This window comes from Mustela erminea, chromosome 4 (assembly GCF_009829155.1).
Source record: "Mustela erminea isolate mMusErm1 chromosome 4, mMusErm1.Pri, whole genome shotgun sequence".
Classification (NCBI taxonomy): domain Eukaryota; kingdom Metazoa; phylum Chordata; class Mammalia; order Carnivora; family Mustelidae; genus Mustela; species Mustela erminea.
In genome coordinates, this window is record NC_045617.1 from 115,822,911 (window position 1) to 115,967,089 (window position 144,179).

Genomic DNA, 144,179 nt, shown 5'->3' on the forward strand with positions numbered 1-144,179 from the left:
ACTCACTTCTAGGCCTTAGACCACTAATTTATGGGGACCAGGACTTGTGTCCAGATCTTTTCATTATTTTTTAAATTTCAAATATGTATTTTTTTCAATTATGATGCCACCTCCAATTATAATCTTTTTTAGAGGAAGCCCATTCATTTATTATGTAGTTTCCCATTGGCAGTTTCTGGTCACAGGAAGATGCATTAAATCTTTGCTATGAGCTGGCCACTCTACTGGTGCTTAATATCCAAAGACAAAGCACTGTTCTTATATCCAAGGAACTCTCTGCTTTACACCAGGATATATGCACAAAAATACTCCAATAATTTCTGACAAACTTTTGTACAACCTGTGCAGCAAAAACCTTATATTGTAACTTTCAAGATTCCATTTATAGGATGAATATCTAAACATCCACATGCAATCATACACACAAGTTTACTTCACACCAAGCTTGGTTGTACGCATACTTGATATTCATTTTTCTATTTTTTTGAGTAAGCTTAAGCCTGGATGGAACCACAGACACACCTGACCTCAGCAGAAAAAAATCTCTTATTGGCTTGTTTGTCAAATTTGAGCTTCAAAATCAGATGCTAGCCTCGGAAATAACCACCTCATTTGGAGGTGTTGCCACACAGCGCTTGCCTTCAAAAGACAGTCACTGGGAATGAAAAAGCAAAGGTCTTTTTAATTATCCATTTTTTCCAATTTGGAAAAAAAACGTTAATCCTTGTCCTGCACTTTGGGTATCGGCTCGTCCTTTCACTGACTTGGTTTATCTTTCCGTATACACATTTTTTCCAAGATTGTAGTTGGCCTGAGATTGACCTCACAGGTAATTTATTTTGCAAGCAGTTCATGTTTAATCTATGTGGCATGACAAATAGCTTTCATATTATTTAGCTGACTAAGATGGAAGTTTGAAAAGGAAACTCTTCGACAGGCCATGTCCGCGAGCTGCTAGCGCATTTACTGTGTCAGAGTGCAAAGGGCAGAAAATGTCTGCGTGAGTAATACCACCGGCAAGCTCAACTTTTTAAAGGCTACTGAATTCTTTCATCCTCTGATGCTGCTAACGACGTCTCTCTCTCTCTTTCTCTATCTCTCTCTCTCTTTTTTTTTCTTTTTTGCTGCTAACTGTATCTTAGTAAGTATGGTGTTACCCTTCAATATTTCAAAATCTAAGTGTTGATTAAATAATCTCAAGCACTCAGTATTGCTTTTTAAGAATTTACTTCAAAAGAATTAGGGACTCGAAGTCATCTTCATTCAAAAAGCACTAAAAGTTTTGTTATATAATTTAATATCTAACCTCTATAGTCTATGTTATAGTGGATTTTTTGGTTAACATTCTGAATATAAGAACTACACCAGAAATTGAAGGTTTAAAATACTCTCTTCACTTATAAATGCAAGAAGATGGGGCGCCTAGGTGGCTCAGTCAGTCTGCTCAGGTCAGGATCCCAGAGTCCTGGAATTGGGTCCTATGTGGGGTTCCCTGCTCATCTGGGAGCCTGCTTTGCCCTCTCCCTCTGCCCCTCCCTCCAGCTTGAGCATGCGCGCTCTCTCTTTCTAATAAATGAATAAAACATTTTTAAAATGCAAGAATAATACTAAAATAGTAACGGTGATAATATATTTATACATGTATCAGGTACTCTTTCACTATATAAATTGTCTAGAAACTAAGAAATCCTTTGATCAGAGATGTATTTGATAACAATATAAAATTTAACAGAAGTAACCAATATTCCTTAAGTTACACCAGCCAATAAATTAAAAAAAAGAATTATAATTAGTTTCCCATGGAATTTTGTGAACTTCTCTTTGGAAACCAAGAACACTCTCACATTTACCCCCAATAGTTTGGGGCATCTACAAGTGTATCTTACAGATGTGCTCTACAGTGGGGTTCTTGGCCTCTGCTTAGCACTCCCATTTCCCTACTTGCTGATTGTTGCTCACTATGGTGAAATCTTCTGTCACTGCTGATGCTGGAACAATGCATGTCATCGAAATTCATATCTGCAGCAAAAGTGAGAACCCCAACCTCCAAGTGTAAAAGAAAATTGATGACATCAAGGCCATTCACAGTACAAGCCCAAAGCCCCATAGAGATTTTACTCAAATGTCACCAATTTTTTTTTTAAATTAATTTTTTATTTTTTATAAACATATATTTTTATCCCCAGGGGTACAGGTCTGTGAACCACCAGGTTTACACACTTCACAGCACTCACCAAAGCACATACCCTCCCCAATGTCCATAATCCCACCCCCTTCTCCCAAACCCCCTCCCCCCAGCAACCCTCAGTTTGTTTTGTGAGATTAAGAGTCACATATGGTTTCTCTCCCTCCCAATCCCATCTTGTTTCATTTATTCTTCTCCTACCCACTTAAGCCCCCATGTTGCATCACCACTTCCTCATATCAGGGAGATCATATGATAGTTGTCTTTCTCTGCTTGACTTATTTCGCTAAGCATGATACGCTCTAGTTCCATCCATGTTGTCGCAAATGGCAAGATTTCATTTCTTTTGATGGCTGCATAGTATTCCATTGTGTATATATACCACATCTTCTTGATCCATTCATCTGTTGATGGACATCTAGGTTCTTTCCATAGTTTGGCTATTGTGGACATTGCTGCTATAAACATTCAGGTGCATGTGCCCCTTTGGATCACTACGTTTGTATCCTTAGGGTAAATACCCAATAGTGCAATTGCTGGGTCATAGGGCAGTTCTATTTTCAACATTTTGAGGAACCTCCATGCTGTTTTCCAGAGTGGCTGCACCAGCTTGCATTCCCACCAACAGTGTAGGAGGGTTCCCCTTTCTCCGCATCCTCGCCAGCATCTGTCATTTCCTGACTTGTTGATTTTAGCCATTCTGACTGGTGTGAGGTGATATCTCATTGTGGTTTTGATTTGTATTTCCCTGATGCCGAGTGATATGGAGCACTTTTTCATGTGTCTGTTGGCCATCTGGATGTCTTCTTTGCAGAAATGTCTGTTCATGTCCTCTGCCCATTTCTTGATTGGATTATTTGTTCTTTGGGTGTTGAGTTTGCTAAGTTCTTTATAGATTCTGGACACTAGTCCTTTATCTGATATGTCATTTGCAAATATCTTCTCCCATTCTGTCAGTTGTCTTTTGATTTTGTTAACTGTTTCCTTTGCTGTGCAAAAGCTTTTGATCTTGATGAAATCCCAATAGTTCATTTTTTGCCCTTGCTTCCCTTGCCTTTGGCGTTGTTCCTAGGAAGATGTTGCTGCGGCAGAGGTCAAAGAGGTTGCTGCCTGTGTTCTCCTCAAGGATTTTGATGGATTCCTTTCACACACTGAGGTCCTTCATCCATTTTGAGTCTATTTTTGTGTGTGGTGTAAGGAAATGGTCCAATTTCATTTTTCTGCATGTGGCTGTCCAATTTTCCCAGCACCATTTATTGAAGAGGCTGTCTTTTTTCCATTGGACATTCTTTCCTGCTTTGTCGAAGATTAGTTGACCATAGAGTTGAGGGTCTCTTTCTGGGCTCTCTATTCTGTTCCATTGATCTATGTGTCTGTTTTTGTGCCAGTACCATGCTGTCTTGATGACGACAGCTTTGTAATAGAGCTTGAAGTCCGGAATTGTGATGCCACCAACGTTGGCTTTCTTTTTCAATATCCCTTTGGCTATTCGAGGTCTTTTCTGGTTCCATATAAATTTTAGCATTATTTGTTCCATTTCTTTGAAAAAGATGGATGGTACTTTGATAGGAATTGCATTAAATGTGTAGATTGCTTTAGGTAGCATAGACATTTTCACAATATTTATTCTTCCAATCCAGGAGCATGGAACATTTTTCCATTTCTTTGTGTCTTCCTCAATTTCTTTCATGAGTACTTTATAGTTTTCTGAGTATAGATTCTGTGTCTCTTTGGTTAGGTTTATTCCTAGGTATCTTATGGTTTTGGGTGCAATTGTAAATGGGATTGACTCCTTAATTTCTCTTTCTTCTGTCTTGCTGTTGGTGTAGAGAAATGCAACTGATTTCTGTGCATTGATTTTATATCCTGACACTTTACTGAATTCCTGTATAAGTTCTAGCAGTTTTGGAGTGGAGTCTTTTGGGTTTTCCACATATAGTATCATATCATCTGCGAAGAGTGATAATTTGACTTCTTCTTTGCCGATTTGGATGCCTTTAATTTCCTTTTGTTGTCTGATTGCTGAGGCTAGGACCTCTAGTACTATGTTGAATAGCAGTGGTGATAATGGACATCCCTGCCGTGTTCCTGACCTTAGCGGAAAAGCTTTCAGTTTTTCTCCATTGAGAATGATATTTGCGGTGGGTTTTTCATAGATGGCTTTGATGATATGGAGGTATGTGCCCTCTATCCCTACACTTTGAAGAGTTTTGATCAGGAAGGGATGCTGTACTTTGTCAAATGCTTTTTCAGCATCTATTGAGAGTATCATATGGTTCTTGTTCTTTCTTTTATTGATGTGTTGTATCACATTGACTGATTTGCGGATGTTGAACCAACCTTGCAGCCCTGGAATAAATCCCACTTGGTTGTGGTGAATAATCTTTTTAATGTACTGTTGAATCCTATTGGCTAGTATTTTGTTGAGTATTTTCGCATCCGTGTTCATCAAGGATATCGGTCTATAGCTCTCTTTTTTGGTGGGATCCTTGTCTGGTTTGGGGATCAAGGTGATGCTGGCCTCATAAAATGAGTTTGGAAGTTTTCCTTCCATTTCTATTTTTTGGAACAGTTTCAGAATAGGAATTAGTTCTTCTTTAAATGTTTGGTAGAATTCCCCCGGGAAGCCGTCTGGCCCTGGGCTTTTGTTTGTTTGGAGATTTTTAATGACTGTTTCAATCTCCTTACTGGTCATGGGTCTGTTCAGGCTTTCTATTTCTTCCTGGTTCAGTTGTGGTAGTTTATATGTTTCTAGGAATGCATCCATAAATGTCACCAATTTTTATCTACCTTTTTTTGCAGCACAACGTGAGCACAAAAACTGGACCATTCTCAGAACCAACTACTTCCTTCAACCTCTTCAACCTCACACTGAAACAAATTTGTGCCCTTAAAATTCATAAAGGGGAAGATATCATGGTTAGATACCATAGTTTTCTAAGAAAACAATAAATCAACCTATTGATTTTTTTTGAGGATTTTATTTATTTTAGAGAGAGAGATCAATGAAGGGGGGCAGAGGAAGAGGGAGAGAGATGACCTCAAGCAAACTCCACGCTCAGAGTGGGGTCCCACATGGGTCCATTATCACCAACCTGAGACCATGACCTGAGCAGAAATCAAGAGTTGGTCTCTTAACTGACTGAGCCACCCAGGCACCCTTCAATCTACTGCTTTTTAAGGGTTGATGGCTTATTTAAACTTAGTGAATAGTATTTTTACTGTAATACAGAAAAATACCTGGGGTATTGTGATTTACAATAAGAAATATGTATTTTGGTCATCGTCCTTAGTTCCTGGCACACAGCTCTTTAAAATTTCCCAAGTGATAAAAGGCACAGAAGCATCTTTTGTTACAGTATTTAATCTTTGTTCCTGCTTCCTGAAATAGCACCGGAGTGATAGGAGTGAAATGGGTGTGTCTTGTTATTCACCATAAGCCTCTTTCAACCACATCAGAGTTTACATTAATGAGGTGATTTCTGGAAAGCTGCTAGATAACCACAGGATGGGAACTTGTTGCCAGGGGAACTGTGTATTAGAGGGTCAGAACTTTCAACTCTACCCTCTGAACTTTGAGGAGCGGAGAGGGGCTGGAGGTTGAATCTATCACTAGTGGCCAATGATTTAATCAAACATGCGTAAATAAAGGAGTTTAGAGAGCTTCCAGGTTGGTGAACATGTGGGGTGCCAGGAAGGTGGCGCCAAGAGAGGAATCATGGAAGCTCTAGAGGCCCCTTCCTGCCTACCATGCCCATGCATATCTTCCACCTGGCTATTTCTGAGTTCTAATTTTGTATAATCAATTGGTAATCTAGGAGGTAAACTGTTTTCTTGAATTCTGTGAGTTGCTCTAGCAAATGAATGGATCCCAGAGAGGGCATAGTGGGAATCTCTGATCTATAGCCAGGGGATCTTAACAACCTGGACTTCATTTCTTTTGATGGCTGCATAGTATTCCATTGTGTATATATACCACATCTTCTTGATCCATTCATCTGTTGATGGACATCTAGCCATTTGCGACAACATGGATGGAACTAGAGCGTATCATGCTTAGCGAAATAAGTCAAGCAGAGAAAGACAACTATCATATGATCTCCTTGATATGAGGAAGTGGTGATGCAACATGGGGGCTTAAGTGGGTAGGAGAAGAATAAAGGAAACAAGATGGGATTGGGAGGGAGACAAACCATAAGTGACTTTTAATCTCACAAAACAAACTGAGGGTTGCTGGGGGGAGGGGGTTTGGGAGAAGGGGGTGGGATTATGGACATTGGGGAGGGTATGTGCTTTGGTGAGTGCTATGAAGTGTGTAAACCTGGTGATTCACAGACCTGTACCCCTGGGGATAGAGTATTATGCCTCCATCAGAAAGGATGAATACCCAACTTTTGTAGCAACATGGACGGGACTGGAAGAGATTATGCTGAGTGAAATAAGTCAAGCAGAGAGAGTCAATTATCATATGGTTTCACTTATTTGTGGAGCATAACAAATAGCATGGAGGACATGGGGACTTAGAGTGGAGAAGGGAGTTGGGGGAAATTGGAAGGGGAGGTGAACCATGAGAGACTATGGACTCTGAAAAACAATCTGAGGGTTTTGAAGGGATGGGGGGTGGGAGGTTGGGGTACCAGGTGGTGGGTATTATAGAGGGCACGGATTGCATGGAGCACAGGGTGTGGTGCAAAAATAATGAATACTGTTATGCTGGAAAAAAAAAATAAATTAAATATTAAAAAAAAAAAAAAACAAAAAAAAAACAACCTGGACTTGACATCAGCATCTGAATGAAGTGAAGGAGGAGGCCATCTTGTGAGGCTGGGTTCTGAACTTATGGGATATAATGTACCTCTGGGTAGATAGTGTTAGATCTGATTTGAATTGTAAGACTTAGCTGGCATCACAGAGTTATTTAGTATAGGATAAAAAAGGGAAAACCACAGAGTTGGTGACTGGAATTCTGTGAGTAGAGTCTTGTAATAGAAAGAAATAGTATCTCAATTACTGTGCATTCCAGGTGGAAAGGAGAGATAAGAGATCTATAGGGAAGACTACTTTTAAACTATCTCAGTTCCAGAATATTATTTTATAGTTGCAGGAAAATCTAGAGGAAGGTCATCACAAAAACACATCAAATTCACACTATTTAACTGGTCTCTGGGCTGAATATCTCTCCTCCATTTTCAGTAAATATTCTTGAATCATCGATGTATGGTCAGCTCTAAACTGGGTAGCTGGTATGCACATCTTTAGTAGAGACAGGCTTCCAGAAAAATTCTATTCCTGAGTGGAATAGAATTTCCTCTCTCCCCCTCCCTTTACCCTAAAGTAAAACAAGAAGTTCTGCCAAGTACAGAAAATGAGGAGGATACAGAAAAATGTCAACACTTCCTCTGTGGTGTAGCATGCCTAACGTGGCCTGCGTGCTAGAAGACTGTAAATAGCATACAGACGTCGGGTAACTGAGCAAGCTGGGTGGGATAATGGTGAAGACGAGGAGTAGCTTGAGGATCCATAGATACCCTGTGATATCCATTGGCCCCACCAAGCCACCTCAAACACATGTATCAAAGGAAACAAGTTCATTTGCTATACAGGTATCATGTAGAAAGAAATCCATAATTTCATGCTAAAAACAAATGAACAAACAAAAACCTTGCTGCCTATAGAGTCCCGTTTTAAGCTAACTTTTGAGTTTAAGGGGGAAAGGGTAGGCAGAACAATAGTGCACTGTTACTGTTCAAATCATTATATTCTAGAAGTTATTAGTAAAAGACTTCTCCTTTTAGTTTATTATGAACAGCACGTTTGCCCAAAGGAAAGCAAGGAAGTTATCCCAGGCCTCTGGAGTCTTGAGCTAATATAAGAGTACTACAAAGAAAACAAATGAAACTTTTGGATTATGACATAAAGCAGAAAAAAAGGATATTTTATAAGCAAATTAAAGTTTTAAAGTAAGCAACTCAGATTATGGCTAATCACAAGGAATATTTTCTTTTTCTTGACGTGAGAATAGCTTTCTGGCAAGAAAACTCCATTAACACAGGGCTGCATCGGATTCCACTCTGGAGTGGAGAAGCCAAGTAGCTTTCCTGAAGTACTGAAGTCCTTGAGGACTCAACAGCCCAGTTCCCATCCTATGAAGCTTAGATTTGAATATGACGCATCAGTTTAATGCAAGTGTTCATTTACATTGGTTAATGATGAATCAGAATCATTGGTCATTAGTTTTCTTTTTCTTTCTTTTTTTTAAGGCTTTCTGTACATATAAAATTGACTTTGAATTTCGTTCCAATTAAACTTTTTTCCTCCAAGATTTGAAAGAACCCCGTGTGATCACATCAAATTATAATTGGTAACACAAAAACCTCCCCTAGGAATGGGAGATGAAGTGATTACCCACAATAGAGTTGAGCTGTGAAAAGCTTTGTACAAAACTCAGAGACAGGAATATAACCTTATTAATTGCCCCAAATTATTCAAATATTTCAGGCTTTCCTGTATTCAACCAAGGTGAGCTCTGCCAAATTTTACATTTAGTAAGAAAGCTTCAAATCCCCAAAGGCTCCTTTGACTGGAAAATTTGTGTAGATTTCAGTTTGCTGTGAAATACCACGTAAACTGACTTTCTGATCCCAGATTTTCCTGATACACCCTAGCATGTGATTTGAATGAGTGATTCCATTTGTAATTTAGTCAACACAAGCGATTAACAGACATAAAATGGTAAATGCCATCTTACACAAAGGAGGACTTGTGAGTTAGAGTGATTTAAAGTTCATGAGGTTTGCCTACCAAACCAGATGTTTGAAAATTATCTGTGGAGATCAATTTACTATGCACGTTAATTCTGGATATGATTCATGTAAAGACTCTTAGACACATAATTATAAGAATTGTATTTATTTCCTTAAAATTAATCTATTGGCCACTTTATGCCACAGGTGGGCAAACTATACATATGAACCAAATCTGGTGTAGCTACCATTTTTGTAAATCAAGTTTAATTGGCACAAAGCCACACATTCTTTTTTTTTTCCCCCCTTTTTTGGTTATCTGTGAACTTTTTTGTTACAACAAAGTTGAACAGTTCTGGTAGAAACTGCATGGTCTAAAAAACCTAAAATGTTTACTATCTTGTTCTTCATGAAACTTGATCACAGTTTTTGTCTCTGTTTTGACATAAACAGATTTCAAATTTTTCACAATGAGAGTTACCTGTCGTTTATTATCTTCCATGCCCTGTGCTAAATACTTCCTATATTTCTTTTATCTCACTACAGTTCTATGAAATATTGTTATTTCCATTGAATATATGAGAAATGAGAAGCTTTACAAGTTTAGGTACTTTGCCCATGTAAACACTGGAGGTAAGATTCAACCTCTAGTCTGACTCAAAACCCATGCTATTCCTTTTTGATCCATCTCTACTCTGTTAAGTCCATGATCTTCCTCCTTTAGGCAATATGCATGATTGACCCTATGAGAAATAGTGCCAGTGATAAGCGTCTTAGCCAACTGGACATGAAGTTAAGTTTCATATAGTGCTCTAGAGGGGAAAAAATAGCTTTAAAAGTTTCCTCAAAGTGTAAAGAGTTGAATTTAAACACTCAGATTGGTCCTGCAAGGTCTTTTTCAGTGCTTTCCAGGCAGCCTATGTCTGGGAGTCACAATTTGGTCACGAATTAACAAGTATCTTTTGGCAAACCATTGATGTGACTTCTCTAACTTGCTGCCTCTTCATCTTTTAAGAAGGAATAGAACTCCAGGGATGTGGAGTTATTGATAGGGAAAAACTGTACTCTGAGATGGCTGACCAAACCAACAAGGGAATTCCAGTCTCTGTCTCAAAGCCCTTCCGGGTTTTTCTTTCCTATCCTGCTTCCTGCACGCACCAAAAGTACCAAGTATGCGGAAGTAGAAGGGTATAAATCCCACTCCCTGCTTGTGTTTGGGGCTCAGACCTTTGGAGAACAACCTCGTCTGAGCCCGCCGGTGTTAAATAAACCTTCGATTCTCCAAAGTCCCTGAATGCCACTTGATTCTTCCACCAGGATCCAGTCCAGGTTCTGCAACATTATCACCAGAAAAGCTGCATGAGCGCTTCCCCACCTTGTCTTCCCAACCAGTGCCTCTCTAGGGGGTACATCGTGTCCACAGTGCTTGGAGGCTGTGATTCCCCTTTGTGGCTGAGATAAATGCCAACACACAAAGGTTCAGGCTGTTTTTCTGGTGATAGCACATTTCATTTAACTGCAGCCTCTAGCCAGTTTGGCCCCCATCTATGTGTTCTGAAAAAAATTTTCTTTCTTTCTTTCTTTCTTTTTTTTTTAACTGAAAGCAGGGGGGAAAAAAATAAAACCCATAGAATTTTAAAGGAAAAACAACCTTGGAAAACAGTTAGTCCAACTCCCTAATTTTGTGAATGAATAAATGGAGGACACATCCTAAGGTAAGGATGTAAGGCAGGTTGTCCCTGACTCCAACTTCACTCACATGGAATAGAGCGCAGAGATAGCCCCCCCAAAGAATCAGGTTATCCTGAGATCTACTAGTAATTCCAGGAACCCCTTCAGGGTTTTGAAGATTAAGAAAATATTTCTGGCTCACCAAGGATAAAAAGTCTGTAGTAAAATTACTTTGAAAAGTTAAAATCATTATATAACCTGAGATGATATTATTAGTAATAATCTATTCTATCATCCTCTCAAAAATACCATCTTTGTCATTATGACAAAGGGAAATTAAGTTGTGGAATTTTGACATAACTAATCATTAACTTCGTTTTCTTCAGACATGAAATTGACTTTAATACATAGCAAAAATAAAGTAAAATAAAATAAAAATCAATTTCTAGTAATTTTTTGCTTCTTAGTGAAAAGTCTAATTAAAATAAGGTCTGTTTATGGAAATTTTTATTTTCTTCATCTTTTCATCTTTCTTCACCCCTCCCTCCCACCCCAACCCTTGCTGTTCCTCCCTGTTCCTGGTCCCCTTTGTGTCTCCACCCAAGAGGGAAATGTTTTTGAGCATAAAAATGGGGAGACTGAGATCAAGGGATTTCTGGAATTGTTGAGTTTCCATGCTTGAGGATTCTTTGCAACAGTGGCAAAAGTTCAAATACTAAATGATACATTTAAAAGTACATTGACAGAAATCAAGAGCATATTTTCACTAAATGAAAAGCACAGATCTCTTAAGTACATATTTGTCCATTTGGTTCCATTCCTTAGACCAAGTTCACATTGTTTTTTCAGTGTCTAAATGTGCACAGAGCTTCTAGCCAGACTGTGACACCCCACTTCCATGTTTCTTCCACAAATTAAGCCATTAAGGACATTTTCATGTTCATATTCATCATTTATGTCTCCTCGTGGTATTGCATTTGATAGTGGAAAATATTATCAGCACATTATTCTGGTTACTTTGGCAAAGTGAATTCTCCTTAATAGTATTCTATTACATACCCCATGTGAGACTGAGAGACTTGCAAACTTTTTTCCCCTCTTCTCCCTGAGTCATCTTGTCTGGCATTTCACAGTACATTCCAGAAGGCAAGACGGGGAGAGTAACCGCAACAGTAGCAGAGGCAATTCTTTGGGAGGAAACGCCTTTGTTTGAGGGAGGGGAAGAGAAAGACAGACGGGGCAGGGTGGGGGGGGGAGGTGGAGAGAGGGGGAATCAACACTGTCAGGAATTAAGAAAATAAGGAATATAGGTTACTCACTATTCATCTCCTTGAAGGGTTGTTCTGACCACTCAAAGAGTGAAACACAAAAAAGTTAAAGAGATTCAAGGGAAAGAAATTAGAAATAAAAACTGAAGGCTTGACCTTGATCTTGGTCTGTGTTCTACCTCATTATACTGGGTTTCTCCTTTGGGGCAGGCTAAGAGGATTAAAAACACTTGGCCTAATGGGTGTGTGTGTGTGTGTGTGTGTGTGTGTGTGTGTGCATGTGGACATGTGCATAAAATTCCCAGTTTAAGCTTTAGTCTTGGACGTTGTCATAATATTCAGCCTAAGGATTTTCCTACTGTTTTAACGACTGAACAACCCAGGCACCACCGCCACTCTTTTAAAAGGCATTATGCACAAATGCCATTTTCCTTTACAAAGCAATCTCCAAGTAAGGATGGCAGCCTCAACTCTTCTATTAAACTGGGAGCTATTAACCTAGTGGTTTTTTTTTTTTTTTTTTTTTTTTTAGTATTTTTTACTTATTTATATGACAGACAGATCACAAGTAGGCAGAGAGGCAGGCAGAGAGAGAAAGGAGGAAGCAGGTGCTCTGCTGAGCAGAGAGCCTGATGCGGGGCTCAATACCAGGACCCTGGGATCATGACCTGAGCTGAAGGCAGAGGCTTTAACCCACTGAGCCACCCAGGTGCCCCTATTAACCTAGTGTTTAAAGGAAAATCAAGAATGACTGTTTTTCTCACCTATCGTGTCACATGAAGCTACCATTGCCTAGTAGCAGAAAGTCTAACGGAAGGCCCATCATAACAGAAGCAAAGGTACACCATCTTTCAACATATTTAAGCTAATTATTGGATTATTTTAGTGGTGGATGGGTATATGGCAGCAGGGACAGGACAGAGAAAGGGCAGTAGAAGGAGCCTGGAGCAAAAACAGACTCTCAAGCAGTTCCACGCTCCCAAAAGATGTCCAAGAATTGCACATACTGTCCAAGAAGTTTTTGAAACTGTTATTCTGACATCTTTCTGACATTATATTTCTACATTTTGAGTCTCACAAAGACAGCATTGTTAGAATTTCACCTACTTTATATTAGATACATTTTGTATAAAAGTAATATTACATTGTAGCAAAGCATTCAAAAACTTGGAACAAGTTCCAGGGTAATTGTTTAAATAGTTGCATTGCCTTGGGCTGTAGATCTGGGTCAGGGAAGAGGAGGTAACTTTATCCACTGGCTTCATGGCTTCCCACAGTGGAGCGTCAGGTGACTATGGCTAGGCTGCCCCTAGTCATAGTCAAAGAGGTTAGTTATCCTCTAATGATTTTCCAGACATATGGAGCCTGTGGGCAATAGGACCCAGTGACAGTTGAAATGCACTTACGTGGATGGGGGAGGGGGGCAGAAATGTAGACAATGTTCCCGAACTTTCTAGAGTTTATGTTCTTGCTTATACTGCTTAGTGTGGGGCTAAAGAAAGCCTGGCTAATGATATTTCAACAGGATTTGTGCTGTAAGGACCTATGTAGCCAGAGCGACTCCATCTTGGTTAAAAGCCATGTTGTTGTTTGTGCAGTAAAACTTAAAACTGACCCTGCTCTCCTCCCCCCCCACCCCGAGAAACTTACTTAGAAACAAGTCTGGGAAACCAGTAAAATATGGTCGGCCAGTTTCTAATAACAGAGCCCAAAATACAAGGCCAGGTCGGCCAGTTCCTGATAACAGAATACAAGGACGAGTCAGGCCAGGTGGAGACATCCAATCAGTAAAGCACACGTACTGTCTCCTTAACTGCCAAAGAATGTAAACCCCACCTTTTGGGTGCCAAACTTGAGCGCCAATTCTGACCCGAGTAATAGATTAGTTCAAACAGCTACTATAGGGTAAATTGTAATTCAATTGGCCACCTGCATGTGACATAACATGACATAACATGCAACTTTCTCTGTATGTTACAATCTCATTGGCCACATATGTGTAGCCAGGCTTTTGCTCTATAAAAAGTAGCCTGTAAGGGAGGGGTCGCTGTCTTCGGAGGCGGCCCTGACAGGTCAGTCAATCAATTCTTGAGGATGTAAGATGGGGAGGGGTCACTCTCTTTGGAGACGGCTCTGGCTGGTCAGTCTGCTTCTAATGCTTGGCATAAAATAAAGCTTTGCGTAACTTTAACTTTGTTTCAGTCTCGTTCCCCTGGCCAATCAGTCTGACTTCTAATACTTGGCATAAAATAAAGATTTAAAGAACTTTTACTTAGTCTCAGTCTCTGTTTCGTTTAATAACGGACCTAACAGTGCCATGCTCTGTCATCTGACGAATAGTTTTCAAAGCATTTGAATTGAATTTTTAAGCAGAACACCCAAATGGCATAGAATTAAGAAGAGGTAAAAATGTAAAAAAAAAAAAAAAAAGAAAAAAAAAAGGTAAAAATGGTCTGCAAATGACCATTAGGCTGATTTAATTCCCCCACCCAACCTTCAAAAGGGAAAGGGGGCAGAGGAGAAGGAGAATGTTGTAGCATTAGGGAGTCATTTCTGAGTAAAGTTCCTTACTCTCTGTGGCAGAGCAGAGTTAGGGGTTTTTAACAAAAAAGTTGTAATTCAGCAAGAAGGAGGGGTAAGTGATTAGATGCTCAACTTTGATAAAGCTTTTAAATTATTTATAGCCAAAAGAAAGCAAGGTAACAACTCCCCCAAATCAAATCTCAGTGGTTTAAAATAACGAGCACTGGGGTACCTGGGTGGCTCAGTTGGTTAAGTGACTGTCTTCAGCTCAGGTCATGATTCTGGGATCTTGGAATCGAGTCCCATACGGGCGGTCTCCCTGTGCTCAGTGGGGAGACTGCTTCTCCCTCTCCCTCTGCCTGCCACTCCCCCTACTTGTGTGCTCACTCATTCTCTCTCTCTCTCTGTGTCAAATAAATGAATAAAACCTTAAAAAAAAAAAGACTTTAGTTATCATATGACTCCATATATCCTTTAGCAGGCTAACCTGTGTGTATATTGTTATGGCGGTGTCAGAGACATAAGAGGACAAAAGTGGTATCAGATATACACTTTTAAAAAAAAGATTTTATTTATTTTGTTTGACAGAGATCACAAGTAGGCAGAGAGGCAGGCAGAGACAGAGGGAGGAGGAAGCAGGCTCCCTGCTGAGCAGAGAGCCGGATGCGGGACTCAATCCCAGGACCCTGGGATCATGACCTGAGCCAAAGGCAGAGGTTTTAACCCACTGAGCCACCCAGGCGCCCCTCAAATATACACTTTTTAATCCTCTTCTAGTATTAAGTTTGCTAACATCCCATTAGCCAGAAGCCATTACAATGCCAAGCCATAGCAAAGGGCATAGATACAAAGTGGGTTAAAATTGGAGCCCTCGGGATGGCTGCCATTTTGTCTGAGCAGACACCTGGAGGCAGCTTGTGGGCCCTCGGTTTGCCAGATGGGTAGGCTGCTGGCATGAGACAGCAGTGCCTGGTAAAGACTTAAAGAAATGGTTTCAGTTGAATGAGAAGAACTCTTGGCCAAGCAGGAGCAAGCCATGGAGATCTGTGAAATCACCCACTATTATGACTGGGAGGGCACCAGCATCGTGGCTGCTATTTAGGGAGAGAAGGAAACATTTTCTTTCTTTTTACCTACTGTGTGTTTAGAGCCGTGTAAGAATGTTAGCTTTTATCATTCAGTTAACCCCTGTCACATTTTTTTTTTTTTTTTAGATTTTATTTATTTACTTGACAGAATGAAAGAGATCACAAGTAGGCAGAGAGGCAGGCAGAGACAGAGAGAAGGAAGCAGACTCCCTGCTGAGCAGAGAGCCTGATGCGGGGCTGGATCCCATGACCCTGAGACCATGACCTGCGCTGAAGGCAGAGGTTTAACCCACTGAGCCACCCCGGTGCCCCACCCCTGTCACATTTCTAATGTTGGGGAGAATTATCTTTATTTTTTAAACTCTGAAGATGAATATGGGTTAATTTCTTGAAATAATAGTGCAAGCAAATGGCAGAGTTGCTTTTTTCTGACTTCAAAGCTCATACTCTCTGCACTGTATTTTTTACCCTTTGAACCTGCCTCCTTCTTCAGTCATCATTTTCTGTCTCACTTTTCTCTCCCTTGAAATATTTGAAAGATGCACCTCTTCCTATTGTCTATTTCTCATTCACCAGAGAAGAGTAGAGCATTGTAGTTAAGATGGGTTCTGAGCACAAATGGCTTGGTTCAAATCCTAATTCTGCTACTTTTCCTAATCCGTGTGATGTTCAAAAGTTACTGTCTTCTCCCTGCTTCTTTTTCCTCATCAGGAAAATGAAAACGATTGTGATAGTTGCATTCACCTCATAGAGCAGTTGTGAGGATTAAAGGCATTTGTAGTCAAAGAAGATGGAGGAAAGCCTTGCCACTCAGTAAATATGCAAACTGTATTAACTATTACTATTACTATTGCTAGTCTTCAACCAAGTGGAATCTAGAGTCTGTCAGTCAGACAGAAATGTTTCTGTCAAATGTCCCCCGTGTTCTTGGGGTCACTGAATGCAGTAATATCTTTTCAGGATCTGTCCTCCTTGGCGTCTGTGTCGTGCTTTGCCCAGCTTCCCAGATTCACAGCGTGAAACCCCTCTATTAGCCTCTCAGCAATTTGTTTTTCTCTGCATGCCCATTAGTGGTTCCTTCTTTGGGAGATGTAGATCAACATATCCAACTGCCTATACATATCTCCACAGATACCTCAGACCCAGCATGTCCCAAACCGAGCCCACTGTGTTCAGTTTCCAGAACTCCACTTTCTCTTTCCACTTGCCCCTTTTTGATGAACAGTCCAGTTAGGTCTGCCGTACCCCAAGTTTACGTCCTCTCTTTCATGCTCCTCATTTACTCTTATATGAAATCCTTTGTAGTTACCGTCATGCTCAGGTCTCAACTAACATCTTTTACTCAATTCCAGGTGTCACTTATTTAGCAAAGGTCTTAATAACTCCTCACTTGTATTCCTGTACTCACCTCCTCGTGGGCCACCTTCCTTCCTCCATTATTTACTCGGAATCTATTCTCTACATCGAAGGCAACATCATCTTTCAAAACTGTGATTTGATAAATATTACTGTCTTGCTACAAGTGCTTCAGCATAAACCCCAAACTCTTTTATTCAAGCATAAAATACGGCTTTGGGGCCCACTAACTCCTCTAGTCTGATACCCACCCCTCCCTGTAGTCCAGACAGAAGGGTTAAATGAAGAGTTGGTTACATTTGGAAATGCAGGGGAAAGAGGCAAGTTAAAGTAATTAATATGTCTTCACCATGGGACACAAAAACCTAGATGATTTGACTTATCTTTATTCATTCATGCATTTCATCAACAAATATTTTTTCTATTGGCCGCCTTATAAAGCATGTTAGGGATCTATTAGTGTGGCAGTTAATCTAGGTGCCAGAGATATATTGTGAAACAAAGCAGACTGCTCTCACAGGGTAAGAATGACAGTAAATATGTAAACCTACAGTATTTAAGATAGCGACGCATGGCATAGCAAAAAAAAAAAAAAAAAAAAAAAAAAGTTAAAGGGGACAAGGAGTGCTGGCAGAGCTTATTGGGAGTTGCTATTTTATGTGGTAGGGTGACTAAGAATAGCTTCCCTGAAAAGGTGACATTTCAGCAGAGATCTGAAGAAAGCACGTTTGAGAGTAAGCCATGCAGGTATGTGTGGAGGACATATTCGGGTGCGGAGAACAGCAAGTACAAAGGCCCTGAGGGAGGATTAGGCAAAGGATGTTTGAAGAACAGAGATTAGGCCCCTGTAACTACAGCAGAAATAGCAAGAGGAAAACAGTAAAAGGTAGGAATAGGGGTCATAGCAGTGTCTAGAGCCCGACCATGAAATCTTCAAAACCATTCTAAGGATTTTAGCTTTTATTAAGAGGAAAATGGGGAGCTCTTGCAGGGATTTGAACAGAGGAGTGATATGATCTCTCCGGACTTGTCCGTTCATCTCCTTTTCTTCCTGGCACACTAATGACTTGAAGTTCCCCATTCTTACTCTGCCTCTGACTTTCTCTGTGCATGACTACCTCTGCCCAGAACTTCCTTCACACTCATAACTGCCTCTCCATCAATCTCCCACTAGATCTTCAGGTTCCATCATAGATATTAATTCTCCATGAAGGTTGGAGTAGGTGTCCTTTCCAAGCTTCCCCATGACATTTTCTTGGTCAAGATACTTCTGCAGGTAACAAACAGAAAACCGAATTATCAGTGGAGAACATCATAAGAATAGTAAATGCTTGTCTGTGAGATGCTTAGAGCTAGATGGTACCATCATGAGTTCAGCAACTTAGGTGTATTCACAAAGACCCATGTTCTTTCCATTCTTTGGCTTCACCATAATCAGGATATTGGCTTTCATCTTCCATCTTGTCCCTGCTTGTTGTAAGATGGCCCTCTCTTATCCTCACAGGTCTCAGAAGCCAAAGCAGGGACAAAGAAAAGGGATTCAAAATGCTTTCTCTTTTCAATGTCCTTGCCTTCTGTCAAGGGAGATCATCTTTCCCAGAAAGCCCATTAGAAGTTCCTTTGTCTAATTAACTGGGACTGGGCCATATTTATTATAACTGCTGTTCAACTGTATTCCCCCACATTGTATCATAATGCTGAGCCCAGATTTGACATATATTTTCCTCAATTAATATTTGTTGACTAAAATAAATATTTAGTGGTTTTTATTCTCTTGCGTAATAGAATGTGAAGTTGAAGGGTAGGAATTTTATGAAAGTAGCACATTTCCCAGATAAGAACTGCTGACTAGAAATGAGTCAAAGAATTGCTAAATCATGTCGTGGTTTCACCTATGCTTGAAAATAGCAAAGTAGTTAAGTTCTAATTTGTATGTTAGAGTTTCCAAATAAAAATCCACAAATTCCCAAAGGATTGTAGTGAAGTTCCCATTATCAAAACCATGGAATTTAAACACGCTTTGAAGATTTTCTCCACCCTGGTTTCTGTTCCTTGATAATGATCTTCAAAAAGTCTCATTTCTGCTGAACTATAACTGAACCTCATGGGTCTGCTGTAAACCATAATCCCTAAGATATGGGTTAGGCACAAACACAAAATAGCACCCAGACAGAGAACCCTGGAGAGCCACTTGTTTGTGGTGCAGTGGGAAATTTCTATATTGGTGCAAGAATGGAAGCTGTTTGATAGCTCAACAAGGGATGTGGAATAGGATCAGTGACTTTGGCTCAAAAGAAGCATATTTTTGCAAGTATGCTTCTCATTAAGCTGGTGTCCAGTCATGTTCAGGTACCTCGACGTCTCCTTTCTAAACCATGAGTAGACCTACAGGTGTCCTTTGAAAAGGTTTGATGGCTACAGCTCCGTAGAGGCAGTCTCTAGACTCTGCCTTTTTTTCCCCACCCTACACCCCTTGTTCTGTCCCAGTGTCCCCAGTTCCTATCCTGTTCTGTTTTCCATCATCCCATCATGCCTCCACAGAAAAGGCCACTCAGCCTGATCCCGGCTTTAGCTCTAGATCCCCCCACAGTTCTGTGCTCTGGACTCTTGGCCAGAGCAGCTCTACTGAGATGAACCCAAGCTCTAAGAAATGAAATCAAGTTATAATATTCATTTGTCACTTTAAAGTTTTAGAACCAGCTTCTTTATCTTTTAGAAGGACACTTTGGGTCCTGCAGAAAGGGTCACAAATGGCCTTAGACCAAGAAAGAGAGAGACAGAGTCAGAGAATGGATGCTGGGCAGGGTTGGACAGCTATGCTGGTCATGCCCCATCCAATAATGATGTACAGAAAGAAGCAAACCTGCTTGAATGCCAGAATTTTAAGAATATGTGTAGTAGCACAATAGAAAGAATAGCAATGAGAACTACAGTACAAAGTGATGAAGCATCTTAGACCTATGACCATTGCATAATTGTGAACAAACACAGAAATGTGTATAATGAGTTTCTTAACTCTGTTACAAGAAAGTACTTCTAATGTAGATACGAACCAGATGGAGACAGATCAGAGAATCAACTTCTGGACAGACAAGGCATGAAAACCTGTTTCCCTATCCAAAATGAAGAATTTCACCAAATTTTCTACTTGCAAAAATTTGGATTTAGGACTAGGATTATACTCTTATTATTTGAGCTTTGTGATTATAATATATCTGAGGACGTGTGTGTGTGTGTGTGTGTGTGTGTGCACTTAGTGTTTAATGACTTAAGTGTAGTATATTTATTCTCTAGTAATCTTTTCATTGACTCCTAAGTTAAAAATCATCTCCCTATTCTGAGCATATACACTTGTTTTCAGGTATTGTTGAAGGGTGATGTCTGAACTTAGCAAGACCCAAACCACCATTAAGTGAAATTTCCGTGGCTCAGAGGGGGCTGCCTTAAAAACCTGCTTTTACAGAATTCTCATTTACCAGACTTTTTTCCTATTCACGTGGGCCTTAAGTTACAATGAAAAATTAACATACCTCATCTTTTGAAATGTAATCTGTGATAGCTCAAGGCACCTTATAAGGTTTCTTCTGATTTGTAAATTAGATTAGTGATTCTTTAATCAACAGGTAGTTCCTGCTTTGAACTAATTCATACTACTTTAAAAAAACCTAAATATTTAAAATTATGGTTTTTTTTAAAAGATTTTATTTATTTGACAGACAGAGATAACAAGTAGGCAGAGAGGCAGGCAGAGAGAGGAGGTATCAGGCTCAATCCCAGGATCCTGGGATCATGACCTGGGCCAAAGTCAGAGGCCTTAATCAACTGAGCCACCCAGGCGCCAAAATTATGGGGTTTTTTTGCTTGAATTGTTGTTAGACACAGGGTGCTTATACATTTCTTTGATACGGGAAGTCTTCATCACATGAGATCTTATTGAAACAGAAAGATTGTGTACTGTCTTTAAAGGATTTCTCTTAGGATTTTAACTGAAGATTAACAACGGATAGAGTGCATATAATATACACTATGTACCAGAAAAAAAACAATAAAATAAAACTTGACTTATTTAGGTATTTGGATTTTTTTTTTGACCTATTAAAAACACCACTGCTAACAAAATTTTCATGGTCAGAGAGCTTTATAAAGTTTTATGACAGCTCTTTTAAAACTGATACATGATAGTTTCTCCCCTTGCCTGCTTTTGTGCTGTGAAACCTGTTTTAAGAACTATTATAAAATATTTTACTGCTGTCATTTGTCAAGTACTATCCAAATGTGATCCACATAGCTCAAAAAAGCCTCAACTTAGCTTGTAAAATGTTATGCTTTTCAATACGAATGTTTTCACATTACTATTCTTTTCTTACAGATATCTATTTTTAGCATGCTAACATTAGACTCAATTTTGTGGAACTTCTGATGTACCCCTATCTCCTCCAAATAAATTTATTTTTTTGGTTTTCACTCTAATTTCTGTAAAAATTCTATCATAAAAAATGAACTTTATAATTGAAATTAACATAATTAAATAATTTTATTCAAACATTACCATGATCTGATTTAAAGCATTGTACAATAAATAAAAGCCAAACCTGCACACAATCGTGGAACACAGCACTCATTAAAAGAGCCAATACGGAGGGTATTATGCTTATCGAAATAAGTCAATCAGAGAAAGACAATTATCATATGATCTCCCTGATTTGAGGAAGTTGAGAGGCAATGTGGGGGGTTTGGAGGGTAGGAAAGGAATAAATGAAACAAGATGGGATCCAGAGGGAGACAAACCGTAAGAGACTCTTAATCTCACGAAACAAACTGAGGGTTGCTGGGGGGAGGGGGATAGGGAGAGAGTGGTGGGTTTATGGACATTGGGGAGGGTATGTGCTATGGTGAGTGCTGTGAAGTGTGTAAACCTGGTGATTCACAGACCTGTACCCCTGGGGCAAATAATACATTATATGATAATACAAGAAATAAATAAACAAATAGCCAATACAAAGTGAAACTGTCACATAGCACTTAGCTCAGAGATGCTTCGTAGTTAACAATTTAAATAAATTGACCTAACTTCCTGGAAAATTGAATATTGATCTGGCATTAGGAAAATTTATTTACCTTTCCAGTTAAGTCATGTATCAACATGTCATAGGTGGTTTTCAGTGAATTCTCCCAGTAATTTGGTGAAGGAGAGTTAGCAGTTAATTTTTGTTATTTTAGAAATTTTAGGACTTGAAAGAGTAATACTAGCTCTAACTGCACAGCCAAGATTTAAAAAAATGGACTAAAACATTGATCTTCTGATATTTTTTATCAAGTTAATTGAAAATATTATTAGTTAAGTTGCATTTCAATTTGGAAAGAAGTAAACTAAAATTTATCTTGCTTTATGAAAAATACACTATTTCCTTTTACTAAATGATATAGTTTCCAATTGAACTATTAGTAAAAAAGTCTAGGAAGAATATTTTTACTAAAAGTCTATGTGACAGAGTCTAGGGATGTGATTAAATAAAGTAAATTATATATTTTTATGTTCCCTAAATAAATTGGTCCTAATCTAAGAAACTATAGGCACAAATATAAATTTAGTCAATTTATAGATTGAAAGAGTGAAAGTACTTGGTTTTCTGATTCAATAAATTAATACTCTTTGAAGGTTTTTCAAAATGAAAAACTCCTTGCATAATTCCATACCCATGATAATACAGTTTGTATATCAGATTTATAGATATTCCAGTTATGTAAAAATTATCCAATTGCCAGCCCATTTCTCTATTAGACATATTTTTTGTTACTACATGTGATTGAAAAAATTTCCCACAAAAGCAGTCTAGATTTTCCTTACGTGATATAAAAAATATAGTGTAAATGATGCCGTAAAGCAAGGGATTTGAATGTATCTGTCTGATAAAAAATATGAGCTATTTTTAACCTTGCCAAGTTCAGCCACGATTTTTGACCATATTATTTTGCAATACATATATTGCTTTAGCTTTAATTTAGAAGGACATTTTGTTCAGCATTCTTTCTTGACTTATAATATACCTTTCTTAATTTCAAAAACCTTAATTTTTGCTGTATATTTTTGAAAAAAAATCCTTTGAGTAATTCTAAGTGGTATTACTTTAGTAATGTAGTGGTTAATTCTCTGCACATTTGGAAAGAAGCTATAAAAGCATTGTTAATTCTACTGGTTAGAGAGAAGATGTGTTCTTTTTTTATTATTATTTATTTATTTATTTATTTATTTATTTATTTATTTGACAGAGAGAGATCACAGGTAGGTAGAGAGGCTGGCAGAGAGAGAGAGGGAAGCAGGCTCCCCGCAAAGCAGAGAGCCTGATGTGGGACTCGATCCCAGGACCCCGAGATCATGACCTGAGCAGAAGGCAGCGGCTTAACCCACTGAGCCACCCAGGCGCCCCGAGAAAAGATGTATTCTAAGTAATGTTATTTTCTGGCAAACACAGGATTCATCAAGGAAATTTTTTATTGCAAAGCAGTGACAAATATACAATATATTTAGCAAAGTATCTTAAAGATATTTTGAATCATGTATTAACAATTGGAAATTTTTTACAGTTGGTTTTTGAACACCTTGTACATCTTCATAGTGAAGGAAGCATAGGAAATTGGTTTAAAAGAAATCTTCATGGGATGCCTGGGTGGCTCAGTTGGGTAAGTGGCTGCCTTCAGCTCAGGGTCCTGGGATGGAGCCCCACATTGGGCTCCCTGCTCAGTGGGGAGCCTGCTTCTCCCTTCCTTTCTGTCTGCTGCTCTCCCTGCTTGTGCTCACTCACTCTTTCTCTCTCTCTCTGACAAATAAATAAATAAATAATCTTCAAAAAAATCTTTGTTATTTTCTAAATAAGATTTATCTTTATCACTCTCTTTTAACTTTGAACTTCAACAAATAATCCTGTGGACTTGAGAGACTTGGGAGATGGGTTCCATTTCCATCAATATTTTACTCTATTATAGGATAGATAATTAGAAGGGATTTCAATTCACAAAAACACTAAATCCACATGCTTTATACCATTGCTAAAAGTATAAACTACTCATTGATTATGAAGCCACCTACCATCTTTCATAGACTAAAGAAAGGAGTAATATTCAGTTACTAAGACACTTCCCTCACTGTTCATATTAATTTTTACCAAATGTAAATACTCAGAACTTTTTTATTTATTCTATTTTTCATATGTGCTTCTTCAATTTTTTTAAAGTGTGCTTCCCTTTTTAAAAATTTAAAAAATAATTTTTTGTTATTCCTTAAATTCAATTAGCTGACATATAACACATCATTAGTTTCAGATGTCAAGTTTAATAATTGACCAGTTGTGCAGTGTGGTGAGCACTGGGTGTTATACTCAGAACTTTTTAAAGACAGAAATCAATGATGGGAGGGATGTAGAAGAGGAAGGAAATGAAACTTTGAATGGTCAAATTTTCTCAATAAAGGAGGAAGAAGGAACGATTTTGTTTAAGGGAGAGAAAAGCTATAGCCTCTCAAGGTTGAGATCCCAATCTCAGCCGGCTACTGTGGGTGAGTGTTGCCACGCAAGACGAAGGCTGGCGCTGTCTTTGATTGTGTTCAAGACCCATCTACAATGAGGTCAGAATTCGAGATGAAAGCAAATAGATTCTTTTGATGGCAAACTTAACATATGAGATGCTGTGGAGAGACTCTTGCACCCATGATTTAGGAATCCTATGTGGAAGAGAAGTAAGCAAACAGGAAGATGACGTTCAGAGATACCGGAAGATGAATGATGCAAGAGTCAAGAGCCCGAGGAGGGAAAGATTTATAGGAGAACAAAGAGGAGGTCCAAGCCAGAGGGGTAGTGGGCTTCACATATTTGCTGAGATTCCTCTCAAACACTACTGAAAAACTCTGTGCCCTCTCACGTGTTAAACATCTAAAACTTTTCAACATAACCATAAAAAATTAGAGATAATATGATGTACAGCATATTATGAATATTGCCATAAAATAAGTGTTTAATGACTCTTCTGGTTCTATGCAGTGGGATATAAAAAGAAGAGCAAGCTGATATCCATTGTTGCCTATTATAAAAACATACAAAATAGCTCTTCCTTAGCAGTTAGATATTTTATCTTTTTTTAAACTGAGTTTACATTTCCATTCTACTTTCTCTCACAGAATTTAATCCTAATGAATATGCCTTTATAACTTTAAAATCTTTTACTGATGATCTTTCCTGCATTTTCGTAACAAAAACATATACATATACATAAGCTGAAATATAATCTTTAAATTTTATTTTGAGAGAGAGTGAGCACACACATATGAGCAGGGGGAGGGACAGGAAGAGACAGAATCCTCAAGCAGATTGCACACTGAGCATGGAGGGGCTGGGTCTTCATCTCACCATCCTGAGATCATGACCTGAATAGAAAAGAGTCTGTCACTTAACTGAGCCACCAGGCACCCTGAAATATTATTTTAAATTACCTGTGACCTGTGAGGTATTTTCCAATTTTCAAAGATTTTATTTATTTATTTGACAGACAGAGTTCACAAGCAGGCAGAGAGGCAGGCAGAGAGAGAGGGGGAAGCAGGTTCCCTGCTGAGCAGAGAGCCCGATGGCGGGGCTCGATCCCAGGACCCTGAGATCATGACCTGAGCCAGAGCAGAGGCTTTAACCCCCTGAGCCACCCAGGTGCCCAATTTTCAAACAAATTTGAAAATCTAACTGAACATCAACTGGATGAAGTATATAATGTTGAATCACTAAGATGTATACTTGAAGCTAATATTATCCTGTTAATTAACTGGAATTTAAATTAAAACTGAAAAAATAAATAAAGCATTAATAGATTCTGATGTTATTTTTTGGTATATAACTCAGAAGTGGTTCAGTGAATCGAGTGGCATTGCCATAGCAAACTCTTTGTATTTCTAAGTATTGACGTGAACAAAGATTCCTACATATCAACCCATTTGTGTATCTATCTACCTAACGTCACAGGTAATTAAAAATAATATTTATATTATTTATTAATGTATCTCAAACTCTTAGAATAATGTCTAGCATTTAATTTCTGCTCAATCATTGATTTTTAATAAAAAGCATTGGAACTGCAGATATACTTCATTCAGTAAAGGAAAGTGTCCCTCTAATATCTTGTTGCCATCCACACTTATAGAATGTAAAATCTCAAGAGTCTACCCTAATAGAAATGATGTACTTTGAATACCAGCCATGTGTCAGTGTGGGTTTATCAATTGTAATACATGTGCCCTTCTGGTGGAGAATGCTGACCATGAGGCCAGTTATGCATGTGTGGGGACACAACACACTCAACTTTACTGGGAACCTAAAACTGCTCTAAAAAATAAAATCTAGGGGTGCCTGGGTGGCTCAGTGGGTTAAAGCCTCTGCTTTTGGCTCAGGTCATGATCCCAGGGTCCTGGGATCGAGTCCCGCATCAGGCTCTCTGCTCAGCAGGGAGCCTGCTTCCTCCTCTCTCTCTGCCTGTCTCTCAGCTTACTTATGATCTCTGTCAAATAAATAAATAAATAATCTTAAAACAAAATAATAAAATAAAATAAAGTCTATTGGGAAAAAAAGGTCACACAAATCCAAATAGTAGGGCATTCTACCAAATACCTGACCAGTGGTCCACGATACTGCCCAGGTAACCAAAAATAAGAAAAGTTTGAAAAAACCATTACAACCAAAAGGAGCCTAAGGAGAAATTATGAGTAAATGTAATGTGATATCCTGGATGAGATCCTGGAACAGAAAAAGAACACCAGCTAAAGACTAAGGAAATCTAAATCAAGTAGGAATTAATAATAATGTATCAATATTTGTTCTTAATTATAACAAATGTACCATATTAATGTAAGATGTTAACAATAGGAAATATTTATAATAGGAAATTGATGATGATCCCATAGGAACTCTCTTCAATTTTTCTGTAAATCTAAAACTATTCTTAAAAAATGCGTTTGTTTTTTAAAACATCTAATTTTCCCAGCCAGTTCCAATTATCAATCAATCAACGAACTTTGAGTTAACTTATGTCTGAAAAGGTCTACTTTTACCCTTCCTTTTAAATAATTGTGTTAGTCCTCCTCCTCCTTAAGGCAAGTGTCTTAATTTTGAATTTGAATTTCAGACAGCTGGTTGAGAAGGTTGGGTGTGGGTGGGTCGGTGGCGGGGGGCGGGTGAGGATGGAAAACGGCTCACAGGCTTGCCTAGGACTGGTGACCTAGATGGAATTGGCTGCTGCCATCTTTAGTACTTAGTACTGTTTGCTCAGCTTTGCCCATATGAGACCCTCCCGCCAGAGCACTGCATTCCCTGGAGTCAGTCCAAGGATGAAATCAGTGAGACCAAGACTTCTCATTAGTCTAGGCATTCAGAATATTTACATGAAGGACAAGATCCTAAATTTCTGGATCAAATTTTAATCCTAAGGAGATATGTATAAAGCAGAGAAAACCAGCATGTCCTGCTGAGACTTTCATCAATATTTCGAAATTAGTCCTTTATTTGCTGCCAGATGGTTTTACATCCTCGAACTCCTCCCCTCACCAGGACAATGTATTAGGAAGATGGGTAAGTGAAAGGTACAGCTTTCTTTTCTAAAGTGGAAGAAATGCTTTTGGGGAAAGGAGTGGAAGTGAAGCCGAGCTAGGGTGAAACCAGAATGCAACCTGAGCTACAGAATTTGTGGGGCCCACAGCAAAATAGAAATGCAGGACCCTTCTTAAAAAATGATTAAGAATTTTTTTAAATTAATTTTTTTATTATGTTCAATTAGCTAACATATAGCACATCATTAGTATCTGATGTAGTGTTCGATGATTCGTTATTTGGGTATAACACCCAGTGCTCATCACAAAATATGCCCTCCTTAATACCCATCACCCAGTTACCCTGTCCTCCAACCCTCTTTCCTCTGTTACCCTCAGTTTGGTTCCCGGAGTCCAGAGTCTCTCATGGTTGGTCTCCCTCTCTGATTTCTTCCCATTCAGTTTTCCCTCCCTTCACCTATGGTCCTCTGTGCTATTCCTTGGAGAGAAAAAGAAGGGGCACATATACTCCAATGTTTTTGGCAGCAATGGTTAAGAATTTTAAGGCCATCATAGCAGAGCATTAAACCAAGGGCAGGCCCTGTGCTCCTGCACTGGTCACACATGCCCATGAAGCCCGCCCTGCCTGAAGGCTTTCAACACAAGATATTTCAGGGGATAGTGAGTTTTTGGGAAGACTGCCTAAGGGGAGGTCTTGGAAATTGATTCCTTTACTATTCTGGGTATTCATTTCTCCCACGGAATGTCTTTGTATCCCCTAGAGGTCTATGAATCCCAGCTTGCAAACATGGTTTTAACCAGTTTTCAAAACCAGTTTTAACCCAGCCTGAGGTTTCCTACTAACTTGAATGACAAATTGAGAATGTTTGTCTAGTAGAAATTTTTGGAATCAAGACTATTTTGAGAAAATATGCTTTTAGTTCATTTGTCATAATTGCTCCCTAACATCAAAAAACTGTAAAAGGTTATTTTAGTTTCTTTTGCAGCCCTTGTGGAAAACACTATGGAGATTCCTGAAAAACTTAACACATAGAAATACTATATGATCCAGTTATTTCACTACTGGGTATTTACCCAAAGAAAACAAAACCACTAATTTCAAAAGATCTATGCTCACCTATGTTTATTACAGCATTATTTTCAATAGTCAAGCTATGGGAAGCAACCCAAGTGTCCATTGACAGGTGAATGGATAAAGAAGATGTGGTGTATATATGTATATATAAACTGTAAAATATAATTCAGCCATGAAAACAACAAAATCTTGCCATTTATGACAACATGGGTGTACCTAGAGAGTATTATGCTAAATGAAATAAGTTAGACAGAGAAAGACAAGTATCATATGACCTTACTTAGAGTAGAATATAAAAAGAAAACCAACCAACCAACCAACCAACCAGAAAAAAAAAAAAAAAAGTAGAAATGGATCCATAAATACAGAGAACAATTGGTGGGTGTCTGAGGGGTGGGGGGTGGGGAATTGGGCAAAATGGATGCAGGGAGGTCTATGCTTCCAGTTGTGGAACAGGTAAGCAATGGGATAAAAGGTTCAGCACAGGGAATATAGTCAATGTGTTTTAGTAGGTTTTGAATGGTGACAATAGTTACACTTGTGGTGAACATAGCACAGTTTATAAACTTGTTCAATTACTTTGTTGTATACCTGATACTAATGTACCCTCTGTATGTCAATTATACTTCAATGTGAGAAAAAAAGGTTATTCAGTTTTTCTCTTGAGTTATTTCTGTTGACAGCATGGAAAAAAATCATAGCTCTGGGCAGTCCAGCATGTATTCCTTACTTTAGATCTATGAAATCTGCAAAATAGGAAGGCCAACTACATCCTAGCAGATACCAAAGAAAATGGAAAAGTAAAAGACCTTGAGAAACCCTGTAAATATGGTACATAAGAAGGTCTTAAAATTTATGACCCTTATTAAAACATTCCAACATTAAACATTGATTTAAAAGCGTATGTTTGGGGCGTCTGGGTGGCTCAGTGGGTTAAGCCGCTGCCTTCAGCTCAGGTCATGATCTCAGGGTCCTGGGATCGAGTCCCGCATCGGGCTCTCTGCTCAGCAGGGAGCCTGCTTCCTCCTCTCTCTCTCTGCCTGCCTCTCTGCCTACCTGTAATCTCCCTCTGTCGAATAAATAAATAAAATCTTAAAAAAAAAGCGTATGTTTGAAATATAAAAGAAAAAAAGAAAGCAAAACTAAGCAATAAAATAATGATAGAGGTATATGAGAGTGAGATCATGGAATAAAACTGCCATTCTAAAGGGTCACTTTGACTGTGACCCAGGATTACTCAAAGAGGGTAGATGGCTCCTGAATAATTACAGGACACTGTTCTGCAGATATCTGAGCTGGTATCACTGGGATATGGATATATACTCGATGTGCTGAGAAGTTGCTGCCCTTTGGACTCTGGGCTTATCCTATAGTTGGTGCAAATTAATTTTGCTCTGTTGGTCTCAATAAATACCCCATGAGTTTCATTTAAATAAAAAAAGCATAGGTTGAATTCTTTGTTGTTTAGTGCTTCAAAACTTAGAACCTCAAAGGATCACGCACTGAACATTTCATCTGAGCTCTTTTAAAATGGGCTTCTTCTATTTTTCATCATGATCATGAAATTTTTGAACCTTATAATGCATATTTTGTGTGAAAATATTAGAGCTGGTCTAATTATATCCTGAACTGCTTAGTCATGCTATTTTGACTCAAAAAATTTAGGAAACACCATTAATAGGAAAAATGTCAACTTTTCTTTCTTCTTATTTTGCTATTGAGTACTTAGGATCCAAGAGCTTATATAATTTATAAATAGTTGCTCAACACAATGAACATTTATTTAACATAAAAGCAATGTACTAAAGGAGAGCCTAAATCTTCCCAATCTGGACTCTGTTCTGCTGTCAACTGATGACTTTTCAGTAGGAGAATATGGTCAAAGCTGTTTTATACAAAGACTAATGTTCAGGATGATTTAAAAAGAGGTATTACTGGGGTTATTAAAATCTTCATGGCTATTCATTACTAAGATTTTTCTATTCATGGAATACAGTATAAAATGTTGAAATATTAGAACTGACAGAAACTTTACAGGTTTTCTGTTCCATATTCCTTCTTTTATTACAGCTATTTGGAGAGCTCTGTTCCCAATACTGACATGGATTATAATTTCTGTGACACTGGATAATCTGGTCCCTAATTACTTTACTACATATATCTCCTCTGTTCTGTAAAACCTTATGTTCCTCCCAAATGGAAAGAAATAACATTACCTGGATGTGGTTCCTGATATCCCACCTCGTGCTTCTGTCCCTGTCATCTGGGGTGTCCTTGCCTTGAACTATACTCATGCAAGTCCTACCAGCTTTCATCTTTTCCATAAACTTATAACATGTTTTGTTTGTTCATTTGTTTGTTTGCTTACTTTGATTGACCTTCTCTGAATTTCTCTTCTCTCTCTGATGAATTATTCTGTTCAGTCTTGTTTGGTACACAGAACATAGACTTTGGTATGAAGATCTACATTTAGGGTATAGTTCTGAGTATAACATCTGTAAATCTTAAAAGATTATGTTAAACTTTATAGCATTGTTGCTGTGAAACTGAATTAGGTGGGATTTATGAAAACACTTTGTAATGTGAGAAGTTCTACACATATTCTAGCTATAGGAGGCAAACTGAAGACGCAGAGGACCCAATAGGAGAGCTCCTCTTTGAATCCAAAACCCAGGAACCAGGAATGGTGTAAGTTTCAGACTGAGTCTGAAAATCTGAGAACCGGTAAAGTTGGTGGTAGAAGCTGTGAGTTGGAAGTCTGAAGAAGACTGCTGTCCCAGGTTCAAAACAATTTGATGGCAAGAGTGAATTCCCTCTTACTCTGCCTTTTTGTTCTAGTCAGGCCTTCAGTGGACTGGGTGGCTCACACCCACACTGGAGAGGGCAGTAGGAACACCCTGACAGATGTGTCCAGAATGATGTTTAACTTGGCTCAGGCAAGTTGACACATAAAATGAGCCATCACATCCCATGAATCCAATGACCGATCCTATGGGTCTGTGCATCAGGAGGGAAATTATTTTACTGTAATTTGGCAGTCAGGATTTGGTTTGCCTGGGTGCCAACAGCAGAGGCAAGCCCATCATTTGGGACCTAAGTAAGGGTGTGAAAGGAGAGGCTTGAGTTAATCTCACTCACACATAGAGTGCCCCTTTCAGACATAAGAAAGTCCCTTGTTGGGGAGAAAGGGAAAAAATTAGTGCATAATGGTGTCCTCTAAAATGTAATGTAATGTGTACTGAAAAGTAATCTTATAAATGACCTACCTCTCACCGCAAACAGAACTCCCTGTTTGACATCTCAAGCAGGTCAGGAAGCATTCTTGCTTCTTGAGATAAATGTAATAACATTTCCCCCCCACTTTTCTCTTTTTCAAATGTGCGTGCATAAAAGTTCCCAGTGAAGATATAAACAAAAAGCCAATTTTCTGTATTTTCCCCATCTTTATGATAGTATGAAACTTTGACTTCATTCAAACAGCTTTAATTATTTCTTTCTCTTAAAAAGTTATTCATTTGAAACAGGCTTTTGCTTGAAAGCTTTTGTCTCAAGGGAGCTATCCTACAGGAGTAAACAAAGAAATGTAAAAAGCTCTGCCTTGAAATGTCTTAGTTTATCTCTTCTCAGATTATTTCTCTTTGTCCTACTCAAATGTAGGGGCTTCCTCTAATCCAAAACACAGGACTGTTTGGAAGGAAACTAATACACAGGGAAGAAATCCTAAAGAAATGAAAATGACTTTACTCAGATATTTCTTTTTTGTGTGTGTCAAACTACCAACTATAGACCAGACATAGACATATTTATCAACCATTAGTGGATGGACGAATAAAATTGCCACTGTTTATGTTATTAATGAAGTACAAAGGTTTCTGTGTATTTTTTTTTCACAATAACACATTTAACATCTATGTAGCTCTCTGCAATTTGCAAAAAACTCTCTGAAAAGTCTCAGATCCCCTAACTCATCTGACCCTTATAACAAATTCTTCTTCTGGGCTAATGTTTCTCTTAAGACATATCTTTTTTTCTGATTAATACCTTGTTTATTATTAAGCTTAAGCAAGACAGACTCTTTAATATTGTCCCCAAAAGTTATTTTACCCAGTATCCTGTGCCCACTCAAAAAGTCAGAACTACTTTTTTGTTTGCTTGTTTCTGGAGAAATGTCCAATTGGATAAGAAAACTTTTGGGAACAATGACCAAGCAATGGCTAAATCTTTCAGTAAGAATCCTCTTAACTTGAATTACTTAAAAAATAATCAGATCCCTAGATTCTGGTTATATGAAACCGATTAATTGTCTGTACGCATTTGTAGGGTATTTGCCTTTCTGTCTTTTGCATTACTTTGCTGAAAGCCAAGTTCTATGAGTAATTAACTGCTAAAAAGTTAAGCAAATGATCTTTAGTGAGATGGTAATTGTTAAAAATTTAAAGCTAAATAATTTGTGTTAAGCATGTGTTTATCAAGCAACAGTTACTTTAAAAACTTTCTAGATTTGTTCCATTGAAATAATTGCCTAGCAGATGGGTTAGGTCTTCTCTGTTTTCCATGCTTTTATTCTTCCCATTTTGTCCAAGTTCCTGAGAAATTCTTAACTAGGTAAGAAAATTATTCACATTCTCAACTTTGCCTTCGATGAGGCTACTGTGTCTCATCTTTAAATCATGTTAATCTAATGCAGTTACATTAATATAGACATAAATAAAATCTGTATTATTTATTAAAATCTAAAATGTTATGAGCAACTATACATTTTCAGGTAACCTATAATGCTTTGTTGTATCATTAATGTCATCCTTATAAAAGTATTTGCATCTTAATTTATTTTTAATTTTTTCTATTTTATTTTATTATTTTCATCATAAGTGTACTCTCAATCCTCATCCCCTATTTCTCCTATCCCCCCCACCCATCTCTTTTCTGAAAACTATCAGTTTGTGCTTCTATAGTTAAGAGGCTGTTTCTTGGTTTGTCTCTTTTTTTTTTTTCTTTGCTCACTTGTTTTGTTTCTTAAATTCCACATATGAGCACAATCATATGGTATTTTCCTTTCTCTGACTTATTTTGCTTATCTTAGTACTCTCTAGCTCCATCCAGGTTGTTGCAAATGGCAAGATTTCATTCTTTTTATGGCTGAATAATATTCCTTAAGATATATTTTTATTGAAAAATTTCTACTCTTCCATTTCAATTTTACTCCTATATATTTTCCATAATAATTTGTTTCATTAAAAAAATTTAATGAGCCTATCAACCAAATTAATACCTACTAACGCTTTTATGTGTAAATCACCTTATTGGTTTTAAAGTAAAAATGGACATGATACAGTCTCAGTATATGGTTTCACTTATTTGTGGAGCATAACAAATATCATGGAGGACAAGGGGTGTTAGAGAGACTAACACCAGAGACTATGGACTCTGAAAAACAATCTGAGGGGTTTGAAGTGGCGGGGGTGTGGGAGGTTGGGGTACCAGGTGGTGGGTATTATAGAGGGCATGGATTGCATGGAGCACTAGGTGTGGTGAAAAAATAATGAATACTGTTTTTCTGAAAATAAATAAATTGAAAAAAATATATATATAAAGGCACCTGATCTATTTGACAAAGAAGTAAAATCAGTATTATAAAACTATGACCTATTTAAATAAAAATCTATGATACTCACATAGTGAATGTAAAATACTGAAAGTGTCATATACAAATGAGTTCATCAAATGGTTAAAAAGAGGTTCCAGTTTGATTGCCCTTGGGCTGAGGGTGTGCAATGCACATATTTGATAATTTAAATTTATGAGTGCCGGCACTTACAAATTAGAGATTTTCACATTGACGTTGCAAAATTCTTTTAAAAATCAGAACTCATAGTGACATAGGGCCCACATTCCTTCTGGAACTTCAGTGGGTCCAAAAGGAGGCAGGTCTATTTCAGACACAATTGTGCAACATTGAGACTCCTTGTAAGGCTCTAGCTTGTTACATCCAGTCCAGCTCATTCATTGTGATCCTGGCCTCTGTGTGGGCTAAATTTTCAAACTTTGAGTTAAACTAATCACTGCTGTGGACTTTTGGAAGAGAGAGATACCACAGACCTGGATTCTCAGGTCCTAAAGAAGACAAGGAATCATTGGTTTCAGGGAATAGACAATAAGATGAATGAATAAAGCTCGAAGATAAGAAAGCAGAAGGTGTGTGTCCTAAGAAATCCAATTGGCTAAGTCACTCTATTGAATGTAGCACCCAAAGGACCTTGAGGAGGATAGTGACTCTAGTATACTCTTTCATCTAACTAACCTGTCCCTGAAATCATTACAATCTGTCAAGTCAGGACTTGCTTTTCCTGCTAGTCTGCTTAACCTCAAAAGTAGTAATGCTCAGTGATTTCCACTCGAGGTGACTGACCTGCAGCAGGTATGATCTCCCTGGCATGAATGGTGCCTGGCAGTCAGAGCTACTACTAGGTAATATGTATGGGCCTCTATAGGGGATAAGTAAATAAGAATACCTTCTCATGTGGCTATTCCCATAGCGTATAAATAGCTGTCAATCCCTGCGGTTCTAAAGTTCAAAAAGTCTGTTTCTGGATTATGCTAAAGTTGAGAGCATTATAATTTAAATGTCTGAGTTTTTATTTGTTTAAAGAATGCCTTGGGATCACATAGCAGGAAAAAAGAATATATGGCAAAAAATTTTAAGTTTATACTCTATGGAAAAGGTTTTTTTGTATGTTTATTTGTTTTTTGATTTTGCTGGCTTAGATCATTTTTCCAAAAATTGAAGGATTATAGTGAGTAAAAAAAAGTATAATATCAAAGGCTATTCCTTTTACAAGGAGTGGTCCTTGTAAAATGAAACATTTAAGAACACAACACAAAAGGGGGATTTGGGGGAAACATGATACATATTTCCCAAGAGGTCCTGGAGATTGGTCACCTTTTAGAAGCCAAAGGAAGCAAGCAGTGATAGTGGAACTGATTTACCCAAAACCCATGCTCCCAAGACAGTACACAGAACAGACATCACTATATTAGAGAAATATTTATTCCTCACAAGGGATTATTTGGGGGTATGAAATGCTCCACAATACCCTCTCATCAGAAATTCTGGAGAAGTTTTACGTCTAACTAGTAGAGACACATCTCTGCACACAGTGCCTTCAGGAGTCGTGAGAGTGGCCGGAGGCCACTGGGCAGCCTGATGCCCGCAGGTGGCCTTTGGGTGAGGCGCAGGTATTCTGAGGGGCATGGAAGAGGGGATACTTCTGATGTGGTATCTGGTCCTTAAATGCCACAACTTTCTGGGGCTGTCTGTCCTTGTTTCTGAGCTGTCTGTTACTTCCAGGAAGGCCTTGGCCAGCAGAGACAGCTTCTTGCTGGCAGGACCTGGTATTTGTCTCCTTACAGGCGGGAACCCTGTAGTTGAAAGGATACCCTGGGACAGGCTGTGTCTGGGCCTGCACTTGTGCTTTCTTCTGGGTTTTCCCAAACTTGGGTTGGGGAGGGAATGGGCTGCTGAGGGCAGGTGCTGCCTATTGCATGCCAGATGCCCCATTCTCTCCTCTTGGAACTTCCCAAAAGCTGTCATGATTTTCTGAGCTTTGGGCATCCTGGTAAGTGAAGCTCGACCGTTAAGTAGGCCTCTGCTTTCCACAGATGATAGGGGACTGGGCTTCTCCTGGGAGTTTTCTTGCCTTTTGCATTTTACCCCAGGAGTAACCCACTGCAAAAAAAAAAAAAAAAAAAAAATTAACCAATAATGCTTTCAGGAGGAGGCTGACCCTTCTGTGAAAGGCTTTCAGAAGGCAGTTGATCCTTCTGTGATCGGATCTGGGAAGGCTGCTTCCCAGCTTTACCTTCAATACCGAGTCCTGAGTAGGGAACCTCTTCTTCAGTGCCTCGGCTTTAGTAGGGAACCTGTGTGTTCTCAGTTGGGATGTTCCCAGTCCTGCATCCCCTCCACCACACTCTTGGGCCTTGGAACACGGAGGACTCATGCTCTCTGCCGTCAGTGGGGGATTCTTATTCTGGCACTTCCTAATGACATGCTTGGGAACCCAGGGCTCCTGCTGTTGTTCCATAGGAATTCCTGTGTCCTCTGGAGGGATGCGCAGCACCTGGGAACCTTACGTGTCCCTGGGGGATACACTTGGGGCATGAGTCAGTGAGGCCTTAGAAGTCCAATGATCTGAGGCAGGGGGCAGGCCAGTGTATTGGGCTTGGGCCTGGCTATGCTCCTTGTCCTCTAGCATAAGCTTTAACTCATGCAAGAGTTGTTCGTTGAGATTCAATGATTTAGGATCTTGCAGAACTGGTATGCTTGGTGGGATGGTGGTTTTGACTTGATGCTCATTCCCCTTTATAATTTGGGAGCTAACTGGCTTGTTGGTTGTCAAGATGCTGGGTTGTGATTGAAGTGTATGAAATTCCTTGGTCCTGAATATCGTTCAGGAGTCTTCATCTTTATGCCTTGTTGCCCTCCTCTGCTACTGTTGGAATTGTAATTCTTATCCGTTGGCTCATTGCCTTGCTGGCGGCTTTGGGGGCCACCTGTTGGCTATGTTGACATGTTTGACAGGTTTAAGAGTCTGTCTCTCATGCTTAATTTTTGGAACATCCTCTACAAGCAGATGGTGGATATTGGAGGATGATTGCCTCAGAATTCTCTGCTCTTCCTTGCCCACAGTTGAGGTGGCAGGGCGAGGATGATCCAGAATGGAGGCTGAATTTGCCGTTCCTGCTTTGTCTGCATGGAGAGATCTCAAGCTTCCTCTAAGGGGGCTGACGCCCCCAGGTTTAGAATTTGCTGCAGGAATCAGTTTGGTGGAGCAGGAAGGGCTCCAAGGAGATGTGGCCTTTCTTGATTTAAAGATCTCTATGGATTCAAGGACCCTGGAGGGAAGGCCCCATAGCATCCTCCAACGAAACCTTTTAATATGGGATTCCAGCATCTGTTGTACATTAGGTTCCACAAAGGGAAGCTCCTGGCAGGTATTCAGGGAGTAAACCTCAAACTCTGATGGTGGCAAACGTCTTTGTGTTATTTCAGCCTGGGATTTCTCAGAAGGAAGTGATGTCTGCTTTACTGTATGCCATGAATGATGCACAGTCTCAGGGAGATGACCCTCACTGACTTCCTCAGATTTTTTGTGCAAATGTATTTTCAGGACATTTTCCAGTTGTGTCTGACCTGCAGTCTCCACAGACACCGTGGAGCTGTTCTCTGATGGACTAGTAAGTTTACTCTCAGAATCATGCCCCATGTCCTTATCTGAAGAGCTCTCTAGGTCACTCAACAGATCCTCTTTTGGGCCATTCTCTGAGCTGTGTTCCTGACCCTTCTTCAGGTTGTCATTGTCCTTGTCCAGTTCACCGTCCTCTAGATGAAGCTTTTCTGAGTCCTCGTCACTGATGCTTTCAGTGTCATTCAATTTGTTCGCACTCTTAGGGATCCACGAGCGTCCACGAAAGCGCTGCGACTCAGGTAGCTGTGAAATTGTACTGGGACGGCTCATCAGCGCGAGAGACTCATAAATCCTGCGGGGAATGCCCCACCGGTGTTGGATGAGCCTCTTTCGAAGGTGACTCTCAAGTTTTCTCCGAAGCTCTTCATTCAGAGGAAACTGTCCAGGGGGGATAGAGATTACCACTTGGGCCTTGGTGGCCTTGTGGCTGAGAGAAGGGTTAGGAGCTGAAGGACAGTAGTCCTCCTGGGATCTTTGGACGAGAGTGGGTAAACCCCACACACGTTTCTGTACCTTCTGCAACACGTTCCATTCCAGATGCTGCCTTTCTGTTGGAGTGAGATTCTCCGGTTCGTTCCGAGGTCTGTGAACACACACTCCACAGATTTTGATGTCAGGTAGAGGACCAGATGGCAGGATTGGGATTGGGGATTGAAGGTGGGCCTGGGGCTGGACAGGAGGGCTAGGTAAGGGCGGGGTTTGAGGCAGGAGTTGAGGCGGGTTCTCAGGCAAGGATGGAGGAAGTGGATGGGGAACTACTGGGGATTCCTGCTCTGGGGAGGCATTCCAGATGTGACCTGAGGCATCAGCAGCAGGGAAGAAGGACTTGCTAGGTGGAGTTTGGAGACCCCAGAAGAGCTGGATGGGGGTTTGCTGTAAATGGTCCTCTTCCCAGGTTGTAGGATATGGGCGCTGCTGATGCATATGCAGCTCCTTTGATTGGTCTGTGGTGCTCCAGAAAGGGAGGGACGATGCCAAATCATGGGTATCAACAATTGTTTGTTTTGCAAAAGATCCCTTTGATTGCTTCCACAGGAGGAAGTCACTCCTCTTTTGCCTTTGTTTCTCTAGAAGTGCCAGGGCATCAGGACTGAGAAGTGAGAGGTCACCAGGCTCTACAAGGTTGGCTGCAGGGTCTCCCCTGGAAGAAGCCTCTGAAGAATGGAGGGCCAGGACTTCTTGACGGAAATCACGTGGAGCCAGGGTTGAAGGGAAAAAGCCTGTGGCATGAGTTTGCCACCAACGGAGGTCTAAAATTGACAAGCTGGAGGGGTCAATGCCTAGGATTTTGGAGACATAAGGAGAGAACCCACCAGAGCTATCTGGGGGTGAGCTCTGTGGAACAGGCTTCCTTGAGATGGAAATCGGTTTGGATTGAGGCACAGTTAAATTGCAGTCTGGCGGTGGTGAAGCAGACCGGGTTGGTGGTGTGGGATGACGAGCAAAGGTCTCAGTGGGATTCACCCTCTGAGACAACTCCGGTAAGAGGCTGACATCTTGGGAAAGGGTAGGGTCCAGAGAGAAGGTGGTACTTAGAAACACTGTCTCTGTCTGGACACTACGGCCCACTGTATGGGCGTGATGTGGTTGGACAGGAGGAAAGGCAAGGGGCTGGGGTGGGAAATGATCCCTCGGGAATTTGGAATCCAAGGGAGGAAAAGGCTTTTGTGGCAAAGGATCACCCGGTGGCGAGGGTGCAAAAAAGTCTGCCACAGGGATCACTGGGTTAGGTGAGAAGATGGAAGCAGGTGGTGGGGAAGGCTTAGGAAGAGGAGCTGATATTGGGTCTCCTGGAGGGACTGCTGAGAAGTCAGGGGAGCGAGTGAACGATGAAGTAGTCACAGGAGCTGTGGAAGCCAAGGGAGTTGAATCTTCCAGGGCCTGCAGGAACACCAGCTGATTGATCTCAGCAGTTGTGCTATTACACACCTCACAAGAGGGGTCTGGACATAACAGTTGACGAAAGTGGATGGTATCATGATGCCGGCCGAGGGGGCTGCAGGAGACAGAGGTACAAAGATGCAGCCTGGTCCAGAACCAGGGGAGGAGGACATGCAGGCCTGACGAGGGAGGGGCCACCTGAAGCCTGCTGTCCCTTCACAGTGCCCCACCATTATGACTTCCCAGAGTACTCAGTAGCCTTCACCCCACTCTCTGTTCCTATGGCAACCCCCTCCCATGGCTATGACAGACTGCACTGAATCCTGTAATTCTATAAAATGTGCCCTAAGAGGCATCATGACAGAAGGGGAGAGAATGGTCACCTTCTTAAAACAGAGATCAGCTTCCGGATGTCTTCCGCTTCTCTTCGGTGCCATCTATCACCTGGGAAACCAGGAGAATGGGTTATGTAGTGAAAGTAGAAACATAGGCAATACTACAGGAGTCCTCTTATGGGACGGCCTTGGGCTCTTGGACTCTGGAGGCCCTGATAATCCATAGGTGAGGGCAAATGTCCAGTGATGTGAAGCTGGTTAGTAATCTTGGTTCACGTATAAACTATTTTCATGTAAATTATCCCATTTGATGATCAGACCACCTCTCTGAAGCAGAGGGGCCTGTGGTTACCTGAGGGAAGACTTCGGAGTATCTGTGATGTCACAGAGCTTTCACAAAGTCAGGAGACAGAAGTTCTGACTCTTGACACCTCACACGGCCACCTATTGGGCAGCACTCATTGTCCAGATCCATCACTGCCTCATGCTCAGTAGTGGTCAGAGCAGGGAATCTGAGAAGGGTTTTGCACTCTGGCTGCATTTCCATGAGCCTCTCCTCCGAGGCCTCTGTTTTCTGAGAGGGAATGTACCCAGAGGCTCACATCCCCAGAGCTCACGGACTGGGCCCTCATGGAGAGGACGGCAAGGATCAGTCTTGGAGAGCTCAGTTGGAATAGGCAGAACCTTACCTTCCAGAGTCCCACCTTTCCTTCTCCTCTTGGCTCTGCCCTGACGCTAGAACAAAAATAAAAAGAATGAGGGAGGCTGGACTCCATGTCTTACTCTCCTCTCAGAAATGGAGACATTCTTTCTCCAAGGAGCCTGTGACTTTTAATTCACAGAACGTTGTGTTCCTTGCTTTTTTCAGTTTTTGAGGTGATAAGATATTTTCAATATTTGCTACTTTGAACAAGTCTGAGGACTTTGTCTGGGAGGTCCACACTTGGTATTCTCAGTCAGAATTCCTTTGTTCAAGGAGGACATAGAAAATGAAGGCTGACAGTCATGTTTGTGCTCCCTTAGGCGGGACCCTGTATCCTAAGTCATAGCTCAGAGCCCACTCTCTTCTCAGAGGCTCAGGACTATTCTCCTCCTCAGCCCAGCATGAAGGAAGGCTTGATCCAGTGACGCTTGACCTGGGGAAGGGCCTCATGATCAAGTGCTGGGAAACTTTGTTTTTTTTACACAGACCCCATACTCTCAAAATAACCCAATCCATGACTATAGATTCCCTGTGTTTGGGATTTTACCCAAAACCTGCCACCAAACCCAGGAGATTGTGAGTTTCATGTAGAAACCTTAGTCCTTCCTTAACCCGTCCCCTGCCAGGCCTCTTTTCCTAGAGGAATGAATGTCTGTTTTCTTAAAACGTCCCATTTTAGGTGTTTCTCTGATTCTATCAAACTCGTTTTAAAATTTGGGATTGGGGGCTTCTGGATAGCTCAGTTGCTTAAGTGTCTGCTTTGGGCTCAGGTCAGGATTCCAGGGTCTTGGAATCTATCCCCACATTGCATTCCCTGCTTAGCTCCCTCCGTGCCCCCCCCACCTCTGCTCACTTGCTTTCTCTTAAACAAAATCTTAAAAAACAGATTAATTGGGATTAGAAATGGAAACCGTAATAATCTAGGTTGAGGCCTCCCACCCCCCGCAAATATTTCTTACCTTTTGGGTGGTTTTGGTTTTCCGAGTTGGTAATGGAATCCCCACCAGGTAGCACAGGAACAGAAGGAGCAATCCCAACCCACACAGGAAGGTGATGTTGGGATCAGTCTCTAGGCATGTTGAGCCAAAGCTCAGACATGGTTTAGTATCGCCATTCAGAAATGGGAGAACACTCCAGTGTTTGAACGCCATTGTCTGAAGCACAAGACAGCCTAGACTGTGCACACGCTGAATATATATCCTCCCCAGGCTTACATCACAGAGCAGGGTCACAAAGAGTTTCTGAGGGTGGGGTAGGTGACAATTGAACAAGGTGTGTCCCCAGCCCCTGCCCCACTCACTAGCTCAGAAGACCTCTCCACTCCTCCTAGGTCCTTCAAGTTTGCCATCCCATTTTCCTACTCCTTTATATCGCTTATGAAATTTATGAAATTTTCTGTTTGTTCCATGTATTATGCATATATTACTTGGGTCCCCCTTTAGTGTTTGAGACCTTGACTTGGGTCTAACTAGTTCCATGCCTTGAATGTCTGCAAGGCTACCTGGAATTTTTGCTTGTCTCCTGATATTTATACTCAGGATCCCACAGGTCCTCAGATACATCTTTCATATGTAATGTGTTTGCCTGGGACACCTGGATGGCTCTGTCAGTTAAGTAACTGCCCTCAGCTCAGGACAATATCTCAGGGTGCTGGGATCAAGCTCCACATCTGGCTTCTTTCTCCACAGGGAGCCTGCTTCTCCCACTCCCTCTGCCCGCAGCTTCTCTGCTTGTGTGCTTTCTGTCAAATAAATAAAACTTTTAAAAGAAAATGTTTGCCTTGTATGAACCGAGATAGAGACCGTAAAGTTCTTTCACACTTTGTTTTTTACATGTTGCACGGCACATTTCAGTTTTTGCTTTATTCAGCCTTTAGTATCTTCAGTCAATGAGGCTGACACAATTAAAATCAATAATGTGTTATTCAATAATCCCCTAACTAAAATCAATAGAAAACAAATGTAAGGAATTAAAACTTCAAATAGTCTTGGGGGTATCCCTGTAGCACTTGTATTCCTAACGTTAGTGAAGTTAAACTGCATAGAGTTTTGGGGGACTATCTAACACACACGCACACACACACACACACACACACATCCTTAGACAAAGCAATCCAGTATACTTCAAATTAAAGAATAAAGTGTTTTCTCCTTTTATTTCATCCTTTCATAAAATGTTGACCCCAGTTGTACTTGCTCAACCTAAATTACTGTGTTCTGTACCTCAATACCCTCATAGGTGTACAAATCCCTTCACAGTGAGTTGCAGCCCTGTAACAAATGCCATAGACGGGGTGGCGTAAATGACACACATATACTTTTCATAGTTCTGGAGAATGGGACTTCCAAGATCAAGGCATAGCAGATTCCGTGTCTGTTGAGACCTTCCTCCTGGTTCACAGGTGCATCTTCTCCCTGCAACCTGATGTGGCAGAAAAAGTGGGTGAGAGGTGTCAGGGGTCTCTTTTCTAAGGCTACTAACTCATTCATGAGGGCCCCACCCTCATGACCTAATCACCTCCCAAGAGCAGTGCCATCTTGCAGCAGCGTTATGGCAGGGACATCCCATCTTCAGTGGCAGAGCTGGTGGCACTGCCGGGCGTTGGGCCCAAGGTGGCGCACTTGGCCATGGCGGTGGCCTGGGGCGCCGTGTCTGGCATTGCGGTGGACACGCATGTGCACAGAATCGCCAACAGACTCGGGTGGGCCAAGACGGTGACCAAGTCCCTGGAGAAGACCCGTGGTGGTGCTGGAGGCCTTGCTGCCCCGGGAGCTTTGGAGCGAGATCAACAGACTGTGGGTGGGATTTGGCCAGCAGACACGTATGCCCGTCTGCCCGCGTTTCCACGCCTGCGTCAACGGAAGCCTGTGCCCAGCCGCACGGAGCCGCAGCGGGCCGTGAAGTCTGGGCCTGGACGCCATGCACCAGCCGACCCTGAGCCTTTGCTGGGGGAGCCACAGCCTGTTTCTAATAAAATATGGGAATTGTTAAAAAAAAAAAAATGCGATTAGGGTTTGAACATGTGAATTTGGGGGAGGAGCACATACATACAGTTCCTTAACTCCCCAAAGGCCTGCATAGGTGACAGGCTGCTAAGTAAGCCATGGATCCCCTCCTCTGGTGGCAGGGTGGGACCCAGGAGGGTCACGGCCTTCCGGCAGAATGTAGTCTGGAAGAGCCTTACCTGATTGCCCTTGTGGGCCATGTATATCCTTTCCTAGGATTGCCTTTCCAGGAAAAGTGGTTGAGATGCTGCACCCTATGTTATCATCCCCACATATATGTTTGAAAATCAACTCCCTGTGAGGGTTTTTCAAGGTTCCTTTTTGTCAGATTCAAATAATCCTGGTATTTCCCTCCACACTTCCTCCACCGTTTCTAAACTCTTTTATCTTCAGGACAGCTCTCCTCTGAACTGCCTCCTAACTTCTCATGTCGTTCTCAGACTGGGATGCCCTTTATTTGACACCCCTGGCCTAGCATTATTACCTTGGTCCTCTGTGAAAGGGTAGGACAGCCGTTCCCCTGGCCCAGCAGAGTCTCCCTTCAGTTCTGCACGAACAGGTCACCTGCCTGGAAGATCAGACCTGCCAAGAGGCACCACTTCTTTCTCAACCTGACATGCATTTTCAGCCACATTTTCATTTAATAAATGGTTACCTTGAAAGCCAGAGACACAAACACCTGTTAAGTCCTGGTCTCTGTCCTTAAGGAGCTCATGGAGCTGTTCTAGGGAGCAGCAGGGTGAGGGTTACACAGGATACAGGACAGGTATCCTGCCACATTTGTGAATTGGCAGGTAATCTCTGGAACAGAGGAACAAAGTAACAGTTACAGTGGGTCACAAATGCTCACACACACCATGCTCCTTAGAAAGGCCACCCTGCGTGTCTAATCTCTGCGATTATCTGATAGAAATTATTGACTCTCTGAGAAGATAGTCGAAGAACGGATTTTCTCTTTTAAAAGGGCATATGTGGGTCAGATATGCTTATGTACATTTATGTGCCTTGAGTTAGAACTTTTCTCAGAACCCAGTAGACGTGCTTTCAAAACTTAAGGAAACAAGACCTGAAAGGTATAACTTTAATTTCACCAAAAATAACCTCTACTGAAGTTCAGTAGGGGAGCTTCCCAGCACTTTTCCTCCTACACTAACAGCAAGTGTAAATGATTTGCTACTTTTTCAAGAAGTTTACTGGGAGGCACCTCACAATCACTCTGTGATGTAAGCAGCTCAGGTATTACTGGGTCTCTATTATGAAAGAACAAAACTGAAGCTCGGAGAGGGTAAGTGCCTCACTCAGCTGTAACCCGTAGAGCACTGATGATGAAATCCCCAAGTTTCTCAACACCTCTGTTTTAAATAATAAGTGATATCCTAAAAAGCCATCTTAGTTTTAAAATTAGAGCAGCTGCGTGGCTGAGAGTATCCACTTTGTCTATACAATGGTGGCAAGTTTCTTTTTGTTTTTTTGAATGACACTTATGTTTATTTCTTCCAAGAAAAGTATTTTTCCCACATGCCTTCTACCTTTTTACCAAAATACCTTATTGTCATCTCTACCAATTTTAAACGATAATGTCATTTTTTGATGGCTATATGTATTTATTTCTTCTCCCCATGCTACCTAGTCATTTAATAGTTGGCACTCTTACAGCTTCATTATTTAGATTATGAACTGTTGAAATTCAGCGCTGTATCATTTCCTTACTTGACTCGCCTACATTCCCTTGCTGATGAGTCTGTCTTGGCCCTAGACACCCAATCCTTTCCCTGCCATTTGAAGAGGGTTTGCCTGTAATGACAGTTCCTATTTTCCTTCCTTTATCCTGCATCTAAAGCTTCACCACTATCTCTTCCAAAGGAAGGTACACTTTGAGACCACCCCACTTCACATACCCTCCCTTGAGTGCATGATGTACGTATGTCTGTTAAGAAAAATGCCTCCACATATCTTTGAGTTTCTGGAATTGTTTTTAAATAGAAAGTGTGGTCTTAACTGTCCCTAATGCCCCTAGGACTCACAACTATAAAAACATCCTTTAAAGTCTAAGCAAGGTAAGTTCCACCCCAAAAATTTCCAGGTGAGAAGGAGTTATAAATATGGCACAATGAATTTATTTTCAAACCTGGCCTTGTTCTAAAAGGGGGTGAGAAATTGATCCAGATTAAAGGAAACTAGTGGTGATGCAACATGGGGGCTTAAGTGGGTAGGAGAAGAATCAATGAAACAAGATGGGATTGGGAGGGAGACAAACCATAAGTGACTTTTAATCTCACAAAACAAACTGAGGGTTGCTGGGGGGAGGGGGTTTGGGAGAAGGGGGTGGGATTATGGACATTGGGGAGGGTATGTGCTTTGGTGAGTGCTGTGAAGTGTGTAAACCTGGTGATTCACAGACCTGTACCCCTGGGGATAGAGTATTATGCCTCCATCAGAAAGGATGAATACCCAACTTTTGTAGCAACATGGACGGGACTGGAAGAGATTATGCTGAGTGAAATAAGTCAAGCAGAGAGAGTCAACTATCATATGGTTTCACTTATTTGTGGAGCATAACAAATAGCATGGAGGACATGGGGACTTAGAGTGGAGAAGGGAGTTGGGGGAAATTGGAAGGGGAGGTGAACCATGAGAGACTATGGACTCTGAAAAACAATCTGAGGGTTTTGAAGCGACGGGGGGTGGGAGGTTGGGGTACCAGGTGGTGGGTATTATAGAGGGCACGGATTGCATGGAGCACGGGGTGTGGTGCAAAAATAATGAATACTGTTATGCTGGAAATAAAAATAAATAAATAAAAATAAATAAATAAATAAAGGAAACTAAAGATACACAGCAACAGGATGTAGTATTTCATCCAGGACTCAATCCTGTAAAGAGATTTACACACACACACACACACACACACACACGCAGGACACTATTTAATAAATTGATCAAAATGGAATGTGAGTGGGAAATTAGTTAAAAATTTTATGTCCATATGACAGTTACCGAAGGAGATAACTGTGGTGTCAGAGAATATTCTTTTTCCTAAGAAATACTCAATGAAATATTCATGGAGAAAATGCACGATGAATGAAATATATTCTCCAATATTCAAGAATGTGTGCACAGTTTTCATAGACATATATATGTCTTCCTATATAGAAACAAGGGGAAGGAGGGAAGGCGAGAGAGATTGTAAACATGTCAAAATCATAACAGGTACATCTGGATAAAGGGTATATGGCTTTACCATCTATGGCTTTGCGACCAATGCAACTTTTCCACAACTTTATTTTCAAATACATTTAAAAAATGAATTTAACCCAACCTTTGATATTAATGACTTTGATTCCAGAAGCTAGTGCCTCCACCATACTCCGAGCCCAGATGTGTGCAATGCCAACTTTAAAACAGCTGTCTCAGGTGCTGTCCTATGCAGGAAACCTGGGATCCTCTCTGCACACTGGAAACATGCTAACATTTCAACAAGGTTTTACAAAATGCGCAAAGAGTGCCCCCATTAAAAGAAATTAGAAATTATATGCAATATAAGCAAACAACAAAGAACAAAAATTCTACATGTTTACTAACACAGAACCCCTAATTTCATTTTTCTCTGGTGCCACCAGGTTGCTCTTCTCCTGGGTTTTGCCGTGCCATTGACTTGCCGGCACTTTCTTTGCTCTGCTAGTCAGTTTCCACTCCTCCTAGTCAGATTTCCATCTTCCAAAAATGTGTTGACCGCTTTTGTTCTTTATGCTCTCCTTCTTGTCATCCTTAAGCACTTGTTTTTAAACCCTTTACTTGTTTTAACAGCTTTATTGAAATACAGGTCACATACCATACAATCTACCCATTTAATGTGTATAATTCCTTGATTTTCAATAGAGGCATCACCACAGTCAATTTTTAAAACGTTGTCATGACTTAAGAGAAACAAATCTGCAAACTTTTGCTCTCATTCTCCTCGCTCTCCTCCCTCGAGCTCTAAGATGAATCTATTTTCTGTTTTGTAGATTTCACTATTCACCATTCACACTTCATGTGACTGGAGTCCTATGTGGCCGTTAGTGACTGGCTCCTTTCATTTAACATGTTTTCAAGGTTCATCCCTGTTGTGGCATGGGTTGGTCTTTTATATTCCACAAAATACTATATCATAGGAATATGTTATATTTAATTTACCCATTTCTCCATTGATGGATGTTTGAATTGTTTCTGTCCTTTGACCTCATAAATAAGATAGCTATAAACATTTGTGTACAAGTTTTTGTGTAGACCTATGTTTTCATTTCTGGGGAGTATATACCAAGAAGTGGAACTGCTGGGTCATATGTTAACTCTATGGTTAACTTTTTGATCAAGTGCCACACTGTTTCCAAATTAGCTGTGCCATTTTTCATTCCCACCAACAGTGCATGGGGGTTCTAATTTCTCCACATTCCCACCAACATTTGTATTCCTTTTGATTTCAGCCATCGTTGTAGGTGTGAAGTTTGGGTCAATATTGATTTTGATTTGCATTTTCCTGATGGTTAATGATATTGAGCAGTTTTCATCTAATCGTTTACTTTTAATGGCATTTTGGGAAAGAGGGGAGTGTTTGATCTACTCCATTATAGGTGAAACACAGTAGTTTATTTGAAAAGTAAGAGGACATATTTTTCTTCTAAGTATTTCAAAACACACAATGTCAAGTCTTTGACAACATATATGGTGTTCTTCTATCCTTTTTGCATCATATTACAGTTACTGAGTGATTCGCAGACAGTGAAATTCTGCCCTGTATTTGCTCCCTAAGATGGCTTCTTGTGTGGGGTGGAGGAATTCATTTAAATGGCTCCTCAGGGCAGACTATAAGGCAGAGCAGAACTGATGGCCAACAGTCTCTAAAGCCCAGTGCCTTTTTGACACCAATGCTGCATACACCTGTTGTGAATAAGTGTGCAGCACAGGTGATAAATTTCAAAGAAATGTGAGAGCTTTGACGTGAACACAGAGCATATGTCTCAGAGATGGATGGCAAGATGTGTCAAAGGGGCTTTTGCACTTTAATCCCAGCGTATCACACCCGCCCAATGATAATCGTGCAAGTTGGGTGGTGGATATGTGGGAAGTTATATTGTTATATGTGCTCTTGGACATGTTTCTGTAGTAAAAACCATTAAAAAAAAAAAGATGTAGTCAAACCATAAATAAAAAAGAGTTTGGGTGCCTCCTAAGGACAGGGAGGAGGGGTCAGAAGGAGACCTGGCAAGGGTGGATCAGTCCATCAAGACTAGAAGTTAACTCTGTCTCAATAAAGACATTTCAGAAAGTATACTTCCTTTGAGATTGGGAAGGAAACCTCTTTCCCTATAACAGGAAGGAAGAGGAAAAATAACAATGGGGAGATTTTGGGGACAGGATTTGGGTTTGTTTTGTTTTGTTTTGTGAGAGGCTCGGTCACTGCTTTCTTGGCTCTGTGAGCTGTGGTCCAGCACATCTGCTGAGTAAGCGAAGATGGCCTAAGTTTGAGGGAAGTAAAGGAAATCTGAAATAGATCTGAGGGCCACCTGGGTGTCTCAGTCCGTTAAGAATCTGTCTTCAGTTCAGGTGATGACCCTGGTGTCCTGGGATTGAGTCCTGCTCCCTGCTTGGCAGGAAGCCTGCTTCTTCCTCTCCCTCTGCCACTCCCTCTGATTGTGCTCCTGCTCTCTGTCAGATAATGTTTAATATAAGATAAATTACATCTGAGTACACTGAGGAGAGAATGTACTAAGGAAATAGTGACCTAACTCCATTTATTTTGTTCATGCTAGTAAGTCTTGGATAAGCATTTGTGGAGTGAATGAATGATTTACAGGTAGTGCTGGGGCTGAATTTCATGTGGCATCAGTAGACTCAGGTGTGAGTAGACTCAGTTTTGACATGGGAGGTTTAATGCAATAATAATCTTTTACCTCCAGAAAGGCATTTCTAAAAGAGGCAGAGAGACAAGATTTTGCCAGGCAGGAAGGACTGAAGGGGATTAGATGGGGTCATCCACCTGTACTGGAGCCTGTTTTGTTTTGTGTTTTGAATTGAAGTGGGGCTGATGCAGATCACATTAGTGTCAGGTGTAGTGCTCTATGCTGTGCTGTGCTCACCACAACTGCAGCTACCATATGTCACGAGATAACGCTGTTCCAGTGCCATGGACTCTATTTCCTAAGCTGCACTGGTGCTTTTCACATGTTGGTTTCCCAACAAGCCATCAGTTCTATCTTGTAGAGTGAGGAAAAGAAGAAGGCCTTGCTGGAGAGGCAAGAAGTGGAAAGTGGATGATGTGGAGTAGAAAAATTCACAGGGACATATAAGCTGGGAGGACAGGGGCATGAGGCAAAAGGACAGAATGTCAGACTGTAGTATTTCCGATGGCAGAAGCACTCCTGGTAATAAGCTCTGCACCGGATGGGCCATAATGGACTCTAAAATGAGATGATGTAGGACCCGGCAGGCTGGGTTACTGGCTGGTCTGTCCGCATAGATGTTAGAGCCTGGAGTGGGACAGGGTTCTGAGAAGGGGTGATTAGGCATAAAATTTTGTTCTACCAGCAAGTTCCCTCTTTCACCTTTTCATTTCTTCAAAGGTGTCTTACTCTGGAAGGTGGTACCTGCTTTCTCAAAATTGTTACAACTAACAGTTAAATGATGCTATTGTTCTGCAAAAAACATCAGTCCAGCAGCGTGATGAAACACCCAGGGAGGGAAGCACTTCGGGTGGAACCAGGATGGATTCTTCAGCATCACCTAGGGTATTCTTTGATGCTACCCCAACCAGACCAAGATCAAGCCGAACAAACCCCACCCCCAAAAAACACTCTTATTCAGAGTTCATCCACCTGAGGGATCCTCTGATCACTGACTTCTAAATGATGATTAAGCTACTGTAACACAATAACAGTGAAGAAACAGTGGCTTATTCATTATTTTCTGAAAACTATACCAGTCTTTGATCCTCCTCAGAGAGAGAAGACGTGCTGAAAAGGGTGTAAAACATTCAATGAGAGAGGTGTGAGCTACTATACATTTTCAGTAAGGCTAAGCCATGGGACAGGAGAGAGAGCCCATCTCCTCAAACTTCATCAGAGAGGGAATGGGCTTTTGGGGGCATATGTTACATATTTTCCAAGAGGTCCTGGAGATTGTTCACCGTTTAGAAGCCGAAGGAAGCAACCAGTGGCAGCTGAGCTGATTTACCCAAAACCCATGCTCCCAAGAGAGTACACAGAACAGACATCACTTTATTAGAGAAATATTTATTCCTCACAAGGGATTATTTGGGGGTAAGAAATGCCCCCCAAAACCCTCTCATCAGAAATTCTGGAGAAGTTTTACGTCTAACTAGTAGAGACACATCTCTGCACACAGTGCCTTCAGGAGTCGTGAGAGTGGCCGGAGGTCACTGGGCAGCCTGATGCCCGCAGTTGGCCTTTGGGTGGGGCACAGGATCCCTGACGGGCATGGAAGAGCGGATACTTCTGATGTGGTATCTGGTCCTTAAATGCCACAACTTTCTGGGGCTGTCTTTCCTTGTTTCTGAGCTGTTACTTCCAGGAAGGCCTTGGCCAGCAGAGACAGCTTCTTGCTGGCAGGACCTGGTATTTGTCTCCGTACAGGCGGGAACCCTGTAGTTGAAAGGATACCCTGGGACAGGCTGTGTCTGGGCCTGCACTTGTACTTTCTTCTGGGTTTTCCCAAACTTGGGTTGGGGAGAGAATGGGCTGCTGAGGGCAGGTGCTGCCTATTGCATGCCAGATGCCCCATTCTCTCCTCTTGGAACTTCCCAAAAGCTGTCATGATTTTCTGAGCTTTGGGCATCCCGGTAAAGGCAGCTCTACCATTAAGTAGGCCTCTGCTTTCCACAGATGATAGGGGACTGGGCTTCTCCTGGGAGTTTTCTTACCCTTTGCATTTTATCCCAGGAGTAAGCCATTGCAAAAAAAAAAAAAAAAAAAAAAAAAAAAAAAAATTAACCGATAATGCTTTCAGGAGGAGGCTTCTGCCATCGGAAATACCCTTCTGTGAAAGGCTTTCAGGAGGCAGTTGACCCTTCTGTGATAGGATCTGGGAAGGCTGCTTCCCAGCTTTACCTTCAATACTGAGTCCTGAGTAGGGAACCTCTTCTTCAGTGCCTCGGCTTTAGTAGGGAAGTGTCTGTTCTCGGTTGGGATGTTCCCAGTCCTGCATTCCCTTCACCATGCTCATGGGCCTTGGATTCCAGAGGCCTCATGCTCTCTGTGGCGGGTGGGGGATTCTTATTCTGGCACTTTCTTATGACATGCTTAGAGACCCAGGGCTCCTGCTGTTGTTCCATAGGAATTCCTGTGTCCTCTGGAGGGACGCACAACACCTGGGAACCTCTCGTGTCCCTGAGGGAGACACTCGGGGCATGAGTCAGTGAGGCCTTAGAAGTCCAATGATCTGAGGCAGGGGGCAGGCCAGTGTATTGAGCTTGGCCCTGCTATGCTCCCTGTCCTCCAGCATAAGCTTTAACTCATGCAAGAGTTGTTCTTTGAGATTCAATGATTTAGGATCTTGCGGAACTGGTATGCTTGGTGGGATGGTGGTTTTGACTTGATGCTCATTCCCCTTTATAATTTGGGAGCTAACTGGCATGTTGGTTGTCAAGATGCTAGGTTGTGACTGAAGTGTATGAAATTCCTTGGTCCTGAATATCGTTCAGGAGTCTTCATCTTTATGCCTTGTTGCCCTCCTCTGCTACTGTTGGAGTTCGCATCCTTATACTTTGGCTCATTGCCTTGCCGGTGAATTTGGGGGCCATCTGTTGGCTATGGTGACATGTCTGACAGGTGTAAGAGTCTGTCTCTCATGCTTAATTTTTGGAACATCCTCTACAGGCAGATGGTGGATATTGGAGGATGATTGCCTCGGAATTCTCTGCTCTTCCTTGCCCACAGTTGAGGTGGCAGGGCGAGGATGATCCAGAATGGAGGCTGAATTTGTCGTTCCTGCTTTGTCTGCATGGAGAGATCTCAAGCTTCCTCTAAGGGGGCTGACGCCCCCAGGTTTAGAATTTGCTGCAGGAATCAGTTTGGTGGAGCAGGAAGGGCTCCAAGGAGATGTGGCCTTTCTTGATTTAAAGATCTCTATGGATTCAAGGACCCTGGAGGGAAGGCCCCATAGCATCTTCCAACGAAACCATTTAATATGGGATTCCAGCATCTGTTGTACACGGGGTTCCACAAAAGGAAGCTCCTGGCAGGTATTCAGGGAGTAATCCTCAACCTCTGAAGGTGGCAAACGTCTTTGTGTTATTTCAGCCTGGGATTTCTCAGAAGGAAGTGATGTCTGCTTTACTGTATGCCATGAATGATGCACAGTCTCAGGAAGATGACCCTCACTGACTTCCTCAGATTTTTTGTGCAAATGTATTTTCAGGACATTTTCCAGTTGTGTCTGACCTGCAGTCTCCACAGACACCGTGGAGCTGTTCTCTGATGGACTAGTAAGTTTACTCTCAGAATCATGCCCCATGTCCTTATCTGAAGAGCTCTCTAGGTCACTCAACAGATCCTCTTTTGGGCCATTCTCTGGGCTGTGTTCCTCACCCTTCTTCAGGTTGTCATTGTCCTTGTCCAGTTCACCGTCCTCTAGATGAAGCATTTCTGAGTCCTTGTCACTGATGCTTTCAGTGTCATTCAATTTGTTCACACTCTTAGGGATCCACGAGCGTCCACGAAAGCGCTGCGACTCAGGTAGCTGTGAAATTGTACTGGGACGGCTCATCAGCGCGAGAGACTCATAAATCCTGCGGGGAATGCCCCACCGGTGTTGGATGAGCCTCTTTCGAAGGTGACTCTCAAGTTTTCTCCGAAGCTCTTCATTCAGAGGAAACTGTCCAGGGGGGATAGAGATTACCACTTGGGCCTTGGTGGCCTTGTGGCTGAGAGAAGGGTTAGGAGCTGAAGGACAGTAGTCCTCCTGGGATTTTTGGACGAGAGTGGGTAAACCCCACACACGTTTCTGTACCTTCTGCAACACGTTCCATTCCAGATGCTGCCTTTCTGTTGGAGTGAGATTCTCCGGTTCGTTCCGAGGTCTGTGAACACACACTCCACAGATCTTGATGTCAGGTAGAGGACCAGATGGCAGGATTGGGATTGGGGATTGAAGGTGGGCCTGGGGCTGGACAGGAGGGCTAGGTAAGGGCGGGGTTTGAGGCAGGAGTTGAGGCGGGTTCTCAGGCAAGGATGGAGGAAGTGGATGGGGAACTACTGGGGATTCCTGCTCTGGGGAGGCATTCCAGATGTGACCTGAGGCATCAGCAGCAGGGAAGAGGGACTTGCTAGGTGGAGTTTGGAGACCCCAGAAGAGCTGGATGGGGGTTTGCTGTAAATGGCCCTCTTCCCAGGTTGTAGGATATGGGTGCTGCTGATGCATATGCAGCTCCTTTGATTGGTCTCTGGTGCTCCAGAAAGGGAGGGACGATGCCAAATCATGGGTATCAACAATTGTTTGTTTTGCAAAAGATCCCTTTGATTGCTTCCACAGGAGGAAGTCACTCCTCTTTTGCCTTTGTTTCTCTAGAAGTGCCAGGGCATCAGGACTGAGAAGTGAGAGGTCACCAGGCTCTACAAGGTTGGCTGCAGGGTCTCCCCTGGAAGAAGCCTCTGAAGAATGGAGGGCCAGGACTTCTTGACGGAAATCACGTGGAGCCAGGGTTGAAGGGAAGAAGTCTTTGGCATGAGTTTGCCACCAACGGAGGTCTAAAATTGACAAGCTGGAGGGGTCAATGCCTAGGATTTTGGAGACATAAGGAGAGAACCCACCAGAGCTATCTGGGGGTGAGCTCTGTGGAACAGGCTTCCTTGAGATGGAAATCGGTTTGGATTGAGGCACAGTTAAATTGCAGTCTGGCGGTGGTGAAGCAGACCGGGTTGGTGGTGTGGGATGATGAGCAAAGGTCTCAGTGGGATTCACCCTCTGAGACAACCCTGGTAAGGGGCTGACATCTTGGGAAAGGGTAGGGTCCAGAGAGAAGGTGGTACTTAGAGACACTGTCTCTGTCTGGACACTACGGCCCACTGTATGGGCGTGATGTGGTTGGACAGGAGGAAAGGCAAGGGGCTGGGGTGGGAAATGATCCCTCGGGAATTTGGAATCTAAGGGAGGAAAAGGCTTTGGTGGCAAAGGATCACCCGGTGGCGAGGGTGCAAAAAAGTCTGCCACAGGGATCACTGGGTTAGGTGAGAAGATGGAAGCAGGTGGTGGGGAAGGCTTAGGAAGAGGAGCTGATATTGGGTCTCCTGGAGGGACTGCTGAGAAGTCAGGGGAGCGAGTGAACGATGAAGTAGTCACAGGAGCTGTGGAAGCCAAGGGAGTCGAATCTTCCAGGGCCTGCAGGAACACCAGCTGATTGATCTCAGCAATTGCGTTATGACACACCTCACAAGAGGGTTCTGGACATAACAGTTGACGAAAGTGGATGGTATCATGATGCCGGCCGAGGGGGCTGCAGGAGACAGAGGTACAAAGATGCAGCCTGGATCAGAACCAGGGGAGGAGGACATGCAGGCCTGACGAGGGAGCCCTCCTGAAGCCTGCTGTCCCTTCACAGTGCCCCACCATTATGACTTCCCAGAGTACTCAGTAGCCTTCACCCCACTCTCTGTTCCTATGGCAACCCCCTCCCATGGCTATGACAGACTGCACTGAATCCTGTAATTCTATAAAATGTGCCCTAAGAGGCATCATGACAGAAGGGGAGAGAATGGTCACCTTCTTAAAACAGAGATCAGCTTCCGGATGTCTTCCGCTTCTCTTCGGTGCCATCTATCACCTGGGAAACCAGGAGAATGGGTTATGTAGTGAAAGTAGAAACATAGGCAATACTACAGGAGTCCTCTTATGGGACGGCCTTGGGCTCTTGGACTCTGGAGGCCCTGATAATCCATAGGTGAGGGTAAATGGCCAGTGATGTGAAGCTGGTTAATAATCTTGCTTCACGTATAAACTATTTTCATGCAATTATCCCATATGATGATCAGACCACGTCTCTGAAGCAGAGGGGCCTGTGGTTACCTGAGGGAAGACTTCGGAGTATCTGTGATGTCACAGAGCTTTCACAAAGTCAGGAGACAGAAGTTCTGACTCTTGACACCTCACACGGCCACCTATTGGGCAGCACTCATTGTCCAGATCCATCACTGCCTCATGCTCAGTAGTGGTCAGAGCAGGGAATCTGAGAAGGGTTTTGCACTCTGGCTGCATTTCCATGAGCCTCTCCTCCGAGGCCTCTGTTTTCTGAGAGGGAATGTACCCAGAGGCTCACATCCCCAGAGCTCACGGACTGGGCCCTCATGGAGAGGACGGCAAGGATCAGTCTTGGAGAGCTCAGTTGGAATAGGCAGAACCTTACCTTCCAGAGTCCCACCTTTCCTTCTCCTCTTGGCTCTGCCCTGACGCTAGAACAAAAATAAAAAGAATGAGGGAGGCTGGACTCCATGTCTTACTCTCCTCTCAGAAATGGAGACATTCTTTCTCCAAGGAGCCTGTGACTTTTAATTCACAGAACGTTGTGTTCCTTGCTTTTTTCAGTTTTTGAGGTGATAAAATATTTTCAATATTTGCTACTTTGAACAAGTCTGAGGACTTTGTCTGGGAGGTCCACACTTGGTATTCTCAGTCAGAATTCCTTTGTTCAAGGAGGACATAGAAAATGAAGGCTGACAGTCATGTTTGTGCTCCCTTAGGCGGGACCCTGTATCCTAAGTCATAGCTCAGAGCCCACTCTCTTCTCAGAGGCTCAGGACTATTCTCCTCCTCAGCCCAGCATGAAGGAAGGCTTGATCCAGTGATGCTTGACCTGGGGAAGGGCGTCATGATCAAGTGCTGGGAAACTTTGTTTTTTTACACAGACCCCATACTCCCAGAATAACCCAATCCATGACTATAGATTCCCTGTGTTTGGGATATTACCCAAAACCTGCCCCCAAACCCAGGAGATTGTGAGTTTCAAGTAGAAACCTTAGTCCTTCCTTAACCCGTCCCCTGCCAGGCCTCTTTTCCTAGAGGAATGAATGTCTGTTTTCTTAAAACGTCCCGTTTTAGGTGTTTGTCTGATTCTACCAAACTCGTTTTAAAATTTGGGATTGGGGGCTTCTGGATAGCTCAGTTGCTTAAGTGTCTGCTTTGGGCTCAGGTCAGGATTCCAGGGTCTTGGAATCTATCCCCACATTGCATTCCCTGCTTAGCTCTCTCCGTGCCCCCCCACCACCTCTGCTCACTTGCTTTCTCTTAAACAAAATCTTAAAAAACAGATTAATTGGGATTAGAAATGGAAACCGTAATAATCTAGGTTGAGGCCTCCCACCCCTCGCAAATATTTCTTACCTTTTGGGTGGTTTTGGTATTCCGAGTTGGTAATGGAATCCCCACCAGGTAGCACAGGAACAGAAGGAGCATTCCCAACCCACACAGGAAGGTGATGTTGGGATCAGTCTCTAGGCATGTTGAGCCAAAGCTCAGACATGGTTTAGTATCGCCATTCAGAAATGGGAGAACACTCCAGTGTTTGAACGCCATTGTCTGAAGCACAAGACAGCCTAGACTGTGCACACGCTGAATATATATCCTCCCCAGGCTTACATCACAGAGCAGGGTCACAAAGAGTCTCTGAGGGTGGGGTAGGTGACAATTGAACAAGGTGTGTCCCCAGCCCCTGCCCCACTCACTAGCTCAGAAGACCTCTCCACTCCTCCTAGGTCCTTCAAGTTTGCCATCCCATTTTCCTACTCCTTTATATCGCTTATGAAATTTATGAAATTGTCTGTTTGTTCCATGTATTATGCATATATTACTTGGGTCCCCCTTCAGTGTTTGAGACCTTGACTTGGGTCTTACTAGTTCCATGCCTTGAATGTCTGCAAGGCTACCTGGAATTTTTGCTTGTCCCCTGATATTTATACTCAGGATCCCACAGGTCCTCAGATACATCTTTCATATGTAATGTGTTTGCCTGGGACACCTGGATGGCTCTGTCAGTTAAGTAACTGCCCTCAGCACAGGACAATATCTCAGGGTGCTGGGATCAAGCTCCACATCTGGCTCCTTGCTCCACAGGGAGCCTGCTTCCCCCACTCCCTCTGCCTGCAGCTTCTCTGCTTGTGTGCTTTCTGTCAAATAAATAAAACCTTTACAAGAAAATGTTTGCCTTGTATGGGCCGAGATAGAGACCGTAAAGTTCTTTCACACTTAGTTTTTTACATGTTGCACGGCACATTTCAGTTTTTGTTTTATTCAGCCTTTAGTATCTTCAGTCAATGAGGCTGACACAATTAAAATCAATAATGTGTTATTCAATAATCCCCTAACTAAAATCAATAGAAAACAAATGTAAGGAATTAAAACTTCAAATGGTCTTGGGGGTATCCCTGTAGCACTTGTATTCCTAACGTTAGTGAAGTTAAACTGCATAGAGTTTTTGGGGACTATCTAACACACACGCGCGCGCACACACACACACACACACACACCCTTAGACAAAACAATCCAGTATACTTCAAATTAAAGAATAAAGTGTTTTCTCCTTTTATTTCATCCTTTCATAAAATGTTGACCCCAGTTTTACTTACTCAACCTAAATTACTGTGTTCTGTACCTCAATACCCTCATAGGTGTACAAATCCCTTCTCAGTGAGTTACAGCCTTGTAACAAATGCCATAGACGGGGTGGCGTAAATGACACACATATACTTTTCATAGTTCTGGAGAATGGGACTTCCAAGATCAAGGCATAGCAGATTCCGTGTCTGTTGAGACCTTCCTCCTGGTTCACAGGTGCATCTTCTCCCTGCAACCTGATGTGGCAGAAAAAGTGGGTGAGAGGTGTCAGGGGTCTCTTTTCTAAGGCTACTAACTCATTCATGAGGGCCCCACCCTCATGACCTAATCACCTCCCAAGAGCAGTGCCATCTTGCAGCAGCGTTATGGCAGGGACATCCCATCTTCAGTGGCAGAGCTGGTGGCACTGCCGGGCGTTGGGCCCAAGGTGGCGCACTTGGCCATGGCGGTGGCCTGGGGCGCCGTGTCTGGCATTGCAGTGGACACGCATGTGCACAGAATCGCCAACAGACTCGGGTGGGCCAAGACGGTGACCAAGTCCCTGGAGAAGACCCGTGGGGGCGCTGGAGGCCTTTGCTGCCCCGGGAGCTTTGGAGCGAGATCAACAGACTGTGGGTGGGATTTGGCCAGCAGACACGTATGCCCTTCTGCCCGCGTTTCCACGCCTGCGTCAACGGAAGCCTGTGCCCTGCCGCACGGAGCCGCAGCGGGCCATGAAGTCTGGGCCTGGACGCCATGCACCAGCCGACACTGAGCCTTTGCTTGGGGAGCCACAGCCTGTTTCTAATAAAACTTGGGAATTGTTAAAAAAAAAAAAATGCGATTAGGGTTTGAACATGTGCATTTGGGGGAGGAGCACATACATACAGTTCCTAAACTCCCCAAAGGCCTGCATAGGTGACAGGCTGCTAAGTAAGCCATGGATCCCCTCCTCTGGTGGCAGGGTGGGACCCAGGGGGGTCCCAGCCTTCCTGCAGAATGTAGTCTGGAAGAGCCTTACCTGATTGCCCTTGTGGGCCATGTATATCCTTTCCTAGGATTGCCTTTCCAGGAAAAGTGGTTGAGATGCTCCACCCTATATTACCATCCCCACATATATGTTTGAAAATCAACTCCCTGTGAGGGTTTTTCAAGGTTCCTTTTTGTCAGATTCAAATAATCCTGGTATTTCCCTCCACACTTCCTCCACCGTTTCTAAACTCTTTTATCTTCAGGACAGCTCTCCTCTGAACTGCCTCCTAACTTCTCATGTCGTTCTCAAACTGGGATGCCCTTTATTTGACACCCCTGGCCTAGCATTATTACCTTGGTCCTCTGTGAAAGGGTAGGACAGCCGTTCCCCTGGCCCAGCAGAGTCTCCCTTCAGTTCTGCACGAACAGGTCACCTGCCTGGAAGATCAGACCTGCCAAGAGGCACCACTTCTTTCTCAACCTGACATGCATTTTCAGCCACATTTTCATTTAATAAATGGTTACCTTGAAAGCCAGAGACACAAACACCTGTTAAGTCCTGGTCTCTGTCCTTAAGGAGCTCATGGAGCTGTTCTAGGGAGCAGCAGGGTGAGGGTTACACAGGATACAGGACAGGTATCCTGCCACATTTGTGAATTGGCAGGTAATCTCTGGAACAGAGGAACAAAGTAACAGGTACAATGGGTCACAAATGCTCACACACACCATGCTCCTTAGAATGACCACTCTGCGTGTCTAATCTCTGCAATTATCTGATAGAAATTATTGACTCTCTGAGAAGATAGTCGAAGAACGGCTTTTCTCTTTTAAAAGGGCATATGTGGGTCAGATATCCTTATGTACATTTATGTGCCTTGAGTTAGAACTTTTCTCAGAACCCAGTAGACGTGCTTTCAAAACTTAAGGAAACAAGACCTGAAAGGTATAACTTTAATTTCACCAAAAATAACCTCTACTGAAGTTCAGTAGAGGAGCTTCCCAGCACTTTTCCTCCTACACTAACAGCAAGTGTAAATGATTTGCTACTTTTTCAAGAAGTTTACTGGGAGGCACCTCACAATCACGCTGTGATGTAAGCAGCTCAGGTATTACTGGGTCTCTATTATGAAAGAACAAAACTGAAGCTCGGAGAGGGTAAGTGCCTCACTCTGCTGTAACCCGTAGAGCACTGATGATGAAATCCCCAAGTTTCTCAACACCTCTGTTTTAAATAATAAGTGATATCCTAAAAAGCCATCTTAGTTTTAAAATTAGAGCAAAAAAAAAATAAAATAAATAAAATAAAATAAATTAAATAAAATTAGAGCAGCTTCATGGCTGAGAGTATCCACTTTGTCTACACAATGGTGGAATTTTTTTTGTTTGTTTTTTTTGAATGACACGTTTATTTCTTCCAAGAAACGTATTTTTCCCACATGCCTTCTACATTTTTACCAAAATACCTTATTGTCATCTCTACCAATTTTAAACGATAATGTCATTTTTTGATGGCTATATGTATTTATTTCTTCTCCCCATGCTACCTAGTCATTTAATAGTTGGCACTCTTACAGCTTCATTATTTAGATTATGAACTGTTGAAATTCAGCGCTGTATCATTTCCTTACTTGACTCGCCTACATTCCCTTGCTGATGAGTCTGTCTTGGCCCTAGACACCCAATCCTTTCCCTGCCATTTGAAGAGGGTTTGCCTGTAATGACAGTTCCTATTTTCCTTCCTTTATCTTGCATCTAAAGCTTCACCACTATCTCTTCCAAAGGAAGGTACACTTTGAGACCACCCCACTTCACATACCCTCCCTTGAGTGCATGATGTACGTATGTCTGTTAAGAAAAATGCCTCCACATATCTTTGAGTTTCTGGAATTGTTTTTAAATAGAAAGTGTGGTCTTAAATGTCCCTACTGCCCCTAGGACTCACAACTATAAAAACATCCTTTAAAGTCTGAGCAAGGTAAGTTCCACCCCAAAAATTTCCAGGTGAGAAGGAGTTATAAATATGGCACAATGAATTTATTTTCAAACCTGGCCTTGTTTTAAAAGAGGCTGAGAAATTGATCCAGATTAAAGGAAACTAAAGATACATAGCAACAGGATGTAGTATTTCATCCAGGACTCAATCCTGTAAAGAGATTTACACACACACACACACACACACACACACACACAGGCAGGACATTACTTAATAAATTGATCAGAATGGAATGTGAGTGGGAAATTAGTTAAAAATTTTATGTCCATGTGACAGTTACCGAAGGAGATAACTGTGGTGTCAGAGAATATTCTTTTTCCTAAGAAATACACAATGAAATATTCATGGAGAAAGTGCGCGATGAATGAAATATATTCTCCAATATTCAAGAATGTGTGCACAGTTTTCATAGGTATATATATGTCTTCCTATATAGAAACAAGGGGAAGGAGGGAAGGCGAGAGAGATTGTAAACATGTCAAAATCATAACAGGTACATCTGGATAAAGGGTATATGGCTTTACCATCTATGGCTTTGCCACCAATGCAGCTTTTCCAAAACTTTAATTTCAAATACATTTAAAAAATGAATTTAACCCAACCTTTGATATTAATGACTTTGATTCCAGAAGCTAGTGCCTCCACCATACTCCGAGCCCAGATGTGTGCAATGCCAACTTTAAAACAGCTGTCTCAGGTGCTGTCCTATGCAGGAAACCTGGGATCCTCTCTGCACACTGGAAACATGCTAACATTTCAACAAGGTTTTACAAAACGGGCAGAGTGCCCCCATTAAAAGAAATTAGAAATTATATGCAATATAAGCAAACCACAAAGAACAAAAATTCTACATGTTTACTAACACAGAACCCCTAATTTCATTTTTCTCTGGTGCCACCAGGTTGCTCTTCTCCTGGGTTTTGCCGAGCCATTGACTTGCCGGCACTTTCTTTGCTCTGCTAGTCAGTTTCCACTCCTCCTAGTCAGATTTCCATCTTCCAAAAATGTGTTGACCGCTTTTGTTCTTTATGCTCCCCTTCTTGTCATCCTTAAGCACTTGTTTTTAAACCCTTTACTTGTTTTAAAAGCTTTATTGAAATACAGGTCACATACCATTCAATCTACCCATTTAATGTGTATAATTCCTTGATTTTCAATAGAGGCATCACCACAGTCAATTTTTAAAACGTTGTCATGACTTAAGAGAAACAAATCTGCAAACTTTTGCTCTCATTCTCCTCGCTCTCCTCCCTCGAGCTCTAAGATGAATCTATTTTCTGTTTTGTAGATTTCACTATTCACCATTCACACTTCATGTGACTGGAGTCCTATGTGGCCGTTAGTGACTGGCTCCTTTCATTTAACATGTTTTCAAGGTTCATCCCTGTTGTGGCATCGGTTGGTCTTTTATATTCCACAAAATACTATATCATAGGAATATGTTATATTTAATTTACCCATTTCTCCATTGATGGATGTTTGAATTGTTTCCGCCTTTGACCTCATACATAAGATAGCTATAAACATTTGTGTAGACCTATGTTTTCATTTCTGGGGAGTATATACCAAGAAGTGGAACTGCTGGGTCATATGTTAACTCTATGGTTAACTTTTTGATCAAGCGCCACACTGTTTCCAAATTAGCTGTGCCATTTTTCATTCCCACCAACAGTGCATGGGGGTTCTAATTTCTCCACATTCCCACCAACATTTGTATTCCTTTTGATTTTAGCCATCGTTGTAGGTGTGAAGTTTGGGTCAATATTGATTTTGATTTGCATTTTCCTGATGGTTAATGATATTGAGCAGTTTTCATCTAATCGTTTACTTTTAATGGCATTTTGGGAAAGAGGGAAGTGTTTGATCTACTCCATTATAGGTGAAACACAGTAGTTTATTTGAAATGTAAGGGACATATTTTTCTTCTAAGTATTTCAAAACACACAATGTCAAGTCTTTGACAGTTACTGAGTGATTCAGGGACAGTGAAATTCTGCCCTGAATTTGCTCCGTAAGATGGCTTCTTGTGTGGGGTGGAGGAATTCATTTAAATCGCTCCTCAGGGCAGACTATAAGGCAGAGCAGAACTGATGGCCAACAGTCTCTAAAGCCCAGTGCCTTTTTGACACCAATGCTGCATACACCTGTTGTGAATAAGTGTGCAGCACAGGTGATAAATTTCAAAGAAATGTGAGAGCTTTGATGTGAACACAGAGCATATGTCTCAGAGATGGATGGCAAGATGTGTCAAAGGGGCTTTTGCACTTTAATCCCAGCGTATCACACCCGCCCAATGATAATCGTGCAAGTTGGGTGGTGGATATGTGGGAAGTTATATTGTTATATGTGCTCTTGGACATGTTTCTGTAGTAAAAACCATTAAAAAAAAAAGATGTAGTCAAACCATAAATAAAAAAGAGTTTGGGTGCCTCCTAAGGACAGGGAGGAGGGGTCAGAAGGAGACCTGGCAAGGGTGGATCAGTCCATCAAGACTAGAAGTTAACTCTGTCTCAATAAAGACATTTCAGAAAGTATACTTCCTTTGAGATTGGGAAGGAAACCTCTTTCCCTATAACAGGAAGGAAGAGGAAAAATAACAATGGGGAGATTTTGGGGGCAGGATTTGGGTTTGTTTTGTTTTGTTTTGTGAGAGGCTCGGTCACTGCTTTCTTGGCTCTGTGAGCTGTGGTCCAGCACATCTGCTGAGCAAGCGAAGATGGCCTAAGTTTGAGGGAAGTAAAGGAAATCTGAAATAGATCTGAGGGCCACCTGGGTGTCTCAGTCCGTTAAGAATCTGTCTTCAGTTCAGGTTATGACCCTGGTGTCCTGGGATTGAGTCCTGCTCCCTGCTTGGCAGGAAGCCTGCTTCTTCCTCTCCCTCTGCCACTCCCTCTGATTGTGCTCCTGCTCTCTGTCAGATAACATTTAATATAAGATAAATTACATCTGAGTACACTGAGGAGAGAATGTACTAAGGAAATAGTGACCTAACTCCATTTATTTTGTTCAAGTTAGTAAGTCTTGGATAAGTATTTGTGGAGTGAATGAATGATTTCCAGGTAGTTCTGGGGCTGAATTTCATGTGGCATCAGTAGACTCAGGTGTGAGTAGACTCAGTTTTGACATGGGAGATTTAATGCAACAATAATCTTTTACCTCCAGAAAGGCATTTCTAAAAGAGGCAGAGAGACAAGATTTTGCCAGGCAGGAAGGACTGAAGGGGTTTAGATGGGGTCATCCACCTGTACTGGAGCCTGTTTTGTTTTGTGTTTTGAATTGAAGTGGGGCTGATGCAGATCACATTAGTGTCAGGTGTAGTGCTCTATGCTGTGCTGTGCTCACCACAACTGCAGCTACCATATGTCACGAGATAACGCTGTTCCAGTGCCATGGACTCTATTTCCTATGCTGCACTGGTGCTTTTCACATGTTGGTTTCCCAACAAGCCATCAGTTCTACCTTGGAGAGTGAGGAAAAGAAGAAGAAGGCCTTGCTGGAGAGACAAGAAGTGGAAAGTGAATGATGTGGAGTAGAAAAATTCACAGGGACATATAAGCTGGGAGGACAGGGGCGTGAGGCAAAAGGACAGAATGTCAGACTGTAGTATTTCCGATGGCAGAAGCACTCCTGGTAATAAGCTCTGCACTGGATGGGCCATAATGGACTCTAAAATGAGATGATGTAGGACCCGGCAGGCTGGGTTACTGGCTGGTCTGTCCGCATAGATGTTAGAGCCTGGAGTGGGACAGGGTTCTGAGAAGGGGTGATTAGGCATAAAATTTTGTTCTACCAGCAAGTTCCCTCTTTCACCTTTTCATTTCTTCAAAGGTGTCTTACTCTGGAAGGTGGTACCTGCTTTCTCAAAATTGTTACAACTAACAGTTAAATGATGCTATTGTTCTGCAAAAAACATCAGTCCAGCAGCGTGATGAAACACCCAGGGAGGGAAGCACTTCGGGTGGAACCAGGATGGATTCTTCAGCATCACCTAGGGTATTCTTTGATGCTACCCCAACCAGACCAAGATCAAGCCGAACAAACCCCACCCCCAAAAAACACTCTTATTTAGAGTTCATCCACCTGAGGGATCCTCTGATCACTGACTTCTAAATGATGATTATGCTACTGTAACACAATAACAGTGAAGAAACAGTGGCTTATTCATTATTTTCTGAAAACTATACCAGTCTTTGATCCTCCTCAGAGAGAGAAGACGTGCTGAAAAGGGTGTAAAACATTCAATGAGAGAGGTGTGAGCTACTATACATTTTCAGTAAGGCTAAGCCATGGGACAGGAGAGAGAGCCCATCTCCTCAAACTTCATCAGAGAGGGAATGGGCTTTTGGGGGCATATGTTACATATTTTCCAAGAGGGTCCTGGAGATTGGTCACGTTTTAGAAGCCGAAGGAAGCAAGCAGTGACAGCTGAGCTGATTTACCCAAAACCCATGCTCCCAAGACTGTACACAGAACAGACATCACTTTATTAGAGAAATATTTATTCCTCACAAGGGATTATTTGAGGGTAAGAAATGCCCCCCAATACCCTCTCATCAGAAATTCTGGAGAAGTTTTACGTCTAACTAGTAGAGACACATCTCTGCACACAGTGCCTTCAGGAGTCGTGAGAGTGGCCGGAGGTCACTAGGCAGCCTGATGTCCGCAGGTGGCCTTTGGGTGGGGCGCAGGATCCCTGACGGGCATGGAAGAGCGGATACTTCTGATGTGGTATCTGGTCCTTAAATGCCACAACTTTCTGGGGCTGTCTGTCCTTGTTTCTGAGCTGTCTGTTACTTCCAGGAAGGCCTTGGTCAGCAGAGCCAGCTTCTTGCTGGCAGGACCTGGTATTTGTCTCCTTACAGGCGGGGAACCCTGTAGTTGAAAGGATACCCTGGGACAGGCTGTGTCTGGGCCTGCACTTGTACTTTCTTCTGGGTTTTCCCAAACTTGGGTTGGGGAGGGAATGGGCTGCTGAGGGCAGGTGCTGCCTATTGCATACCAGATGCCCCATTCTCTCCTCTTGGAACTTCCCAAAAGCTGTCATGATTTTCTGAGCTTTGGGCATCCCGGTAAAGGCAGCTCTACCATTAAGTAGGCTTCTGCTTTCCACAGATGATAGGGGACTGGGCTTCTCCTGGGAGTTTTCTTGCCCTTTGCATTTTATCCCAGGAGTAAGCCATTGCAAAAAAAATAAATAAATAAATAAAATAAAATAAAATAAAATTTAACCGATAATGCTTTCAGGAGGCAGTTGACCCTTCTGTGATAGGATCTGGGAAGGCTGCTTCCCAGCTTTACCTTCAATACCAAGTCCTGAGTAGGGAACCTCTTCTTCAGTGCCTCGGCTTTAGTAGGGAACCTGTCTGTTCTCGGTTGGGATGTTCCTAGTCCTGCATTCCCTTCACCATGCTCTTGGGCCTTGGATCCCGGAGGCCTCATGCTCTCTGTGACCGGTGGGGGATTCCTATTCTGGCACTTTCTTATGACATGTTTAGAGACCCAGGGCTCCTGCTGTTGTTTCATAGGAATATCCTGTGTCCTCTGGAGGGACGCACAACACCTGGGAACCTCTCGTGTCCCTGAGGGAGACACTCGGGTTATGAGTCATGAGGCCTTATAAGTCCAATGATCTGAGGCAGGGGCCAGGCCAGTGTATTGGGCTTGGGACTGGCTATGCTCCCTGTCCTCCAGCATAAGCTTTAACTCATGCAAGAGTTGTTCTTTGAGATTCAATGATTTAGGATCTTGCGGAACTGGTATGCTTGGTGGGATGGTGGTTTTGACTTGATGCTCATTCCCCTTTATAATTTGGGAGCTAACTGGCATGTTGGTTGTCAAGATGCTAGGTTGTGACTGAAGTGTATGAAATTCCTTGGTCCTGAATATCGTTCAGAAGTCTTCATCTTTATGCCTTGTTGCCCTCCTCTGCTACTGTTGGAGTTCGCATCCTTATACTTTGGCTCATTGCCTTGCCGGTGACTTTGGGGGCCATCTGTTGGCTATGGTGACATGTTTGACAGGTGTAAGAGTCTGTCTCTCATGCTTAATTTTTGGAACATCCTCTACAGGCAGATGGTGGATATTGGAGGATGATTGCCTCGGAATTCTCTGCTCTTCCTTGCCCACAGTTGAGGTGGCAGGGCGAGGATGATCCAGAATGGAGGCTGAATTTGTCGTTCCTGCTTTGTCTGCATGGAGAGATCTCAAGCTTCCTCTAAGGGGGCTGACGCCCCCAGGTTTAGAATTTGCTGCAGGAATCAGTTTGGTGGAGCAGGAAGGGCTCCAAGGAGATGTGGCCTTTCTTGATTTAAAGATCTCTATGGATTCAAGGACCCTGGAGGGAAGGCCCCATAGCATCTTCCAACGAAACCATTTAATATGGGATTCCAGCATCTGTTGTACACGGGGTTCCACAAAAGGAAGCTCCTGGCATGTATTCAGGGAGTAATCCTCAACCTCTGAAGGTGGCAAACGTCTTTGTGTTATTTCAGCCTGGGATTTCTCAGAAGGAAGTGATGTCTGCTTTACTGTATGCCATGAATGATGCACAGTCTCAGGGAGATGACCCTCACTGACTTCCTCAGATTTTTTGTGCAAATGTATTTTCAGGACATTTTCCAGTTGTGTCTGACCTGCAGTCTCCACAGACACCGTGGAGCTGTTCTCTGATGGACTAGTAAGTTTACTCTCAGAATCATGCCCCATGTCCTTATCTGAAGAGCTCTCTAGGTCACTCAACAGATCCTCTTTTGGGCCATTCTCTGGGCTGTGTTCCTCACCCTTCTTCAGGTTGTCATTGTCCTTGTCCAGTTCACCGTCCTCTAGATGAAGCATTTCTGAGTCCTTGTCACTGATGCTTTCAGTGTCATTCAATTTGTTCACACTCTTAGGGATCCACGAGCGTCCACGAAAGCGCTGCGACTCAGGTAGCTGTGAAATTGTACTGGGACGGCTCATCAGCGCGAGAGACTCATAAATCCTGCGGGGAATGCCCCACCGGTGTTGGATGAGCCTCTTTCGAAGGTGACTCTCAAGTTTTCTCCGAAGCTCTTCATTCAGAGGAAACTGTCCAGGGGGGATAGAGATTACCACTTGGGCCTTGGTGGCCTTGTGGCTGAGAGAAGGGTTAGGAGCTGAAGGACAGTAGTCCTCCTGGGATCTTTGGACGAGAGTGGGTAAACCCCACACACGTTTCTGTACCTTCTGCAACACGTTCCATTCCAGATGCTGCCTTTCTGTTGGAGTGAGATTCTCCGGTTCGTTCCGAGGTCTGTGAACACACACTCCACAGATCTTGATGTCAGGTAGAGGACCAGATGGCAGGATTGGGATTGGGGATTGAAGGTGGGCCTGGGGCTGGACAGGAGGGCTAGGTAAGGGCGGGGTTTGAGGCAGGAGTTGAGGCGGGTTCTCAGGCAAGGATGGAGGAAGTGGATGGGGAACTACTGGGGATTCCTGCTCTGGGGAGGCATTCCAGATGTGACCTGAGGCATCAGCAGCAGGGAAGAGGGACTTGCTAGGTGGAGTTTGGAGACCCCAGAAGAGCTGGATGGGGGTTTGCTGTAAATGGCCCTCTTCCCAGGTTGTAGGATATGGGTGCTGCTGATGCATATGCAGCTCCTTTGATTGGTCTCTGGTGCTCCAGAAAGGGAGGGACGATGCCAAATCATGGGTATCAACAATTGTTTGTTTTGCAAAAGATCCCTTTGATTGCTTCCACAGGAGGAAGTCACTCCTCTTTTGCCTTTGTTTCTCTAGAAGTGCCAGGGCATCAGGACTGAGAAGTGAGAGGTCACCAGGCTCTACAAGGTTGGCTGCAGGGTCTCCCCTGGAAGAAGCCTCTGAAGAATGGAGGGCCAGGACTTCTTGACGGAAATCACGTGGAGCCAGGGTTGAAGGGAAGAAGTCTTTGGCATGAGTTTGCCACCAACGGAGGTCTAAAATTGACAAGCTGGAGGGGTCAATGCCTAGGATTTTGGAGACATAAGGAGAGAACCCACCAGAGCTATCTGGGGGTGAGCTCTGTGGAACAGGCTTCCTTGAGATGGAAATCGGTTTGGATTGAGGCACAGTTAAATTGCAGTCTGGCGGTGATGAAGCAGACCGGGTTGGTGGTGTGGGATGATGAGCAAAGGTCTCAGTGGGATTCACCCTCTGAGACAACCCTGGTAAGGGGCTGACATCTTGGGAAAGGGTAGGGTCCAGAGAGAAGGTGGTACTTAGAGACACTGTCTCTGTCTGGACACTACGGCCCACTGTATGGGCGTGATGTGGTTGGACAGGAGGAAAGGCAAGGGGCTGGGGTGGGAAATGATCCCTCGGGAATTTGGAATCTAAGGGAGGAAAAGGCTTTGGTGGCAAAGGATCACCCGGTGGCGAGGGTGCAAAAAAGTCTGCCACAGGGATCACTGGGTTAGGTGAGAAGATGGAAGCAGGTGGTGGGGAAGGCTTAGGAAGAGGAGCTGATATTGGGTCTCCTGGAGGGACTGCTAAGAAGTCAGAGGAGCGAGTGAACGATGAAGTAGTCACAGGAGCTGTGGAAGCCAAGGGAGTCGAATCTTCCAGGGCCTGCAGGAACACCAGCTGATTGATCTCAGCAGTTGCGTTATGACACACCTCACAAGAGGGTTCTGGACATAACAGTTGACGAAAGTGGATGGTATCATGATGCCGGCCGAGGGGGCTGCAGGAGACAGAGGTACAAAGATGCAGCCTGGACCAGAACCAGGGGAGGAGGACATGCAGGCCTGACGAGGGAGGGGCCACCTGAAGCCTGCTGTCCCTTCACAGTGCCCCACCATTATGACTTCCCAGAGTATTCAGTAGCCTTCACCCCACTCTCTGTTCCTATGGCAACCCCCTCCCATGGCTATGACAGATTGCACGGAATCCTGCAATTGCATAAAATGTGCTCTAAGAGGCATCAGGATAGCAGGGGAGAGACTGGTCACCTTCTTAAAACAGAGATCAGCTTCCGGGTGTCTTCCGCTTCTCTTCGGTGCCATCTGTCACCTGGGAAACCAGGAGAATGGGTTATGTAGTGAAAGTAGAAACATAGGCAATACTACAGGAGTCCTCTTATGGGACGGCCTTGGGCTCTTGGACTCTGGAGGCCCTGATAATCCGTAGGTGAGGGCAAATGGCCAGTGATGTGAAGCTGGTTAGTAATCTTGCTTCACGTATATACTATTTTCCTGCAATTATCCCATATGATGATCAGACCACCTCTCTGAAGCAGAGGGGCCTGTGGTTACCTGAGGGAAGACTTCGGAGTATCTGTGATGTCACAGAGCTTTCACAAAGTCAGGAGACAGAAGTTCTGACTCTTGACACCTCACACGGCCACCTATTGGGCAGCACTCATTGTCCAGATCCATCACTGCCTCATGCTCAGTAGTGGTCAGAGCAGGGAATCTGAGAAGGGCTTTGCACTCTGGCTGCATTTCCATGAGCCTCTCCTCCGAGGCCTCTGTTTTCTGAGAGGGAATGTACCCAGAGGCTCACATCCCCAGAGCTCACGGACTGGGCCCTCATGGAGAGGACGGCAAGGATCAGTCTTGGAGAGCTCAGTTGGAATAGGCAGAACCTTACCTTCCAGAGTCCCACCTTTCCTTCTCCTCTTGGCTCTGCCCTGACGCTAGAACAAAAATAAAAAGAATGAGGGAGGCTGGACTCCATGTCTTACTCTCCTCTCAGAAATGGAGACATTCTTTCTCCAAGGAGCCTGTGACTTTTAATTCACAGAACGTTGTGTTCCTTGCTTTTTTCAGTTTTTGAGGTGATAAAATATTTTCAATATTTGCTACTTTGAACAAGTCTGAGGACTTTGTCTGGGAGGTCCACACTTGGTATTCTCAGTCAGAATTCCTTTGTTCAAGGAGGACATAGAAAATGAAGGCTGACAGTCATGTTTGTGCTCCCTTAGGCGGGACCCTGTATCCTAAGTCATAGCTCAGAGCCCACTCTCTTCTCAGAGGCTCAGGACTATTCTCCTCCTCAGCCCAGCATGAAGGAAGGCTTGATCCAGTGACGCTTGACCTGGGGAAGGGCCTCATGATCAAGTGCTGGGAAACTTTGTTTTTTTTACACAGACCCCATACTCTCAAAATAACCCAATCCATGACTATAGATTCCCTGTGTTTGGGATATTACCCAAAACCTGCCACCAAACCCAGGAGATTGTGAGTTTCATGTAGAAACCTTAGTCCTTCCTTAACCCGTCCCCTGCCAGGCCTCTTTTCCTAGAGGAATGAATGTCTGTTTTCTTAAAACGTCCCATTTTAGGTGTTTCTCTGATTCTATCAAACTCGTTTTAAAATTTGGGATTGGGGGCTTCTGGATAGCTCAGTTGCTTAAGTGTCTGCTTTGGGCTCAGGTCAGGATTCCAGGGTCTTGGAATCTATCCCCACATTGCATTCCCTGCTTAGCTCCCTCCGTGCCCCCCCCCACCTCTGCTCACTTGCTTTCTCTTAAACAAAATCTTAAAAAACAGATTAATTGGGATTAGAAATGGAAACCGTAATAATCTAGGTTGAGGCCTCCCACCCCCCGCAAATATTTCTTACCTTTTGGGTGGTTTTGGTTTTCCGAGTTGGTAATGGAATCCCCACCAGGTAGCACAGGAACAGAAGGAGCAATCCCAACCCACACAGGAAGGTGATGTTGGGATCAGTCTCTAGGCATGTTGAGCCAAAGCTCAGACATGGTTTAGTATCGCCATTCAGAAATGGGAGAACACTCCAGTGTTTGAACTCCATTGTCTGAATCACAAGACAGCCTAGACTGTGCACACGCTGAATATATATCCTCCCCAGGCTTACATCACAGAGCAGGGTCACAAAGAGTTTCTGAGGGTGGGGTAGGTGACAATTGAACAAGGTGTGTCCCCAGCCCCTGCCCCACTCACTAGCTCAGAAGACCTCTCCACTCCTCCTAGGTCCTTCAAGTTTGCCATCCCATTTTCCTACTCCTTTATATCGCTTATGAAATTTATGAAATTTTCTGTTTGTTCCATGTATTATGCATATATTACTTGGGTCCCCCTTTAGTGTTTGAGACCTTGACTTGGGTCTAACTAGTTCCATGCCTTGAATGTCTGCAAGGCTACCTGGAATTTTTGCTTGTCTCCTGATATTTATACTCAGGATCCCACAGGTCCTCAGATACATCTTTCATATGTAATGTGTTTGCCTGGGACACCTGGATGGCTCTGTCAGTTAAGTAACTGCCCTCAGCTCAGGACAATATCTCAGGGTGCTGGGATCAAGCTCCACATCTGGCTCCTTGCTCCACAGGGAGCCTGCTTCTCCCACTCCCTCTGCCCGCAGCTTCTCTGCTTGTGTGCTTTCTGTCAAATAAATAAAACTTTTAAAAGAAAATGTTTGCCTTGTATGAACCGAGATAGAGACCGTAAAGTTCTTTCACACTTAGTTTTTTACATGTTGCACGGCACATTTCAGTTTTTGTTTTATTCAGCCTTTAGTATCTTCAGTCAATGAGGCTGACACAATTAAAATCAATAATGTGTTATTCAATAATCCCCTAACTAAAATCAATAGAAAACAAATGTAAGGAATTAAAACTTCAAATGGTCTTGGGGGTATCCCTGTAGCACTTGTATTCCTAACGTTAGTGAAGTTAAACTGCATAGAGTTTTGGGGGACTATCTAACACACACGCACACACACACACACACACACACACCCTTAGACAAAGCAATCCAGTATACTTCAAATTAAAGAATAAAGTGTTTTCTCCTTTTATTTCATCCTTTCATAAAATGTTGACCCCAGTTGTACTTGCTCAACCTAAATTACTGTGTTCTGTACCTCAATACCCTCATAGGTGTACAAATCCCTTCTCAGTGAGTTGCAGCCCTGTAACAAATGCCATAGACGGGGTGGCTTAAATGACACACGTATACTTTTCATAGTTCTGGAGAATGGGATTTCCAAGATCAAGGCATAGCAGATTTCGCGTCTGTTGAGACCTTCCTCCTGGTTCACAGGTGCATCTTCTCCCTGCAACCTGATGTGGCAGAAAAAGTGGGTGAGAGGTGTCAGGGGTCTCTTTTTTAAGGCTACTAACTCATTCATGAGGGCCCCACCCTCATGACCTAATCACCTCCCAAGAGCAGTGCCATCTTGCAGCAGCGTTATGGCAGGGACATCCCATCTTCAGTGGCAGAGCTGGTGGCACTGCCGGGCGTTGGGCCCAAGGTGGCGCACTTGGCCATGGCGGTGGCCTGGGGCGCCGTGTCTGGCATTGCGGTGGACACGCATGTGCACAGAATCGCCAACAGACTCGGGTGGGCCAAGACGGTGACCAAGTCCCTGGAGAAGACCCGTGGGGGCGCTGGAGGCCTTGCTGCCCCGGGAGCTTTGGAGTGAGATCAACAGACTGTGGGTGGGATTTGGCCAGCAGACACGTATGCCCATCTGCCCGCGTTTCCACGCCTGCGTCAACCGAAGCCTGTGCCCAGCCACACGGAGCCGCGGCGGGCCGTGAAGTCTGGGCGTGGACGCCATGCACCAGCCGACCCTGAGCCTTTGCTGGGGGAGCCACAGCCTGTTTCTAATAAAACTTGGGAATTGTTAAAAAAAAAAAAAATGCGATTAGGGTTTGAACATGTGAATTTGGGGGAGGAGCACATACATACAGTTCCTAAACTCCCCAAAGGCCTGCATAGGTGACAGGCTGCTAAGTAAGCCATGGATCCCCTCCTCTGGTGGCAGGGTGGGACCTAGGAGGGTCCCAGCCTTCCTGCAGAATGTAGTCTGGAAGAGCCTCACCTGATTGCCCTTGTGGGCCATGTATATCCTTTCCTAGGATTGCCTTTCCAGGAAAAGTGGTTGAGACGCTCCACCCTATATTATCATCCGCACATATATGTTTGAAAATCAACTCCCTGTGAGGGTTTTTCAAGGTTCCTTTTTGTCAGATTCAAATAATCCTGGTATTTCCCTCCACACTTCCTCCACCGTTTCTAAACTCTTTTATCTTCAGGACAGCTCTCCTCTGAACTGCCTCCTAACTTCTCATGTCGTTCTCAGACTGGGATGCCCTTTATTTGACACCCCTGGCCTAGCTTTATTACCTTGGTCCTCTGTGAAAGGGTAGGACAGCCGTTCCCCTGGCCCAGCAGAGTCTCCCTTCAGTTCTGCACGAACAGGTCACCTGCCTGGAAGATCAGACCTGCCAAGAGGCACCACTTCTTTCTCAACCTGACATGCATTTTCAGCCACATTTTCATTTAATAAATGGTTACATTGAAAGCCAGAGACACAAACACCTGTTAAGTCCGGGTCTCTGTCCTTAAGGAGCTCATGGAGCTGTTCTAGGGAGCAGCAGGGTGAGGGTTACACAGGATACAGGACAGGTATCCTGCCACATTTGTGAATTGGCAGGTAATCTCTGGAACAGAGGACCAAAGTAACAGGTACAGTGGGTCACAAATGCTCACACACACCATGCTCCTTAGAAAGGCCACTCTGCATGTCTAATCTCTGCGATTATCTGATAGAAATTATTGACTCTCTGAGAAGATAGTCGAAGAACGGCTTTTCTCTTTTAAAAGGGCATATGTGGGTCAGATATCCTTATGTACATTTATGTGCCTTGAGTTAGAACTTTTCTCAGAACCCAGTAGACGTGCTTTCAAAACTTAAGGAAACAAGACCTGAAAGGTATAACTTTAATTTCACCAAAAATAACCTCTACTGAAGTTCAGTAGGGGAGCTTCCCAGCACTTCTCCTCCTACACTAATAGCAAGTGTAAATGATTTGCTACTTTTTCAAGAAGTTTACTAGGAGGCACCTCACAATCACCCTGTGATTTAAGCAGCTCAGGTATTACTGGGTCTCTATTATGAAAGAACAAAACTGAAGCTCGGAGAGGGTAAGTGCCTCACTCAGCTGTAACCCGTAGAGCACTGATGATGAAATCCCCAAGTTTCTCAACACCTCTGTTTTAAATAATAAGTGATATCCTAAAAAGCCATCTTAGTTTTAAAATTAGAGCAGCTGCGTGGCTGAGAGTATCCACTTTGTCTATACAATGGTGGCAAGTTTTTTTTTTGTTTTTTTGAATGACACTTATGTTTATTTCTTCCAAGAAAAGTATTTTTCCCACATGCCTTCTACCTTTTTACCAAAATACCTGATTGTCATCTCAACCAATTTTAAACGATAATGTCATTTTTCGATGGCTATATGTATTTATTTCTTCTCCCCATGCTACCTAGTCATTTAATAGTTGGCACTCTTACAGCTTCATTATTTAGATTATGAACTGTTGAAATTCAGCGCTGTATCATTTCCTTACTTGACTCGCCTACATTCCCTTGCTGATGAGTCTGTCTTGGCCCTAGACACCCAATCCTTTCCCTGCCATTTGAAGAGGGTTTGCCTGTAATGACAGTTCCTATTTTCCCTCCTTTATCCTGCATCTAAAGCTTCACCACTATCTCTTCCAAAGGAAGGTACACTTTGAGACCACCCCACTTCACATACCCTCCCTTGAGTGCATGATGTACGTATGTCTGTTAAGAAAAATGCCTCCACTTAGAGTGGAGAAGGGAGTTGGGGGAAATTGGAAGGGGAGGTGAACCATGAGAGACTATGGACTCTGAAAAACAATCTGAGGGTTTTGAAGGGACGGGGGGTGGGAGGTTGGGGTACCAGGTGGTGGGTATTATAGAGGGCACGGATTGCATGGAGCACGGGGTGTGGTGCAAAAATAATGAATACTGTTATGCTGGAAATAAAAAAAAAATTAATAAAAAAAAAAAAAAAGAATTACCCATTAAAACTCCAAGACACACAATTAAAAAAAAAAAAAAAAAAAAAAAAAAAAAAAAAGAAAAATGCCTCCACATATCTTTGAGTTTCTGGAATTGTTTTTAAATAGAAAGTGTGGTCTTAACTGTCCCTAATGCCCCTAGGACTCACAACTATAAAAACATCCTTTAAAGTCTGAGCAAGATAAGTTCCACCCCAAAAATTTCCAGGTGAGAAGGAGTTATAAATATGGCACAATGAATTTATTTTCAAACCTGGCCTTGTTCTAAAAGAGGCTGAGAAATTGATCCAAATTAAAGAAACTAAAGATACACAGCAACAGGATGTAGTATTTCATCCAAGACTCAATCCTGTAAAGAGATTTACACACATACACACACACACACACACACACGCAGGACATTACTTAATAAATTGATCAGAATGGAATGTGAGTGGGAAATTAGTTAAAAATTTTATGTCCATATGACAGTTACCGAAGGAGGTAACTGTGGTGTCAGAGAATATTCTTTTTCCTAAGAAGTACACAATGAAATATTCATGGAGAAAGTGCGCGATGAATGAAATATATTCTCCAATATTCAAGAATGTGTGCACAGTTTTCATAGGCATATATATGTCTTCCTATATAGAAACAAGGGGAAGGAGGGAAGGCGAGAGAGACTGTAAACATGTCAAAATCATAACAGGTACATCTGGATAAAGGGTATATGGCTTTACCATCTATGGCTTTGCCACCAATGCAACTTTTCCAAAACTTTATTTTCAAATACATTTAAAAAATGAATTTAACCCAACCTTTGATATTAATGACTTTGATTCCAGAAGCTAGTGCCTCCACCATACTCCGAGCCCAGATGTGTGCAATGCCAACTTTAAAACAGCTGTTTCAGGTTCTGTCCTATGCAGGAAACCTGGGATCCTCTCTGCACACTGGAAACATGCTAACATTTCAACAAGGTTTTACAAAACGGGCAGAGTGCCCCCATTGAAACAAATTAGAAATTATATGCAATATAAGCAAACAACAAAGAACAAAAATTCTACATGTTTACTAACACAGAACCCCTAATTTCATTTTCCTCTGGTGCCACCAGGTTGCTCTTCTCCTGGGTTTTGCCGTGCCATTGACTTGCCGGCACTTTCTTTGCTCTGCTAGTCAGTTTCCACTCCTCCTAGTCAGATTTCCATCTTCCAAAAATGTGTTGACCGCTTTTGTTCTTTATGCTACCCTTCTTGTCATCCTTATGCACTTGTTTTTAAACCCTTTACTTGTTTTAACAGCTTTATTGAAATACAGGTCACATACCATACAATCTACCCATTTAATGTGTATAATTCCTTGATTTTCAATAGAGGCATCACCACAGTCAATTTTTAAAACGTTGTCATGACTTAAGAGAAACAAATCTGCAAACTTTTGCTCTCATTCTCCTCGCTCTCCTCCCTCGAGCTCTAAGATGAATCTATTTTCTGTTTTGTAGATTTCACTATTCACCATTCACACTTCATGTGACTGGAGTCCTATGTGGCCGTTAGTGACTGGCTCCTTTCATTTAACATGTTTTCAAGGTTCATCCCTGTTGTGGCATCGGTTGGTCTTTTATATTCCACAAAATACTATATCATAGGAATATGTTATATTTAATTTACCCATTTCTCCGTTGATGGATGTTTGAATTGTTTCCATCCTTTGACCTCATAAATAAGATAGCTATAAACATTTGTGTAGACCTATGTTTTCATTTCTGGGGAGTATATACCAAGAAGTGGAACTGCTGGGTCATATGTTAACTCTATGGTTAACTTTTTGATCAAGTGCCACACTGTTTCCAAATTAGCTGTGCCATTTTTCATTCCCACCAACAGTGCATGGGGGTTCTAATTTCTCCACCTTCCCACCAACATTTGTATTCCTTTTTTTTTTTTATTTTTTTTTTATTTTTTTTTATTTATTTCATTTGATTTTAGCCATCGTTGTAGGTGTGAAGTTTGGGTCAATATTGATTTTGATTTGCATTTTCCTGATGGTTAATGATATTGAGCAGTTTTCATCTAATCGTTTACTTTTAATGGCATTTTGGGAAAGAGGGGAGTGTTTGATCTACTCCATTATAGGTGAAACACAGTAGTTTATTTGAAAAGTAAGAGGACATATTTTTCTTCTAAGTATTTCAAAACACACAATGTCAAGTCTTTGACAACATATATGGTGTTCTTCTATCCTTTTTGCATCATATTACAGTTACTGAGTGATTCAGGGACAGTGAAATTCTGCCCTGAATTTGCTCCGTAAGATGGCTTCTTGTGTGGGGTGGAGGAATTCATTTAAATGGCTCCTCAGGGCAGACTATAAGGCAGAGCAGAACTGATGGCCAACAGTCTCTAAAGCCCAGTGCCTTTTTGACACCAATGCTGCATACACCTGTTGTGAATAAGTGTGCAGCACAGGTGATAAATTTCAAAGAAATGTGAGAGCTTTGACGTGAACACAGAGCATATGTCTCAGAGATGGATGGCAAGATGTGTCAAAGGGGCTTTTGCACTTTAATCCCAGCGTATCACACCCGCCCAATGATAATCGTGCAAATTGGGTGGTGGATATGTGGGAAGTTATATTGTTATATGTGCTCTTGGACATGTTTCTGTAGTAAAAACCATTAAAAAAAAAAAAAAAGATGTAGTCAAACCATAAATAAAAAAGTGGTTGGGTGCCTCCTAAGGACAGGGAGGAGGGGTCAGAAGGAGACCTGGCAAGGGTGGATCAGTCCATCAAGACTAGAAGTTAACTCTGTCTCAATAAAGACATTTGGGAAGGAAACCTCTTTCCCTATAACAGGAAGGAAGAGGAAAAATAACAATGGGGAGATTTGGGGGGCAGGATTTGGGTTTGTTTTGTTTTGTTTTCTTTTGTGAGAGGCTCGGTCACTGCTTTCTTGGCTCTGTGAGCTGTGGTCCAGCACATCTGCTGAGCAAGCGAAGATGGCCTAAGTTTGAGGGAAGTAAAGGAAATCTGAAATAGATCTGAGGCCACCTGGGTGCAGGTCCGTTAAGAATCTGTCTTCAGTTCAGGTGATGACCCTGGTGTCCTGGGATTGAGTCCTGCTCCCTGCTTGGCAGGAAGCCTGCTTCTTCCTCTCCCTCTGCCACTCCCTCTGATTGTGCTCCTGCTCTCTGTCAGATAATGTTTAATATAAGATAAATTACATCTGAGTACACTGAGGAGAGAATGTACTAAGGAAATAGTGACCTAACTCCATTTATTTTGTTCAAGTTAGTAAGTCTTGGATAAGCATTTGTGGAATGAATGAATGATTTCCAGGTAGTGCTGGGGCTGAATTTCATGTGGCATCAGTAGAAACAGGTGTGAGTAGACTCAGTTTTGACATGGGAGATTTAATGCAACAATAATCTTTTACCTCCAGAAAGGCATTTCTAAAAGAGGCAGAGAGACAAGATTTTGCCAGGCAGGAAGGACTGAAGGGGATTAGATGGGGTCATCCACCTGTGCTGGAGCCTGTTTTGTTTTGTTTTGTGTTTTGAATTGAAGTGGGGCTGATGCAGATCACATTAGTGTCAGGTGTAGTGCTCTATGCTGTGCTGTGCTCACCACAACTGCAGCTACCACATGTCACGAGATAACGCTGTTCCAGTGCCATGGACTCTATTTCCTATGATGCACTGGTGCTTTTCACATGTTGGTTACCCAACAAGCCATCAGTTCTACCTTGGAGAGTGAGGAAAAGAAGAAGGCCTTGCTGGAGAGGCAAGAAGTGGAAAGTGGATGATGTAGAGTAGAAAAATTCACAGGGACATATAAGCTGGGAGGACAGGGGCATGAGGCAAAAGGACAGAATGTCAGACTGTAGTATTTCTGATTGCAGAAGCACTCCTGGTAATAAGCTCTACAGGGTGGCACGTAGTGCCCTGTATTTGCCATAATGGACTCTAAAATGAGATGATGTAGGACCCGTCAGCCTGGGTTACTGGCTGGTCTGTCCGCATAGATGTTCGAGTCTCCTGTACCCCCTCCTCACCTCTTCAGGGTTCTTGCCCGGGTCTCCTTTCCACCTAATGTCCCCCTCAGGGCCTCCACAGCATCAAGTCTGCATTCTTTCTGTGGCCCCAACATTCAGATAGTGTAGGGTCAATGATAACCTGGACCAGAAGCTACAAGTGTTGTAGCAAGAGAGGTCATGGACATCTGGTTTTTTGTTTTAGCACTGAGCAGTCCTGAGACTGTCCAGAAGACTACCTCAGGTGTTCTCTAGCACACTCACCCCATTTTGAGTCGCAATCTGAGGTGGAGTTGCCTTCCCTCTAGAGCCTATTTTAAGTGTGGGAATGTGTGCCGTCATGGTCCCCCTCCCCCCCAAAAAAGCATCCCATGGAGTTCCATGGTAAGCCCCCAAACATCTGTATGCTGGTACACAGTCTAGAACTCACCTCTTGTTCATAAGTTGCATGTCTTCTGTTTATTATTAATTTTTCCCCAAACATGTAATGATGTCAATGTGTAAAAATGAATTGCTTCACTTTTGAGGTAATCCAGTGTGTAAGTTTGGTGAATACGATGTCTTTATTATTGACATTAGTTTTTGTGGAAAAAAGTTTAGTGTGCACTTTGGAATGTCCTGCGTCTCTTCCCTTTGAAATTTCATCTGGTCCCAATTACCATCTGCTCCTAATTTGATTCAGTGGCAGAGAACGAGCCGAGCTTCTGTACTCAAGCTGAAGCAGACACATTTCATTAGGCCTCATTCTGGTGGTGTTCTTTATGTATCGGCTAAAGTTTATAGGGAACTTTATATATTCGCAGCAACTTTATGAAGTCCTGTTAAAAGACAGAGACCTGCCTCTACATAATGTACTTTTGACCTCTTAGTGAGCTGTCAAAGTCACTCAGAGCTGTTATGTGTTTTTAGCTAGTTAAGTAAATAAGCAGCCATGTCTGCCACAGCTCTTATTTTGTTTTTTTCTTTCCACATCAGAATCATTATCATACAGCAGCTGAATTGATGCATTTGGAATATATTGGGCCCTCCATGGGTCCCTTTGAAATCCCTGTTCAGTTAAGTTCATCTAATATGTAAGGATAGTTACTATGTGCCCAGCAGATCTAAGCGTTGGCGGAGAGCAGTGAATGTGATTGACAGAGCCCTGGGCTTCCTGAGTTTCCAGGCTTTGGGGAAAGACAGGCATTGACTATGAAGACCTACACAACAAACCAGTCTTCAGACTTTAGAAGAGTTGTGTTTTCACTGCTTGCCACTATGCAGTACCCACAGTGTCCCTGAGTCCTGGTCCAAACAGAACTAGTTGTGATCTGCCCAGGTGGTGTCTGCCACAGGCACTGAGATGTGCCATGTGGGTGCTCCCTAGGTCATGTCTGTTCAAAGCCTTCTTTTTCCATCCAGACAAGAAACCGTCCATTCATCTAATGCAACCATGGTTGGCAGCCACCGCCTATAGGCCCAAACTGGCCTGCTGCCTGTTTTTTTTTTTTTTTTAAAGATTTTTTAAAATTATTTTTTATTTATTTTCAGCATAACAGTATTCATTATTTTTGCACCACACCCAGTGCTCCATGCAGTCCGTGCCCTCTCTAATACCCACCACCTGGTTCCCCCAACCTCCCACCCCCCCGCCCCTTCAAACCCCTCAGATTGTTTTTCAGAGTCCATAGTCTCTCATGGTTCACCTTCCCTTCCAATTTCCCCAAACTCCCTTCTCCTCTCTATGTTTTTGCGTGGTCCACAGACTAAGAATGGTTTTACAATTTTAAGAAGTCAAAGACAAGTCAAAAGAAGAATATTTCATGACACAAGAAAGTGATATAAAGGTTAAATTTCAATGTCCATAAATGAAGTTATATTAGAATAAATTCATGTTTATTCATTTACATATTGTCTATGTCTGCTTTCTTGCTATGTGGCAGAGTTGAGTAGTTACAAGGGAAACTGTGATGACCCACAGCACCAAAAATATTCTCTGTCTGGCCCTATACAGGGAAGGTTGCTGACCCCTGATCAAAGGGGCCATGTTATGTCTTTTCTGATTTTTCTCACCTGTCTAGTCAGTGTATAAGGCAGACCATGATATATGCCAGCCCCTTATCTATCCTTCTAGTTCTGAATTTCTCCTCCAACAACTACATGACAACCTCACCTTACAAAAACTCCCTAACTCATCTTTCTAAATAGGGAAGAGAGATGATTGACCCCCATGCATCTGCACTTAGGGTGTTTCAATTTTAAGGAAAAAACCTGCATCCTTCTAAGTAGGTTTTCCATGCCACTCTTTTGAATAGGCTGACTCCATAGTATAGTTTAATAAGACATTTGGCTTGTTAATTTTCAGAAGTCATCGGGGGTTATGTTACATTATTTTAAATACATTTGGCTACCTGGTTTCTTTAATAATCATTCTCTTCTAAAATGTCTAAGAATTTCTGTAATCGGGAATTTCTGAAGAGGTGGTATATTCTCCATATGACAGAGTCTGACCAGTAGAGTTCGCTCTAATAAGCACTTATTTAGTTATCTAATTATAATGTAATGAAAGTGCCCAAGATATAACAGTCATAACTGATCTTTGGGAGTGGATTATATTATTTAGAATAAATTTCTTTATTTTTCATATTTATCTCCATAAAATAAGCATGACTGATTAGAACAATCTACTATTGTCCATTGTAATATTTCCCTCACACAAGAAATCATGGTAATATTTTTCTTATATCATCACCTCACATGCCATTAAAATGCTTATTTTAAAATATAATGAAAATTTCATTTGATTCTCTTAATCCTAGATAATATTTCAGCAAGTTAAATGCATTTAGAACATTTGTATTCACTTCTTATTTCTCACAAATAATGTTTGATCGTGAAGTAATACAGTTCAGGGCCAAGAAAAAATTATTATATTTAGCCTAATTCTTTGAGGACTATCCAAATGCTTTCACTACGTTTCAAAGACACTTTTCCAATTGTTAATACTGAATGCAATTTGTGTATTTATTTAAATAATATGTGCAAGCAACAGACATCTAATATCTGGCTTATGAGGAAAAGAAAAAAATAAGCTGTAAAATTCTTCTTGGAAAGATGAAAGAAGGTTACAGGTCTTGATAACTTTTGGAGCATAGACATTTAGCAGAGGCCTGCAAAACTGAAACAGAAGCCCTACCGCAAATATGACTCATTCCTGAAAAAACTGACATGATAGGTCTAATTTCTGACAAGTATCTTAAAGAACTGATAATCCATGCTAAAAGGCAGAGCATTTTTTGCTCTGTGCTTCTGCCAGGTAGTTTCTGAGACTAAAATGTGTAGTGAAAGCAACAGTCCGGCCTTGCTCTGTGGGACACACAACCTCTTCTCCATGGAGCAGATTGATGTTGACTCGTCACAGAGATGGAAATTGAAACCCATGCATTTAATGTGCTTCCCCCAAAGCCTGTGGTTAATCAGTATCTGAACCTGGATCTCAGGAATCTTCTTTTGCGAAGCCTGGGATCAGACCAAGAGGATACACGGCACAGTGCTTTTGACATCTTGACCAGAACCACAAAGTACTGGAAAGTCCTCAGGAATGGATGTTCCCTACTGATTTCCAAACCTTAGGTATGTCCTTTTAGGTAAGTGTTAGGAAAAATATGATGCCTCTAAAAGAAGTTTCCAAGCCACAAAACCTACGTAGAACTGAGACAGTGTTTGACCTTGTGCCCACCTAATTTGTGAAACATTGTTGTTGCCTATGTTTTTATGATGCAGCTTTAAAGAAGATGTCTCCTTTGGCCCTCACATCTCTGAGGAACTTCCAGATATGAGTTCTTTATTATAGAATAAGAGGCAGAAACATCAAAAGGTTAACTGATTTCTTGAGATATTAGTAATTGTACCAAATAAGTGAAAGCACTGCCCAATTGCAGTATTCAACATCTGTTTGACTTTTCTTAATATGCTTGAGTGTTATTTTTGTAGAGCAACATAGTAAATCTACAATTAATTTCAGGTGACTGTAAGTTGATACCTCAGACGTTCATTGAGCACCCGCTCTATTTCAGACCCATGGTAAGCACCAGTGTGCTTATGAATTATGAGTTACTCGCAATCTCTGTTTCCAAAAGCTTATAATCTAGTGAAGGAAAAGTTTCCAAGTAAATCAATTCAATATTATACAGTAAAAGCCAACTGAGAAGGATGGGTTTTATGGGAGAGATATTTAGTTAACTTGGTTCAGATAAAAATGCTCGAGGAAGGAAAAGCTAAGTTCCAGTAAGAATAAACTTTATTCAGGGAATAATAGCTTGATAAAACCTGTGAAGTATGGAAGTACATATTGTATACATTCTATAGTATACGGCAAAATATGGGGAGAGAAAGATGAGGCTGAAGAGTGAGGTTAGGTCTCGGCCACAGAAGGATTATTCTCTGCCTCACTAAGAAACTGGATTCTAGAGATATCAGGAGAAGAATTACAGTAGTGATATCTCCACCTGAACTAGATTTCTTAAACTATGTTGTAGAGAGAGAGGCTCCAAAGGGGGCAAGCCTAGAGGTAGGGAGACAAGGTGGGAGGCTGTTGCATAGCCCAGACAAGAGGTGGATAAAATCTGATTTAGGACAGTGATAGCAAGGATGGAGAGGAAAAGAACAAGCTAGAAGAAATACTTTGAAAGGGATCCTGGAGTACAGTGATTAGATCTAAGGAAGAGAGGAGGTCTGGGCATACTTTGGGATGCCTCATTAGCCAGTGGACCCAAAATAGTAACAGAGGAAGAGGAGAAGGCTTGAGGATGTGTGGCTACAAAAGATAAAAGAAATTGTCATAGAACCATATCCATTGCAGCCAATATTCCTACTTTGAAATGTTTCTTTCCTGTCTTCATTTTTCATGTATTGTATGCGTAATTAAGTTCCTACTACATTTACAATAATGTATTTTGCTTTTTTTTGGAGAAAAGCATCATTTCTTACAGAAAGCATTATTTCATAATATTAAAATTATTTTTAAACACACTTTTCAATAACTGCATAAGTACAGTTACTGAATAATTAATAACCACATATGATGGATTTAACATAATTTTTTTCGCACTGGGCACCTAGGAGATCAAACAGTCCCTGGAGGTTGACGAGAACTCCTTGCAACAGTGGTCTCTATAAACTACACACCACAACTGGAGAAATTCTACCCAACGATTAGGCTAGACTGAGGTTCTTTGAAAGTGTTCTAAAAGGAAGGAGATCAATATTTCTTAGAAACAGGTAGGCAGTTCACAGGAGTCAATCAAATACATATTAAGATAAAAATATCAAATAGTCTTCCTCTTGTTTTATTTAAAAGAACTGACTTTGTCATTTGTGCTAACAGAGTAATAACATCGTGTTCTGGTTAGAACGTGGCCTTGGATAGAGATATACAGTCAAGAGCAGAAACAGTGAGATTTGGCATTAACCTTTTTCCTTTTCAGGGGAATAAAGTCTGCAGATTAAAACAAAAACAAAAACAAGACAAAAAAATTTCATTTCCCTGAAGCTGAACTTGGACAAATCCACACTGTCAATCACATGGGTAAAGTGTAGGCCAGGCTGCCTCATGTTTTTCAAAATCAACAACAAATGAAATATAAGATGTGAATATGACTGAGTATTTATAATTCTCACTTCTCGGTTGGCATAGTCAGGAATTATTAAATATGCAGACAATATTTCCATTATTTTGGGGGTTCTTCTCTCTCTCTCTCTCTTTTTTCCATCTTCTCAACAGGGAATTTCAGTGCACATTTTTGCCTTTTGCCTTCATCTCTTGGTAGCTCATGAAAAATGATACGTAGGTGGTTTATAGTCAATGCCAGAATCAACACTCTTTCTGTTCTGAAAAGTTGAGAATTTGAAAGCGTTTTTCCCTCTCATAAGGATTTACTCAAGTATTTATATATCCTGTAATAGTTGGCATCAGTGATCTTATTCCTTCATATTTTTGGACACTTTTATTTAGAATAACATGCTTCACAACCATCGAAACAAACTACCAATGAATACAACTTTATTTTCAATTATTTTTTTTCACATCACTGTGAAAGTTGTATTTAAATATGTGTCATGCATATGTCCAATTTTCCGCAAGTGGAAATTCTAGTAGTTCAAGAGGAATATGATGATGTATTTAGAAGTCCTGAATAGTCACTGACCAATGAAAACCCTGTGTAAATGAAGAACAATGTTTATATACAAAATATTAGTTCATTGTACATTGGACTTAGTAACTTAGACCTTTAGGATTGGGGTTACAAACAGACACTTTAGGTACATGTTATGTAAAAAACAAGGGACAGAAAAAATATCTAGCTGCTCAAAGGTATAGGAGTAGAGCTATGTCATAATATACTTGGTGTTTCTACAGATTTCAATGAATTTTAAGAGGTTATGTGAGCAATAAACTTTTTTTTAAAGATTTTATTTATTTATTTGACAGAGATCACAAGTAGGCCGACAGGCAGGCAGAGGGAGAGGAGGAAGCAGGCTCCCCACTGAACAGAGAGCCCGATGTGGAGCTCGATCCCAGAACCCTGGGATCATGACCTGAGCCGAAGGCAGAGGCTTTAACCTACTGAGCCACCCAGGTGCCCCGAGCAATAGACTTTTATGAGAAAGAAAAGTAGCTAAGATTTTCAATAGTTTCTTTTTTCTTGACCAATATGCTTCTGATTTAGTGCAAAATTAAAAAACATGCCATAACAAGAATTAAAATGTATTTATGGAGGAGCAGGAGAAAGCATTTGAAATGATACCCTCACAGGTACCTTGAATAAAAATACTCTGCAGGTCAGGGTATATCCATATAGATTTAAAAAACAAAACAAAACAAAACCCAACACTTGCCTTCTTAACTACAAAATGGCAAGGGGCATTGGAAATGAGTAACAGGCTTTAGTATCTGTTAATCAACAATCTGGAAAGACAAATTCAAAATTCTACAACACAACACATACAGTTTGCAGGAATTGTGCTGCTTTTCATTAGATTCTGTCTTGCTGACATGGATGGTCCTGAAAACCAGAGAACGTATATTAACCATCTATACTGTCTACCCCTACTAGTGTGAAGGAAATTCTATGGGCCACAGACACACCTAAAGTAAGGAAATGGGGAAAATTATGTTAAGTTACCATTCGATTGAGCCATTGGGATGAAGCAGTTCTCCGATGCTTTCTGATTTCCCAGTGATAGTAATATATAAAGTACAAACATTAAATGTTCATTATTATTATTATTATTATTATTATTTATAAACATATATTTTTATCCCCAGGGATACAGGTCTGTGAATCACCAGGTTTACACACTTCACAGCACTCACCAAAGCACATACCCTCCCCAATGTCCATAATCCCACCCCCTTCTCCCAAACCCCCTCCCCCCAACAACCCTCAGTTTGTTTTGTGAGATTAAGAGTCACTTATGGTTTGTCTCCCTCCCAATCCCATCTTGTTTCATTATTATTATTTTAAAATTTTATTTATTTATTTATTTGACAGGAAGAGAGATCACAAGTAGGCAGAGAGGCAGGCAGAGAAAGAAGGGGAAGCAGGCTCCCTGCTGAGCAGAGAGCCTGATGCTGTGCTGGATCCCAGGACCCTGAAATCATGACCTGAGCTGAAGGCTGAAGCTTAACCCACTGAGCCACCCTGGCACCCTGAAATGTTCATTATTATTTAAGCTTCCCTTGTTATTAATGTGGCTGTATTGAAGGCCACAGTACTTCCAACTGTGGATATATATTTACCCAAGCCATCATTAGACAATGGCCTGGACTTAATGCCATTGGCCACTCCATTCTAGCAAAAACCCACTGAACACTGTGTGAGAATTTCAATTTCTTGCTTGACCAAGTCAGTTTCTGATTCATAATTCATGTGTTTTGTTCTTTTAAGAAATAAATCACACATCCCTATTTCAGTCAGTATTATAAAAACATCATCATGAAGACATGTTTATTAAAGGAAACAGTTAATTATTTTTTAAAAGACCTGGCAGATCTACCCTAGTAAAATCTATGTTGGATCATAAATGTCAACACTATCTAGTGTTCCCTTGATGAGTTAATGGAATGTGTGATGAGACCCTATGATGCATAGTTGACTTTATGCTGCCAAAAAGAGTCGAGTTTGACTCTTAGACCTCAGTCTGATGCAGATGGGTCAATGGTGGTATCCCAGTCAGAGGGCAACCCTGCTCTGCTTTCTCAGGCTGCTGATTATGGAGCTAACCTATGCTCAGAAACCTGTTTTCAATTATTTTGTGTTTCAAGAAAAACAAAGTGCCTTTCATTCAAACTAACAGGAAGTCACAAGCCTGGGGCACAATGCTGAAAATGGCCAATTGAATTAACATGCTTTTTTATGTGTGAGTAGAAATATCCTGACATGTAGCTACATAAACATGGGGTTCTTACTTTTTTAGTGAATTACCCAGGAATGATTTTTTAAGAGACATCAGACCACAGTCTGTGCTACATGTGTGATATGATGCTATAAGTGAGAGAAAAAGCATCTTTCAAACCAAGATGGACATACTTTCTTTTTCCCTTTGTACAAATATTATGCGTTAAAAATCTGATTTTAGGGAAAAGTCTCTGAAAGCCACCAAGAAGTAGAATGTCAGAACCGGCTACAATGAACTGCAGAAAAAGGAACCTTCTACTCACTGGATATATCTTTGCTCTTTATTATCCCCAAAAGGTGAAATTCCAGAAATACCATTGTACACTCAATGTGGGGTATTTTTTTTGTTTATTCATTAACTTTTAGTTATTGGTGGTATATTATGCAGAAAACCATCAATATAGGTTCTAGAAAGGGAAGTAGTCAAATAAAATAAGACAATAAATTAGACATAATCCTTCCTCTCAGGTCATTGAGAGTGTTTTTGAGAACAAACGGGAAAGAAAAAGAAATACAGTAATACGTTAAGGATGTCACTTGAGTACTAAGGAGTTTGAACTTCACTTGAGATGATAAGAGATGAGTGCTGTTAATGACAATATTCAAACTGCCTTTTTTTTATAATTTTTTATTTTTTATAAACATATATTTTTATCCCCAGGGGTACAGGTCTGTGAATCACCAGGTTTACACACTTCACAGCACTCACCAAAGCACATTCAAACTGCCTTTTAAGCAAAGTATTCTGAAAGCAATGTAGTTGAAGAGAAGAGAGGGAGAAAGGGTAGAAGAACTAATTAGGAGGCTATAACTTTTACAAGTGACAGATAAGAAAGATCAAGACTATCACAGTGACAATGGGAATGGATGGCTGGGAACTACCAATGGGAATCCTGGGGGAAGTGTAACTCTTTGGAGCAGACACTGGATAGGATAGAATCATCAAAACCAACGAAGGATGACTCCTAAGAAGGAGAGGTCATCAAGAATGTAAAATGCTATGGTCAATGGCCATACCACCCTGAATGTGCCCGATCTTGTTTCGTCTCAGAAGCTAAACAAGGCCAGGTCTGGTTAGTATTTGGGTGGCAGAACGCAAATGCTACAGACTAAAAGAATTCTTACTCTGGCTCATCTTTATTCATCCTAGTGGAAAAGAGAGCATATCGTTATTATCTCCATCTAATTAGTAAAAACTTATTGGCTTCTGCTATATCGGACACAGTACGGGTTCTCAATATATTATAAAATGATAAATAATGGAAAAAATGGTGAGCAAAATTGGTAAGGTCCTTACTTTCATGTAGCTGAAAACTTACCCAGAGAGCATTAAACCAAAAGCAATAATGATATCACCATTTTGCTCTGAGGCAAGCTCCTCTCTGCCACTATTAGGTCTTGTGCATTAGGAGACACTAACTCTCCCCAGCTTCCCAAACTGGTGTATTTGATCTAAGACCAGAACCATAGGAGGAGGGGAGGGTGCCTTCTCTGTCTCGCCACAGTGAGCCGTGGTCGCCAATCACAGCTGCTGAGACTTCACTCTCCAGGTGTTTTAGTTCAGCTCTCGAGAAGCAGCCTCTCTTCCCTCCGTGGTGGGAACCTGGAAGTGTGAAGTACTGGAGCTGTGGTAGCCAACTTAGAAGCATGAAGTCAACCTTGTCTGTGATTTGAACAATAATTTTCTACAATAAGTAGAAAGTAGATCCAAGAGTTACAGAGAAAACCATGTCCTGATGATATCATCCGAGTCTGGTCAAATTCTGACCAAAGCTAGATTTATTCTTGAACTTTTGGGTTAGGTGAGGCAATAAATTCTATTTTGGTACAAAACCAGTTTGGTTTGGATTTTCATGCACTTGTAATCAAAAGAAGTCTAACCATTACAACTCAGCTCTTTAAAAACTGTCCTGTTCATTTTTTCCAGACAGCAAAAAATTTTGAAATTACTTTTCTCTAAACATTTTATTGCAAAACTATGGTGTATTACAAAATTTGAAACATTTGAAATCTAAGAAGAATGGTATTTCCTTGGAAATAATTAAATGACTATCTATGGAAAGTTATAGTATCTTTCAGTCTGTTTTAAATTATGGTATAAAGTTCACAGCTGTATGTTCTTTAGTTACCAGAATGCAGAGCAGTGGTCTGCTATCTGGGCCATGACAAACTTGCATTTTTTTCTCTTTTGAGATAGCAAGAATGTTGCTGAGTGATTACTTTATTGAAAAGTAATTGAAGTTTACTTTTTGTTTCTAGGTAAAAATATTTTTTAAAAAATTAAATAGCTCTTGTTTTGAGAATCTCTTATTTGAGTGGAGGAGATGAACATATAAACCACTAAATGAACGAAAATCAATGATTATGTTGCCTGGATCTTTACATTTATGTTTTAAAACATTGTTTATTGGAATTCATTCACATGATGTTCACCTGTAAACAATGACAAGGCTGCTTGAGAATTTTGAGGGATTTCTTCACACCATGTATGGTCATCATTCAGAATCAGCTTGCAAATGCTGTATTATACATATTCAGACTTCCAGATATGAGTAAATACAGTGATGCCTTCCTAACCTAGATTTTCCCTCCCATGCAATTATAACTTATGGTCTTAATTGTGTCTGTTTTTTGAGCAACCAGAGGATTTCAACTACACTATTCTGTATCCTTTCTTTTTAAAGATAGTTAGATAAAAGAGGTGCTAACACTTAGCAGTAAAAAGGGAATGTTACTTCGTAGAGTTTTTTCCCCTCTTAGTGAAGATTTGAAAAAGGAAATTGAAATAATCTCCCCAATTTCCCCTAACCCAATTTTTAACACACCATCTAAGTATGAGGATAAAAATAGTACCTTTTGTAACTACCTCAAAGGCTCATCAGGAAGAATAAATAAATAATGTTTATGAAAGTGGCTTGTACATTTTCAAGAGTTGTACAAAGTCAGTCTTCCAGTTTAGGGTTCCTAGAAGCAATGTGTGGTTCAGGCCAGTTGAACAGGCAACGCATTACACAAAGGTGTCACAGTGTATCATGTAGATTTCTACATCTAGGTCAATGATTTTCTGGCAAACAGCAGTAAAGAGAGTCTTGTTCTGATAAATTCTCAATGTTATAACAATGTTCCAACAGGAAGGGTTGCTTTTTTAAAATTCTCACAAAGAGCCTTTTTATTGTGATTGAGGAAGTATTGTCCTGCCCATTTTTTCTCCCTTTCTCCAATCCAATATTCACACTGTAGTCTGATAATTGCTCCTAAAATGCAAATTACATGTCTTTATTCCTCTGTCAAAAGGCTTCCAGTGATCCCTCAAAGGCCTTCACAATAATTTCCTAGTTTCTAAAATTGGCAACTTTCAAGACCCCTCACCAGCCCAGTCTATCTCTCCATGACTCCTGCTACTCACCACCCCCCATGCTCTAGGGAGAAGAGAGCTAGAATTCCCTGAACAGTCTGCCCTTTCTTGTCTCTGAGTCTGAGGAAATACTCCTTATGCTGGAAATATCTTTCTACTTCTCTTTTCCTATACGCATCCTAGAGGTCACATTAGATGCCATCTCCTCCAGGAAGTCATCTCTAAGCTGCCCCTTTTACTCAACCTTCTAGGGATCTATGTGTATACTTGTGTTATGCAGTGGCCTTGTCAGTCATTCAACTGTCTCAAGCAGATAATGAGCAACTAGAGAAGAAAGTATGTACCATTGACCTTTGTGCCTGGCACATAATAGACCTCAACTATATTTGCTGAATAAAATGGGATCTGGCTTCTAACATTGGATGTGTTATTTATATGCTGTGTGACCTTTCTCTATCTTACATTCCTGCTAGAAAAATAGAAGTCTGACCATAGCATAATGTACAGGGAAGTCAAATTACTATTTTGTACATGTGAAACTCATGTAACTTGGGTGTCAACTATACTCAGATAAAACCATTATAAAATAAAAAAATAAAGTATATTGCATTGATTAAAAAATACAAATTTGAATTTGCCAATTCATGAAAGAGAAGATTTAGACCTGGAAATGAACTATATGCTTTTCTCACCTAAATTCAGAATCTTCTATCTTTGCTACTAAAATGGCAAAGAAAGGGAGGGAAATTTTGGTGATTGAATCTCAAAGACATGAAATACGTGTGTGTATGCATGTTTCCTCGTTAAAATTAAATTTACCTAATGGGCTTTGAGAAATTTTCTAGCAAAAAATCATGGCAATGGAAATGCTTGGCAAGTGAAATTCAGCTATTTTACAGTGATTTAACATTTTCCAAATGCCAAATGTAATAGGTGTTTGATACTGCACATAATTCACTGGATCTTTATTTCATTGTCACTACAAATTTATGGGTTAAGCTTCAGGGTAAATGGCTTCAACACTCAATCAGGGACTATTCTGAGACGGTGAAATAGAGCTTTACAATTATCTCATTAATCTGGAAGTCAATACACAAGACCCAAGCGACAGCTCCTCTTGGGCAACAGTGTCTTCCTTTTAATCGTCCTGACTGTGGACAGGGCACAGTATCATTAGGACCTGGGTAGAAGCAGTGGAAGAGGCAAGGGGCTGCTGGAGCTGGAAAATGATGGTGGGAAGGAAAGAAGTGAGTCACAGGGCTGCTGAAAGATGCTACAACCCATGGTGCCTTAAGGTTTAAGAGAATGATCAATGATCACATAAGCCACGTTGATCCATGTTTTGTAATACATTTCCCTTGATACCCATAGGACAAGAATGCTTTTGCAATCCCTGCCAATTTTGACATATGCCAGAGGGGGAGTTCCCAGAGGACTTCATTATCTTCTGTGTATTCCCACTATTCAAGGTTTTGTTAAGCTCTATTTTCTGTAGATTTTATTCTAAAAACAATCTTTGGTCCCAATTAAAAATCTGAGTATAACATTGGATATGACTATCAACATATACATGTGTTCTTCCTACAACTCTGAGATTCAACTATACTCCTTGGAGGCTGTGGCTTTCTAATTCAGAATCATAGATTTGGTGGGTGTTGAAGAAGCAACATGTCCTGTAGAGAATGACAACCAAAAGGGGAAATGCCACCGAGCTATGTATGATGCTGATTTCTCTTGAATCATTGATAAGTTCATCTCATAGGAGATGAACAGAAATCCACTGACAGCCAAGGGTGGCCACACATATTTGCAAAGTTGAATGCTGGACTAAAAGTGTCAGTTGTTCTCTACTTGACAGCAATAATCGTAAATGCGTCTGCTTTCGTGCAGAGACAAGAACATATTTATTACCATGTCACCTTTTATAGAGTCACACCAGCAAGCACCTGCCATGTATTTCAGTTGAATAAATCAGTGACTTTTAAAGACCTGTTAGTAAACCAGTGCCAGACTGGCTAGAGATGAATCATTCAAGGAGCTTGTTATATGTGTCTCCCCAGTCCACCTGAATTAAAATCATTGTGGGGGGGAGGCCAGGGATCTTAATTCTACAATAGCATCTGTGGTAATTCCTATGACCAGGTTTTGAAACAGTTGGACTAAATCATATTTCATATGTTAGTAGCTGTCCAACGAACTCTCCCCTCACCACAGTATTCTATGTAAGCGATACTCTTTTCTGGGAAAATAACTGAAAAATTCGATGATGGCAATTCTCTGAAGAAAGAAAGCATTAATGGACGGTGAAGCACAGTATCATCAGTTGTCTATCTTTGGCAGATTATACACTTCTTACCTCTGGAATCTTACTTGCCCTCTTGGCTGAGTCTTGGCTGGGTCATGAAATTGGAATCTTCCCGAAGTGGAGGTACATTAGTAGACTTTTACTCATTTTCTGGAATGAAATGGACAAGTCTGTATCCATTCACATCAGAAAAAAAAAAAATTCCCTTTAAAGCAACATGTCTTAACACTTCAAAATAGGCCAAACTTTACTACTTCACAGCATGAAACATTTGAAAAGAAGTTGTATGATTTATGATAGCTCATAGGTTGTCAATGATTCACCCAAGCACCTATGTTTTTAGGAATACAGTGCAATTATATTGCAACAAATATAAGAAGTGGAGATTTAAAAGTGAAACTGTTATTACTCACTTTCTTGAAAATCAAGATGATAGGATTTGAAGAAAAGTTGAAATGTCAGACTGTTAATCTCTCTCAGAAAAAAAAACCCACTTATATTAGAAATTTTATTAATGTATGTGAAAAACTGTTGGAAAAAAAATTTAGCAGAGTTTGCTTTTTCTTCACTTAATGAGAATGTGAGTTTTACCAGAAAGATCATTCATTCACCCAGCCAACAGACCAATACCGTGTTTACCGTTGACCAAGTGTCCTGATTAGCCTGACCACCCAACTAGACTAGTTCACATTTAATAAAGTCTGCCCTTTACACTAAATAACTATTTTTAAAACCAGAATAGAACTAAAAGAGAAATAAAAAATTAAAAAAAAAATTAAAAAAAAACTAAAAGAGACATTCACTTATTAATTTACTTGAGTAATTTTTTTCTAGATTACTTTGCAAAGCACTATGCTATTATGCTCTATTAAGGATTTTCAAAATGGCATACAGAAACTCTAACAGTTTATAATCCATAATAACTCATAAAAATGACTACACAGGTGTTCCTCAGGTACTATTTTACTTTTTACTTTTTTTTAACTTTTTTTTTACTTTTACTTTTACTTTTTTTACTTTTATTTTTACTTTTTTACTTTTACTTTTTACTTCCTCACTTTCTTACCAAAAAAGGTAAGGATGGTTATGAGGGGAGCTAAATTCTTTCTTTCCCAGTAGAGTTCAATGTGGATTGACAAAGCATGTCATTTCTTTTAAACCAGCAGAGAAGGAGTTGAAAATATAAAATTTATTTGCCTATAAGATAGAATCCCATGGCCATTCATTATAATACGTCTCTTGTCTACCTTCGACATCCTTCCATTCCCTTCACTATACTCACCTGTCACAAACTCAATCTGCTGAAATCCACCCCTCACCCCGCCCAGGTCCAAGCCTGCACCAGTGTAGCTGAATGTGACTGGAGACAGACACACTGATGGTTTCCCTTCAAATTCATCCTCATGTTCCCAACAATTGTACTATTTGTTCTGTAAATCTCCTACTCTCTGACTTTTTCATGTCTTTTTTCTCCCCTCAAACTTCTAAAACTTTCTCCAACTCAATTTTCACGTGAAAAAAAAATTAATTGTACCAATATTTCAATGAATTATGTCTGTCTAATAAAGCTCCCCAAACTTAATAGTGTGACAAACTAGGAATTTAGTCAGGGTGTGACTGGGAACTTCTTACACACAATGTGTAGCTGCTAGGGTTATGTAGCTAGGAGCCATGCTAGCCTAGATCTCCAAGATGGCCTCTCATCCTCCATAACTCTGCATGAGTCCCTTAAGTATTCAGTAGCCTGGATTTCCATAGAGCAAGACAGCTGCGCTCTAAGAAAGATGAAGTAGGATATCCCAATTTCTTAAGCCTTGTGCTTGGAATCCCAAACATCACCCCAAACTGATTCTATTGGTCAAAGCAAGACATATGATCTGGTGTATTCAAAAGATGGAAAACAGGGGCACCTGGGTGGCTCATTGGGTTAAAGCCTCTGCCTTCGGCTCAGGTCATGATCCCAGGGTCCTGGGATTGGAGACCCACATCAGGCTCTCTGCTCAGCTCTCTGGGTCCTGGGAGCAAGCCCCATGTTGGGCTCCTGGCTCAGGGGAGAACCTGCTTCCTCCTCTCTCTCTCTCTCTCTGCCTGCCTCTCTTCCTACTTGTGATCTCTGTCAAATAAATAAATAAAATCTTAAAAAAAAAAAGATGGAAAACAGATTCAACCCCCTGATGTGAGAAAGTGCATGTGAGTACAGGGTTGGGAGGAAATGTTGGTAGACATAATTGAAAATTACAACAACTAATTAAATATTATTTACCATACCTGATGACCACATCAACCACTTTACCTAAATCTGTGATCGCATGTCCATGTTCTTTCATGTAACTATTGATGATCTGTCCCTCACATAATGAAAGTCAACCTCTGCTTTTACATTAGAATCTACTTTCACAGGGCACCTGGGTGGCTCAGATGGTTAAGCAGCTGACTTTGGCTCAGGTCATGATCTCTGGGTCCTGGGAGCAAGCCCCATGTTGGGCTCCTGGCTCAGGGGGGAACCTGCTTCATCTTCTGTCTCTCCCTGCTGCTTGTGTTCTCTCTCTCTCTCTCTCAAATGAATAAATAAAATCTTAAAAAAAGAGAACGCACCTTCACCTGCTCAAGGTCATTGTTTCTGTAATTTTTCTTCCTTGCCCTGCATCATCATTTTTTTTTTATTATGTAATTCCCACTGGCAACCTAATGTATTGTAGTAGTTTTTCTCCTCTTAATAAACAACCAAAGAAACCAAAATTCCTCTCCTCAGTCTGCTATCTCCTCCCAGACATTTTTCTTTTCTGCTCCTCTTTAGGGCAATACTCTTCAAAAGATTATTTGTATTCACTGTCTTTGATTCCTCTTAACTCATTTTCTCTTCAACCTACACCATTCAGGTTTTGTTCCAGTGACTCCACCACAACAGACCTTAACTCTGTAACCATATATTCCACCTTCAAAATGCTAAGTGCAGGGATGCCTGGGTGGCTCTGCCTAAGTGCCGGCTTTTGGTTTTGGCTCTGATTGTGATCTCATGGGTGGTGGGTTGGAGCCCCACTGGGGGCTCTGTGCTCAGTGAAGAGTTGGCTTAGGGATTCCCCATTCCAACCCCCACTTCTCCTTGCGCTTGAGTGTGCACACTCTCTTACTCTCTCTAAAGTAAATAAATAAATCCTTATTAAAAATGCAATGGACAGGGCACCTGGGTGGCTCAGTGGGTTAAGCCGCTGCCTTCGGCTCAGGTCATGATCTCAGGGTCCTGGGATCGAGTCCCGCATGGGGCTCTCTGCTCAGCAGAGCTTCCTCCTCTCTCTCTCTCTGCCTGCCTCTCCAACTACTTGTGATTTCTCTCTGTCAAATAAATAAATAAAATCTTTAAAAAAAAATGCAATGGACAGTGCTCTGTTCTTATCTGACCATCCAGACCATGCTCTGGAGTTTTGACCATCCAGAGCATTGAGCTCGATCCACACTTCCCCTTGAAGCAGTTTTTTTCTCCTCTTGACTTCAAAGACAATACACTCTCCTGATTTTCTTCCCACCTCACGGGTGTCTTTCTGTTTCCTTTGTTGATTTTATCTCATTTCTTCAAGCCCCCAGGCTCAGTCCTCAGTTCTCGTCTCATCTTTATTTACTCACATCTCACAACTTCAAATACTAGCTAGGTTCTGAAAATTCCGGTACTATTATATCTAATATATACACACATTCATATATCTAGTACTATATTCTTCAACCCCGGACCTCTTTCCCAGATTGCAGACTATATCTGATGGCCCACTTGAAATCTTCATTTGGATATCACATCAGAATCTCAAACTAACATGTCCAAAGTTGAACTGCTAATCGTGTCCCCAAATGGTCCTCCCACAGATTTCCCATCTCAGTAAATGGCATCTCTATTTTTCCAGCTGTTCTGGCCAAATACTTAGAGACATATGGGATTTCCTTTCTTTCCTCAAAATCCTCATTGAGTTTGTCCTCACATTCCTTTAAAATGCATTCATAATCTGAACATTTTTCACCGCCATCTCTCACCTTGATTTCCCTAAATAGCATTTACTCTTGTTTCCTTAGGGTCAATTTTCACGACAGCAGACAGGGATCTTTTTTAAGTTGCATGATTTCACTCTCCTACTTAAAACCCTTCAGTGACTTCCTGTTTCACTCACAGTGGCCTCTAGTGTCCTTCAGTCTGGCCTGATACCATGTACTTCTGTGATCTCATAGCCCACCCTCCTGCCCCTCACTCATTCACTCCAGCTACCCTGAAAACCTTTCTATCCCCAACCCACCAGGGATGCTCTCATCACAGGGCCTTTTGCATTGCTGTGCCCTCTGTATGTCATACTGCTTTACCCTTGCCACTCTGGACAAAACTTTGATTATACTTGTCTATTTGTTTATCCCACATCTCTGCCATCACATTATAAGTTCCATGAAGGTAGGGACTTTCAACAGTTTTGTTTGTGGTTGTAATCCCAGAACCATTAACACCAGCTACATGGTAAGCACTCTATAAATAAGTGTTGAATTAGTACATTTTCATTTGTTTGTTTGTTTTTTTGTTTTTAAACATAGTAAATTCTTTATGCTCTTTGAAATGTATTTTATTTAACGCTGGAAGGCCAGATGGAAATGGTTAACTGGTTCTTTCAAAAACAACTTTGGTGAAACAAAATTGTGATGCTCTCTTTGTTCTGTATTTATCCTTACTAGAGTCTGTCCATTTCCTGCCCTTTTTTCATCCTTGGATTAATATGGCTTTGCTAATGTGTTTTAGCAAGGGATAGAGGTAGTCACCCCTTTCGTCTCACTCTCAAATTTCTCTATCTCCCCTGCTTATTCTTAAATATCTGTGCCAGATCACTTACTTACTGCCTCCTGGTTAGCCAAATGACAAGAAGCATGTTCATTTTAGCTTGCTCAAATACTTTTTAATGTACTATTTCCCACTTAGGTTTTCTCTCAGCTTCTAGGATTTGGGGATTTCTGGCGTGTTACTTGGAACCTGAATTTTCTTCCTTTTACTTTGCTACCAATTTTGACTCTCTTCCTAGTATTGAAATTTGTTTTATCATGGCCTCTGATTCTGCCTGATCATCTGTCTTTGGAGTCTGCCACTGCCTGAGGTGGGATATTTGTTTCCCTGTGTGTGTGGCGGGGGCCAGGGGCAGGGAGAGGAAGATGTCACATCCCTCTCTGCCTCACAGCTCTAGTGAGCAATGGTGCCAGCTCTGGACATGTTCTTGAGGAATGAGAGCAAATCTGATCATTCTAGATGATTTTTCTATAGTTTCGTCATTTTCGTTTAAAACATTTCATTGGGATTTTGTTAGTGTTGTATCAAGTTGAGGAGTATTATTGACATTTTTTCAAATTGGAACATTTTATTTCTTATCATTCAAATTTTCCTGTAAATGTGCTACTAAAATATAGTTTTCTTTCTTTTTTTTTTTTTAAAGATTTTATTTATTTATTTGACAGAGAGAGATCACAAGCAGGCAGAGAGGCAGGCAGAGAGAGAGGAGGAAGCAGGCTCCCTGCTGAGCAGAGAGCCCGATGCGGGACTCGATCCCAGGACCCCGAGATCATGACCTGAGCCGAAGGCAGCGGCTTAACCCACTGAGCCACCCAGGCGCCCTAAGATATAGTTTTCTTTAACTTGGTAAAATATTTCTCATTAAGGACAAAATTGTGTATTTGTGTATTCATTGTCATTGAAATAAAAGCTTTTTTATTGTATTTATGGGTAATATATGAGAAAATATGTTCTTATGGGGAGGATTTTTTCCCAAGGGTAAATTTATTTGACATTTTAAAAATATTTTATTATAAAATAATTTTAAGTTAATTTTGGAGTTATAATGTATGTAATCATTTTGTCTATGTCTTATTTATGTTTATGCCATATAAGAACTTCTTTATAACAAATAAGTGTATAATATAGAATATAGAATTCTGTATTATAGATTATATTATATTATATTATTATTTATTACTATATTATATTTATATATTTATATAATTATATAATTTATATAATAATATAATATATTATATATTATATATACTATATATTCTATATTATATATAGAATAATATAGGATTCTATGTTATAAGAATAATATAGAATAGAATCCTTTTAAGATTTCATAGGAACACAAACCTTGATTTTAATGAGATATATTCTAAATTTTATGTCTTGTGTGCATATGTCAGTTGGTCTAAATTAGTACATACATGGGGTACACGGGTAGCCCAGTTGGTTAAGCATCTGCCTTCAGATCAGGTCATGACTTTGGGGTTCTGGGATGGAGTCCCAAGTCTAGCTCTCTATAAAGTGGGGATCCTGTTTCTACCTCTCCTTCTGCTCTCTCTGTGAAATAAATAAATAAATACATAAAATCTTTTAAAAAATAAATAAATAAATTAGTACATTCATGTATTATCTATGTTACTCCATCCCTTCCTTAAACACTACACATTATCCCTATAAACAATGCATACTTAAAATTGGTAAATGAAAAATTAAATGATTTAATGGCAACAGGACTGGGAATAATAACTATTTTTCCACTTGGTGCTGCATTTTGTTCTATCACCATATTAAGATATATAGTTGGAGGGGCGCCTGGGTGGCTCAGTGCATTAAGCCTCTGCCTTCGGCCCAGGTCATGATCTCAGGGTCCTGGGATCGAGCCCCACATTGGGCTCTCTGCTCAGCATGGGGCCTGCTTCCCCCCTCTCTCTGCCTGCCGCTCTGCCTACTTATGATCTCTCTCTCTGTGTCAAATAAATAAATAAAATCTTTTAAAAAAGATGTATAGTTGGAAATAGTCCAATATGCAAATTTCCATGGAATAGTAGGCTTACGCTCTGAGTGAAGGAAGCCTCAAGAAGAAAGCTGCCTTGAGATAGCTCTGAAGAGGTGGGACAACATGAACTCACTGCTCTGAAAGTGAGAAATTTTATAACCTTTGTGACACTCAGAATGGGAACAATATGGCATAAAAATAGCCAGCCTCATAGGTTTATGCCTTTCCTCTTAACCCGAGACTATAGGAGAAAGATTGGTGCTGTCAGAGATAACTCCACCATTAGACTACTCCAAGTAAGGCTACCTAGGAGCAAGTCAACCCGAAAAACACTGTTTCTTCATTACAAAGTTAATATAATTCTAAGAGCATGGTTTGCTAAGTATGAGGAAAGGGATTGAAATAAGGACCTATCAGGATGCTTTCACAGATAACATCCCTGACACACATGCACATCCCCGTGAGCGCATGCACACACACACACACACACACACACACACACACACACACACATCTTGGTAATTCTGCTTTTCTTTGCATAGGAAAATTGCATTCTTTAAACATGCAACACTTGATGATGGAGCCAGATGTCAAAAAGCATGTGGAACTGGAGAGGAATACAGCCTTAACATTGAAGATTTGCCATGGAAAATCCAAATACAGATCAAGGAATTTTTTAAAGTGAAACTTTTAACAGTCTATTGTTTGTAGTCCTTTTAGGATACAAGATATCTTGTATGCTTTGAAAACAGTCACCAATCTGAGAGTAAGATTAATTCTAAAACCCACTTCTTCCTCATCATGCTGACACAGTAGGTTGACGATTGTTGGTATAGGTGGTGACCTACAATCGTCAACAGACTGTGTCGGCATTCATGTTGTCATATTAAACATACACACAATCCAAACCCTTCCCCTGGTTCTCACCATGTCACAAAGGCCACTTTCTCCAAAGCCTAACTAACATCGCACACTGAGGCTGAGACTTTTGTCAGTTGACTTTAGGCACTCTGTTGGTGTAAATTTTTTATTTTTACATCTCTGAGTACAACTTTGGTTTGGAAGAACGTGTAGAGATTTTTATAGGTTGTGTGTAAAGGAAGGGGCTCATTAATAAACACAATTCATTTAAAACTTTTAGGAAAAGTGATCCAAAAATTATAGCACAATAAGCTGACACATTGTTTTTTCTAAACAAACCCATGTGTTGGAGTGCTGATTCTAGGATATCTGCCAAACCTACAGACCTTTAGTGTTGCCCCTGTTACATGCGTGTGCATCTGCTGAGCCAGCACACTATGCTGGTTTGACTCAAAAGGGTTCTCCATATCCAGGCATTAAGTCACTATACCGGACACGCACCACTGGAATGCTGTGACCTACATACGGTGTATGTGGTTTACATTTTCAGTAACTGGGAGGCAATTTAATTGTCTGACTCAATTACAGTAAGTCAGAGCCAGACTGCCAAGTCTTCATTCACCTCACTGAAAACGGACCTCTCAAAGTCAAGCCAAATTCTCGAAGGAGAAGCTGGGTCAGCAAAGCTGCTGCTGAATCACGTGTGTTCCAGTCTGTATCTTGAAAAAACTGTTAGTTTCCCTTGATCCCTTATTTCTGGTGCTCGCTCTCTGAGACTGGTCAGACTCTAAGATCAACAGCACAATTGAGTTTGACTCTAGCAGAATGGAGATTCTAGGCTGGGCAACCGTTTCTTAGGTGAAAGCCAAAAGAAATATCGCCCAGTAGGAGGAACCATAATAAGCCTGGGTTTTTGATTAATTTGGAAAGTGTACATTTTCCAAGCAGCACTGATATGCTTGGAATTCTACATGAGTCTTAATCTCCCCTAGAAAGAGGTAGCCTGGGCTCTTGGGACTAAACTGCCTCATGTCCTCATGTGGCCAACTGCCTCAAGATTGGTTTGTCAAGTGACTCCTTCTTTGACCTGCCAACACTGGCTTCTGACCAGTAGGCACAGGGTATGCTTAGCCAGAGAACTGCCACTTAGGGAGAAACAGGCCAAGTGTCCCCCAAGAAACCACTGGTCTAAGGCTCAGTTCCTAATGAAGCAAAGGGAATCTGTTCAAGTCACTTCTTTGTAACATGCCAAGCAGTAGGCACTAAATTTGAAGTCTGCCCCTCTTTGGTAACTCTGTTAAAAGATAATGGGGATAATTCTCAGTGAGAGTTATGATCAAACCTGACATGGGCCATGAGAATTCCCAGAGAAAGGCTGATAAACTCCTCGTAAGAAGAGGGAAACCAGAGTGAGAGGAGATCCAATTTTATACCTCAGCTCTGAAAGTAAATAATTCTGCCCTATTCATAGTAACCGTGAAAATCCTCCCTACTTGATAATAAGCAGGTGGGCCACTGACGTTTCTTAGAAGTACAAACTATTATGATGGAAATTTGCTCTTTCTCCCACAGCTGAGTTTATGCAGTGAAAAGAAGTCCCAGAGTGGGGCAGAAAAGAAGGCCATGGGAGAGAAATCTGACCTGAGGTTGACAGGCTTTTTGTTTTTTTGTTTTTTCTGAATTATTAATGTCTTTAGGATCACATGGCTACATTTGAAAGATCGGTGGGGCAGGAATGATCACTATTTAGATTCTATGATATTATGGCTATTTAAAATATGATATAGAAAAGAAGTATTAAAGCACAATGAACTTGTAAAGCAGATAGGCCATTCTCCATCACCACTGATGGTTGAAAGCTGTCCTACCTTAAAAGGAAAATATTAATCAATGCCAGTTTGTTCTTTAGAGTCTTCATTTGCCTTTTTTTCCTTTTTTTTTTTTTTAAGATTTCATTTATTCATTTGACAGACAAAGATCACAAGGAGGCAGAGAGGCAGGCAGAGAGAGAAGGGGAAGCAGTCTCCTTGCTGGGCAGGGAGCCCGATGTGGGGCCCAATCCCAGTACCCTGAGACCATGACCAGAGCCGAAGGCAGAGGCTTAACCCTCTGAGCCACCCAGGCACCCCTTGCCTCTCTGTAGAATACAATTTTTTCAATTTTTCAACAATATCTCATAACTTGTTAACAGTTCATTAATGTTCAGAATTTGTGAGGGAGGAAATTATATGTCTTGAATAATATTCTGCCAAACTGTGGAAAGAACCAAGATGCCCTTCAATGGACAAATGGATAAGGAAGACATGGTCCATATACACTATGGAGTATTATGCCTCCATCAGAAAGGACGAATACCCAACTTTTGTAGCAACATGGACGGGACTGGAAGAGATTATGCTGAGTGAAATCAGTCAAGCAGAGAGAGTCAATTATCATAGGGTTTCACTTATTTGTGGAGCATAACAAATAGCATGGAGGACAAGGGGAGATGGAGAGGAGAAGGGAGTTGAGGGAAATTGGAAGGGGAGGTGAACCATGAGAGACTATGGACTCTGAAAAACAATCTGAGGGTTTTGAAGCAGCGAGGGGTGGGAAGTTGGGGGAACCAGGTGGTGGGTATTAGAAAGGGCACAGATTGCATGGAGTACTGGGTGTGGTGCAAAAAACAATGAATACTGTTACACTGAAAAGAAATTAAAAATAAATAAATAAATGGGTCCATACAGTTGTTGGGGGAGAGTAGAAAGGAGTGCAGAATATCCTTGAGTGTAATGGTCTTGGCATCATGTTACACGGGTTTGGATCTGAGCTCTTCCATTTTGTAACTGATGACTATACCTTTTTCCCCCCTCCCACTCCTCAGTTTTTTTTTTTTTAATCTATAAAATGGGAAGAAAAAAGATTAATGAAATAATGCATTTTAAGCTCTTAGCATAATGCACAGTATATAAGAGTTAACAAGAGATACTGATTATTATCTTAAAAATAAGCGAGTCAGAATGTACACACACATACACACACACACACACACACACACACACACACACACTCTTTTACTCATCTTCTGGTACTAAGGTTTCCATGCACTTATTTAGCAGAAGGACCTGTAACATTTTTGTTCTTAGATACAATTTAGAAAATACTAAGCAAGTGAAGTAAGGGACCCTTTATGGAATGGGATTTCAGGGTTCTTGGAATACCCCTCTTCACATACTGGGAGCTGATTTTCCACTTATCCTCTTATTCTGTCTCATTGAATGTATGTCTAAACTTGTTTAAACTCCCTTCTTTCCTCCTTCCTTCCTTCCCTCTTCTTTCTTTCTTTCTCCTTTCCTTCCTTCATTCCTTCCTCTCTCTCTCACCCTCTCTCCCTCCCTCCCTCTCTTCCTCTCTTTCTCTCTCTCTCTCTCCCACCCTCTCTCCCCCTCTCTTCTTCCCTCCCTCTCCTTCCCTCACTTCCGCCCTCCCTCTCCTTCCTGCCTCTTCTCTTTTTCTCTCTCTCCCATCCCCTCCCTTCCTTCCTTCCTTCCTTCCTTCCTTCCTTCCTTCCTTCCTTCCTTCCTTCCTTCCCTCCCTTTCTCCCTTTTTTCTTTCTCCGTCTCTTTTTCTTTCTTTCATCTCTTTCCTTCTTCTCTTTCTTTTCCTTTCTCTTCTCCTCACCCATTCTCTTCCCCTATCTGGGATTTCTTGTTGCACTTCCCAAAGTTCCTGCAGTTGGCAGGAAGTTGGCATGAGCTGCCCAGGGTTCAGGTTGACTGAGAAGTTCTGCAAAGTCAGCACTACCATCTGCTGATTATTCTTTAGTTTAACATTAAGACAAAACTATTTTCAGAAGACTATACTTCAAGCTCTAGTTGATAGCAATGTTTTTATTCTCATCATTATGTGTATTTTTCTGATTTTTTTTTGCAATTAACATGTATCACTTTCATAATCAGAAAAAAAAATAAGGAAAATAAAGAAGGAACTTGATAGCACTATTCAGAGCACTAATTCAGGGCAGGAATCATTCGTCCCCTTTCTGCATCTTCTGTCATAATTTCTAAGGATCTTAGGTGTGTGGAGAAAGATGGTTTAGATATTTGTGTTATGTATTGTATTGTTCTTATCTTTCATCATGACATTTCTGGCAGTTTTCCTGTCAGGAAAAAAAAAAAAACCCTCTGTGAGGTACATTGATACATAACATATATATTTCTTCCTGGGATTTGTACAGTTTGTAAGTTTAGTTGAAAATATGAACATTATTTGCTCTTTATCTGCCTTTTAGCCCCAGAAGTTTCTTCACACATTTACTTTTTCCTTCTCTACATATGACATTCTAGAAGGCTACATGTTTTAGCTTTTAGTTCATCTTCTATGGAAGCCTTCACCATGTCAGACCAATTTCTCACATTCATATGGAAGTATATTTCAGTATACTGGTCCATCAACTTGCACAACGAATGAAAGTGAATACTAAAAACATTTTCTGAAAGTAAGATCAAATCAAATCAAATCTACAAATGTATATTGATAAATCAACTTAAAGTAGCAATTTCTCTGGTATGTGGGCACATTTTTCTTCTATGAAAGATTTCTAAATTCATGTCTATCCATTTGAAGAAACTGTGACAAAATAGTTATGACATTTCTCAGTGAGAAAAAAAAGAAATCATACATCAGATGTTCCATATGCCTGTGTTATGTCAAAGTCTTGAACATTTTATTGATGCTGTCTGGTCAGAAGTCTTAGGAAACACATCAGCTTATGACACATGGGTCCAAACCTTGAATCCACTTTCTTAAACTACTTTGAATTGGCCTTTTCTCTGTGAGGTAAGACCATCAGCTTCAATTAGCCTGATGCTAAAGAACATGAGGATACTGCCAGTAAGTATGCATGACACCTCACCACACAGGCTTAGACGAAAGCCTCGTATATTCTAAACTCACAGAAGTCTTTGAAGACAGCATTTTTCTGACTTGTGGCAGAGCCACTGTTGGATTTCTGGGTAAAGAGGTTTTCATCATCATTTCTCCAGAGATCCTGGAAGCACAGAGTATCTCCCTGGGCTCCTGGCCAGCTCCAATAGAGTATTGGCTTCCTGTACCACTTCCTCCCCAGAGATTGCTTATTGAAATGTGTGCCACTTGAAGAGGGCAAACCTGTTATCACATTGTTGGTTGGAGTCCCTCTTCAATGTGGCAAATTTATCATTAAGTTATTGACAAAAAAAAAGGCAACAAAACAAATGAACAAAATGAATGAATAGCATTACTCATACGTTTGAGTAGCAGCTTTTATTCTCAATTTCTAGAAACTTGGAAAAGAAAGGAAATGGGATGGAGGAGATTTCCAGTAGGAAAACTCTGATGAGTAGCTCTTAAAGTAAGTAGGAAAGAGTCTGTTCTCTTTCTACAGTGACTTTCCAAAACCACAGAAGCACATATTGAATGTATTATAGGCCGTAGTCTCACTCTTTTCCTCTCTTCTGAAGTGTAAGATAATACTTCTCCTTCTTTTGATTCTCTGATTTAATATACTAATGGTTCATTCTTTGATGCACATGTGCACGAAAGTGGTCCTCCTTGTGCTGCTTTTTTAGAGCAACACTCTTTAATCTTACCTTATATATGACATATGTCATTGTGTTAATCATCCCCTGCAGTGTGTTAATAGGTGGGTCACCACACACAATTTTGCAGTCTATTTAAGGAGTTTCAGAAAAGAGCAAGAGTTCTTACAAAAGTGTAAAGTTAAAATGATAAAAAATTTGTGTTTTTAGATTTCCATAAGACTTCATTGGATATGCATTCACATATACATATACATATATATGTATATGTATATTTATTATATATAGTTCAATATGAGTAAATGCTATGATTATTTGCCATATTTTATTAATTTATACAAAATCACTCTTTCTCTATGTCAGTTTCTTATGATTCCTTTATAGCGTTTATCTTAACACTCTGTCATATCTCACTGAGTACAAGGAGATTATCTCCAAAGCAATGGCTGGGTCTTATTCTTCCTTGGTGTCAGAATACTTTGATCCTTGGCACAGAATAAATACTGAAATGCACATTAGCTGAATGAATTAAAAAAAAAACAGACAAATGAATAAATGGAGGGACAGTCACATGCATATATTTAATACTAGACTCTTGTCTATAAAACAAATGCAGAAAGATTTACCAAGTTTTTCCTAGAAGAGCTCTCTAAGATTAGGATGATGTAAATAGAATATGACACAATATTCTACAGCAGGGTTTCTGAACAGTGTCAGTGTGGACATTTGGGGCAGGAGAATTCTTTGTTGTGGAGGTTGTTCTATGAATTGAAAGATGTTTAAGCAGCACTGCTGGCCTCTGCCCAGTAGATGTCGCCTCCCTTCCCAACTCAGACAACCAAAAGTGCCTCCAGACATTATCACCTGTCCCTGGGAGAGGGACAAAAACACCCTTGTTGGGAGATCCACTGTCAACTAGTGTCTGATTTCAGGATGGTATTACCCATTTGTGTTGCATTTTGTTTTTCTTTTCTACAAAGTGAGTACATGATTGGGGTGGGAAATAGAGCGGGAACAAATAATGCCATTTTCCTACTCAGATTGAGAAAGATGGGAAACAATCTTCGTCTTCCCAAAAACTCATTTAAGAGAGGTCATTTATTCGGATTAACTAATATCTTAAAGCTATAAAGTGAAACCAAACCCTTGGAGGCCCAGGTCCCAGAGCTTCTAATGCATGGGCTTGCCATATAGTTTCCACCTATAAGACACATGTTCCCACATCTACTGGAAGAAACTTACACTACCTTTTTGTCTGTGCTATGCTTGTTCTCTGTACTAAAAATAAGTACATAGTTGGCATTTTTCCTAATTAAATATCCCTATCTTCCAAAATCTGCAGAATTTGCTTCCATTTTGTTTCATTTTAGAAATTGGATAAAATAGAACTGAGTTCCTGGAGGATTCCTTAGTTGATCCATAAAATTTACTTAGATCGAATAATCATTTCACTGATGTGTTTTTAAAATTGTTTCACCGTAGGGGTACCTGGGTGGCTCAGATTGTTAAGTGTCTGCTTTCAGTTCAGTTCATGATCCCAGGGTCCTGGGATGGAGTCCCACATTGAGCTCCCTGCTCAGCGGAGAGTTTGTTTCTCTCTTTCCCTCTGTCCCTATGCCAACTTGTGTGCTCCCTCTCTCTCCTAAATAAATAAGTACAATCTTTAAAAAAAAAAAGTTGATATATCAAAAAAATAAAATTCCTTCACATTAAAAAATATTCTTTCTGAAAAAGCAGGTCAGATAACCTCTATGTAATGATGGAGGAAGAAATGGAAACAGAATTAGAAAAACAGTGTAGGTTTATAGATTGCGTTACTGGCAGAGCCAGGAGTAATCTGTTGTCTAGAGTTCCGATCCCAACATACACAACATTTTAATTAGTACTTTCAGAATGTTCTCAGGACAGGATGTATTAATTTACACTCCCACAGTGATACATTCAGCTTTCATTCCCTACCCCTCATTTTCTCACCAGTATTTGACTCTATCTTACTTCAGTCTTTCCCAGATCATGAATGCAATGTATCAACATAGTACTAGAAGTCTTAGTAATAGCAATCAGAGAACAAAAAGAAATAAAAGGTATTCAAATTGGCAAAGAAGAAGGCAAACTCTCTCTCTTTGCAGATGACATGATATTCTTTTTGGAAAACCCAAAAGTCTCCAACCCCAAATTATTAGAACACATACAGCAATACAGTAATGTGGTAAGCTACAAAATCAATGCACAGAAATCAGTTGCTTTCTTATACACTAACAATGAAACTGTAGAAAGAGAAATTAGAGAATTGATTCCATTTTTGAAAGCACCAAAAACTGTAAGATACCTGATATGAGGAAGTGGTGATGCAACATGGGGGCTTAAGTGTGTAGAAGAAGAATCAATGAAACAAGATGGAATTGGGAGGGAGACAAACCATAAGTGACTCTTAATCTCACAAAACAAACTGAGGGTAGCTGGGGGGAGGGGGGTTGGGAGAAGGGGGTGGGGTTATGGACATTGGGGAGGGTATGTGCTTTGGTGAGTGCTGTGAAGTGTGTAAACCTGGTGATTCACAGACCTGTACCCCTGGGGATAAAAATACATGTTTATAAAAAATAAAAAATTAAAAAAAAAGATACCTTGGAATAAACCTAACCAAAGAGGTAAAGGATCTATACTCTAGGAACTACAGAACACTCATGAAAAATTGAGGAAGACACAAAAAGATGGAAGAACATTCCATGTTCATGGACCAGAAGAATAAACATCACTAAAATTATTATGCTGCCCAGAGCAATCTATACTTTCAATGCTTCCAGTCAAAATACCAATGGCATTTTTCAAAATGCTGGAACAAACAATCCTTAAACTTGCCTGGAACCAAAAAAGATGGCAAATCACCAAGGCAATGTTGAAAAAGACAAACAAAGCTGGGGACATCACGTTGTCTGATTTCAGCTTTATTACAAAGCTGTGATCACCAAGACAACATGGTACTGGCACAAAAACAGACACATAGACCAGTGGAACAGAGTAGAGAGCCCAGATATGGACTCTCTACTCTATGGTCAACTAATCTTCGACAAAGCAGGAAAAAAATATCCAATAAAAGAAAAACAGCCTCTTCAATAAATGGTGCTGGGAAAATTGGACAGCTATACACAGAAGAATGAAACTGGACCATACACAAAGATAAACTGAAAATGGATGAAAGACCTCAATGTGAGACAGGAATCCATCAAAATACTAGAAGAGAACATAGGCAGTAAACTCTTTGACATCGACCACAGCAGCTTCTTTAAGACATGTCTCCAAAGGCAAGGGAAACAAAAGTGAAAATGAACTTTTTGGACTTCTTCAAGATAAAAAGCTTCTACACATCACAGCAAAGGAAACGGTCAACAAAACAAAGAGGCAACCCACTGAATGGGAGAAGATATTTGCAAATGACATTACAGACAAAGGCCTGATATCCAAGATCTATGAAAAACTTCTCAATTCAACACCCCAAAAACAGATAATCTTGTCAAAAAATGGGCAGAAGACATGAGTAGACACTTCTCCAAAGAAGACATAAAAATGGCTAACAGACACATGAAAAAATGTTCATTATCATTAGATATCAGGGAAATTCAAATCAAAACCAGATTGAAATACCACTTTACACCAGTTAGAATGACCACAATCAACAATACAGTAAACAACAAACGTTAGAGAGAATGTAGAGAAAGGGGAACACTTTTAAACCATTAGTGGGAATGCAAACTGGTGCGGCCACTTTGGAAAGCAGCGTAGATGTTCCTTAAAAATTAAAAATAGGGGTGCCTGGGTGGCTCAGTGGGTTAAAACCTCTGTCTTCAGCTCAGGTCATGATCTCAGGGTCCTGGGATCAAGCCCTGCGTCAGGCTCTCTGCTCAGTGGGGAGCCTGCTTCCCCCACTCTCTCTGCCTGCCTCTCTGCCTACTTGTGATCTTTGTCAAATAAATAAATAAAATCTTTTAAAAAATTAAAAATAGAGCTACCCTATTACAAAACAATTGCACTACTGGGTATTTACCCCAAAGGTACAGATGTAGTGAAAAGAGGGGCCATATGTATCCCAACGTTCATAGCAGCAATGTCCACAATAGCAAAATGTAGAAAGAGCCAAGATGCCCCTGAACAGATGAATGGATAAAGAAGATGTGGTCCATATACATAATGGAATATTACTCAGCCATCAGAAAGGATGAATACCCAACTTTTGCATCAACTTGGATGGAACTGGAGGAAATTATGCTACGTGAAATAAGTCAAACAGATAAAGTCAATTATCATTTGGTCTCACTTATTTGTGGAACATAAGGAATAGCATAGAGGACATTAGGATAAGGAAAGGAAAATCGAAGTTGGGGAGGAATTGGAGTGGGAGAGGAACCATGAGAGACTAGACTCTGGGAAACAAACTGAGCGTCTTAGAGGGGAGGGAGGTGGGGGGCTGGGTGAGCCCAATGATGGGTATTAAGAAGGGCACAGATCGCATTGGAGCACTGGGTGTTATATGCAAACAATGAATCATGCAACACTACATCAAAAACTAATGATATACTGTATGGTGACTAACATAACAATAAAAAAAGCAAAAAAAAAAAAAAGTAAATGACAGGTTATTTGAGAGGCATGGACTCAAACAATATAACAAAATTAAGTATTAATAGGTTCAGCAGATAAGTTCTTAGAGCAAAATATAAATATTTATTAAAGGACAATAAAATTGTAAATGATAATATTGGTTTGTAAAAAAGAAGATGGATCTTCTATTATTGACAGCAAAATAAAATAAGGAAGTGAAAGAGGAATGAGAAAGTGGAAAAAGGTATTAATTTTTATATGTCAAGTTTTAATATTCATTTGAGTTACAGATTAAAAGATTATAAAGATACATGTTCATGTTTCTGTTTAAAAGTAGATTTGTAGGGGCACCTGGGTGGCTCAGTGGGTTAAGCCTCTGCCTTCGGCTCAGGTCATGATCTCAGGGTCCTGGGATCGAGTCCCACATCAGGCTCTCAGCTCAGCAGGGAGCCTGCTTCCTTCTCCCTCTCTCTCTGCCTGCCTCTCTGCCTGCTTGTGATCTCTGTCAAATAAATAAATAAAACCTTTTTTTAAAAAAAAAGTAGATTTATAGGGCTCCTGGGTAGTTCAGTTGGTTAAGCGCTACCTTCAGCTCAGGTCATGATCCCAGGGTCCTGGGATCAACCTCTGCATTGGCTCCCTGCTCCGCCAAGAGCCTGCTTCTCCCTCTCCCTCTGTCTGCTGCTCTGCCTATTTGTGCTCTCTATCTCTCTGTCAAATACATAAATATAATCTTAAAAAAAAAGATTTATAAACATGGGGTGGAAAAATTAATGTCATAAAGTCAAGGATATGATATTAGGAGAAATTGGTGAAAAGTTGCTCAATTTTCACAAATAAATTTATACCTGACAATAAAGTAGAAATATTTTATACTTCTAAATTTTATATATTTTACTTAGCAAAATAACTAAAGCAAAAATTTAGAAATGTATGAGACTCAAGTGAGAGAAAATAAGTAATTATGGGAAATGTTACTATGCTTCTCTAAAGCTTTGATGCATATAAAAGAGGAAATAAAGATATGAATGAAGATGTGCCTGGGTGGCTCAGTTGGTTAAGCATCTGCCTTCGCTCAGGTCATGATCTCAGAGTCCTGGGACTGAGCCCTTCATTGGTCTCTTTGCTTATCAAGGAATCTGCTTCTCCCTCTCCCTCTGCCTGCCACTCCCCCTGCTTGTGTTCTTTCTCTGTCAAGTAAACAAATAAAATCTTAAAAAAAAACACAAAGAACTATAAATGGAGGATAAAGTGTTGTAAAATGAGATAAGGTTTCTACATTTCATTTCAACTGATAAAGTGTTAATAATTGATTGTGATAAGTTATATGAACAATGAAATGATGTAATAATGTTATGTATGATTACATTTGTATAATATTCTTAAAATGACAAAATTGTAGAAATGGAAAACAAATCGGTGGTCGATAGGCATTAGGGATAGAAAGGGGAGGGATATCAAGAGGGAAATTTTTGTGGTAATATGATAACTCTATCTTGATTGCAGTAGTAGTTACATTATTAAATCTACACTTGATAAAACGATACAGAATTACACATCCATTGTATCAATGTTAATTTCGTCGTTTTGATACTGTACTAGTGTTCCATAAGAGGTAATCACTGGGGGAAACTTGGTGAACTGGAAAAAAAGGATCTCTCTCTAATACCTTCATAACTTCTGTGAATCTCTAATCAGTTCAGTATAACACAATTTAAACAAAACTTGCATCATCTGTCAGCATGGTAATAAACTAACTTTTGGGAATAGGTTCAGACTGAAGAGATTAAATATGTTTTTTTCCCTTCTGGACTTCAGGAAGTCTTAAAGCTCAGAAGAATGGAGTCATTCCAGGAAAGGGTATTCCCACATGGAACTTAGTCTAATCTTTGAAATTGCTTTCAAAGAAATAATCTGCCTGTTTTTTGATAAACAGGTTGCTGAGTGGGAGGGGTCAAATAAAATTGGTCCCCACCCCCTGCAGACCTGAAACATAAGCACATAAAAGCAAAGTAAGATCCTATAGTTTTATGAATTATGTACTAACTATCTGCACAGAATTTATTAAGAATTCAAGATAGCTACATCACTATCAGTGCTACTCAGGGATCCTGGAAAATGCTTCTTGAGGGAGGGAATCCTCCAGCTAAAACTTGAAGGATATTTAGTTCTTCAAGTAGGACATAGAGAATGGGGCAAAGATGATTTCTCTTTGTAAATCCAGCATCTAGAAACCAATGTTTTCTACTCAAGAGGTACTCCAGAAATGTGAAATTGTGAGCAATCAGGACTGTATTAAAAAAGAAGTTAAATTGAGGTGTTCTGTTGGCTCAGTCAGTTGAGCATCTGACTTTTGATTTTGCTGAGGTGATGATCTCAGGGCCACCGGACTGAGCCCTGTGTCAGGCTCTGTGCTTGGTGGGGAGACTGAGATACTCTCTCTCTCCCTCTGCCCCCTCCAATGAATAAATAAAATCCTAAAAAAAAAAAAATGGAAAAGGATTTTAAACATGAAAGGTAGGAAAAGAAAAAAGCTCTCCATTTTTTCCCAAGGAGGGCTCTGTAGTGCCATGACCACTTAGAGAACTTCCAGGTAGAAATAGCCCAAACTTATATTTCATCTTTTTCATTCACACACAAATATGGAGAGTTTTTTTTTAATTAATTTTTTATTTTTTATAAACATATATTTTTATCCCCAGGGGTACAAATATGGAGAGTTTTTGAAGATGACTATGTTATATGTTCTTCTGGTGCCCTGACCCAACCCACTGATGTGGAAGCCTGGAGTTACCACAGTTCCTTTTGGGAAATATCAGTTTGTGTATATGAGCTTAGTAAATGTATCATTTTTTTAATGCTAATAAATTTTATGAATCAAGACTTTAGGGCATATCCAATGTTAACTTGCATTCTGCCTTAAAGCAAAAAATGTTATTTGATTATGGCAAAATATACTGTCAAATGTTTAATATAAATATTATTCTCTAATATAAACAAATGAAACTTGCTGAACTTAAAATTTCCACTCTTTTATTATTAAAAATATTTCCTATTCTTTCCAATTTTTAAAAAGTTTTTCCTGTTTTGTCCCCAAATCCAATCCCATTTTTAAAAATTTCCTCTCTAATTCTCCATAGATTCAGCTTACTCCCCTTTTCATTTACAGAGGCAAACCCAACACCTGGAGAGAAGGAAAATAAGTAACATCTATGTGGTTGACTCAGAAGGAAATCTACTCCTCTTCTATGATATGAATTTAAATTAGACACAAATTAAAAAATAGAATGTTTAAAAAATGAAACAAATTTTCAGGATTAAAAAAATTACAAAGCAAAGTTTAGCAAATACCTTCAGTAGTAAATTACTTGAATTTGGAATTATTCTAAAGCTTTATATACCTTTTAATATATATTATTAAAAATGTAAACATTAAAAATAAAGCTTAACAGAGCTGTTAAGCTGCCAATATGAAACTTTAGTCAACATAAGACGTAGATCTTGAATTCTTTAGACAATCATTGTGGAAATTTATGAGAGTTCTTACTATTGAGTTGTTATTAAAAGGACAATTATGTCATATATATCTCCAGTTATAAAATAAGTAAGCCATGGGGATGAAAACTACACCCTAGGGAATATACACAATAATATGCAATAATTATGTATGGTGACAGATGGTAATTACACTTATCATGGTGAGCATTGTGTAATACACAGAATTATTGAATCACTGTAACACCTGAAACTAATATAACATAGTAAGTCAACTATTCTTCAATTTTAAAAAAAGGACAGTTATAAACCATCCACTAATAGGTGTGAATTTAAGACTTGGAAATGAACATGTACTCATGTAGTTTATAATAACTGCAACAGAAAGTTACTAATGGAAAATTAGCTAAATACAATAGATAAAAATATGGGGTTTCCATAGGCTAAGTGGGTTAAATGGTTATGTAAACCTCTTGTTTTTCAATAAGTAACATTGTCTCAGAAGACAGGCTTTTTCCTTCTCTAATAATAACAGAATGATATTTTAATGAAAAAAAATCTTAGCTTTTTGCCTTTTAAAGACACAATGAAAAAAAATCCACTATAGGTGTTGACAGAGTTAGTTCATCCTAGATTATCTTTTGCTTTTATATTTGCCATGATCTTTGAGACTTCCAGTCAGGTATTATATGGAAAGGCAATGTTTTATGCTGATTTATATTCTTTTTCCTCAGAGTAGACTATGAAGTGTTTAATTTGGAACTTATCCATTTAGATGAGGAATTCAGATCATTTACATTACAAACTACCGATCTTCCTTGACTTACAAGGAAGTTATGTCCTGATAAACCTATCTAAGTTGAAAATATGGTAAGTTGAAAATACATTTAATACACATAACCTACCAAACATAGCTTAGCCTAGCCTACTTAAATGTGCTCAGAAGGTTCAACAGTAGTCTACAGTTGGGCAAAGTCATCTAGCATGAAGTCTCTTTTATAATAAAATGTTGAATACCACACGTATTTTATTGAAACCTGTGCTGAAGGTAAAAAACGGAATGGTTGTGTGGGTACAGAAGGGCTGTAAGCATGTGGGTTGTTCACCACTGGGACCTCGGGGCTGACTGGGAGCCGCCCCTTGCTGGCTGCCATGCCCAGGATCGCGAGAAAGGATCCTACCACCTACCACCACCCCGGAAAATACCAACATTCAAAATTTGCTGCACAGTTTCTCCTGAATGTGTATCGTTTTTGCACCGTCATAAAGTTGAAAAATTATAAGTTGAACTATTGTAAAGAGGAGACTGTCTGTATAAAATAAGTGACCTCTGAAATGTTAATTTATTTGGAATTATATATATGAAATAACGAGAACTATAAGAATAACACATTTAATGTTCATCGCTAGAGATGACATGTAAATACATATAAAAATATGTGCATGCATGACAGATGTGATATGTGTGCATGTGTACATATATATAATTTATATGTGTATATTATCAATAGGTGTCTTCCTTATGTATGCTAATGAATACTCCCTCATGTCAAGAACTGTACTCAAAATTTTATGTTTATTTTCTCATTTCATTTTCATAAGAATCTTATAAGATAGGCAGTATTGCTATCACCATTTTATGGAAGAGACAACTGCAGCTCAGAAAATTTAAGTGACTTGCCCCAATTCTCAGCTAGTAAGGGGCAGAGCCAGAATGTTTAAAAAACAAAAACAAAAGCAGAATGTTTAAAAAACAATATCCTCAGACACTAATGCCCGATAAGCCTGGCAAATAAGTGGAATATGTATTTCCTAAGTTCACTTACTTACTTTCAAAAAAACCTATGGTCTATATTTCTTAAAAGTTGTATTTAAGTTAATTCATTATTGATAATTCTTATTAAAAGTCCTTTCACAGCAATTGTGCCAAATGGAAAGAAAAAAAGAGACATTTTCAGGAATGGAAATTAAGCAATCCATATAGCCAGGTTGCCCCTGGAAACGCCATGTTTTGGCCCAGGGCTGGACCACGCATCAGAGCTGGGCAGGCTCTAGCACATGTCCCAGGGCCACTCAATGATTGTTTTAGCAGAAGGCACTGACACTCGAGGGGAGGGAAGTGAGGCGCTGATGCGGATGAGTCGTGGCACCTCTCTGAACGGTTGACAGAAGGCAGACGTGGTGTGTTCTAGTGTGGGAGAACTTCAGGACATGTTACCGTCTTCCGAGCAACATGCACACATCTGAGCTGCTTCACAGAGTGATAGAACCAGAGGACACCAGACACAATGTCTCATTTCACTCCCACTTTCTGCAGCCAGGCCAAGAGAATAAAGCAATTAGCTCAAAGAGAATGAAAGGCAGAGGTAGGATGGGAACAGAGGTCTCTTGACTAGCCTAGGGTCTGTTCAGCCCGTTTCACAGCTGCTGAGAAAAATTCGTTTCACTGCAAGTGCGGAACTGTCTAATTCAGGGTGGCTGGAGTTTAAGGGAGGTATTGTTGGTTCGTGAAACCGAAGCTGCCATGAAAAAAACAATAGGAACGAGCTTTTCTCTCCATGTTCCACCAATACTTCCCCTACATCGATTCCATTCTCAGGCTTCTCTCTCCATTCTCAGGCTTCTGCTATGGCAAGATGGCTATAGCAGGTCTAGCTTTAGCATCCTCTCAAATTCAAGTGCAGAGGAAATGAGAACTTTCTCCAAACTATTTGAAACTAAAATCTTGGGGTTGACATTCCTGGTCAGAATTGGATGTATTCCTATTCCTCAAAAATCAATAATGCCAGGAAGGTGGAATGTACTAATCAGGTAAGGAGGGGTCTAGGTTACATGTCCATTGCCAGAGCCTCCCTTTTTAAAATTTTATTTTTTTGAAAGAGAGAGAAAGAGAGTGGGGGAGTGGCAGGGGGAGAAGAAGAGAAAGAATCTTAAGCAGGCTCCACTCCATGGGCAGAGCCCGATGTGGGTCTCAGTCTCACAACACTGAGATCATGACCCTGAGATCATGACCTGAGGCAAAGTCAAGAGTCCACCAGCTTAACCAACTGAATCACCTAGGAACCCCCACCAGAGCCCATTTAAAACCACATCAGTGGGAATGGGGATGAGGTATTTGGGATATATTCAGCAGGAGAATAAATGAATGGAGAGCAGGAGAACAATGTACGTTCATTATATGACTGCAAATAACACTTAAAGAGTATGGAAGTGGCTACTGGCCTTTAAAGAAGTGATTAAAATCTAAACCCTGGAATGAAGACAGACTTGTGATCTAAGTATTCTCCAGGTTAGTTACATTTTGTTAAGTTATAAATCAACTCAAACAAAGAAGGGATAGGAAAATATTTTTGACAACAATGACTAAAACCTCAAAAATGTGTTGCAAACTTTTCAGAGGAAGAGCAAAAATGTTTCACCTGTGGGCAGTGGAAATGATGACAATGCAAAATCAATTATTTTTGTCTACCTTAACAGAGTGAAAGAGTTCTTCTGCTGGATATTTGCCACTTGCATCTACTTTCCACACCCAACACTATCATATTAATGAAAGACATCATCAGTTGCAATAGACAAAATAATAAAAGCAATAACAGCTAATGATGTTTTTTGATTTGGCCAGCAGAAGACCTTTTATGACTGAAGGGTTTAAGACAAAAAGGAACTATAGCAGTACAGAAACCACCAGTAACCTAACCAAGGAACATAAGCTAAACATTGGAAGGAAGTTCTCCATGTAGTTTTACTAAAGGAAAATACAATAATCATATGAATATAATAATGTCGGAAGACATCATAAAACCACAGAATGAGATGATCTGGGATCTCAGAGGAAAAACTTCCAAGACTAAGACTTCACTCAAAACTGATGATAAACTTCTAAATAAATTAGAAATAACAAGGGCCATAATAGAGCTGAAATGGAATTGCTTTAATAGAGGGAAGATCAAGCTAACTACAGTGAAAATGCAGACAAAAAAATAATGTATATGAATAAAAGTTCTGTGTAATGAAGGAAGAGTTGCATCTCCAGAGTGAAAAAAATACCCTCTTCCAAGAAAAAATGAATATGGAGCCATCAAGCTTCAGGCACACCTGGATGAGTCATGTTACCACCAAGATAATTCCTCAGGCAAAGAAAAAAAGAAATCAATCAATCAATCAATCAATCAGGAGCCAAAGCACTTTTGAGCCCTTCTTGGGAAAAAAAAAAAGTACCATTCAATTAAATCAAGCCAATAAGGTCATGAAGGAAGTCAGTGAAAGACACTAAAAATCATGAAATCATAGAGCAATGTCTCTAAAATTCCAAGAGAAAGCAATGTAACCAAATTCTGGACTGTGACGGCAAGAGGCAGATGTTCTCAAGCCTGTAAGACTCAGGGAAAGTCAAAGTTCAGAGGGTTTCTTGAACAAATGATGGCGAAATTCAATCAAAAGAAAAAAAAAAAGAAAAAAAAAAGATAAAAATATGTGTTTATAAAAAATAAAAAATTTATAAAAAAAATAAAGTAAGTTGTATGCAAAAAAAAAAAAGATTATTTAAATTGTGGTCAGAAAGAGAAAAGCCACAGAAAGATGAAATACAATGGAATACCATGAAGACATAACAGAGAGTACATGTTACTATGCCTTTTATCAACTTAAAAATATCTAAATAACAAAATTTAGGTGTAGGATACAGGGTGAGTCAGAGTGGAAATGCACGAATTTCCTCATTTTCACCAATGGGAGCCAATTGATACTATGAAAAAGTAAAACATGTAGTTAAAAATATAACTAATTTTTGAATTTTTCATAAATTTTTAAACTCAGAGGGTCTTTTGCAGATTAAATATCTTGTACTGAATATTTATCTTAAATATAAACTTAAATGTGATAGTCACAATTTAAAAAAATAACATGTAGACTGTGATATAGTTTTAGAAACATATTTATTCTGTCTATACATATGTACACATATATAAGGATTTCTGGAATTATTTTAATCTAATTTTTTTATGTTAGTCTAATGTTAAGAATGTCTCTTTGCAGGCAATATGTACCTTTTTTGTCTTTTTTCCTTTTTATATTCACTGATTTTTTTTTTTAAGATTTTACTTATTTATTTGCAGAGAGAGAGAGAGAGAGAGCACAGCAGGGGGAGCAGCAGGCAGAAAGGGAGAGAGAGAAGCAAGCTCCCTGAGCAGGGAGCCCTATGTGGGGCTTGATCCCAGGATCCTAGGATCACAACCTGAGCCCAAGGCAGACTTTTAACTACTCAGCCACCCAGGTGCCCCCCCACCCCGCCACTGAAGTTTTTGTAATAAACATGCATCGTGTTTATAAAAATAGTAACATTATTTTAAGAGAAAAATTTAAAGAAACAAATGAAGAGAAAGAATCAAGGGAGGTCAGTGACGGCATTAAACTGATGCCCTCAGTTCTGAAATTATAACATTAGGTCAATTTCATTTGCTTAGGCTTCACTCATCAGACTACTAAGCCACCTCAGATGCTGCCATAAGCTCAAAACCTCAGGAAGGGCTAGGCAGGTCACTGAGGAAGAGGCCAGGAGGTCTCTAGCACTGAAGAGATACGAAAGTAAATGGTGGTAAGCTTTGCTCTTTCAGCATCCTGTGCAGATTAACCTGGGAGGGAAGGGGTGGAAGTAACATGGTCTATGCACACATTCTGCCTCTCTTAGCTTTTGCCCACCACTATATATATGATACAGTTTCTGGGTCTTTGTTTTGGATTTTATTTAGATTTCTGGATTCTGTTTGGGGGCTAGAGGCTCCTCCCGTTTTGAAGGTTCATTATAATCCTACTGGCATCCAATAGAGCCTTTAGGAATAGGGTGTGAGGGTCAGGTTCATGAGTCTCCTATCAGGACATACACTGCTGCTTTTACTCATATAATATTTTAGCAAGAGAAACGAATAAAGCTAATAAATGCAGCTATGAGGCAACTCCTAGTTGTTTTTTTTGTTGTTGTTGTTGTTGTTTTTTTAAGATTTTATTTACTTATTTGACACAGAGAGACACAGTGAGAGAGGGAACACAAGCAGGGGGAGTGAGAGAGGGAGAAGCAGGCTTCCTGCTGAGCCTGGAGCCTGAGTCAGGCCTTCATCCCAGAATCCTGTGATCATGACCTGAGTCGAAGGCAGAGGTGAGCTGAGTTAAAGGCAGAGGTGACCTGAGTCGAAGGCAGAGGTTTAACAACTGAGCCACCCAGGGACCCCACCTTCTACATTTTTTGAATGCCTTCTTGTCCATCCCATGTCTGCCTATATCATGGATATCTAACTTATGTATTTCCTGAGATTTTATACTTGTAATAACATTTCATCAATGGAATAAGGACACTTCCTATAGGTAGGAATACAGTGGTTTATACAGTGATGTTCCATATAACTGAAGATTTCTGCTTTACATACCTAAACTTTAAAAATGTGCGTGGATTTTTTTTTAGTTAATTTATTCAGCATAACAGTATTCATTATTTTTTTCACCACACCCAGTGCTCCATGCAATCCATGATGTCTATAATACCCACCATCTGGTACCCCAGCCTCCCACCCCCACTGCCACTTCAAACTCCTCAGATTGTTTTTCAGAGTCTATAGTCTCTCATGATTCACCTCCCCTTCCAATTTACCCCAACTCCCTTCTCTCTAACTCCCCATGTCCTCCATGCTATTTTTTATGCTCCACAAATAAGTGAAACCATATGATAAATGACTCTCTCTGCTTGACTTATTTCACTCAGCATAATCTCTTCGAGTCCCGTCCATGTTGCTACAAAAGTTGGGTATTCAGAATTGAGTAAAATGTAAGCAAAAAAGTTCCTGTTACCACTTCATTCCTGACCTAGCTTCTAGTACTAGCCATGATTAATGTTGGCTGAGGAATAAAAAACAAAAACAAAACAAAGCAAAGCAAAAAATACAACTCAGCAAGGAGTCCTCCTCTACTCACTTCCATACTCTCATCCTCAAGAGAATAAAGTCTAGATTTCCTCTCTGGCACCCAGAGAAATGTTGGATCAGGACCCTAATACAAGCTTCATGCTATTTATCACGTATATCTGATGTCATGTCTTTTTTTTGCATGTAATTTAGCTTTGTCAATATTTTATTTGTTATTTTGCACCCAGAGCAAATTAATTCATTCTTTTAGCAAACATCTACAGAGTGCTTATAAATTTGAGGTGTTATATAGTGAATATTATTTTCATAAGCTTATGGTCTTATCAGAAAGAAATATGGACAGGCCATGAGCATCTTTAATAATTTGTCAGGCAACTGAGAAATCACTGTTCTCAACTTAAGCTATCATATTCTTAGTCCCAGAGTTATCCCTTCAAATACATTAAGTTCAATGCCAGCTAGACATGATTTTTTTTTAATGTACTTTGACTGTTTCTATTTAGAAATGTGTTGGGAACCTGTGAATAAGTTTTTTATTAAGCATTATTTATATTATTCTTTGGCAAAACAAAATTAAGTTATAAAAATAATCAGTGTTGCAGGTTACCAGATGGTCTTTTAAAGCCCTTGTTTCTATTTGTGTCCAGTGCCGTTTAATTTTTTTTTTTATATATATATTTTTTTATTTCCAGCATAACAGTATTCATTATTTTTGCACCACACCCCGTGCTCCATGCACTCCGTGCCCTCTATAATACCCACCACCTGGTACCCCAACCTCCCACCCCCCGTCCCCTCAAAACCCCCAGATTGTTTTTCAGAGTCCATAGTCTCTCATGGTTCACCTCCCCTTCCAATTTCCCCCAACTCCCTTCTCCACTCTTTTAAGTAGATTTTCCATTGAAAGCTTAAGCTGATGTCTAATGAAGTTAATGTATGAAGTCAGGGTCAGATGGCATGAATTATTCATTGAATTCTCACACTTGCCTTTATGGTTAAGTCATCATAATATGTCATAGTTACCATGAAGAATGTTAACTTTCTAAAACCAAAAATTACTCTTTTTAAGTACCTTTTATATTTCATATAAATATATGTGTTCTAAGACCCATTATCAGGGACTAAGGATTGTAACTTAAATAATAAATTTGGACATAATAACTTTAAATAAAGCATTATCTTTAATGAACTCAGACTTGGGCTCATAGAGTTCCCTAAAAAGTAAAATCCTTTTAAAGCTTCTATTTTCTTTAAATACTGAATTTGAATTAAATATATTTATTTTAGTGCATTAGTTTATGATTAATTCCCCTAAGATTACGCATGAACACAAAGTGAGGAAAAATATAAAATTTGATCTATGCGGCAAATACTGCTATTGTTTTCTAGGTATTTCTCTTTCTTTTTTAAATGTAATCATTTTAATTTGACTTAGTCTATCTTAGAGTAGTGACATACAACTCATTCATGTCAAAGGCATGTGTCTAAAAATGGACTTTACAGGCTATCATGAGAACAATTTGCATTTAGAATAAAATATGAAATTTCTGATAAGCTGCCCAGTCTTGCAAATTTCCTCCTGACCACACTTCCTCTAGCTCTCCCCCTCCTCTGTATTCTTTAGTCACATCAGCCTTTCTGGACGCCCTGAGCTCATTCCTGACTGGGCTTTGCTCTTTCTTCTGCCTGGCAGGGTTTTTCCATATCTTCACACTATGACCAAGTTGATTATTCAGGGCTTAGTTCAAATGTCACCTTAGAGAAGACAAGTCCTTGTCCTATTTTTCTTCATAGCGCATCACTAAAGTTACCTCACTGATGCATTTTTGTGTTCACAAGGGAGGATTACAAGTTAATTTTGATCTGTGCCCCACAGAATGCAACCTCATGATACTAGACACTGGCTTTTACCTCTAGTGGTCTCTGTGTCCCCTTTTAACCAGGTCCAAGAAATGCATTCCTCACAGAGTAAGCTCTTATTAAATATTTTAGAGCAAATGAACTAGGATTATCTTGGTAGGGGTTGGCAATTTTTTTTCTTTTTGGAAAGTGCCAGAAAATACAGGCTTTATAAGATATATTCTTCAGTTTCCTTCCTTCCTTCCAGCCTCCCTTCCTCCCTTCCTCTATTCTCATTCATTATAGAAGTGATGAAAATTTTTAAACTTAAATTTAAATGAAAGAAAAAATCTGATGTTTTGGTCACCTCTATTTTCAGACACTGCAGTAGGCGCCAGTGTTGGCTATAGAATTAAACTCTTGTTTAGTAGAAACCTGACTTGGACTCAGGTCACTGACAAGGAAAAGGAACAAACAAGCTTCAATAGGACTTTCTTCAAAAGACCATTCAATTCTATTTAGTCAGTTGGTGCCATAGCATTTCATAAAATGGAAGGCGCAACTCTGACTGTCCTCACTTTCAACATAGTAATCCTTCATCACAGGCTTGGAAACATTTTTTCTTCATAAATTTTGGTGTCAAATTGGTTTATCACTTACTAGATGCTAGGAGCAAAGTAAAAAAAAATAAATAAATAAAAATAATTAAAAGTAACAACCACAATCTATTTTTAGTCATTCCATTATATTCTGTTAGATCTTGTGTACTAGTTATTTTCAAGCCTGGACTATGTTTTCTCATGATCTGACTTTCAACATGTCCAGTCCAAAGATTTCTGATTAGTGTGACTTATCTCTTTATTACTTATTTCTATACTTTAATTTATTAGTAGTGTTTACACTTTTATTATTTATTTATAATGTTATTGTAAACATTGACTATAGGCACTAAGCAGTGCCTTAACATGATCTGCTTTAATCCTCTGTCCCTGTTTACTGTCATCATCATTTTGTCGAGGAAGAAACCAAAGCTGAAAGGGGATTAGGAAGTCAGTCTACATCACACCCTTGGAAAGTTGTGGAACTGAGAGCACCATTTAAGAAGTCTGACAGTAGAAGAAAAGGAGAGAAACAAGGGATCTGGGAAAATGTAAAGGAAGACAGAGTATAAACAAGGCAGAAAAGAAGTAGAGAAGCAAAATTATCCTAGGTTTCTATTGCTTGATAAGATTTCTCAAGACAAGGATAAGCAATGGAGAACAGCATCAGTGTTTTCATCAGTGTTTTCCTTGTCCTGTCTTTTCAACTTCTCTGTGAAAAGTAAATATTATCATGCTGCCTTGTGCATCTTGTTATTTTTCCTAAATTGTGTGTATTTGGAAGAAAAAGACTTTACCAAAACCAAGAGGAAACCATACTTGCCCAAATCACATTTACTAAACTTCTATCCACTTAAGATAATTTTTACCCAAGAAAATTACAGACTGAAGGTCATATAGATAATGACCAATCTAGGCCAAAAGTTTATACTTGATTGTGAGAGATCTGGATTAAACATTCTTTCTTCAATGGAAAGTTTTCTCAGAAAACAAATCACTTCATAATGGATTCCAAAACATGGAGTCATGACATGCTAAGAGGCTAGAACACAATGTGGAAAGTTGGTTAAAATATGGATAGTCACGTACATACAAATGGCTTTGCACGCACGTGCACACACACACAAACACACCCAACTTATTCTCCAGAAAATGTTTAAAGTGTTTATTGTTCTGTTACCATATAAACACATAGAAGCATATTTGTATAGTTATGTCAATTGTTTTAAAAGCTATTATTTTATACTTAATGCCAGTTTTCTAAAACCATGAGTTACTTACTATAAGATATAAATTATCTTAAACAATTCAAGTTCTACATCTCTGAAATTTGTTTATTTCAATTAAGAACTTTTATATGAGAAAGAAGTGATGATAGACATCTAATAAACCATGACCTACAATGATCAAGTTAAAGCATTTTGGCATGTAATAATCTCAAAAGCAAGGATATATGCAGACACATTGGTATCTCCTTAAGTCATACACACTGAATGTTTTTCTCAGGCTCATTCTATGTTCATTTACAAAGCACAATGTGATACCATGATCGTTTTCTTTCATGTGCTTATGGTAGTTCATGCGTACCAAAGCTTTGTCTGAACAAAATGTTATGTAGCAACCAAGGATCAGAGGGTAACAAGGGTGATCTCAATCATAGTGCGGCCATATTATCAGTAGATTAAAATGGAATTAATGACTGTGGTGTTTCTTTGTGAGTTAGCAGGTTACCAAGTAAAAAGCTCTAGGCAGAAGCCAGCCTTCAAAATGTATAGTAACTTTAAGGTACAAAAGAATGTACACAGCCTTTAACTGATAAGTTAATTGATATTCTTCTAGGTACCTAACAAAACAGCAAAAAATAAATATTCTCTCTCTTGGAAAACAGAAAAAAAAAAAAGGAAGGAAGCACTGATCTTCAACTCAGGTGTCACTGATTTCTTACAGATAGATTTCCGGTAAAAAAATACACAAAATGAAGCAAGGTACCAAGGTTAAGAGTAAGCAGAAACAGTGAAGGAAAAAAAAAGTTTTCAGTTTAAAATATTGGAATTATTCTTTAAATGTAAAATTATTCAAAAGCTTCTGCACAGCAAAGGAAACAGTCAAAAAAACAAAGAGGCAACCCACGGAATGGGAGAAGATATTTGCAAATGATAGTACAGACAAAAGGTTGATATCCAGGATCTATAAAGAACTCCTCAAACTCAACACACACAGAACAGACAATCATATCAAAAAATGGGCAGAAGATATGAACAGACACTTCTCCAATAAAGACATACAAATGGCTATCAGACACATGAAAAAATGTTCATCATCACTAGCCCTCAGGGAGATTCAAATTAAAACCACTTTGAGATACCACCTTACACCAGTTAGAATGGCCAAAATTAGCAAGACAGGAAACAACGTGTTTTGGAGAGAATGCAGAGAAAGGGGAAACCTCTTACACTGTTGGTGGGAATGCAAGTTGGTGCAGCCTCTTTGGAGAACAGTGTAGAGATTCCTCAAGAAATTAAAAATAGAACTTCCCTATGACCCTGCAATTGCACTACTGGGTATTTACCCCAAAGATACAGATGTAGTGAAAAGAAGGGCCATCTGTACCCCAATGTTTATAGCAGCAATGGCCACGGTCGCCAAACTGTGGAAAGACCCAAGATGCCCTTCAACGGACGAATGGATAAGGAAGATGTAGTCCATATACACTATGGAGTATTATGCCTCCATCAGAAAGGATGAATACCCAACTTTTGTAGCAACATGATGGGACTGGAATAGATTATGCTGAGGGAAATAAGTCAGCAGAGAGAGTCAATCATCATATGATTTCACTTATTTGTGGAGGATATACAATAGCATGGAGGACATGGGAGGTTAGAAGGGAGTTGGGGGAAATTGGAAGGGGAGGTGAACCATGAGAGACTATGGACTCTGAAAAACAATCTGAGGGTTTTGAAGGGGTGGGGGGTGGGAGGTTGGGGTACCAGTGGTGGGTATTATAGAGGGCATGGATTGCATGGAGCACTGGGTGTGGTGCAAAAATAATGAATACTGTTATGCTGAAAATAAAAAAAAATAATAAAAATAAATAAATAAATAAAATTTATTATACTTGGCATGCTTATAGAAATAAAGGAGGGGATTAAAACATGACTAAGAAATAAAAGGCTTTCATAAATATTTATTTATACATTGATAAAAAGCAAAATATAAGGAACTTCTATAAATGTAAAATATAATAACTAAATGTAAAAGAACTCACTGGAAGAGATAAACAGTAGATTTGGAAACTTCTTAAGATATTTAATAAATTAGAAGATAGTTCCAAAAAGGTTATTCAGAATGCATTAATAAGAAACAAAATTTGGAAGAAATTATAAGCACAGAGAAAAAACTCTAACATTGATTTTAATTAAAATTCCTAAAGGAGATAACAGAAAAAATTATGGAAAGATTTAAAAACTGAAATGGCAGTGAATTTTCCAAAATTAATAAAAGACACATACTTTCAGGTTTAAAAATACAATGTATTAAACAATATAAATAAAAGAAATTCACACCTAATCAACATTTTATGGTGAAATTGGAGAACCAAAGACAAATAAATGCTAAAAGCATCAGGAAGTGAAAGTTAGATTAGCTACAAAGTAACAATAGAGAGCAAAATCCTCAAAACTAAAAAAAAAAAAAAAAAAAGGAAGCTAGAAGAGAATAAATTTACACATTTTAAAAGATTAAAAAAAATATGTTGGCACATAATTGTATATTATATTGCAAATAAAAATGAAAAAAAAAAGATACCTTCAGACAATCAAAAACGAGGCTTACCACCAAAAGTTCTCCACTAAAACATAAGGAATAACATGGAGGACATTGGGAGATGGAGAGGAGAAGTGAGTTGGGGGAAGTCAGAGGGGGAGATAAACCATGAGAGTAGTGAAATTGCAGTGTGAAGTAAAGGGGGGTGTGGGGGATGGGTAAGCCCAGTGGTGGATATTAAGGAGAGCACATATTGTCTGGAACACTGGGTGTGGTGCATAAACAATGAATTATGAATCACGGAAAAAAATCATTTAAATAAAAAAATTTTAAATGTATCCATCAATTCAAATTGAAGGTCAGAAATGCAAGAAATAAATGAAGGATGAAAAAAACAAACATGTAGATAATTCTAAATAAGCATTGACTATATGAAACATTAATAACAATGACTAATTAAAGGGTTAAATTTAGAATTAAAATACTTTTTAATAATTAGCATGCCAGCTGGCATAGGAGGGTTGAATACCATCAGGAGGTAAAGATATAAGGTCTTCTGTTATTCAGGAGAAGAATAAAAATATCAAATTTAGACAAGTATGCAAGTGAATATTTCAAAGAAAACACTAAAATAAAAAATAATTGAAAAAGAATTTATAAAAATTCTGAACTAACAGAGCAACAGAAGGAAATGATAGCATAATAAAGAAAAACATCTGAATGGAAAAGAAGGGATACAGAGAGGGAAAAAAGAGAAATGTGGCAAAAAGAAAAAGCAAACATAGTATAACAAAAATAAATTCTAATATATTGATGGTCATAATAATCCTGAATGGATAAAATTCATCATGTAAAAGGTAAAAGTAATCAGACTAGATTAAAAAGAAAAAGTCAGATACTTTTTACTACTTACTTCTTTTAGAAGAGACAAAGACAAACATTGAAAAAAAAAACAGAAACAATATCTTATCCCATTCCATGGGGTGCTTCTTTGCTTTGTTGACTATTTCCTTTGCTGTACAGAAGCTTTTGATCTTGATGAAGTCCTGAAAGTTCATTTTCGCTTTTGTTTCCTTTGCCTTTGGAGACATGTCTTGAAAAAGTTGCTGTGGCCGATGTTGAAGAGGTTACTGTCTATGTTCTCCTCTAGGATTTTGATAGATTCCTGACTCATCTTGGGGTCTTTTATCTATTTTGAGTTTATCTTTGTGTATGGTGTAAGAGAATGGTCAAGTTTCATTCTTCTATGCATAGCTGTCCAATTTTCCCAGCACTACTTACTGAAGAGACTGTCTTTTTTCCACTGTGTATTTTTTCCTGCTTTGTTGAAGATTATTTGACTATAGAGTTGTGGGTCCATATCTGGGCTCTCTACTGGTGATTTTTGCAAATGACACTATCGACAAAGGGCTGATATCCAAGATCTATAAAAAACTCCTCAAACTCAACACTCAAAAAACATATAACCATGTCAAAAAATGGGCAGAAGACATGAACAGACACTTCTCAAAGAAGACATATAAATGGTTAACAGACACATGAAAAAATTTAATCATCATTAGCCATCCGGGAAAGTCAAATCAAAATCACATTGAGATACCACCTTATACCAGTTAGAATGGCCAAAATCAACAAGACTGTAAACAAGTATTAGAGAGGATGTGGAGAAAGGGGACCACTTTTACACTGTTGGTGGGAATGCAAGTTGGTGCAGCCACTTTGGAAAACAGTGTGGAGATTCCTTAAGAAATTAAATATAGAGATATCCTATGACACTGCAATTTCACTACTAGGTATTTACCCCAAAGAAACAGATGTAGTGAAAAGAAGGGCCATTGGTACCCCAATGTTAATAGCAGCAATAGCCACATTTGTCAAATGTGGAAAGGGCCAAGATGCCCTTCAACAGATGAATGGATAAAGAAGATATGGTCCATATATACAATGGAGTATTATGCCTCCATCAGCAAGGATGAATACCCAACTTTTGTATCAACATGGATGAAACTGGAGGAGATTATGCTGAGTGAAATAAGCCAAGCAGAAAGAGTCAATTATCATATGGTTTCACGTACTTGTGGAACATAAGGAATAACACAGAAGACACTGGGAGATGGAGAGAAGTGAGTTGGAGGAAATCAGAGGGGGAAGACAAACCATGAGAGACTGTGGACTTTGAGAAACAAACTGAGTGAGGGTTTTGGAGGGTTTTGGATGGTGGGGGGTTGCATGAGCCTAGTGGTGGGTATTAATAAGGGTACATATTGCATGGAGCACTGGGTGTGATGCAAAAACAATGAACTTGGAACACTGAAAAAATAAAATTAAGTTAAAAAAATAGAAAAACGATAATCAGTAGAACACTAACCCTAAAGTTAACTGCACTAGATAATAATTATCAAAGATTTTTAAGTGGAAAGCATTGTTGTAGGTAACAGAGACTCCAATAATAATAAGAGGTTCATTGACCAATAAAACAGAATGCTTCTAAGTATTTCACCCAATAATAGAGGTTTCAAAGGAGGTTCATGAATTATACTTTGTTAATATAACTCTTTTAAAAAAAATATTATTGTTTTTTTAATTTTAGAGAGAGAGTAGGGGGAAGGGGCAGATGGAGACAGTTTTATGCCCACTCTGCACTGAGCATGGAACTCTACCCAGGGCTCATGACTCTGTGATCACAACTTGAACTGAAACCAAGAGTCACATGCTTAACTGACTACACCACACAGGCATCCCTGTTCATGTAACTCTAAAAAATGTATACTAAAATTAAGAATTATATTCAAAACACAATAAAAAGTTAAGACAAACTGCCAAATGGAAGAAGGTACTTACCCACTGTATAACCAACAAAATATTAACTCCCAATTTGTATTAAAATTTTTATAAAAATATGGGGAAAATAACCCAAAATGGGAAAACAGATAAAAGTAACAAAATTTTATTTCAATGAAGAGGAAATTCAGAGAAACCATAAACATTTTAACATATATTCAGCCTCATGAGTAATCAGGGAAATGCAAATTTAAAATATGACATCATTAAAAAAAAAATAAAATATGACATTATTTTACACTCTGTGGACTGGCAAAAATTGAAGTCTGTGTAATGTATCAGGAGAGTTTAGAGCAGTGGAATTTTTATAAACTCCTAGTGGAAGCACAAACACTTTAAGAAAACAAATCAACATTTACTGAATTTTGGAGATATACATAGCCAGCAGTTCTTAGATATATACTCCAGAACTGCACCGGAAGATGTGTACACTTTCTAAGCGGATGGACAACATTGATGTAGAAAAGCAACCACAAAGACAGATCTGGCAAAATGAATTGATTCAGACTTCCAAAGAGTTATTAAAAGGGATATGGTGGGGAAAATATGATCCCCCAGTTTTAAAATTTCCCTGCACTCAGAATTTGTGTTGATGATACCATGCCCTCAGAAAGGCCACATTCTATAGAGAAAAACCAGACGTAAACATATAATTACAAAATTATATGTTTGGAAACTAAAGATCACAATATTTGGAGAATAAAAGAGAGGAGCATGATTTAGATTTGGGGGATTCTTTAAGGAATGACTCAGGAAATGATAATAATGCTGCAGCTTAAAGAATAAGTAGATTATAGCTGGGCTAAAAGCAAGAAGAGGATGCCAGGGACATATAAAAAGACACAAGCAAATATTTGGGAATAGGAGATAATGACATATAGAAGTCAAGTGCTGGATAAAAGTGAGTGGGTTTCTTGCTCTGGAGGTAAGACATGAGATTAGAGAGGGAGGGAGATTTTGATCAGGAAGAACCTTGTAGGCTAGATAAGAATTTTGGATATTAGGGGTGCCCGGGTGGCTCAGTTTGTTAAATATCACACTCTTGGTTTTGGCTCAGGTCATGATCTCATGGGTCTTGAGATTAAGCCCAGTGTCCTGCTCTGTGCTCAGTGGGAAGTCTGCTTGAAGATTCTCTCCCTGTGCCCCTACCCTGAGTCACTCACCAACACAGGTGCACTCTCTCTCAAATCAATCAATCAATCAGTCTTTAAAAAAAAAAAGAATTTTGGATTTTATTCTAAAGGAAATCAGAATTAAATGCTTTTCAGCCGTGGAATAAATGGATCTGTGTGACAGATTCAGAGTAAGGGAGAAATCAGAAATCCAGCATGGTGCATATGAAGTTTGAGAGACTTCCAAGTGGAGGTTCAAGTAGGAAGCTAGAGATACATGTATGAACTTAGAATGCAGGGTCTAAGATGGAGTGGAAGTTTGGAAATTCTCAGCACATGTGAGACATGTGAATACACATTGTCTCTTAGAGATTGTTGATTGAAAAAAAAAAGTGAGCCCAAGATTGAGCCTTAATAAGTCAATATTAGAGAAGGTACATAGAAGGCTGAACTACCAAAGGAGTCTGAGAAGGAGTGCTAAAGAAACAGCAGGAAGATAGGGAGTGGTTGTGTGTGTTAACGGCTAACCAGAATGTACACACTTAGAAGTTTGTCTCTCAGTCCTGCTGGTCCATTTGCCAGCTCTCTAAATTTCAATCAATAACTTGGAACACAGGTGAAAATATTGGGATATTCTCTTTCTTTCTTTTTTTTTAAATTTTATTTATTTATTTATTTGTCAGAAAGAGAGAGAGAGAAAGCACACAAAGAGGAAGATAGGCAGGCAGAGGTGGAGAGAAAGGCAGACTCCCTGCCGAGCAAGGAGCCCAAAAATATTAGAATATTTTCCCCACAATTTTGTCCAAAATTTGTCTTTCATTTGATACAGAGCAGGGGACATTCTCTATTAAGTGAAAAAAAAAAAAGGCAATCTATGTAATGGAGAAGACATTTTGGTAAAATTCACTTTCATTCATAGCAATATTGCTTCTTCCTCCCAGACCACCTTCTTCCACATCTTTAATAATGGAACCTCTGAAATTTTAGTTGGGCACATGGACCCAGAAGATTACATTTCCTATCCTCTTTTATATCTAAATATAGCCATCTGGCTAATATTTGGTCAAGGGAGTAGAAGAAATGTGTGAAATTTTCAAAATATTTCTTTAGATGGATGGGATTTGTGCTTTATTGTACATTTCCTCTGAAAAGAGGGCACAATGGGAGAAAGAGGAGCCATCTTGTGCCACAAGATGGAAATCTAATTTTCAATGAGACAGCACCAAGATAGAAGAGATATTCTTTGACACCAGTAAATCACCAACAAAGCTTGGGTCTACCTAGACAGAACTTAACTAAGGATAAAGAAATTCCTATCTACTTTAAGTTATAGTAATCTTGTTTTCTTTGTAACAGCAGCCCAATCTGTATTCATTCCTCATGCAGTTCTAGAGAATGAACTATTCTTCCCTACCTGCATTACCTTAGAGAATTGCTACATATCTCAAATGCTCCCCCAGCTCAATGTCCATCTTAAAAAGCTTCTGAAACCCTACCAAAAGGTGTCACAGAAAGATAAGAAAGAGAAATACGAGGCAGAAGAAATACTTGTAGATATAATGGCTAAAAATTGTCCAAAGTTGATGGAAGACATTGACCCACAAATCAAAGAGTCTCTCAGAACCCTTCAATAATTCCCTATTACCTCTAGAATAAATCCCAAGTTAATAGAGTAAAAAAGTACATATGATCTGGCTTCTGCCTCCTTTTTCAAACTTCTTTTTCTGCAGATTTTTTTTTTTTTTTGACTGTGTTACTTCAGGTAATCTTTTAATTCTTCTTCCATACTTTCTCCTTGCTGGGACCTCTGGATATTCAGATTTTAGTTCACATGTCAACTTCTCAGAGAGATCTTGTCTATTGCCTCCAAAGTTGTCCGATCCCATCCCCTATTCTCACCTTCCTGTTACTGTCTAATTATTTTAGGGTTGTGCTAAAGCAAATACAATTATTTGAACTTGTTTTAAAAAAAAAAAAAAGCTTCTGACAAGCTCATCCAGTTTAGAAAACAAATCAACATCTTTATAGTTCTATAAAGCTTTATCATTAACCAGTTTATTGTTGTTAGCAGCCCATCATACCCTTTAAAAATATCCCTCAAGGTTAGGGACTTTATGAAAAATATCATTGCATCCTCAGTACCTAGTACTCAGTGGAATAAATTAATGTACTGGTAGTAGCATTTGGATACTCAAACTTTAGCCCAGACCTTAACAGATGCTTCTTTATGTACCCCTCCATACCCCAAATAGTACTTTAGTATTTTGTATAGTATGCACCTGTTCTTGCAAAGTATATTTTCTTATTTGCTAAGAATTTATTTAATGATCAGTAGGTATAAGGAAGAAGAAAAAGTTGGTTTTAGATTACAGCTAGGTAGTGGCCATATGAGGACTGAATTTAAGGTTTAATCTGGGCAATGAAGGTAAAAGGATATCCATGAGGTAAAGAACAGTGAACGGTCAGAGAATTGATGGCTTAGAGGTCCCAGTAGGGCTGCTGGGTTACTGGCATTGGGGTTTTGGAGCAAATGAGTTCAAAAGATGAAATGTTTTGGTTAGTAATTGAAATGCATAGTTATTGATCATGGTAAGGTCCATGGAAGTACCATGGGAGTGAGTAACTAAGGAAGTGTGGAAAACAGGAGTGCTGCTGGAGAGGAAGAGTGCTACTTACATAATAAGTCCAATCATCTACTTACATAATGAGAAACAAGAATGGTGTCATAAAGAAAGAGTAAGGTCACTAAGATCATGAAGAAATGAGAGGCAGTTATGTGAGGGTGAATGGCAGTAGCAAGGTATTAATCTGATGACATAGGATTCAAATATAGGAGGTTTTAGGAAAAGTGAAAGGAGAACAGGAATGGACAAAAAAAATAGACATTCTGTATATGCATAAATTAGATGCAAAGAACAGAAGCTTAAATTAAAAAAAAAACATAATGTAGACAAAGACAAATACAAATAGGCATAAACAAACAGTTTGTAAGATAAAATACGGATAAATGGTAAGAATCCCAAAGAAGATGGAGGGGATAGGAGAGTTCTTAGCTGGTCAGATGACTGTGGGCTCTCTGGATGTTGATTGAAGACCATTAAAGCTGACTCTTGAGAGATGTTTTCACACATTTTTAGGAGAATCTCCTTGTTGAGGACTGGGATACTCTCTTCTTTGGTTTCCCCAGCCAGGCTGATGCAATCTCTATTGTGATTCTATAATGGTGAGCCTTTACAAAACTTGTCATTTGAGGTCATGCCAATAATTTTTTAGGATATTGGAATGCATAATTCTTTTCAAATTTATGACATGTCATCTCTTCTAATGTTTATCACCAGTGAGACAAAGAAGCAAAGGATAAGGTTCTCATTCTCATTTCCACACTTATTTCATATGGTCTTTAAAATTCAAAAAATAAGTCTAAATAGGCAATTCAGTCTGTTTTCCAGACTTTAAACAATCTCCCAAATAGAATTGTTTATAACATATTTTGTGTTTTAGGAGTCTATTCTGTTATTAAATTGAATTATTTTAAGTTATTGGATTATAATAAATTTAAATATGATTAAATGTTTGACACAAGAAATAATTTACAGCCAAGTACCAGAAGTTTAACCAAATGGATTTAAGAAATATATCTTGGATCAATAAATTATTCTATGATGATATAAATAAAGAATATACCTTTATTCCATTCCTCTGATTCAATATGTGGTGCATATTTCCAAACATTATAGGAAAACAGTCATCTTCGGTTTTTTATATCCAGACAATGAAATGACAGCCAATTCTGTTGAAAAGGGAAAAGCATATTCTAAATGTAATATGTTTCCAGTCCATGGCCACAAAAATAGTTTTTCATTTGTTCTGTTTTAATGTTTTTAGCCTTTACTACCTCACAGTTAAGAATTTCATAAGTCATATGTTTTAGCTATTAAAATAAGTATTTTAAAGAATAATTGAAATATTTTAGGAAATTACATTTTATTTCTATCCTGCGCTTTTACTTCCTAAAACCCTTGACTTAATTTAAATAAAATTTTAGTTTTTCTGAATTTCTGTATTAATGGATTATTTTTACCTATTTTGAAATCATCACATTTAAACATAGTTTGTTTTAGGTTTTCTACTCTAACATGCTTACATGATCATTATAGATAAACATAAACACAAAGAAGTAAAGATTACTGTGAAGATACTCTTGTGCTTAGCACCAGTATAACTTTTGATAATACTGGGACATAATTTCATTCTGAATTATTTCTTTTTAAAATGTTTTCTAATTTTCTTGAGCAGAGTTCCAGTAGGTTGTGAGTTATACTTTATCAATATGAAAATATTATTTTATATTACTTCCCAGTTCAAGTGTAAAAAAGGAGGTGTTCAATGCAGCTGTTGTCAAAAAGAAAGAGCCACTTACTTGGCAAATTGTTGAAACCAATTCTATAGATGAGCCTCATGGTCTATTTCTCAGTAATAGAAATCTGAGATATGGGCTCCTACCTGACTTGGTTCCAAGTGATGGTAAAATTTTTGTCATATGGTGGAGTGGCAAGTTGTTTACTTGAAGACATGGCCTAGGTCCTAAACATTTCCTTAAACAGCCCAATGTTTTAATTCAACAGATAATTAACGAGTATTTGCTATGTGACAATCACTCCGTGGAGTGAGGGAAAAGTCAGGCTGTTGTGACATCTCCAGCCAAAGGTACCTCCTTATTTTAAATGTTTATCCAGTATGATACATTGGTTTTGGCTACTGAATAAAAATTATGTAATTTGGTTAATTTATTTATATGACAACTAATTTAAATAATTAAATTGCCAGCATGGATTATTTTTATCTTGAATATATTATGTTCAATAAAGAGATTTAGATTCCATATTCTGGTTAGTATATGTTAGTTGTAAAATATGGAGTAAATTATTAATGCTTCTGCATGTATATATGTATATGTGTGTATTTATTTATTTATTTTTTAAAAGATTTTATTTATTTTTTGAGAGAGAGAGAGAGAGTGCACAAGCTGAGGCGGGGGGACAGAGGGAGAGAGAGAAGCAGACTCCCCATTAAGCAGAGAGCTTGATACAGGGCTGGATGCCACGACCTGAGCAGAAGGCAGATGCTTAACCCATTGAGCCATCCAGGTGTCCCTGTATAATTTTTTTTAATGCTTCTGTATTTAATCTATTAAATGAGACAAAATATACAAAATGTCTATTACAATATCTGGATCAGAGTAAGTGTCCTTTAAATATAAGCTATTTTTAAATATTTATTTATTTATTTATTTAAATTTATATTTTTATAAACATATAATGTACTATTAGCCCCAGGGGTGCAGGTCTGTGAATCACCAGGTTTACACACTTCACAGCACTCATCATAGCACATACCCTCCTCAATGTCCATAACCCTACCACCCTTTCCCTACCCCCCTCTGCTTGGCCACCCTTAGTTTGTTTTGTACATTAAGAGTCTCTTATGATTTGTCTCCCTCTCGATCCCATGACTCATTTGAATAGTATGATCCCATTTGGGGAAAAATAAAAATTTTTAAATTCTAAATATAAACTATTTTTTACTGATTTGTTATTACAATAACAATAATTTTCTGTTTATCTTAATTGATGATCAATAAGGAATGTATATATACATTTCCCTCAATATTTAACAAATGTCTCTTGATTATTTCAAAAATTTAAATACATATGACTTTTTGTAGTGGAGCTATTTAAATTTTAAAAATCAAATGGTATATTGGCTTCCAAATATGAGTGAGATCATATGGTATTTGTCTTTCTCTGACTCACTTATTTCACCTAGAATGATACACTAGTTCTATCCACATCATTGCAAATAGCAAGATACCATTCTTCTTGATGGCTGAATGATATTCAGTGTATGTTTACATGTATGCATGTATAAATATATGTATACATATATGTATATGCTAGATGTGTGGTGTGGTGTGGAGTGATGTGTGTGTGTGTATGTATGTAAATATACACACATATGGTATACATTATATACCACATTCTTTATGCATTCATCAGTTGATGGACTTTGGGCTCTCTCCATAATCTGGCTATTGTTGATAATGCTGCTATAAGCATAAGGGTGCATGTACCCCTTTGAATCAGTATTTTTTTATCCTTTGGGTAAATACCTAGTAGCGCAATTGCTGGATTATAGAGTAGTTTCATTTTTAACATTTTGAGGAACCTCCAAGGTATACTCCAGAGTGTCTGCACCAGTTTGAATTCCCACCAAAAGCACAAGAGGATTCCCCTTCCTTCACATCCTTGCCAAAACCTATTGTTTCTTGTGTTGTTAGCCATTCTGACTTGTGTGAGGTGATATCTCATTGCAGTTTTGATTTATGTTTTACTGGTAATGAGTGATATTGAGCATCTTTTCATGTATCTGTTAGCTATCTGGATATCTTCTTTGGAAAAGTGTCTATTCATGTCTTCTGCCCATTTCTTACCTGGATTATTTGTTTTTTGGTGTTGAGTTTGGTTAGTTCTTTATATATTTTAGATACTAACCCTTTATCAGCTATGTCATTTGCAAATATCTTCTCCCATTCCATAGGCACCTTTTAGTTTTTTGATTATATCTGTTGCTGTGCAGAAGCTTTGTGTGTGTGTGTGTGTGTGTGTGTGTGTAAGTTAGTCACCACACAGTACATCATTAGTTTTTGATGTAGTGTTCCATGATTCATTGTTTGCATATAACACCTAGTGCTCCATGCAATCTGTGCTCAGCACTAGGCTCACCCATCCAATTCCCCTCCCATCTAAAACTCTCCATTTATTTCCAGGAGTCCATAGTCTCTCATGGCTCGTGTCCCATTCCAATTTCTGCCCCTTCATTTTTCCCTTCTCATAACGTCCTCTATGCCATTCCTTATGTTCCACAAATAAGTGAAACCATATGATAATTGACTTTCTCTGTTTGACTTATTTGACTTAGTATAATCTCCTCCAGTTCCATCCAAGTTGATGCAAAACTTGTGTATTCATCCTTTCCGATAGCTGAGTAATATTCTGTTGTGCATATGGACCACATCTTCTTTATCTATTCATCTATTGAAGGGCATCTTGGCTCTTTCCACATTTTGGCTATTGTGGACATAGTTGCTATGAACATTGGGGTTTAAGAAAGAAAAAAGATGAACATATGGGAAGGGGGAAAAGAAAAGAAGAGAGAGGGAAACAAGCCATAAGTGACTCAACAATAGAGAACAAACAGGGTTAACAGAGGGAGATAGGAGGATGGGCAAGATGGGTGATGGGGATTAAGGAGGGCACTTTTTGTGATGAGCACTGTATATTATATGTAAATGATGAATCACTGAATTCTACTCCAGAAACCAATATTGCACTGTATGTGAACTTACAAAACTTAAATTTAAAAAATAGGGGAAAATAAATAAATAAATAAGAGTATTGGAAGTATCTCAAGTAATAATCTTACTAAATCTCCTTTCTGACACATACATATGTTAGGAGTTCCCTTTCCAAAAAGAGACAGCTTCTGTATTTACACATATATGAAAAGTTTCAGAAATAATTTTGTCAAGGACATGTTGGTTCAAAGATTAAGTTCTAAAGCAAGTAAAATTGCTGGGGAACTAGACAAATTACATGGTTAATGAAGAACAAAGAACTTCAAGAATTATTTTCTGCAATTTTCTAGTGAAAAGTATTGTTTTCAATTCTTGATACTCTAGGTCCAAAGTTCCCTATCCACAATCCCAAAACCCAAAGGGTTCTAATAACAGAAAAATTGGTTCCTAAACGATAAGCTGGCAAAACCTGACATGACCCAAATTCGATCAGTGCCAAAACTAACAGGAAATAACTTTCAATTTGCCCCATGTAATATAAATATTTATAAATATTGGCAGACATAATAAGCTTAATTATACAATGCTGCTCCATACCTCACTGGAGATAATAGGTCAAATATGATATCTGCCACTAATTATCTTTCTGAAATCTGCCAAACTCTAAATTAAAAAAAAAATCAAGCCAAAAGCCCACATGTCTGATAAAGGATTAAGATATTATTAATTATTAATTAAATACATGATAACATAATATAATATTAATAATGTATTATTAATGTGTTAGTATTACCAGAGTTTTTATAAACTATAAATAAATAGAAAGCACTATTGTTTCCTTCTAAAAATTTTTTAGACACTTTAAGAATGTCTCATTATCACTGAGTAAATAAAATATATTTTTTCATAAATCCTCAAATTGTTAAATTGTATATAAAACCTTATTTTGCAAAATCAGGAAAAATTGTGCCAAAATTTAAGTTTCTGTATTTGTAACATCAATTTCAGTTGGTACTTTCCATGCCTGTGTAAATAAACTGATTCATTTCACATGCGTGTTTTAGCTTTTTTCTTTGTAGATCCTCCTGTCAAATAGAAAATGAAATGTAGGAATTTCTTTTTTTATTAACATATAATGTATTATTTGTTTCAGGGGTACAGGTCTCTGAATCATCAGTCTTACACAATTCACAGCACTTACCATAGCACATATCCTCCCCAAAGTCCATCACCCAGGCACCCTATCTCTCCCACCACCCTTCCCACCAGTACTCTCAGTTTGTTTCCTGAGAACAAGAGTCTCTTAAGATTTGTCTCCTTCTCTGATTTCATCTTGTTTGAGATGTAGAAATTTCTAAATAGTTCATTAAACATCAGCTCACAGGCTGCAGCATTAATTACAATTAAAATGCAAATATATTAAATATATATGAATTTCATTGTCTAACACTTAAGTTGTTACCATTATTAGCAACATTAAAAACATGAATTTAGGGGCTCCTGGTTGGCTCAGTCCCTTAAGCATCTGCCTCAGCTAAGGTCATAATCCTGAAGTCCCAGGACCTAGCCCCATATCAGGTGTCTGCTCAGCAGGGAGTCTGCTTCTCCCTCTGCCCTTTGCCTTCCTCATGCTCTCTAGGCCCCTGGCCCCCCCAGTCTTAAAAAATGTGTATGTTAAAGTCTTTCATCTTATGGCAAATTAATAAACATAATTTTGTACATTCCAGGTCAGATGTTTATCAAAGGTAATGTCTCACATTAACATGTCTACAATAATAAGAATATAGATTTTTTGGTTCATAGTGGTATTTAACATTTGATCATTTTAATATAAAATCTATATAGATTGCTTTATACTTTATTATTGTTAATGTAATATCTGATTATTGTATGAAAATAAAATAGTTCTGAAAGTTTCACAACTAATTTAAGCTTTCTCTAATTTCTACTTTATCCTACTCTCTACTTGCTCTCCAGACACAATGACTTTTAATTCTTATAGATTTTCTTCTGTAGTTGTTTCTCAGTATGGAAACAATTATATACACACATGTATGTGAAAATATAGATGATATATGTATGTATCTATAATTTTTGCTTATTGTGCTCTGATGTAATATGCAACTGATGAATTATTGAACACTACATCTGAAACTAATGATGTATATATGTTGGCTCATTGAATCTAAATTAAGAAAGAAAAAAAGGAAAAGAAGACATCTGGTTCCACCGCAGACCTACTAAATTAGAATCTACATTTCAACAAGGTCTCCAGGGGATGTGTATGCACGTTCACTTTTTTTTATTTTTTTTTATTTTTTTAATTTTTTTAATTTTTTATTTTTTATAAACATATATTTTTATCCCCAGGGGTACAGGTCTGTGAACCACCAGGTTTACACACTTCACAGCACTCACCAAAGCACATACCCTCCCCAATGTCCATAATCCCACCCCCTTCTCCCAAACCCCCTCCCCCCAGCAACCCTCAGTTTGTTTTGTGAGATTAAGAGTCACTTATGGTTTGTCTCCCTCCCAATCCCATCTTGTTTCATTGATTCTTCTCCTACCCACTTAAGCCCCCATGTTGCATCACCACTTCCTCATATCAGGGAGATCATATAATAGTTGTCTTTCTCTGCTTGACTTATTTCGCTAAGCATGATACGCTCTAGTTCCATCCATGTTGTCGCAAAAGGCAAGATTTCAAACTCAACACCCAAAGAACAAATAATCCAATCAAGAAATGGGCAGAGGACATGAACAGACATTTCTGCAAAGAAGACATCCAGATGGCCAACAGACACATGAAAAAGTGCTCCATATCACTCGGCATCAGGGAAACACAAATCAAAACCACAATGAGATATCACCTCACACCAGTCAGAATGGCTAAAATCAACAAGTCAGGAAATGACAGATGCTGGCGAGGATGCGGAGAAAGGGGAACCCTCCTACACTGGTGGTGGGAATGCAAGCTGGTGCAGCCACTCTGGAAAACAGCATGGAGGTTCCTCAAAATGTTGAAAATAGAACTGCCCTATGACCCAGCAATTGCACTATTGGGTATTTACCCTAAAGATACAAACGTAGTGATCCAAAGGGGCACGTGTACCCGAATGTTTATAGCAGCAATGTCCACAATAGCCAAACTATGGAAAGAACCTAGATGTCCATCAACAGATGAATGGATCAAGAAGATGTGGTATATATACACAATGGAATACTATGCAGCCATCAAAAGAAATGCACGTTCACTTTTGAGAAGCTTTGGTCTAACCTGCAGTGTTGCTATCCCTTTGTGTATTGTCTTATTCGTTGGGCTGAAAATGCAGTGACTCTCTTAGAACTTGAGAATCATGTTCTTTGATTCTGGGAAATGTCTTTTTATAGTTTCTTGATAATTCCTTCTCTGCCATTTTGTCTCCTAATTGGAACGTCTTCTAAATAGATATGGAAACTTCAGGATTGATCCTCAAAGTCCTTAGCTTTTCTGTTTTCTCTCTTTTCATCTTATCTTTTCTCTTTCTAGGAAATTTGTCACACCAGCATCTTCCAATGCCATTGGACTTTTTCTTAGTTGTCATTTCAGTGAGGTCTTTCTTTTTCTGATTATTTCTTTACATCTCATTGTCCATAACCTAATTTTAAGGCACACAAACCCACATAAGATGCTGACAAATTTATTTTTTAATTCCAGAAACAAGTGTGACCTGCTAAAAATCAGTTCCCTGTTACAAAATAGAGGAATAAAGTATAATGTGGTTGGCAACTAGATGCCTCTACCACAAGTTCCAAATAACTAGCAACTAATTTCAAACAATTAATAACAACTAATTTCAGATGAAATTATCATATTATATCATATCATATCATGTTATATAATCATATTTCAGATAAGATTATCATATCATCTGTTTATATGTTTGATTTACACCTAAACACAAGCCTTCTTGTCTTGAAGTAAATTAAATGGGGGCTAGTAAGTGCAGAGAAAATTATTTTAAATAGGATAATTGTTTGAAAATGAAAACCTCTGAACCAAATACAATTTCAATTTTTAAATTCAGGATAAAGCTTCAACTTAGAGTTAATCAACCCCATACTTTCTAAAGTATGTTAAGATCCATTAATATAATCAAATTATGTTTGCAACAAATTGCAGTTGAAAGGTTGAAATTTGCATAGGTTAAAGTACAGTGTACCGATTGCTTTTACTCCTCTGACCAAAGTCTGACTCCTTTATCATTGAAAGAATTATACCCTTTGCTCAGATTTTGGAAGAACACATGTGTACATGTGAAGGAGAAAGGATAAGTCGCCTTGTAAGTTTTGT

General features: G+C 39.9%; 3 protein-coding genes and 3 pseudogenes across 3 annotated transcripts; 3 read left to right on the forward strand and 3 right to left on the reverse strand.

The window, feature by feature from the left end:
• Positions 1–37,007: 37,007 nt before the first annotated feature.
• On the reverse strand, positions 37,008–40,173 carry LOC116589383 (spermatogenesis-associated protein 31D1-like). The gene is made up of 3 exons (XM_032341355.1): positions 40,152–40,173; positions 39,998–40,058; positions 37,008–39,729 (listed from the first exon to the last, which is right to left on the reverse strand). Exons 1-3 carry the CDS (start codon positions 40,171–40,173, stop codon positions 37,008–37,010), a joined length of 2,805 nt encoding a protein of 934 aa, XP_032197246.1.
• A 2,903-nt stretch (positions 40,174–43,076) lies between these two features.
• Positions 43,077–43,622, forward strand: LOC116589384 (annotated as a pseudogene).
• Positions 43,623–52,423: 8,801 nt separating this feature from the next.
• On the reverse strand, positions 52,424–57,217 carry LOC116589385 (spermatogenesis-associated protein 31D4-like). The gene is made up of 3 exons (XM_032341357.1): positions 57,026–57,217; positions 55,749–55,936; positions 52,424–55,145 (listed from the first exon to the last, which is right to left on the reverse strand). Exons 1-3 carry the CDS (start codon positions 57,215–57,217, stop codon positions 52,424–52,426), a joined length of 3,102 nt encoding a protein of 1,033 aa, XP_032197248.1.
• Positions 57,218–58,494: 1,277 nt separating this feature from the next.
• Positions 58,495–58,972, forward strand: LOC116589386 (annotated as a pseudogene).
• An 8,188-nt stretch (positions 58,973–67,160) lies between these two features.
• On the reverse strand, positions 67,161–71,956 carry LOC116589387 (spermatogenesis-associated protein 31D4-like). The gene is made up of 4 exons (XM_032341358.1): positions 71,765–71,956; positions 70,791–70,836; positions 70,151–70,211; positions 67,161–69,882 (listed from the first exon to the last, which is right to left on the reverse strand). Exons 1-4 carry the CDS (start codon positions 71,954–71,956, stop codon positions 67,161–67,163), a joined length of 3,021 nt encoding a protein of 1,006 aa, XP_032197249.1.
• A 1,273-nt stretch (positions 71,957–73,229) lies between these two features.
• On the forward strand, positions 73,230–73,794 carry LOC116589388 (annotated as a pseudogene).
• Positions 73,795–144,179: the final 70,385 nt, after the last annotated feature.

What these genes read in the sequence shown, in the direction of transcription:
- LOC116589383 (XM_032341355.1), bottom strand. Translation starts at nt 40,173, where the DNA reads ATGGATTATCAGGGCCTCCAGA. An exon ending in GGATTATCAGGGCCTCCAGA is followed by an intron (nt 40,059 to 40,151) that starts GTCCAAGAGCCC and finishes CTGGTTTCCCAG; the next exon opens with GTGATAGATGGCACCGAAGA. An exon ending in CTGATCTCTGTTTTAAGAAG is followed by an intron (nt 39,730 to 39,997) that starts GTGACCATTCTC and finishes TGTCTCCTGCAG; the next exon opens with CCCCCTCGGCCGGCATCATG.
- LOC116589385 (XM_032341357.1), bottom strand. Translation starts at nt 57,217, where the DNA reads ATGGCGTTCAAACACTGGAGTGTTCTCCCATTTCTGAATGGCGATACT. An exon ending in ATACCAAAACCACCCAAAAG is followed by an intron (nt 55,937 to 57,025) that starts GTAAGAAATATT and finishes ATTCCCTCTCAG; the next exon opens with AAAACAGAGGCCTCGGAGGA. An exon ending in CCTGACTTTGTGAAAGCTCT is followed by an intron (nt 55,146 to 55,748) that starts GTGACATCACAG and finishes TGTCTCCTGCAG; the next exon opens with CCCCCTCGGCCGGCATCATG.
- LOC116589387 (XM_032341358.1), bottom strand. Translation starts at nt 71,956, where the DNA reads ATGGAGTTCAAACACTGGAGTGTTCTCCCATTTCTGAATGGCGATACT. An exon ending in GAAAGGTGGGACTCTGGAAG is followed by an intron (nt 70,212 to 70,790) that starts GTAAGGTTCTGC and finishes CTGGTTTCCCAG; the next exon opens with GTGACAGATGGCACCGAAGA. An exon ending in CTGATCTCTGTTTTAAGAAG is followed by an intron (nt 69,883 to 70,150) that starts GTGACCAGTCTC and finishes TGTCTCCTGCAG; the next exon opens with CCCCCTCGGCCGGCATCATG.